The sequence below is a fragment of the Excalfactoria chinensis genome, chromosome 3 (assembly GCF_039878825.1).
Source record: "Excalfactoria chinensis isolate bCotChi1 chromosome 3, bCotChi1.hap2, whole genome shotgun sequence".
Lineage (NCBI taxonomy): Eukaryota > Metazoa > Chordata > Aves > Galliformes > Phasianidae > Excalfactoria > Excalfactoria chinensis.
In genome coordinates this window covers 47089959-47196968 of record NC_092827.1, presented here as the reverse complement: position 1 = coordinate 47196968, position 107010 = coordinate 47089959, and the positions used below count along the sequence as shown (strand labels likewise).

The window sequence follows — 107010 nt, the reverse complement described above, 5'->3', positions numbered from 1 at the left end:
AAATGATAAAGCCAAAACTGTAATAGCGCTGTGTACAGCAAAACTGTTATAAGTCCTCTCCTTTTTGTTTCATGGTACTGTTAGGCACAAGGCTTTGCTCTTCACAGTTGCAAGATGATGAAGAAAACAACTACTTCTACATGTCCTTTGTTGTTACAATTCTTATTAAGACTCTGCACTTCACACCTCAATCTGATTTTACTTTACGGCCAGTAGAGAAAGCCACATTCCAGACATGAGATCTCAAATCTTAACAATCTTCTTCGAGTGCTGAAGAAGTCAAAGAAAAAAAAAATAAAAAAATGAAGTACATTAAAAAAAAAAAAAAAAAAAAAAAAAAAAAAAAAAAAGAAAGTAGAAACTAAAATCTTCATGGGCCTCCATAGAAAAAATGAGGCATCTATCTATGCTCTGAATATGTGTTCGGTTGTTTTTGACAACACTGGGTTTTACTGCCAGGGGAATAAACATTTCCAGTTGCAGAGAATAATCTGCGCACTTCAGAAAGGCAGAAGGAAGAAGAGGCTTTTCATTCTGATGTGAGATGCTTGTTTTTGTACTTGTTTTGTATGTGGGACCCAAGCTTTCATGCTGATGTGGAAGTAAAATAGTTCTTTATGGAGTATTTTATAAAGGACTATCAATCATTTCAGTATGAGTCTGAATCAGAAGGAGAGCAAAGAAGGGGTCATGCACAAAAAGGTTGTGTTTCCAGCCTCACAAGGAATGGGGATTGAACTGTGGGAAAGCAGATTCACATTCATGCAGATCCTGAACTTGGCCTTACAGAGCAGATAAGTGCTGCTTGTGCTTGCAGCGTCTTCTCACTGAGGTCTACCACCTATAAAATAAATCCTGTAATGAAAGCAGATTACCTCATAATGCAGCCCTGGAAGGGGCCAATTCGTCTGATATCTCTTGCTTACAAATGTGCAGTGGGGTTACCATAGTTCAGGCAGCCTCATTAAAAGCAGTGCAAAACATGTAGAGCCTGAATGGAGATGAAATAAAAGCTCTATAGATGGCTCTTACACATAATCCATTTGTTACTATGCTTCTGGCAAACAAAGGACCACACTGTTTTTAGAACTGCTTTCCGCCAGGGGCAGGACAAATCCTTATACGATTCTAGTGAATATTTTACAATGCTCAACAAAATGAAGAGCGTGTCTTCTTCATAAGACTTCTGATTCATAACTGGGAGATTAATGGATGCAGAACAGAGAGAAGGAGTGTAAAAAAGTGAGACTGGATAACTGGTATCAGCTTTACAGGGAATCAGAAATGTTTACTCATTATGAATCCCCAAAGAGTTGCAATGGAAAAGAGGCAGTTTTCTCATGATTTGATATGCTGTCTATATAATATATATAAAGTTCAGTATATATTAAAGCACTAAATTCAAGTGGTTTTGCATATCAGTGAGTGACAAAGTCTTGATAAATTTGGACAGATACAAATAAGGATATTCTTGAAATAAAAATTGGCCAGATGATGAAAACCACCACAGCAGGCACAGAATTAAGGAATTCAACAAACTCAAATCCATCTAGTTATATAATGAATAAGTTTAAAACAAAATCACTGTTTCTAATACTTTTTTTTTTTTTTCCCATACATTTGGCATATGTATGAAGGCTTTTTTCACCCTGTACAATGAATGGGAAACACAGTTTGCAGTCCATGTGTTATTTGCCTTCTCATACGTAGGGACTGAATCTCATAGATGCAGGGCTCATCCTGAACTCACTGGAGTCATATCAATCCTATGCCTGCCAGCCCAGGTCTCAGCCCACACAACTCAACCCACTAGTGTTTGTTAATTCACATTTTTACCACACCTTGCTCACTTTCCAGAGTATCTGAGAGTACACTATTCTCCCTCAAGCATATGGGGGGAAAAAAAACAAACACTTTCTATAGTCTGATTTCTAAAAAGATGAGAAACACCCCTTGTGCTGTTGCAGACTGAGAGATGGCTTTTATACCTAAACAAAGGAAATGAGCAGAGAGAATACTTTAAGCTGAACACCCAACAAGCAATAAATCACATAGAGCTAAACTCTGCAGTTTAAAGACAGATGCTGTTCTGTCACCTCACCTATGCAATATACAAGGTGTATGAAAAAAAATATTACCCGAAAACAAACCTAAGAAGAGGGAATTCAGAGACACAGACAAATATATATATATATACCCTATTGATATATGTACCTATAATATTATAGGTGTATATATATATAAAATTATATATATATATATAAAATTATATATACCTATAATGAATTATATACCCTAATCTATCATGAGATTTCATTCAGCAGCAGCATAATAACACTCTTCAAAGTGTAGCTGAAGCAACAGATTGTCCCCTCCCAGGGTCGTGATGTGCCTTACCTCAGCTTAGGAGAGGAAAGGAAAGGTCTCTTTCTAAAAGCCTTAGAGTTGTTTCAGGAGGGAAAGCAAAGCTTAAGAGACCCAATGCAGTGGGGGGCCCACAAAGAGAGTCAATATATCTGCAAAGGAAATGGCATTCATCTGAGGTTCTGACTGTTATTTTTTTCTATGTAGTGGCTTCTTAGCATGGTCTGATGTAAAAACATGAGGACAGCACTAGGTCAAATATGCAAATTTCTGTGGGAAAACATCCCCTTCAAGGCATTGAGAAGCTCTGACATGTTTTCACATAAATCATTAGGTACGATGGGATCCTATTTTCCATCCCAATGGCACTCCAGAACATTGTGGGGGCTGAGGACCACCTGCCTTCCATGAACAAACAGTCACTTCTGCTTCCACCCGGCTGATCACACAGCAACTGCTGTTGTGTCTTATCATAGGAAAATAGCAACTATGATTAGAGTATAGAAATACTCTATGTCTTCAGGCTTTTCTTGCTTGTGTATCACAGCAAATATTGACTATTAAGACACAAGGAAATCCACATTAAAATTTGCTGATTATTCATTTTTCTGTACTCTGAATTCCAAGAACTATTTGAACTGGCTGTTAGTATCACAGGCAACTGGTATATTCAAAAATGCAAACTTCAGTGGGCTGGATTTCTGCTGCAACTGGGGCATCTTATGGAACACTAAGCAAGTAAATGCAGATTATTTTGATTGGTCAAAGCTTAGCTGTTGGCATATTCTTGAGTCCACTGAAAACACACATTGATTTGAACTGATTCTATGTAAAAAGCAACAAGTAATAGCACAAAATATGGCAAAAAAAAATAAAATAAAATAAAAAAAATAAAAACAAATTAAAAACAAAAAAAAACAAAAAACAACAACAACAACAAAAAAAAAACATAGCGCTTTGGAGGATGAGCTTATGACTTTAAGTAGAGAGTCTGAGCTGAGGAAACAAGTGATGGCTATTATTTCATCAGCTGCTGAGAGCAGGGAGCCTGTGCTGCTGGAATGAGAGGAGGCAGGTCCAAGCCACAAGTGGGTCTCTAATACCCACAGCCCAAAGGAAACCATCAGAAGTGCGCCCTAAGTAGCCCACCAACCTGTTCTGCTCTTTCCTCTGCCCTGACAGCTCTGCCTCCAACCTGCTCCCACTCCTCCAGCCTGGTGAGAGAACCCCAACATCCCTGAAGCCTCCCCCCACCACACATTGTGACTAACACGCTATGCTTTGCCCATTGGTTGCTATGATGGGAATACTCAACTTGCACAAATATTTAGCAAGTTTTTAGCAAAAAAGAAATGCCCAGAATCACACTGGATGGGATCATGGTCCGAGGGCAATGTAAGATTAATGGATCCTTTGAAGACCAGAACCTACTCAGATCTGTCACAAGATAGTTGCTATGGTTTTTTGACAAAGCTTAGCAGAAATTTGCTTTGGCTGCAGACTCAAGGAGGAGTCTGCACACACACACACAGAAATGCTATAGAAAAGTCCTCTATTGTACACCAGCAATTATTCTGAGCAAAATCCTGTGCCTGTCCAGAATTTCAAGCTCTGTATAAGTACTTTCAGTTAGATTTAAAAAAAAAATAAAGAAAAAAAAATAGAGGAGACTTAAGAACAGACGGCTTGAAGCAAGTCTTGTTAGCTATCAACAAAGTCTGTTAGAAATGTTGGAAGGTTTCAGCTAGGTTGATGTAAAAACAACATCAAATGTCCCCTCCTGTGAGGCTAAGTTAAATGTTCTTTGCAGTGACTCAATTAAGGCTAGGTAAAATACACGGTTCATTGCAATCAGATGCAACAACATCAGAATCTTTTAGTGGGATATTTTACCACAGTCTCCTGTTTCAACTGGTTTTAAAATGTTCTGTGTCAGACGGCAGTTTTCTTAGGTGTAAAATATTCCAATACGAGGGACAAGTTCTGCCTCAAATGTCCAACAAATTAAGAATGAGCAGTTGTCCAGGAAAGGCTTTTCAGAATGCCTAAAACCAGGTGCTTCCCACTTTATAAGGTGTAAGAAGCCACAGAGTGTGCAGGAGTTTTAAGATTCCATCCCCATCTGGAAGAAGAGCTTTTCTGTGTATATTTTGAATGACACCACTACAGGCTTTTCTCACCACACCCACAGGAAGGAAGATTCTGATAGACTGGAGAAGTTGCTAAGTTCATTGCTTATACAGTAACCTATTTGCCATCTACAGGAACCATTGCCATCTTTTAGCAGCCTTGGAAACATAAAAATCTGAAAGACCCAGATCACCTCCCCAGGAGCACTGTATAAGGGTTGTCCATCCATAGACAACAACCATCAAACCAGAATACCCAAACCCAGGAAGCACAACTTCCAACTCTTCTAATTTGGGTTTGTATGTTTAAGTCAGATGGTATTGTATTGACAGGACACAAATCAATGCAATGTAGGCAAACATTGGATTTAAGTTGCAAGAGAGTAGATTTAGGTTGGATGTCAGGGGGAAGTTCTTTACTAAGAGAGTGGTGAGGTCCTGGAACAGGCTGCCCAGGGAGGTTGTGGATGCCCCATCCTTGGAGGTGTTCAAGGCCAGGTTGGATGGGGCCCTGGGAAACCTGATTTGGTAAACATGGAAGTTTGGTGGCCCTGCCAGGCAGGGAGGTTGGAGCTTCATGATCCTTGAGGTCCCTTCCAACCCGGGTCATTCTGTGATTCTGTAAACATCCTGGGAAGCCTGGAAGATTTCACCTGCAGAGCACAGCAGGAGAGCTCTGTTATCTCAGAAATCCTGTCTACAAGAAGAATTATTCCAGAAAAAGCACTATGGCTGATAATTACTACTGTCACCCATACCTGCTTATTCAAATAGGACTGCATTATGTCCCGCAAATATTTTGATCATTTCTTGAAAACCTGTTCCCAAATCTCAATTAAGACTATTCAATATTTTATTAATTAATTCATAATCAATCTCAGTAGTTCAAAGTCAGTTTTTATCAGATGATCACCCAGCCCACAAGAACCATCAGAAATCACAAATTACATTGGATGAAAGAACTGCCTGAATGCAAACGTTGGCACGTATCGTGTTGGACAAGCAAGATATTAAACTGTTTATCAAGTGGAAGTTCTTGAGAATTGCTTCGCACTTCCCAGCGGTGTGTCACTATCAGATTTTTTCATATGAATGCAAATTTTAATTAAGAAAGATATGTTCCAGGGTAGGAGGAGAAAGCACACTCGGCACCATGACAGATGCAGAGAAAATGCTGAGGGGAAAGGTAGCAGGCTCAGGTACAAATCTCCACTTTGCATATCTCCTAAAACCTCAGCAAGGACTTGGTTTTATTCCAGCGCAACATATTGAAATCTCAGGATGATTTTCAGGACAGGAAAACAATCCAGCTCCATGGAAATTTTAATAGCTTAAATATTCCTGACATCCAAGCAGTCGCTTTAAAATCTAACTCAAGAGTTCTACAGGGTATGAGAACAGTACACTCATTTTCTTTTACCCAGTGAACATAAGAAGACATGATAAATATTTCATCAATTATCTGAAATGCATTTAACAGCTAGATTCAGATCACTAGATGAAAATGCAGATAATTGAAGAATTTTTTCAGGCAGTCATTAAATATAGGTCTACCATTTAACGCACATGTCTAACACCATCAGTGCTCCTCCCACTGCTTCACTGAGTGTTTTGGACTGTGACTTGCCCAGTTTCCACTGGTTTTACTTTCAATGTCTTTGCTTTTAAGCAGTTCCCTCATTGTGATTTCAGTCAGTCACCTTCTGCCCGTTCTGACCTGTTTGTGACTCCTCTCCTAACACCTGCAAGGGCAACTCTGAGAAACACAAACTGCTTGTTCACAGGATCTGATGTGATTTGTCCAGTAACACAGGAAACGTTCATTCAGTAAACTGCCTTTGCCATTCCCATAACTATCAAAAACTAATTAAATGGGTGACGGTTAACATTTTTTTGTTGATTTTCTGTCCATGTGTTTTCCTTGAATTTCTATAGCTATGATAGTTCCCATCAATATGAAAACATTCATGTTACCAGTGACTAACAAAACTGGGCAGAATTCCTAGGTAGGATTTTCCTCCACCAGAACAAGAAAGCTGGAGCTGACAGATGACAAGTGAAATTACAGCAATAGTTTTTTTTTCGTCTGTTTGTTTTCCCCCCTGAAAGCTGCAGCATTAAGCAGATGAAAAAAAGAAAAGTCTCCCTCCAGTTTTCAGAAAGTAAGGAAGGAAAGCAGCTAATCTTACCTAGACATTTACAGTCCCTTTCTTCATGGACATCGCTATAGTTCCTGTTCATTGTGCATCAGGGATTTCCCAGTGGTTTTATTCTGAGACAAATGTGACGACTCACCCTCTTGAAGAAATGTCTGCTTCCACAAAGAGAACTTACACGACTGCTAAACTAGACGCTCATTCTTAAAGATTCTGTGTGTTCATCAATTGCCCACACAGAAAAATGCATCACAGGGAACTACAAGTAACTCATTACCTATTTCTGTCCTCAGGCAGCTTAAGTTCAACACTGCTTTCACAAACAATATGTTCACATGCTGCCCGTCTCCCTCAGTCATCTCTTTAAGTTGACAAGTGAAAAACAACTGAAATGATGAGACAGCACTCCGTTCCCCAATCTAATTCAATTAACGGTGGCCTCAGGGCTCACTTTCATTTTAGTCTGAATTGGGAGCACACCTCTTATGCTCATTCCCACTTACTGTGCTTTCATTCAGGTTGTAGAGTGCTCTTGGAAAGCGGTCTTTCAGCCTCAGTGCAGACAGTGGGTGCACTTCATGAGTACACCTAGTGTCTGGCAGCTGCGAATGGGACATGCTGCAGTGGAATCAGCTCCTTAGAACCAACTTTCTTGTTAAAGGAAGCACTCCTATTAGGTGGCAGTACCTTTTAAGGTAGACATAAGCTCAGGCATTTAATTCCAGGAGAGAATTAAAGCAGAAAAACTAATTGGAAGGAAATGTTTTGTTTCCATCACTTGTTTTACTCCTGGCTAGCTGAGCTGGCCTCTGAGGATCCCTTCTCTAGGCTCCAGTTATTCTCAGGTTATGGGCTGAGACCCGCACCTATCTCAAGGTTCAGGCTCCCCTTAAGAGACATGGCCTCTAGGAGCCTGAAATCATTTAATACCCAGGAAGAAACATGTAACGTGGCAGTACTGCTGCAAAGGAAAAATTAGCAGGTAAGTCCTAGAATATTTGAGAAATAACCCTCCGTTTCAATACTTCTCAAACTCTATAGATATATGCAAAGCTGTCTACTCCACTAGGTGGTGTAATTCGTCTTTCTGTCACATGTGGCCTTAAAAATATTCCTCCAAATCTTTCATTGAAGATGGACCCACAAAATATCATTTGAAATGTGGAGTATCACGTGAAATGTTGTATGTGTGAATCAGAAGCTTTATCATGTCATTCCTTTTTGGTGTTTAATTGTTGGGATTCCATAAAAATCTGCTGTCGGGAAAGGATAACTTACTTCTAAAATATTTTTAGATTCATAGATGAATGAAGTATGAACCTGAAACAAAAAATACCACCTTCTATTTCGTCTTACATCCAGTTGACTTTTAAGTTTACGTGATCTATCTTAGGATTATGTCAGTGTAAAATTCTTAGCAGCTCTCTGTTCTTTTTATTTTATGCCCAGTTTACAAGCTGATGCAGTCAAACTACTCCTGGATCCTTCTTGGCCAGTTCAGTTTGCACTTTGCACAAGGAGTTATATGCAGGAGAAGCAGAGAATGCCAGCCTGCCTAACAGAGTGCATCTTGTTGGACATACCCTGGCTAATATATCCCTCTGGCTGAAACAAAAACAACTTCCTTGGCTGATGTCATCCAACTCCTGGCTCCAACTAAAGCTTCAGCTAAAGTTCAGATAAATTCAGATTGTATGCCTTTAGAAAAAAACTCAATCATACTTTGGTATTTAGACATTTGTAAACATTTATTTGTTCATGCTCACTAAATAGGAACACACACACAAAAAAAAAATCTAGGAAGCAAAAATCCAAACAGATCACTAACAGCATCCAGGCGCTTTGTAGCTACTAATCTGCTACATAGTTCTGTTTCTCCCTAAGATTCGGCAACAAAAGAAGGAAACAACTAGGTAATTTTTATTGCACGTTTCCAGGATGGATTGTAGTTTGTACAGTTTGTTTTTTGTTTTTTTTGTGTGTTTTTTTGTTTGTTTGTTTGTTTTTTTGGTAGTTTAAACAGAAGTCAGAAAAAATCAAAACAAAGCAAAAAACCCAGAACAGAGAAGGAGACAGTTGTCCAAAGCACTAAACTGAACTGAACAAAACCCATTTGACAAACCGGAGCAACCTCATCTGTCCTATTATTGCCTGCATGCTATCCACCCATAACTTTGCTTGCTCCTGGAGAAGAGACACTGGTAACAGAGGCATTTTTTAATGAACAAAACCATGAGAAACTCAACCAAGAAACATATTCAACACAAAAAGAATCACCACTTTTGACTAATGAAATTTTTCCATACTTCCATCCTTTACTTTGGACAGTTGGACTAGATGATCTTGTAGGACCTTTCCAACCTTGTGATTCTATGATTCCTAACACCGTAGTCTGCAGAAAATCCCTATTAACTCACAGTTCCTGGTTACATGCTATAGAAAAACTGTCTTTTTAATATTGTCATCTTGCACAATCACCATATTAATGGCCTATTCTATGATTCTATGTGATAAAGCTTTGCATTAAGAATGAGTGCTCTTTGAAAAAAGAAACCTGAGAAACCCCAAAAATATCATGATGAATATGTGTTTACATGTACTGCACATAACATGTACATGCTTTGTCTAATGATTCTTGCTGATCAATTTAAACCTAACCCACAGTGTGCTGCAAAATCTTATGCCAGTTGACTGCTTGCGAGCAGTACTAATACACACAGCCCTATTACAAGAAAGAGGCACTTGGTGCTGGACACTTATTCTGAAATTGCACTAAGCATTTTCAGTTTGGAGTTTTGTGATCCATTAAGTCACACTGCTGCTGTCATTAGAATATGCCTCTAAACAGAACTGGATTTAATAGCTTAAGAGAGAAAAGGAAACTTGGCACAGGGACAGGAAGATGCCTAATACTGGCATCATATCAACAAGGTAACTGCTCTCCAGCCTCAGCAAACACAGCTTTTGCAAATTTTGCTTAGAAAATACTTGCAGATGACTGAAATCTGCCCCTGTATAAATCCCATGCCGGAAATGCCATTGCTTACATGTATAACTAATAACAGGCTTAGATTTCCAAAGAACTGAGTAACTTGTATTCTGATGCCTCTTACTGGAGGCACAAAACACTTGAAGTAACAGCCAAATCTGCCCACTGTTACATAGCCAATAAACTTTCATTTAGACATGGAAGGAAAATGTGATTACAAGAAGAAAAATCTAGGGAGATTTATTACTCCCCTGAAACTCAGAGAAGTCCCACAGGTTCCCTGCCAGTGCATCACAGCTTGAGTGAGAGGATGAGCGGGTTCTTTAAATCAAAGGCTCTGGTTAACATTAGCATAAATTGCATTGGAGACTTCATCTCCATGCTTCCTCCCGATTGATACAATCCGTGTATGAGGAATAATCCAGATATTGGATTGCACATATTTGGCAGGTCTTGCACCCCTCTTCACAGACAATGGTTTTGTTATAACTCACAATGAAGTTATTGTAATACCGCTCAAACAATGTGCTATGTGGCACAGACAACTGCTTGGCCATTTCATATAAACTTTCTGGCTTCAAGTCTTCAATGCCGTAAGCTTTAGTCAAGATGTATTCTAATTTCCAGTCCGATTCATTCTTCTTGTTGGCATCTCTGAGGTCCAAGTAAAACTGCCAAAGATCCTACAGTTAAAAAAAGAAGAAAAAATAGGCACGGTTGTATTGCTTTCTTCCCTGCTTCATTAAGTCTCTAAAGTGATATATTGATTAGGAAGCTGTCACTCTTTATTATTCACAACTGAATAGAAGGTCATGTCCCACCCCAAGAGCTGGGCTCACACCCAAAGCTGGTACTTGCAGTGTGGTAATCGTGGGGGGATGGGGAGAAGAAAAAAGAAACACAAAAGGAAACTGTGGCACTGTTAGAAGTCTTTCCTGTCCAAACTGTAAACCAAACACCACTTTGCTTGTGTCTAGTTTGAGACTGGGACAACAAGGTGAAACTCAGAACTTCAAATCAAATAAGACTGTAGAATTATTCTAATTTGTCTCTCTCTAAATTTCTTTACAATTTCCTATTAAAAATATAAACATTATTTAGAAAGCCACGTCATTGCAAAAGGCATCACATGGCTATAAGTGTGATTTTCTTCATCTGCAGTTCTACAACCTCTAGAAGCATTTCACGGACCGCCTCCCAAAGCTCAGGCAGACTCCAGCAAAGATTGGTATGTAAACAAGCCTAGGATTCAGGTGAATGTTTTTCACTATTGCGAAGCTCCTGCTCTTTGCAAACAGTTTGAGGATTCTGCTCAGAAATTTGTTGATCATTTTTGCTTCCATATTGTAAGATATTCATAGAGAACAGGAAGCACTGGGTAGCCTTGCAGACAGAGACAGACTGATGAAATTGTCTTTCAGATTTCATTTTCTTTTCCCAGGAAGAAAACCATGTAAGCACCTAAGTTCTACCAATTACCATAATACTACAAAGGCTGACATCCTGCTGTAATTTTTAATGACAATGTACTTCAGTATTTCAGAAGTCTTAAGTATGTTTTACAACCCTCACTTACCAGCAAGCTATAATTAAGGAGATCATATTGATACAGTCTGACACCTGGGTTATTGGACTCCATTTGCCATACATTCTTCACTGGGGTTACAGCAGGAGCCACAAACAAGGAATTTACTGGCTTTTCTGCAGGAAAGGGAGAAATGAGGAAATAGTTACTCTTCAGACATTTATTTTTTAAATAACGTTTTTGGGGAAAACCAGTACAGTAAGAACTGTGACCGACTTAGGTACACCACAATTCCTATTTATGTATTTATTTTCACCCTGGATTAGCTGCATCACTGTGAACTCCTTCTGTACTTCCACTGTGTAGACCAAAATAAATAAATAAATGGGTAAATCACCACAGCCCACATCCCTCTGCACATCAGTTAAATTTATCTACGGTGGAGGCTTCCCACCAATTCAACTATGTAAGTGCTAAATGCTCTTGCCTACAATGAAGGTATCTTTATTTTACATATTTCTACTGAAGAAACGTTCTGAACTTTTGTGTCTTCATGTTGTACTTCACATGCCGCTTTTTGTACTTTTTCTTCATGTAGTTATAACGTTATTGGAAACATGAAGATATCATGAACTGATATCTTCACACATATAGACCAGCCCAGAACCTAAGAGTTGAACACTTAAGAACAACTGAAACATGAGGACATGCAAAGGTTTCAATACATTAGAATATGTGGCAAGGATATTTTGAGGTTCCGTGTGGAAGAAAATGCACAACCTTAACTATTCCTTTCTCTGACAATACAGCAGTGAAATCTCTAGGCCAGAAGCTTTGAAAGTTAGGAAATCAGCAGAAACTTCTAGAAGATATTGAACTGAACTCTGTATCTCAGCACACTGATGTTGGCTACATCAATCAGTATGATATGATATTCTCTAAAATTTTGTCTAGAAAAAAAATGACATGATAAAAACAGCCGGAAACAGTGCAAATAAACATGAGTTGCACTTAGCTACATTAAAGTTCACTGTTTGAATTCTGTCAAAAAAAGGCAAAGTAATTAAAATAATCTGGAAGCTGCTACTTGCATATGAAAATCTTTGTAAGTTCTGCATTGAAATTTGCAGTACAGGTGTTGATTTCATGCACAAATAGGACAAGGTCCAAAAATATGTGGGTGTATGTCTGTCTTGAAAACCACTTACACATATCAAAGGCTGTTTCTTTCACTTGGATTGGATTCCTTTTCACTTGGCATTAATTCCACGATAATTGCATGCAAAAAGGTAAACTCAAGTAAGACGTATCTTGGCAGCTGTCTAGATCTCTTTGAGCAAACCTATCACTGTATATGGACGGTTGGACTTAGGATCTTAAAGGTCTTTTCCAACCTTAATGATTCTATGATCCCACTCATTATTTTGGGCATTACTTTTAGGTGTTCATATAAAGCAAAAAGATAAAGAGCCACTTAATATTTGAGGATTTTACATTAACCAAAGCAGTGGACCACTCACTGTGGTATATACACAAATATTTAACCAGCTACTTGTTAGAGAGATTCAGTTAAAGATGTAAGAGTACACACATAGCCACAATTAAAATGAAGGGATTTCAAAGCAATAAACAAAATTTTCAAACTTGGGTGCTTTTCATGAAGGGAAATTAGCTGATCTAAGAGATGCAACAAGCAGAGACTTTCTTTTCCTTGGCTCCTGCTTACCCTTATCTTAATTAACTTCAAAGCAGCAGGGAACTCAGCAGAGAGGCACAGTAATGATGCAGGAAACACAAGAACACAGAGCATGTCTACTTGGCCTGAGAACATTCTCTTTGACACATTACACAATAGCAACTAGCTAGTACAATTTGCCCCTGTCACTGAGAAAGTAGAGAGCTAAGACTAGAAATTCTTGTCTAGGCACAAGCATTCATTAAAAAAAAAAAATAGGAAGCTTGCAGAGGCTCTCCTGATTTCAGAAAAAAAAAAAAAAAAAGACAATATGTCTTGTGAGGTTCCCTTCAAGTGTGTGACTTGAATTCTTGTAGAAAAATAGCAGAATTTCCCTATTTCCATTTGTAGCAGAGTCTGACTGATAACACTATGCGAGAAAATATTTATTTGCGTTTAATCAAAAAGAAAAAGATAAAGGATTCAACAAACATCACTACCTTCTTCATCCAGGAGGACCATGATACTATCTCTATGAGTGTGTCCAAAAAACTGCCCAGCAATAACACCACTGTATTTGCGAAAGATTTTTACCAGTCTCTCATTGTAGTATTCTCTGATAGCTGTGGTATTCCTTGCAAATGGCAAGTATCCTACTGGTACATGTCCTATTATATATACCTAAGGAATTAGACAGAGAAAGCACAATTAGCATCTTCCTTCAAAACTCACATTTTTAGCTGTAACTTTGCATTGTGATAAAACTGTGTTAATCACTGTTATCACCGACATGGTATTCTGAAAGCTGGAAATCACAACACACAGTTTTGTTGGACCAAATACAAACTGGAAGAAAGCTTAAATTTGTAATGAGACAAGTATTTTTTTTTCTTTGTGAATTCAGTGTATCCTTGGAAAAAAAAAAGAAAAAACAAAAAACAACTCTGTTAAGTCTATGCATGATTATAGTGCAAAGAAAAACATTAAACATTAATTATGTCAAATGAAAAGTAAGTTACTACAGCAAGAGTTATGACTTAACATTTCTGGAAGATAATAAGAAAATCTTATGTTAGAATATTATAGAGTCTGCATGGTTGGACATTCACCAGAATGTAAGAGCTAGTTAAAATCTCTTTATTGCACAAGGAAGGGGACTCTCTCTTTTGTATTATAATGTTTAAAAAATTACGATTCTCTTTGTTAGTAAAAAGGAGATAAGGTCTGTAAACATGGTTCAAATTAAACAACATTCTTGGTCAGCTGATGATCCAGTCCCCACATCAGTCAATTAAAATGAGCCAACGATTTATCACCTCACTTTATGAACTATTATAAGGCATGTAGTATCATAAGGCTCAAATTGTAGCAATTTCTACAGCTTGAATAAGTTCTGCGGTTGATAAAATGTTTCTTTAATACTCATAATTACATAAAAATGTGAAAGATATATGCTATATATATATATTTTTGTCTTAGACCAAGAGTGAATATACTAAAATTAAAGGCTATGAATAAAAAGACTCAGAAGCAAAAGCAAAAATATTTTCATTCTGGTTCCTACCGTATTGTACAGAGTAGGCAAGAAAAGCGATTTTACTGCATAACTGAAGAAAGGGTATTCAATTATTTTATTGATTACTGTAGTATGCACACAATATGAATTGTGTACATACAATGTACACAATATTCAAGGAAGAACTATTAATACCTTCTAATGAAACTTCAGGTTTTGCAATCTCTTTGGTAACATTCATATTCTTCTAGAAATATGTTTATATGTTCACTGTCTCTCTCTTTTTTTTACATGTCAAAGTTTAACCAAACCACGCCATTGGGTTCTGTTCATGGTGCCTACCTTTTCCTTCTGTTGTGAAGAGGCTTCTAGTATTCCCTCCAGCCAGGCCAGCTGGTTGGCTGGGTCTGTGATATTCACAGTCACATGGTTTGGGCTGTAATACAAATTTGTGTTCAAACTGATTATCCTGAGTGGTTCAGAGCTCACACTCGATTCAAACAGCTGTGTGTAGAAGCCACCTGTGAAAATAAGATCAACGTCATCTGAAAATAAAGGCCTCAAACCACTGAAAAAAAGAAATCTTCATTCTAATAACACTGAACACATCACATTTAGCCGAGCTGTGTACCACCTTATCACACCAGAACATCTTAAGAATCTGTTTCCACCAACATTTTAGTGGGAAAAGTTGACACTGAATATTTTATGATTTTTTTTTTTTCCTGGAACTGCTTTTTGTTTGAGCTTTTGTATGCATTTATCCAGTTCACAAGCAAAAATGTGCTGAAACATTTCTTTCATAGACAGAGATGCAGTAGTTGCTAAAAGTACACATTTCCTAGAATACTGCACGCAGGTAGGTTCCTCCTTCCTCTTGGAAGAACTGTTGGAATTTAGTAGCCTTGTACTTTGAAAGTCTATTAACTTTAGACTGGAACATAATTGAGAATAAACATCATATTTTTCTTTGAGTCCAAGCTCCTAAAATCCTCCATGGCATACAGAACATCGATGGGTGCAGTTTCATAGTTCACCAGACTACAGAGAATCTATGACAACACAGCTCTAACACTAACCTTAAGATCTGCCTTGTTGAGCTTTATTTACCTAATAGAATTCTTAACTCCATTCTTACCCAGAGGACACAAAACACAAATTAAAATTCCAAATCCATAATTTCTGGGTTGGATATTGACTTGAATTTTTCAGTCATTTGCTAAATGGAAATCACAATTAGGATATGAATCGTTTCCCAGTTTAGGAAGCTGAATACAAACACAATGTAATTAACAATGTAAGAAAGACTATGTGCTGTTCAAATTTAAGACATACACAGTTACAAACTTACTCTGAAATACACGTAGTATCAAAACAGAGGCAGCATTCCATCAATTTCTGTAAAACCAAATTTAACTCTTCTTGTGCATCTAAAAACCTATTTTTATTATGAAATCCTGAGGGTAGCTTCACAAGTATTGGTGCAAAGCCAATAAAACTGCACTTGTTACAAAAATCAGTAGTAATTATTGCATCAGAGGAGATTAAATGTACCCTGAAGATAAACAATGACTTACAAAAAGATAAGTAACTTCTTCTGGAAGAAGCATTATGCTATCAGCTAATTGAACTGATTCACCTTGTGCGACTTACCTGAGCAAAGGGGGCAGATCTATAGGATTATTAGTTGTCTTAGTCTTACAATATATTACTGATGTGCTTTACCTTTTCTGAAGGTACTGATGGCTTCATCAGTTAGCCAAGGCTTCCAGAAATCTGCTACAGCATCATAAACTTCACTGGTGGTTACAGGAAGCTGATCCTGTGAGACAGTAGAACCTGCCTAAGTGCTGTCGTTCAGCCACATGTATAAAACAAAAACCAACATACCACCTGCCTTTTCTCAAAACACGTAAGTATAATCAGTAATCACCCACCAGGAAAAACTTAAAAAACAAGTAAAAAAAAGAACTTCTCTCCATCCAGTAATGTGATCAAGAATATCTGAACTTAGTCAGAACTGACAGCATGGTCTACATTCCTTGAATGTTAATGCACTGATAATCTAATGCCAGAAATATTTCAAGCCTTAGGAACACACCTAAGTGGAAAACCTTACAAAGCCATAAACAGAAGATTCACAGTTCATTTACCTTTTGAAAATACAGACTCTTGGAGGAGAATCTTGAACTCAAGTTTATTATATAGAAGGTGAGTCTTTCATGCAACTTGGGGTTCATAGCAGCTCCCCAAAATTCCACTAAGGTTCTAAAATATTCTGATGAAATTTGCCAATATTTCTATGATATCATATAGTTCTGATGACAAAGCATTTAAAACATAAGGCTTTTTACTCTTTTCTCCCACCAGGACTGTAGCACTTTTCAATCTAAGCCAAGCAATGCCCAATTACTGCAGCTTACAGTACTGCCATGCTCACATCTGAGCCCAGCAGAATGATTCCAGCTTATCCCTGTCTTTCCTAAGATAGCTGCTTGGATTCTTAGTGCTGGAAGAAAAAAAATCAGGGGTAAAAAAATAGGAACACTCTTACAGTATGTTTTCCTAGGCTTAAAATTTGACCTAGGATCTTTGAAACTAAACATACTTTATTAGAGGCTTAGGCAATAAGTCTCAGTCTAGAAGCAGTGTAATCAGGAGTCCGTTCAGACATTTGTTGCTTGCAATGCGCAGATATTAGTTACTAAAACAGCTTTGCGCCATAGCAGTTCAATCAGAGTTAAGTCACTAACAGACATAGCAAAGTCTCATTTTAGATAACAGGCCACATTATGGACTGAAAGTGGTTTGGTCTCAGGCTCTAAAAGGCAAACCAGTGCTCTGTGAACCCTTGGATCAAGCAGCAGTTAGGGCACTTGTAAGCAAGGGCAAGAATGTGAAACAAAGTAAGGCTATGCAGAAAGATGAAGGTCACAAAACACAACTTGAAAGGTATCCCAGTGCTTGATTAACCTGACTAGTACTTTTAATAGGTTCTGCAAGAAAAATCATCCAAGATGATGAAATTGTTATGATGGATAGGTCAGAACATAGCAGGAAGCAATAAAGTTCTCTGAAGCACAATAAGCAAACAGTCTTCACAGATACCCTGGAACAGCCTGTGGTTTGCTCCACATCAATTCCAGTCTCTGGTACATCTTGCCAAGCAAGTCCACAAGAAAAGCAGAAACATCTTCAGCAGCAAAAATAAATAAATAAATAAATCCAACAACCTCATAGTGGGGAATTTCTAAACCCACAGTATTTCTCCAACAGTGACAGAACAGTATGTCAGTTCTGCACACTAGAAAAATGTGACATTTCAAACAAGGCAACGCAGAAATACTCATGTGTTTTAGCACAGAGAAAACTACAACAGTTTTCCCAATAAGCAGCCTGTTTCAAAATGTTATTTGTTGTCCGGTTGCCCCTGCTGACAACCTTTTTTCCACCTTCAAACTCAATTTCATAAACAAGTTCTCATCCATCAGAAAAGTCACTAGACTCAAAGTCTGCCATGTGGATTTACATCATTCTTTGTCTGAAAGGTTATTGTACACAGCTTTTCCTCTCTATACCAAAAGACAGTGCTGAAGGACAACTCCTCTCTGCTAACACATTAATAAATAGAGAAATAAGCAGACAAATAAATACAACCAATTTGATTAATTAAACTTCATTTAAGGTAGTAAAATGTTTTACTAATAGTCTCCGGTGAACCAACCTGATCTCCTGTGAGCACACATGGAAAGGTCAAGCTATACTAAAGCACTGGAAAACAAAAGACTGAAGTCATGTCTTCAACTGGGCACCTATAGCTCCAAGCTATGCTACATGATTAATTCTGATTTTCCTTGCTTATCAAATTATTTTACTTGACCTGCTCAACATCCCTTCCGATCCTCTCAGATCCAATGACTGAATTTGTTTCTCAGTCCTGAGCGCTGCCAGATCAACTTGCACTAGGACAGATGAAGCAACTGTTTATTTTTGAGCTGTGCCAAGAACAATATCCATACAACACTGAAAGCAAAGAAGCACTGTTCTCAGCTGCAGTGGCCCACATACCCAGTAAATTGTCAATGAGAGTATTTCTAACAGTTGAATAAGAAAAGAAAAAAAAAAAAAGAAAAAAAAAAAAGCTATTTTAATAATAGTGTTAAAACGATGGGCACATTGCAAAAATTCTTCCAACAGTCTCTATTTAGAAAAAAAATAAGCCAGTGACGTACATAGAGAGATTTCCAGTAGGCGTTTCAGTATGCCTTGAATCCTACCACATGCTGCAATATGCACTGAGGATGTACCTCTGTCAGCTTGTTATGGTACATGCTTGCCTGACATACACAGCAAGGATAAAATTGAGAGTATATTAATAACACACTGATAAGGCCTGGTTGTTCTAAGCCATGAAGAACGATTAGCACCAAATTTGCATCACCTCAGGCAACGTACAGATTTCACCTAACATCAACATTTGTTTGGGTAAATTAATACACAGACTTTGTATTCTTGATTGGAATTACTGATAATTTTAAATGCTAATTGGAGAACTGCAGGATACTATTTCCAGACTAACAGTTACACATGTTCCACTGCTGTTATGTTTTTTAAACTTGCCCTCTGAAGAACTATGAACAAATTCAGTATGACACATAAACAAGTTTCTCATTTGCTCTACCTGTGGCCAGTAATCATGATTTCCCAAGGCCGGAAAAACCTGAATATCTGGAAAGAAACTATGAATTGTAGAACTCATATTGCCAATGATATTAATGACCAACTTGGTGGAGAGTTCTTCCACTGGAACATGAGGAGGACTATCTCTGAAAAAAGAAAAAGAAGATTTTATGATGGATTCTGTGAGAGGCAACTAGAATCAAACAAAGGACATCTCCTAAGAAAAGAGCCCACTTCAAGTTTAATGCCCTTAAGAGTTAGAAAATCCAGTGCCTTCTATGATAATTCATTCCAGTCACTTATCCCTCTGATCTTTCTTTATAGTCCAGTTTTTGTCACTTCCCACCCTCCCTTCACCACTCCTATTAATTTGTGCTAATAGTCACGTTGTAAACGTCCCAACAAACAATATCTTCAGGTGTTTACGGAGGTCAAGATCTGTTCCTGAGGCCTTATAATACTCAACCATTCACTTACTAGCCACTCAGACAAGAAAACAGACATCAGAAAATAGCATTTTTCAGATATTAAAATGAGATGTGTCGGTGCAAACATAAATTTGTGAAGTACTGCTCTGTAGGGTGACTTGAACACTTACCCTGTCCAAATGATGAATGAAGCCTGCTGTTTTGAATCCTTCATGAACGTAAATGCTGACAAAATAAGCTCATAAGGAGAATCACATAAAAAGTCTCCAAAAGGGCCTGGGTTAGAGGCATTGGCTCCTTTGGAAGAAGAACAAACTTTGGTGTGATCAGAAGTGATGTGGTAAGTTGGATCTAAGTGCAGGTCAGATATATGCCAGAACTGCCCTGTTTTCAAAAAACAAAAATCAAAGAAAATGCATTATTTCCAACAGGCTTTCAAGAATACCATTCCTTATTTAGCCTGGGAGGGGTGAGCGGGGAAAAGTACTTATTAGCTGAATCTAAAGCTCACCAGGAACTGCTGACGTTGATTTCTGAAAAACACAAGTTGTTTTCTTTTGAAAATGTAGTAGTTTTGTGGCTTCATGATTACAACTTGCAGATGCGAACAGGATACACATGGGTAACTCAAAGTCTGCCCCAGTTTCTCTACTGCCTTTCCTCTTTGAACTTGTGGAGTATTAATCTAAACAAACTGCTAATTTTTCTGTCTGCTAAGTGTGTGTGAGAGGTGCATTCCTGGCACAAGTCCTTTGCATAATCTGCTTGTGGAAAAAAAATGGAAACAGAAGCAGAGGCATGGGTTTGAGCAATTCAGCAGGAAAATAAAAGGATAAAAAATAAAGAAAATGGAGGTTGGGTGGTATGGGCTGGTATACGAAGCTTTTCACTTATAGCAATATGGAAACCCGAGAGTTGGGGAAGCGACAGAGAGCAAAAGAGGTGATAGAGGGACTTCTGAATTCCACCAACTGAAAAGTGAGGGAGTTGCAGTCTTAGTTATTTTCTAGATCTTGCCTGGATTGAAGTTACTATAAAGGACAATGGTCTAGAAAATAAAATTAAATAAAATAAAAAAATAAAAAAATAATTTAAAAAAAAAAAAAAAGGCAGGAAATAGCACGTGCGCAAAGATTTCTAAGCACTTCTCCCCAGCAGCCAACAGACTGACTGGGCTCCTTATCAGAAAGCCTTTACCTACTCAGTATACCATCCAGGCTGACATGTTCTCAGCCACTGCTACTTAGCACCACACATAAAGGGAAATAAAAAAAAGAAGGAAAAAGCACTAAGATGTATGGAAATATGTTGAATGTGATGAACTATGCTTATGTGAAACTGCCAGCTTTTACATTCTGTTTCCAAGCATTTGGAAAAGGAACGTGTATCTGGGGTACTTGCTGTGAAAATGGGACAGCCACCAATTGATTTTCCCAGGGTCACATTCTCAGCCAGTGACAGAGCAGGCAGCACATGAGCTGAGCCCGTGGAGTTTTATTTCAGGAAGCAAAGCCCGGCAGCAACCTCTGAGATCTACGACACCGTGAGAGACACAGAAACATGTGAACATGGCTCCGCATTGGTTTGTGATGTCTGTGGGCCACGGGAACTGAAAGTCCCATGGAACCAGTTCCAAAGCACTCACCTGTGTCTGTCCCCGTGCTGGAGTCAAGCCGATCAGAGCGTGTTTGCCGGCTGACAGCACAGACACACAGCCAGTGTTTGCAGTGCACACACCACAGGCAGGGCAGGGCTCACCTCACCTGCCCGCCGCTGCCTGGAGTGCCAGGTACCCTGGTGACCACAAAAAGGCCCCCATTTAACCCTCCTGTAACCTGAACAGCACCGTAATCACGTATTTAAAACTGACTCGATATTGCAGCTAGTTGGATATAGAAGCGCAGCTGGCTATATTTGGGTAAAAGCACGAAGGGAGGCACAAAACGGCGTTCGGCCTCGGACGGGGGAGGAGGTGCGGGTGGGCCCGGCTCCCACAGGCAGCAGCCGGACTCCCCGCGCCGCGGTCGGGCTGGGCCCCCGTCAGCAGGGACAGGGGCACCCCTCACCCGCCGCCCTCCGCCGCCCTGTTCGACCGCTGCCCTCCAGGAGGACTCACCCACAGCGGAGCGGGGCCCCGGGCCGGCCGGCGCCGCCGCTACAGCTCGCAGCGCAGAGCAAAGCAGCGCCAGGCCGAGGGATAGCCGGGCGGCGCGTATCCCCGGCGGCTCCATGTCGGCGCTGCCGGGAGCGCCCTAGAAGAGGAAAGGGGTGAAGTCGGGTGGCTCGGGCAAGCCTTAACCTTTCGCAACTTCGCTTGGGCCGCCGGAAGCCGCCGCCGCGCTCCGCCCCGGTACGAGCAGCGCCCGAGCCCAGGCCGCGTGCTCGGTGCTGGGGAATCGCCGTGACGCCCAGGGCTGCCTTCTTTATTCCCAAATGCGGCGTCTGGCCTGGCCGTGTTGCCAGCAAGCGCTGCTCCTGGAGCACGGCCTGACCTCACCCCTGTGGCTCTGGTCAAGCAAAACACCTTGATGGCCGAGGTGCTGCGTACCCACAGTGCCGGCAACCCTAAGGGAAGGCCTCATCCTTCTGTGCAGGCAACGCTCGGGTGTCATACAGGACTTTAAAACATGTCTGCAGCATCTTTCTGGAAGGAAGCTGTCTTTTACTATACACGTTAAATTCTTCTGATTGCTTAACATGCTACTAAGATAAGGAGGAATACAGCTTCAGTATTAAAGGCGTGCTATTTTTATTAAGGAAAATGCTGAGGTATGCTGTAAGCTGTCCTTGTTGCTGCTCAGTCCCTGTTGCTTCATGGTTAAAGATCTGCTAAGGAACAGCCTCCTGTGAATGGCTCAGTGTCAGATTTGCTAGCAAATCAGAATGACTGTCAAGAATCGCCAGCTGCCCCTCAGCGTCCCCCCACTGTGAGTGCTTTCTGCTCAGCTCTGCTTTCCGGTGTTGGCAAAGGCAGGGCTGGCAGGGCTGCAGGCCCCTCGTTTGCGTTCCCGTGGTCTTTCCTCTCCTACAGTGCTGCAGGCACTTCCCAACCACCACTTCTCTTACCCGTATTGACTTTGGCATTAACACTGTTCCTCTTTAGAACAGCAAAAAACTTAGTAATGATGGTTTCATATATTGCATATGGAACAAAGGGAAAAGACTTTTAACAATCTTTCCCTGTGTTCCTTTTCTAAATGCGACAAAAACCCTGGGTTTTTACTTCATGGTCTCATCTCTCATCAGGAACAGTAATGCCACATGGGGACCCCAGCCTGTACTCCCTGTGACAAAGGCTGCTCCTGCCTTCCTTTAAGGGCTACAGGAATGCAGTCACACAGTGAAAGCATGTGGGTTGGGAGGAAACAGCACAGGCAGACTGATGGGAACAGCATGAGGCACAGAGATTGCGATGTAATGGGGCAAAAAACACCTAAGGGCAGAAGGTGCCACTCAAGCACACATACTATAGAACCTTAAGCAGCCCAAAACACAGAGAATGAAGCCCCCCCCATGTCAGTGAAGCAAGTTTTCATTTCTCTGATGAAAGAAGACATCTCCTAGATTTTAAAAGCTAGCAACCATTTAAAATGTATTGATGATGGTTTATAGTTGAGGACTCAGTCTTCTACATTTATACTGCTCTCCATAAGAGATAAACACCCTGATGCTCTTCCTTTTCTGAAAAAGCAGAGGTAACACACTGAACCTTGTATTCTCATTGGCTGGGTTCCACAGCCACATCCAAGCTGTTTTCAGGTGACTGAGGCACACTTTTGGGGTTACCATAGCCTTCAGGGAAAAAAAATGCTATACAGGGATGCAGGAGGCCACTTCTCATGACACTGAGTGGCAGACCAAAAGAATCATAGCTGTAGAATGAGGCCTGGGAAGCTGGGAACCCTCCTGAGCTTCCTTGTGCCTCCAAAGCCCTGAGTAGCTGAGCACTGTGCTCCCTCAGCCTGGCTGAGAGGGTATAGTACTAACATATCAAAATAGGTCATAGGTCAGCACACTAGAAAACATGGGATCTTCCAACTACGCTCCTCTGTAAGGCCAGCAACCCATTTCAATGTCCCAAATAACCATGCTAATCTGTTAGGGAATATTACACAGGATAAAGTTTTAATTGCTCTTTTTGTTTACAGTGCACATTATTATTGCACCCAGTACATATTAGCTGTAAAACTACAGCACAAGGAGAAAAGGTCCAAAAGGTTTGATACCATTTGCCCTGTTTCCTCCCAGCCCTGCAGAGGCTGATGAAAGGCAAGCTCTGTGCTTGGGGTTCTCCCAGTCCCACCCTCACCCTATGAAACACTTGACTCCGTGCACTCTGCTGTACTTCAGTCTTCTGTATATATGCTGTGTTCTGTTTTGGTAAAACAAAACAAACTTCTCTTAACTATTAAAAGCAAAACGGTATCAAAGGTTATCTATGTGCTGACCTCAGCCTGTCCCTGATCACAAGCTCCAAGAGACTAGCTGAAACTGGGTTGAGCCTCTCACCCACTTGCCTAAGTATGTAGAGACTAAGGCTTCAGATTTCTTCAGCAAAAAGCCACTCAAGTGGCATGAAGGAACTTTTCCTTTTCCACATACTCCATGCTGGCCCAGTGTCCTATACCATGTTTTTCTGCTGTTTAACTGGGGGAAAAAAAAGGAACTCTTACAACAGCTCCCTCTAGAAGACTGAACTATTGGCCCAAGAAATACAAAAAAGGAGCACAAGTTTAAAAAATTGTTTAATTTGTTGGATCTCCATTCCAAAGCAACTCAAATATCTCTCATTTACTGTAAAACAAAACAAAAAATCTCAGAGTTTTTATGCAAACTTTAACTTGTTGCAATATACAGCAAAAGCTCGCCAAAAAGTTCCTTTTAAAAAAGAAAACCTCCCTCCCAAAAAAAAGAAACAAGTCTTTATTAACCTTTCATGTCAGAAATGTACATTTAAGCTACTTTCAATTACGGACAGTACATTAATCCATCCATTAGACGTAACCATCTGGTAAGGTGAACTCTATGCTTTCTCATAGTGGCGAACAGCTACCACATCACCAAAGGTAAGAGTCTGCAAGGAAAAGAGAAGTATTAGATGCTCAACCATTTTGCGTAATGGCTAATGCATTAAGAAGGCTGTACAAGAACAAGACTTTTCTATAAGCTACACAACATAGCAAGCAAGTTGGTCAGGATTACTGATATTTTAATTAAGTAACAGGAGAAATCTCAAAGTTGTAGTTGCCACAATAAATCCAGCTTTCTCCTCGCTTTCAAACCTAAGAAGCTCAGAATGCACTTCTGCAATATAACCAAAGCAAGGACAGAAATGACTTTCCAATTTTGTGAATGCAATCTCCTCAAATACAACATTGGCTTAAAACAGAACATAGAAATTGAAAGCTAACTCCTCTATTTTCACATTCTATGCTATTCTACATAAGCACATGCTTAGGAAGAATCTCATACCCAAATAGATGCACCCTATGCACTTATGTGGCTAAAATATCAACTACCCTGGTTTCTGCAATTGTAAGTGGAATACTGCATCTAACTGCAGTGAAATTCGGAAGGAAATGCTTTCCTGCATACGTATGGGGATGTGTCCCTAAAAAACAAAGCACAATTTTCCCTGAATCACTGTCACATTGTGTTGCACTGACCGTAAGTGCTAAAGCTCCTGCTGTTTGGAACTCTCCATCCACAAGAGTGTTCTCTGAAGTATTCAGAAAACAAAGCAAACTGTTTTTGTCCATCAGCCAATTCACATACATTACTGTGGTTGAAGAAGTTCTTTTTTTTCCCCCCCTAAGATGCATCCTTACACCAAAACTAGCTATGAGAATCAGCCGGGACATTACAGTAACTTATACCACTTATTCATCCCATAGTCCTGCTCCTGAAAATTCAGCAAGAAAACAAATTTAAAACAAAAATTACTTTTTCTTTCCTTACAGGTGCTATTTTAATCATTTTTAACAGGAAAGGGAGATTAAGGCCTTTTGTATGAAATATAAAAAGCTATTACCACCTGCACTAATGAAGTTTCATTCTCCTAGAGAAATACTTGTTCTGTATAACTCTATTATTTACGTGTGTGTATGGAACAAGCTATTAAAGAAATCTAAACAGGCCATTGTCTATGTAATAAGAACTTAATATATTTCACAACTCACCAGAATTTATGTTAAGTATAAATATATGTATGAAAAATGTGATTTGCACTATATATTCATTTGGGTATTTCCATGAACTCTAGAAAGGAAGGATACACATGGAGAATCCACAGGCTGGCCTGTCTGGAGCCACAGAACCATCAGCAATTTTCCAGCAAGGTGCCAAACAAAAAGTAATAACCCGAGAAGCCCCCACTAGCTTTTCCCCCAGGTTTAGGTGCTGCTTAACAGATACCTTTGAAACTCACAAGCTTGGAGTTAATGTGAAGTAGGAGCATTAGTGGCATATGTGAATGCTCAGTGACTTTTGTACTCACCATTACCATTCTGCCATCCTTTATTTCTCTTACAAAGTTTGTCTCTTTGCCATCCCATTTCTGTACATGCACAAGCTTGTCTCCATCCAGGGTCACGACTGACTGCGAGATATCAAGGAATACAAACACTCATTCACCTGGGGTATTTGAGATTCTACTCACAGGTTCAGCATGCACTTCTCAATGGAGTTCTCTTCAACAGATACATGTGGACCTACAGCAATAAAGCGGCCCCCAGCAGGAAAAGCAAAGTATGTGAATCACCCTTATTTTAAGGATGGGCTCCATACAATTCATGTTCATGTCAAAAGAAAAAATGAGAACAAACTGCTGCTTTAGAGTTCCAGTCTCTCAGGAACCATCACTTCAGTTGTGCTTAGGGATAACATTTACGTTAAAGCCCCCAAAAGACAGAGGGAGAAGCGTTACTTCATTTCAATTGGGAAGGGCTACACCAGATGGTCTTTGTGTCAGAAGAAAAGAAAAATGGTGGAATAAAATAGAACTCCTTAGCACTGGACAGGAGAAATGGGGCTGAAGACACAATACACTGATTCAAAAAGAGACCCAGCACATGTCACCAAGTAGAGTGCAATCCTGTCTTTCTTCCCCCCATCCTTCGCAGTGCTACAGCCATAGCAACTGTTAGATATCACTGAGGAGAGGGGAAGGAGGAGAAAAGAAGGGATCTTCAGCCCGAGAGGTCACTTACTTTGCAGTTTCTGTCGTCGGGGGTAGCTTCATCGAATTCCTCGCCGAGTTTAAAGCTGATTTCTGTGTTTTTGAAAGTGCTCTGAGTCTTGATCACAACTTTGTCCCCCTCGCTGCTGATGATCACCGTGGGCTTAGTCACGTTCCCCACCTGCCGCATCGCAAACCCCACTCCTACACCGTTGGGGAAAAGCAAAAGTCACCAAACGCTTTTTTTCCCTTTTTCTTTACACCGTTTCGGCCTCACACATCGGCACAGACAATCCTAACCCCGCTCTAAAGCTTCGGGATGCCGCTGTGCGATGCTGCTTCCCGTTTCGCTTCCATCACCGCACACCCGTCCCGCCGCGTGGGTGCGGAGCTGGATCACCCCGCGTGGAGTCCGAGGAGCTCCGCGGGGCCGGTGCCGCCCGGGTGATGCCCCGGCACAACGCTTATCTTTGTTTGCGTGCCGCCTAAGTGCAGGCAGCGCTGCCCTCATCCCACGCTCTCCCGTGACCCGGGGCTGCTCGCAGCAGACTGGGGGCAGCCATCCCGACTCCGAGGTCCCCTCACAGCTACCCGGACACCCAGGGCACGGAGCAGGGTGCTCTCGTTCTCCCCAGTACCTCTTGCTACGGGACTCTGATTTAATTTTCTATTTCACTGTGGTGCATACTCCCGGCTCCGGATCTCCCGGTCGCACCTACCCAGCGCCTTCATGTATTCGTCAAAGTTGTGGCTGTCAGCCAGCTTCCACGTCGCGCAAAAAGCCTCAACCATGGCAGTAGGTGTCGGAGTACCGAGAAACACTACTACCGCCTCACCGTCCCGCATTTAAAGCCCGCGCCCGGCGGGGGGCCGGCGGGAGGGGAGAGGCGGGGAAGCCGCCCACGGGGCCGGGCGGGGCCGCGGCCGGAGTCTGCCCGCCCAGCCGGGTGGGCTCTCCCCGCCCCGCGGCCAACCGGGCTGCGCGGGGATTGGTGGGGCCGGCAGTGTTGGGGCGCCCGCGGGGCTGCATCGTTATCCCAGCGGCGGGAATTCTTTTCTTCTTTCGGTTGGATGGAGAGTTTTCTTTCTTCTACTTGTTCTTTCAAATTCACTGGAAGCACTGGGGACCGTCCCTTTCGCGTCTTGCAGGAAGTTGCCCAGCTCTGTAGGACGAGCTTTTTTGGGAGCTTTTCTCGACCGGTTTCCACAGCCTTGATTCTAGTGCTCCGTTCTCACAACAAAGTTCAGGGGCTAAGTGAAGGCAGTGTGCTGTGATACGGGAATAAAACCTCAATAACTGTCTACCTGGGCCAGCCATGATAATTATTAGTGTTTTCCTAATATTTTCAAAATCGGTTTTAGGCTGCCATTAGATTTTCTTTCAGGCTTTTGTGATGTGGCACTTTCCTTTGGTCTAGGGCATTGATGCTTGATGTATCACTTTTTGACTTGTCCTCCTCCACCTACTCTCTGAATCCCAGGGATACAATCCTAATTCTTCATATCACAAAACTCAACTCTTATTAGTCTTGATGTACTAACTAAGGGTAGGGACTATTTCTCTGTCTTCCATCTCCTTTATTTGAAGTACCTGTGGAGATGTAAGGTGGCGGTGGTTACGCATGCCCTCCTGCATTCATAGTTATAGAAAATCACTTTGTTTTTAAAGTTTCTGAATCTTTATTTCTGGTAGTTTTCAACTCTTCTGAGCTGTATTTCCAAGACTTTTCAACTTGTGATCAAAACCAGGGAGAGGAAGAGCATCATGGACACAGATGCTTGTGTATATAGTATTTGTAGAAGCCTTGGAGCCTCTGCTGATCCTTCTGGTGCTTTTGCTTCTGAGTGCAGAGAGCCCTGGGAGCCCTCCTTGCTCTTTCCACTCTATAAGTTTTGTTGTACAGGAACAGCCTCATGGATATTGCAGGATAGAAAACTCCTAAAAGTGAAGTAATGCCACTGCTGGTAGCCGGACTGTTCAAAGATTCTTCTGGCTCCTACTTTCTTTTTTGCAGCACTGCAGCCTGGCCCTTGGGGGGCAGCCACTTCAGGATCCTACCTAATTTAAGCAATCACACCTACACTGATGGCTCAGTTCTACCAGGAATTCTCAGCATACTTAGTTGAGACAAGTATTCAGTCTTAAGTAAAAATAACGCTTTCACACTTTGCATCATGATGTTAATCAGGGTCTGATAAAATGTCGACATTCCTTCTGCTTCTTAGTCAGGTTGCCAAAGTCATGACACTAGGTTTTATGATGGTAAGATGCCACCTCTCTATGGTGGTGATGTTCTGGGAGCAGGATAAGCCAGCAAGAGGAAGTTTTTCATTCCTGACATCTTCTGGGGTGACCACAGCCAAAAACATTTTCCACTGCCTTGCCTATATCTATAGGTTCTATTGTCAGAGTTGTGTTAATGTCAACAGCTAGTTCAAGCCTATAGCAATGTATTTTCATTCTCTGGAACCACACAGCAGTGTGAAATATACTGTCACTGTGTGATTTGCTGCACAAGAGATCAGCTTAGAGTTCCTGTTAAACTCTGAGGATACTGTGAAGGTTTCAACAGACTGCACATACCATAGCATGAAAAACTCCAGAGATTTCCCTTTGAACACCTGGGGTCAACTTTCCCATTTATACTGAACTCTTTACAGCACTTGAGCAGTGTTGAGTAGGCATATTTGAAATCTCTGTGAAAGGACAACTTGAAAGATGAAAATACTGTAGCAAGACAGCACTATGTAATGAGTAACCCTTGCTCCCAAAGGTCATTCAGGGTGAATGTGGGACTGGTCTAACCTTCAACCTTTGAATACAGGACACAAAACCTGCTTTTTGCTACTTTCCCCCTCCTGGCCAAGCCCTGCTTCACATGTCCTCAGGCATTCCAAAAATGAGCAGCCTCAGGTCAGCTCCACTCAGCCCTCAAAAAAATTCACTTGTTCAGGGGAAAAAAGAAAGAGAGCAGCACAAAACTGTCACCAGGCAACGGCGATGGCAAAGTTTGCCCAAGCAGTTGTCATACATGAATACCTCATACTCAGTGCTGGGAGCTGCTGAGAAACTAATCAGTGCAGCCAATCACAAAAGGCTTAGTATATTGTTTATGGAAAAGTAGAAAAATTGGTGCAGGTAGTGTTTGAAGAAAGATTTATCCAGTCTTCTGCCAAGTCTCTCTGTGGATCTAACACAGGAGGAGTTCTCTTCCAAAAGTAACTTAGTTAAGCCTATCATTTCATATCCCTGTAGTGCAATAGCCAGGAATAAGGCATTACTCTGTAGAGCTTGGTCAGTAGTTAAAGGGATATTTCATTATAAGAATTCCAGATAATTCAGTGTTGACTGCACTATTCAAACATTTTTGTGTTTGGATCAGCAAAGATTCTGCAGCTGGAGAACACTGTCATGTGCTCTCATGTATGTAAAGTGATATCAGATCCTAACTCCTCTGATGTGAAAGCAAATACTGAAACACAAAGGCTTTGTAAGTATTAAATCCCATTGAAAGTCAGCATGATTCGGGGTCCCAACTGACTCAGGCATTTGAGGAATCTCTTAGCATTCTGAAATACACAGGGGGCTACATATGAATTAGGTGAATTAAAAATAGCATGGATCTGAAAGTATAAGATAGTTCCTTCATTACAGAGAGCAGACTAGGGTATTCTCAGCACATTCTAACCTTGTTTGAAGCCCCGGTGTGGCTTCTGTGCAGCTCTGATCTCAGTGTAATACAGAAATAGCTAGAGTTTAGTAGCTATTATGTCAGATGGGATGATGTAGCTTCAGGGCTGAGTGTGATTTCATTTTTTGGTGCTGCATAAAAATCTAATGGCAAACAGGGCAGTAGAGTGTCCTTAACTAAAATTATCTCATGTGTCCTCTAGTTGTCTTAGAGATTTGCTGATCCAGCTAATAAAAATAAACAATGCAAGTACTTTTGGGGAGTTATAGAAAGTCACTAGGTTTACTTTGTTGATATGCAGCTCCTCATAAATTCCTGTTTAAACTCTGAGTGAAACTTTGAAGCCATAGAATAGGGTGGACACACTAAGTTTAAATAATGCTATTTGTATAAACATAAGAATAGTGCACGTGTTTAAGCAGATTAGATGACTTGCATTTGACTAGTTGGCACCGATTCTGGAAGACTTGTGTAGACTTGGTGTTCAGAGCAGACCAATAAGAATATTAGTGGAGTAGAATCTAAGGATTCTGTATTACTCTGTGGCCAGGAAGGCCAATGGTATCTTGGAGTGCATTTAAAAAAGCATGGCCAGCATGGCAAGAGAAATTATCTTCCCCCTCTGCTCTGTCCCAGTAAGGCCATATTTATAATACTGTGTCCAGGTCTGGGCTCCCCGGTTCAAAAAAAGACAGTGATCTCTTACAAGCAGTCCTGCAGATGGTTATGAAGATAATTAAGGTTCAGGAGCACCTCCTGTATCAGGAAAGGCTGAGTAGTCTGTTCAGCCTGAGGAAAAAAAGACTAAGGGGGTATCTGATTAATGTTTATCTAAAGGGAGGTAGGATGCAAATAGATAAGGCCAGGGTCTTCTCAGTGCTGTACAGCGATAGCACAAGGAATAATGGTCCAAAACTTGAACATAGGAATTTCTGTGCTAACATGCAGAAGAACTTCTTTATGGCAAAGGTGATGGAGAACTGGAACAGGTTGCACAGAGAGGTGGTGGAGTCTCCTTCTATGGAGATATTCAAGAATTGTCTGGATGCCTCCCTGTGCAACATGTTGTAGGGTACCTTCAGAGGGGTTGGACTTGATGTTCTCTTGAAGTGCCTTCCAACCCCTGCAATTCTGTTATTATAACAAAGATAGGGAATGCTTTTTAATGTCAGCAATTCAATTTTTACAGTATTAAAGATACAAGCAATCTCTAAGTATTATATTGTCTTTCTGCAGCCCTAGTATATGCCATGGAGGCTGCCCAATACTCACTGAGAATATCTGACATTCAGTATAAGCAGACTGGAGCATTTAGATATTACTTGGATGCCTCTCTGTTCTGTCCAGCTATGGACTGATAGGGGAGTCACAGCCTGCCAAAGCTACAAAGTCACCCATCAGATGAAGTTGGAGCCACACGCCTCTGGCACTGTCTTCTCTGATTCAAAATCTCTTATGGGGCACAAGCCATTTCCTCTGAAGTCTTAAACTGTTAACACAACCTTGAAAAAATGTTGAATTCCACAGTCTTGATAAATAATCAAATTAGATGATCAATATATGGACCTGTTGTTAGTGAAAAAATGCCTGTCACAGATCAGGCAGAAGTACTTCTGAAATGTTAGCTCATGGTAGGTGACCTAGATATAGTTACATACCTTCCTTATCAATTCATTTACATAGTGCAAACATATCCCTGCTTTATACATTGGTTTGTTGAATTATTTCTCGGTTTCAGTCTAAATACATAAGCTTCCTCAAACATAAAATTCAAGAGCACATTTAAGCATTGTGGCATTAAAATAGCCCATTATTAGCACTAAATAAGGACTAATAACAAGACAAACTTGGGTAAAACTTATTGTCCTTACTGTTAGGAGATAACTCTGGAGAAATGAAACAAGAGTGCTTCTTGAGTCTAGTGTACAAAGGTATGAAAGCTTCTAACTAGAAGTTAAGTCTAGATAAATTCATATTAAAAACAAAGTGTGTAATTGTTGTAAGATATCCTAGCCACCAGAATAACTTTAAAACCACCTTACCAAACATTTAATCCCTGTCAGTTGTAAACTAGACTAAAAGGCACAAATGTGGTTTTTTAAGACATGATACAGGAAGTAATTCAGAGAAGTTCCATATCCTGGATTATGCACGAAATCACATGAGACAGTCACAACAAGTCTAGACTAAGAGACTTAAAGACACATCCAGCTGGCTGTGTGTAGGATTATGCTTTGTCAAATCCAGACTCTGCTACAGGAGAAGATGCAGACAGGCAAAAGAATGAAACTAAGCATGTAGTCTCTGCCTGAATAATCATGGTACTCATTTTCTGGACTGTCCTGAAGCAATTGCCAAGTGGAGAAGTATAGATACACCTACTATTCCTTTAAATGCATGCATCTATGTTCATGTTTCAAAATATCTCCTCCACCATGGGGCTGTGGTAAACATAACCTATAGCCTCTGTGTATCACAAGCTCCTTAACTAATTTTGCAATAGTTAAACAAGGCTCCTAACAGCATCTTCCTCTAGACCTTTGTAACTTTACTGAGCAGGTGACGGGAGCTACAGCCGCTGCTATGGATATCCAGAGTCCAGAAGCAGCGAAGGGTGCAGGAGCAGGTCTAACTCACTCATGCCAAGATGGGCTTGGCTGCTTTGCTTAACATAGGGCTGCAGAGAGGGAATTGACACAGCTTCCTCTCCTTTAACCCTTCTCACTGTCCTTTGTCTCTCCAACTTCAATTATCTTCATTCTTACATATCAGCATTTCATTCTACCTTTTATAAACTTAGCTAGAAACTTCCACTTCTGAAAGCCCGTGTTTAAAACAAAAAAGAAAACAAAGCAAAACAACTGAAGACATGAAGACAAAAGTTCAAAGGCTGTCTAAAAGGACATGCCTGGGATAAACTTATTTCAGCATTTCCTTACATTGCAAAACCAGCTCTATTTGCATGGTCACATGCTATTTTTTCTCTAAAGCAATTTCAAGTGCCCAAGTCAGACTACTCAGGTTATGGCTCAAGGCTCTCAGGCGGTCTGTCTGACACATTATAACTCTGCCTGTTACTTGCTGGTAGAAATAGCAGTAGTTTTCCTGCCTCTCATTTTACTGTGTATGGAGGAAACTGAAGAGACTGCTTTCTTCATGGAATCATAGAGTGGCTCAGGTTGGAAGGGACCTTAAAGATCATTCAATTCCAGTCCTTTGCTGTGGATAGGGTTGGCACCCACTAGATAAAGCAATCCTCATCCAACCTGGCCTTGAACACCTCAAGAGATGGGGCCCAGCTTCTCTGGGCAGCCTGTGACAGTGCTTTACCACCCTCTGAATGAAGAGTTCTTTTTCTGAAAGTTAACATAGATTTCCCCTCTTTTAGTTTAAAGCCATTCTCCCTTGTTCTATCACTATTAGGCTATGTAAAAGGTCTGTCTCTCTCCTGCTTATAAGCTCCCTTAAAGAACTGGAAGGCTGCAATGAGGTCCCTCCAGAGCCTTTTCTTCTCCAAGCTGAACAAGCCCAGCTCTCTCAGTCTTTCTGAGCTCCAGCCCCTCTGATCATCTTCACGGCTCTTCTCTGGACCCACTCCAACATCTATCTCTGTATCCTTCCTATTGCTGGGGGCCCCAGGCCTGGACACAGTACTCCAGATGGGACTTCACAAGGGCAGAGCAGTGAGGAACAATCATATCCCTTGCTCTGCTGGCCATCCCTCTTTTGATGCAATCCAAGATAGCATCAGTCTCCTGGTCTGCAAGAGCACACAGCTGGGTTAGGGTCAGCTTTTCATCCACCAGAACCCCCAAGTTGATCTCTGCAGAGCTGCTCTCAATTAGTTCTTCCCCAGAGAATCTGGGATTACCTTGATCCAAGTGCAACACTTCGCACCTGCCCTTGTTAAACCTCATTAGGTTCATGTGGGCCACTTTTCCAGCCTGTCCAGTTCCCTCCGGATGGCATCCTTTCTTTTCTGTTGTCTCAACTGCACCACTCAGGTTGCTGTTTAGAGCACAACCTGTTGATGTTGGACATAAGGAAACATGAGGAGGTGTGTTGTGAGCCGCAGCTCTCCCCTTTGGTTCTTATAGGGAGCGAACCGAACCCTGCCTTTTCTGAGGCGGGCGCGGCAGTGAACGCTTCCATGGTCCGGCCGCTGTCCTGGCGCGGGCTCGGGCGCCATCTTGTGCCCGGCGTTGTGAGTGTGACCTGGTTCTCACCCAGCTGAGCAGGGAGATAAAGTGAAATAATAAAATAGCAAATCTCCACTTACTGCTAATCATAACCCAGTATAGAAAAGCTTCAAGTAGGGAAGGTGAAACAGTTCTCCTTGGAAAAAAAAAAACAAAACAAAACAAAACAAAAAAAAAAAAAAAAAAAAAAAACACCAAAAAACACAGTCACGTGGTGGTGTTGGAACCCTGACCCAAAGCACAGTACAGGGATGTAACACTGTGTGGGCTGCAAGACAGTTAGCCATGTTTTGCTGTGGAGTTTACAAGCTGAACGTGCTTTTGGCTGGCCCACTCACCTGGTGCCTGAGCTCCATATCCTGCCTTTGGACACGCAGTGTGAATTTCCACTGGGAATTTCAGAGTGGAGGTGGCAGAAGCTGTGCCACCAGGGAGTGAGCTGGAAGTGACACTAGGAAGGAGCAGTGACAGCACTGTGTGGCTGAGAGTGTTTAGCTAGGGCTATTTTTCCAGGCCTACTTAAGCCATTAGAACAATATTCTCAGGGATGCGAGACTGCTGTTTTTAGTTACCTAACTTTCTGCATGTTCAGGACCACTGAGGTACTGACTCTTACAAGATGCGTGGACCCCTAGTAAAAACCTTAGTGAGTGCCTCAGATAAACTGGACAGTCAGTCTCCAGCCAGGCCAGTTGCCTTGCACTTTGCTGATTTTGAGGTCTTTTGACCATCAGACTCAATTTATTCAAGCAAGCTACCTGGCAGCCTGAGGATCCCACTAGATGGCAGGACAGTTAAGCCCTTGCTGCTTTCAGCCAAACTGCATTGGATAGCTCAACCAGTGCATGCTAGTGGGCTCAGCCCTTAGGGTCTTTGCTGGGCGGACCTGGGGACCCATCAGGTTCCACAGCAGATCTACAGCTTGTATTCTCTCGGCACAGCAAATATAGCCTGTGCAAAACTGGTGGAGAAACTGACATAGAAACCTCTGACTCTTTAATTCTTCCTCATGTGTTTTACCACACACACAGCACCAGCAGGCAGAACAGAGGAATACAAAGCAACCCTAAGTAATCTGCTGCATCCTGAAATATGTAGAAGATATTTGGAATACATGATGGCAAAGTGTGGATTACATATCTTATAGCCACTGCTGTGTTGTAATTGTTAACTAATGCAAGCATAGTCAAGACTCCTTTGTATAATCACCACTGTATTTATCAACATGTAGTAACTGTGTATCCTCTCACTTTTTGGGAATGATGTAATTCCATATACCCTACTGTCAAACAGTAGGTCACTGTGGCATAACTATGAATACACTGATATGACAACCAAAAATCAACAATCAGCTAATATCTTGCTGTAACTCTTACATAGAAGTAGCTAAGGATTTTTTAAATAAATACATGGTATATATGCATATAGTAGCTGGCTTATCATTTATCATCATTTGTTTATTAATAGCATTCACAGACTAAGTTAACTGATTAAAATACACTTTGAAATGTACTGGCCTGTGCGTTAAACTTGAAGAAACATTTATATGTGTAACTCTTCATCTGCAAGGCCCAATTTGGAAACATACTATGCATGCAAAAGACATGTAAGTCATAACTGCTCTGGTATGAGCCACTGAAAGATGCACAACAGAGAGCTGGTCACCGTGAGTAGGATCATATGTCCATATAACCAAATATAATGTCTTGGACGGTGCAAAAGTATATGATGTTTCCCCTGAGTAGTTTCCTTGTTTCATGTATTTGTTCAGGGACTTTACAGAATGGGAGACATTTTCTATACACTTAGTAACTCATGAGTTAAAACTGCAGTTGATATAAAACCGTCTTTTTTTTCAGTGACAACTGGATCTGACCCATTCATTACTATCAATGATGTGGAAATTCCTTATAAAATATACCAGTGCTTTGACTGTCGTTTCATCCAGCATCTCTTTTTAAAGCTCAGCCAATGCAGAGTTACACCAGAATGATAGTATGTGGCGCAGGTGGAGGTAGCTATATGAAAAATCATAGCAAATAAACATAAATTTGATTGTTCTAATAATCATTAGTCCCCTACCTTAAAATCTACTTACTCCTTCATTGCTTTCCAGAAAACAAATGGAACTTTCCTAATTTATAATAACAGAAGATGGGCCTCAGCATGTTCACTTGTCTCTCACATGGAGCTCATGATGAACAGCTGACCCAAAGAAAATTACCTTCTTAATGACATCTGGAACAGAGTGAGGCCAATTTTCTATGTGTTCAAAGAATCTAAATTATTGAATTATCTAATGTATCCACAATTAAGTTACAGAGTTTTATTTTCCTTCCTTTAAGTATGCAGAGTGGCTGAGAATTAATAATTACCTGAGTTCTGAAATTTGGAGACAACAAAATTACCATTTTTGCTTGGTACTAAAATAAATGTCTTGGCTCTATAAAAGCCCAGGATGGTGCTTTTATGCTGATGAAAAAGATACCATTACCTGTGCTGCACTTGCTGCAAATGGAAATTGGGATTAATGCATTATAATACAAAATTAGCCTTAATAGAAGTTTGCTGCTGTAATTTATCAAGTTAATTAAATATGTACCTAATTTTAAGCACTGAGTATTTCTACTGACTTCAGTGAGACTAATCTACATTTAAAGCTAAGCATATTTTAAAATATTCTGCCGATTCATGGCCATAACTTTCTTACTATATGGATTAAGAGAAAACACTATCATTAATTATTCATTATCTGAGCTAATAGGAAGGTGGTGTGTCCTGGATATTGGTTAAAACTAGATAAACTGGCTTAGCAGGGAGTACTCAGAAGCACTTAGCTCTTTACAGCCAGAGCTAAAGTCCAACAGGAGTTACTGTCTATCTTCAAGATACCAGCAAGAAAAGGAACCAGAGCTTGCCCAATTCTAGCTGTACTTCAGACAGTAACCCTGCCTAAACCCCTGACTCCTGGGCACCATGGCCTTGAGGTTCTCAAAGAGCTCTAAAGGGGCTTGTCTAACTCCTGTCTGCCTGAGTCATGAGTAGTACAGAACCAACAAATTCTTCTGGACCAAAGTTTTCAGCACAACGTCTCTCATACCAAACACTGTAGTTCTGGGTATGTTGGCCAGAAATGCAGAGGTATAGTTAGGATATAGTCAGCCCTGGTTACCTGTTCATCTTCTGTATCTGAATTGATTACAATTGAGCTCTCTCATACAGCCTAGACTAATAATCTTCTAGATACAAACTGCACATGCATGTGGTAAAAAAAAAAAAGTATTCTGCATCTCTAAAGGACAGTTCACAGGCAAATAAATGCTAACTGTGGCAATCACTTGCAAACCCTACATATGATGCATGAAATATGTTTACCTCGCTTTTAATTGAGTTGCATTTTAAATCTTCCTGTTTGTCTATACATCTTATGCAGAGCTTCTTCTTAACCTTTTTTCTACACTCTCGATGACAGGTTCATACAGCTCAAGAGCAAAGTAAGCACCAATTCTCCTACGTGTTCTCCTACGTGTGGTTAATGTTCTAAGTTCAACATCTATGAGTAGTTGTATGAATGTATGTCTGTAGAGTGATTTTATACATGGTTTAATACATGAATGATTTGCTAAATTTAACTGGTTCATGTGGTTGGTATTTTAATAGGAAAACAAACAAACAAAAACAGAAACAAACAAACAAACAAAAACCAAAACACCTTCAAAGCTTTTCAGACTAGAAAAATACTTGTTTAAGTACCTGTTCCTTTAACCCAAATTTTAGTGTCTGTTTAATGTAAAAGAAAATTCTAAATATATCCAGTGCTGCAACTGTGAAGGAAGAATTCAATACAGGCTGTGACCCAGAAGAGCATTTTAACATATGCTCCACTTAAAGTGTATAAGGAATTCTGTTTCAGTAATACTCAACCACTTGAATCCCATAGGATCATTTTTACTTCTTAAAATTGAACACTTTCATGTGTCCTGATGCTATAAAGGAGGCTGGTGTATGAGAAAAGGACTGCAACACAGAACAGAAGTATGCACCACGAATACAGTTCATTTTATGTCCCTCTCCACTGTGGTTTTCAGCTCTTGTCCTCTGCTAGCTCAGGTTTTTAGACTCTGTTAAGCCACCTGTTTTGCTACAGTGGAGTACATTATTTACCTTTCCAAACTTGAAAGTAATTCTGGGATATTGCACTTGTTGAATGAATACAGATAGCTGGAGGAAACCCAGTGTTGCTTCAGCTGGATAAAACCCACCCTTTACTGAATGGTCCCCAAAAGACAGCCTATTAATGCAAATGCCTATTATGAATGCCAGCTGTGTGGAAAAGCCTCTTGCAAGATGTCCACCAGCTATAAAATTCACTAACATTTTGTAGGTGGAACACCGGTCAAATGTGTGATGTGCTTATGTGGAGATACTTCCTCCATCTTGCCACAGTCCAGCAGAGAGACTGTGTGTGTGAAAAAAAAGAATTTGATTGTCAGCATTGGTCAAGTCTCACAAAGCACATACAGCGGCAGCTGCTGCTCTAGACTGCAGCAAGGGCAGGTGTCTGTGCGCTAATCTCGGATTCCTACAGTGAAGGAATGCATGCTGGGTAGTTTCAGGAGAATGGCCTTCACCACACACACAAAAAATCCTTCCAATAGATAAAACTCTTTGTAAAAATCACACTGAAACACTTTCATCAGCAGCAAACAATAAAGGAAAAAACGAGATGCAATAATTATGTATTATGGGGTTTCGAGTCTTGTCATAAAAAAGAAACATCAAGGATTCAACAGAAGACAGAAAATACAATATCTTTTTAATTTCCATAGTGAGACAAACAGTTTTAATCACTTACAAACATGGCTATTTTATTTCAGATACACATGAACAGCTACAGTATCAAGCCTGAAAACAGAAATAACAGAAATAGCAAGACTGCTAGGAGTGGGATCGGTGAGATCATCTGCCATAATCAAACAGAGTGTAAAGAGTGTTCAAAAACAAACACTGGTAGTTTAAGTGCTAAACAAAATGCTTTGAAGTCAGGAGAAAGAGAGGAAAAAAAAAAGTTTTCTATTTGTCACATCCATCCACTTATCCCTAATGAGAACAAAAATCTCTGAAGATACTGCAGATTGGGTCTGTAATCTAATAAGTACTTATTATCTTAAGGTGGGGAGGCTGAATACACCTCTGTGTAAGAGAGAAAGAAGCTACTTTAGAAAATTAAGAAATAGGACTTTTAAAGCAATCATTACTGGTACATCTGCTATCTGTGTTCATTAAAACTGTCAAAGAAGATTAGTTTGGATGAATAAAGTAACCATTAAAAGAAGAACCAAAGCAACAGAACAGATGCATTCTTTAGTTCTCTTCCCATTTGGATGTGTAGAACATTGTTTCTGAGGGACGACAGCAGAAAAATCAGTAGTTCCATGTTAAAGCCATCTAGATATATGTGTGTCACAAAAGTCTTTCTTGTGCTGTTGCAGTTGCTACCACACTTCAAAATAGGTAACACAGGGAAACTCTGCAAAGTTTGTCGATAGGTTTCATCAATCGAACAGTCCTTAGGTATTAGGAATTGCTGCTCTTTCCCTCTGCTTCTTGACTTTCCAGCAAGGCTTTGGATGATGATACTTCTCCACCCTCTGCTCCTTCATCTAGAAAAACACAATCAAACATTTATACCACACACATTCTTACAGCTTTTTTAGTTACAGTGCAATATTTGGGTTTATCAGTCACTTCTATTTGGATTGGCTCTTTATTACCAAACTCCCGGAAAGAGTGATAAACTCAGAAGATAACCTGCACAGACATTGTCCAAAACCAATTTCCTGTTGGTGCTGATTTCCCTGCTCCTTGCACATTCTGTTCAATTTTAAGCATCAGATCAGGCATTACTTTTTTTCTGAGTTGTCTTCAAAGTCAGGCTAGAATAGAGTCAGGCTCTGAGCACTGCTTGGGTTCTGGTAGATAACATTACATTTTAGGAACATGTTCATTATTTGTCTGACCTTCTTTGCCAAGAAAAACCTAGCAGAATTCACCTTCTTTTCACAAGACAAGGGGATATATATATATGTATATATTTAATTCTGATTTTGAATATCACTCCTTCACAGATTAGAATGGAATGATTACATAACTAGTAGAACCAGCAGAACTGATTCATGGTCATAGTCATCATTAGATAACTGGAATTCTGCTCTGTCTCTTTTGAAGCCCATGTTCTCTCACTGAGAAATGAGAACTCCTCTTGCCTTGATTTCCTTGTAAAGCACAGTTATTTTCACACTATCTTCAAGTCTCACATGGTATTAACAATGGTAACAAAACAGTTTGTAGGTAGACCATAGCTTCTGCGAATCTGTTTGTATAATCTTCCAACTTCTATCTGATTTAACAATCATAATCTAAGAGGTGATGTTTCAGGAATTTCCCTGGAGATTCTATGATTTTATAACTATATGATTGTTTAATATGGTTCCACTATGGCTTCCCATCAGACTACCTTTGGGAAGTATCGGCTCTCCAAAACCAACACATCAGCAGAGGTAGGTAGGGTACAGATAGCCTTCCAGTCAGAGTTGGGCTCTGTGAAAAATAGCTGATGCCAAATCCTCTCCCATTCATTTCAAGATGAATATTAATTTAGTGCAATGTCCAGAGTGCACAGGAATTTGTATCACACAGCAAGGGTCCTTGTATTTCCATAAAGAATATATGCAAAGTCTCTTTTATCTTTGAAACCAGACAGACGGTATTAGCACATCCCATTTCTGACCTTTCATTCTGACAGCAAGTGACAGCTTTTTAGAAGGAAAGGAAATGTATGATCCAATGAGCATTAGCTAAATGTGAAGCAAGATGGAGAGCCCTCCTCACCATTCCCCACAGTCTTCACTGAATCTTTCAGATTGCCAGAAAAAAATAGGGCATGCTTTATATAGCCACATGTTCTATCTTCTCTGCTTTTCTCATTTATCCAGCCTCTTTGTTCTGAGCTGGCACTGACTTTCATTTTAACAGCTGATTGCTAAAGCCAGAGACAAGCAAGCTTTGTTCATTAAAGCCCCAAATGTAACACAAACAGTGATTTCCCCAGTCACAGCATTTGAACTTGTAAACTTCCTTTTCATTTTGATGACTTTCCCTCAGTTTCGCTTGCTGCCTGATTTGAAGCTTAACTGACAAGAAAATGAGGCTGCAATTCCCATTCTGATACTTGTGGAATTCCCAGTTCACAAAAGCACCCAAGCAGTGCCCACTGGTCACAGCGTGTCTAGCTGTATCCTGCGTTCACTTATTATCATTGCTGCAAACCACTGATAAAAGCAATTACTCCTTCTGGGCATGCTCTGGTGCAGGTATGTGCCAATGAAAAAAGCAAAGGATAATTCCATGCTCTGAATTGTTCTTCAAATCTCCTTTTGTTTGTAAGAAAGCACTGGTACATTCTGCTCAAACTAATGTAGCTGTGTTTCATTTCTTCTTAATGCACTTGGATGGGCACCAGAAGAGGATTACTCTGTCTGGAGTACTTCTATTATCTTGTGCTGTAACATTTCTTTTAATACAACACTCACTCTTTCATGTTTACTTTTATACAGTAAAAAAACAAACAAACATATATCAGAGAGAAATTTTCCATGCTTTTAAAAGTATATTATTTTCAACTACTACATTTTCCAGAGTCCAAAATGAAACAAACATGAGGAACTTATCTATAGCTGTTGTATTTTTTGAGCTTTTTATAACACGGTTTTATGCATGCCCTTCAAGACTCAATGCTCTAAGCAATACAAAGGTTAGTTATTCATAGTGCAGCAATGAATATCCCAATGGGTTGGACTTCTCAGTCCAAGAGCTTAACTTCCACAGTGTCAAATTCCCCCCTGCCCCCTCTTTGACAAGGGAAACAGTTCCCTCCTGCAAGAATGTGGCTTCTGTTCACTGTGTGCAGTGGTGCCAAGGGAAGAGCTTTTGGGGATAAAAAAGAACATATTTGAAAATGAAAGCATTAAATGTTAATTGCCTGTCTATACTTTGGAATGGATTTTCTGTGCTGCAGTCACATACACCAGAAAGAGGACATCTGCAAGGACATCTCAAATTCAAGGAGTATGAACTGCATCTCATCTGCTGTTACTATGCTGCATAACCTTGTATGCGCTCTTAACACAGTGCCCTTCCATCTGCTTTTCCAGATTCCCCCAGTTCTCCTCAGTACTACCCGTCAGCCTAAGCATATATAACTGTCTTTGCTGGCTTTCATTTTTTTGCCTGTCCTCTTCATGAATCCTTGGCCTTTCCTTTTGTAAAAGTAATGTGTCCTTCCAGCATATCATTTTTTTTTTTCCCTCCCCTTCCTAGTTTCAAGTGAGGTGGCTGTGATCCAGTCTCTCTTCTCATTCTGCCTGGAAATGATGTCTCTACCCACCCTCTTCTTCACCACCAGAAGTCCTTCAACAGGTCCCAGATGGGCTTGGATTACAAAAGCCCAAATGCATGAATATAAATGAAATGATCAATGCAAGGACAATCTGTAATCAAAGAATTTCCCACAATTTTATGGTGCTTTAAGAGGATGCAAATTCAACATTGCTTCAAGTAATACAGAAGCAGATTAAACACATTTCAAGCTTGAGAATCTTTCTTGTAACCTATTTCAGATGGAATTCATGAGGCCTCCACCCTTCATCATAGGCTTGCCTCCTACTCTGCTGCCTGCACACCACTACTGCTGATGGAAGTGTGACCAGCATGGCAGTGGCAGGCATGAGAAGAAAAACATTCTTCCTAATCAAGATTTTAAACTAGGAGCAACCCATGCTCAGAGGCAACCTATAATTCTCACTTAGTCGGCATCAGAAATGCAACACTGATCTCAGACAGCAAAGTCTGAAGCTTAGCAGGAGGACTTAGCACTCCTAATTTTTATCTCCAAGTTAGAATGATAGCTGTAATTGGATCAACAGCACAGCTTACTGACTAGTGCTAAGCTACCCTTGGGCAGGAGGAGACTCTAATTAATAGCTGGCATGGTGGTTTGCCAAGCTGTCCAGCAATGTAACTGTGTTCCTCTTCTTTATGTGAACCAGCATTCAGTTCCCAGCACCCTTCCCCAGACTGCTGCAGTGAGTCTGTGGGTGGATATGTGAGACTCAGTCTGGGTTAAAATTAACTTGTCTTGTTAGGAGTATAAAACTGCTTTGGAAGGCTGAACTTAAACCTGAATGAAGAAAGAACTATTCATATTGACATCGAAATTACACGATGCCAGAAGCTTTAAGGAAAAAGCAAAGCATGGCTACGTGCAAATGCCTGCTTCTGGAACACACAGGTGTTACCTTCTGAAACGGACATCTCGGCCAGTTTGTGTGGCAAGTCTGAGGTCCCGGCACCAGCAGGAGAGCCCAGGATGTCAGGTAAGGCATTCCGGCGGCCTGCCCGGCCCGATGCTGCGAAGTCTGTCACCAGGGGCTCCACATCAGTCATTGCTGACTCTTTTCCTCATAGCAACATCTGCAGGTAGAACAAATAGAAGAAAACAGCTGTAGCCTGGAATCAGAACAGGAAACAGGTCTGCTTCTTCAGCCTGGACGCTAATCACCAGAACAACACAACAGCCACAGGCTTTGTTTACCCCAGTGGGTCTTTTTGTAGTAAAGCCACATACTTCAATGTTGGGTGCTAAAGCCTTAGAGAACAACCTCTGTGTATTTCCTTATGTTGCCATTCACACACCTGAGGAGCATATTGAGCAGTTGTGTACCTACAGGAAACCTGTAGATAAGGTCGGCAACAGACTGTTCTGCCAGCCGCTTGTGTGGCTTCTTAGGACCCGAGAACTGCTTTTAAGTGGTTTTTGCCACACTGCCATGGGGAAGGGAACTGAAACTCTGTTGAGTCATACCGTCTCCATGAACCATCAGGTTTTCTTTATTAGGAATCTTGTTTGGATTCTTATTTAGGATGTTGTTACAACAAATTCCTTTCACAGGGAGTAAACTGTATAAAAAGACCTCTCAACAAACTAAAAATAAAAATCTGCAAAACAATTTCTTTAGCTTGCAAATACCAAACAACTTGCTTTCCTCCAACTCGCTTTCCTCTGCTCCTACAGAAATAACTAGTTTGGTTTAACTTCAGCTCATGCACATGCCTTTACTGAATAAATAACTGAATCCTGTGCTTAACAGAACCAGTGGTGCTCAGTTTCCTCAGAGCTCATGGAACTGAATGTGAAAATTCCTGTCGATGAAAATGGGCTTTGGTTCAGGCATAGACATATGTGAAGGATCACACCTCAGGGCAGCAGCTTAAGTGAGAGCACTTAGAGCAGAAGGCAGATACTTCATTGCATGCAGTATGCAAGGACAGTTTGTGAAAACTTCCATTACCTACTGTTTTATTAAGTATCACAAAAGGCTGCCATACCAGAATTGTACATGGTAATTTCCATTAATTAACAGAGTAATTCCTAATAATTTGCCATCAATTGTTCAATCAAAAACAATACTTGCTCAAATAAGTGCAGTTCTGTGTAGAGTGCAAAAGGAATGTTGTCTCTTAGTGTAGCTACAGTCAGCACATTATGTAGGAAAGTATACAGATGGGGTTGGAGACCCATTTGATAGAAGACTACCAGCTTGACTGATGACTACCTGTATTTAGAATAAAAATTAGATAAGCTAAGTCCCATTTTTACTGTTCTTCACGTAAGAATCAGAGCATCATAATCACCATTCTCAGTTTCTGCTAGGGTTGGGAATTATTGGTACTCTCCTTTCATGGACAGAAAAACTGAGACAGACCTCTACATCAAACACAACCTGTTCTGATGCGCAAGAAGGGAGCAGCAGCGCTTTGATTACTGACGCTGCCCTTGTGTATCAACAACAAAGAGTGTTTCCCTTTTCTCCCTCAAACTTCATGTGTTTCACTCCCACTACAAGAACAAATATTCCTAACTGTCTCTATATCTTTGAACACTCTGTAATAAAATTAATGAATCCTTCTTGGCAGGAAATGATAACGTGAGTAAAATCTGCAGACCTGAAAGATGACTTGAACTAGCAAATAAATCATTAAAGGTTCTGACCTTGAGCTTTTGAAGTTCCCATCTTATGTGAAAACAGGCAAATCAAGTCCAAATGAATCCTTTCCATAAGTAGCAAAAATACAGAAGCAATACAAAACTTTGAGCATTCATTCATTTAGATCAAAACATAACTCCAAACATTCAACAGAGCATAGTCAGAATAGCTTTCTACTGTACTATAGCCAAATGCCATTTCTTTCTTCAGTGTTCTAAGAAATTTGTTCCATTTCATTCTGCTGCTGTAGTTTAGTTTAGTAGGTAGTTTAGTTTCTCTGCTCTTCATCTGCTTCTAGCTTTAATTTTTTTAATATTTCCCCCAGTAACTACCTTTTTGAGGCAGGCATCTTCTTACATGTGTTATGTGTAGCATTTCTCTTGCTTCCTCACAAGGTAAATAATAATCACAGTGTGCAAAGCTGCAATTTTCCCAGTGCCATTCCTCCTCCTGCTGGCAACATCTCCTGCAGCTTCATTGCACTCATTTTTCTGTACTCTTACCCACGATAAATATACACATATCTTGCCAATGCCAGCATGCAGTTGCTTCTCTCAGCTTCTACGTTATTGTCATGTTCCTCCCATGTCACCACTCATTACACTATTGGCACACAGCTGTAAAAGAAGAGTGACAGACTGCTGGAGCAAAAGATTGCCTGCTTCCCTGCCTCTCTCATTTAACCAGAGCAAGACCCATGTGGTCCAGACACAGAAAGGCACTGAGTGGGATGTGAGTCACACAGGGATTGTGGCTGTTTGCAAAGGGTCAACAGGAGGAAGGCAGCTGGATTCCCAAAAAAGCTCTCCTACTTAAACTAGAGACCAAGGGTTTAGACTGTCATGATAAATTACAAAAAGTATTCTGATAAGTATTCCAACAGTACTCCATGGCACCTGATTAACTTTGCTTATTGTTACTGGGCCGTGACACCATGCTAAGGGTTTTTCAGGAGTGAGGAGTTAACCTTCTCCAACAGCCCTTCAAAGTGCCTGCAGGACCACACAGATGCACAGCTGACAACTCCGGTGTACAAGGGGGTAGGAAGCAGTCTGCCTGTGCAAACTGGTGACCAACAGAAGAAAAAACTGATAAGCAAATCTATCAGATATTCAAGTGTCCTCAAAGAAAACTACCAGCATGTTTTTGTCTACGTGAGACAGTTTGTTCATCTTTGAGTCTGCCTTTGTCAGCAGCGTTGTTGGCCTCCTGAGGGACAAGTCACAGAAACTGTTGAGAATTTGTTTAAATAAATGACAAAGGAAAAGAAAAAATACTTCTCCTGAAACAACTCATGTTGAGGATCAAGGGAAAAATGCTTTACAGTGCTCAACTGTAACAGGTGCTACAATCGATGGTCAATGTCAGTGCTCTCTCTTCCTCATCCTCTCTGCTAGGATATAGATAAATCACCACCATACATGTTTGTGAAGGATCTTTTTCTCTCTGATCTTTTCACTGTCGTACACAGATTGAAAGTACTGGTTTCATTCTCTCTCGAAGGACAAACTATTCCTCAGGAAATGTCAAAATGTTCCTGACACTGGTGCTGTTGGAGCCCTGTGCAGGAGGCTGAACAACCGAACACATCACTCTTTGCCACTCAGACGCACTTTTCTCCTCTTGGAAACTTCTCTCTTAGATCTCTGTCTTTGTTTGCAGTATCGAACAGAGTGGTGCACTTCCCATTTGAATGACCATTGCTGAGAACAGACTGGAAAAAATGAAAACCTCTCAGAAGCACCTGCGAAACACAGTAGTCTTGTAATACTGCTAGAGCTGGATTGATCAATTTTGTGTCTTGGTAGACTCATGTTCTAAGATGCATTTCATCATCCTGTGTTTGTTTTTTTGCTTTAAGTAGTAAGAGTGTTCTTCACCCTTTCCCTCGAGGTCTGCAGTTTCAGAAGTGTTTCAGTAAGGAGAACAGAAAACTGAATAGAATAAAGTACTACTCACTGTACAACTCAAATAAAAACCACTTGCTATGCAACTGCCATGCTTTCACATTCTCCTCTGGTGCTGCTGCATCCTGGTGGCTTTGTTGCTCTCCTCAAAGACGTCAGAATCAGAATGTTCTCATGCGAGCTAATGTAATCCTCATGCTTAATGCTGAGGTAGTACTGGGCCAAAGAAAGGGAGAAAATTAGGAACAGTCATGATTTTAATGAAAACAGCCCAGAGATTATTACAATGACTAATAGTAGCCTGCGCTGCTACATAACATTTTTGTTTTGTGAGAAGATCTCCATTTCATGTTTTTCCCCACCAATTAGCTTTATAACATATATGTATGCCTAGAGCTAGGAGACCACATGCGTAGCATCTTGCTATCAAAACCAGAAATCTTTACTGTTTTGGGCTTACAGATTTCTTAAATGGCAAGGTGAAAAAATATATAGATAAGTATACAAAAGTTAAAAACAAAGTGCTTAGAAGTAAATCTTTAGCTTTTGTTTTTTTTTTAATATATCACTGAAGTTGAAACAAGTTCCTTTTATTTTCCATGACAGAAATACGATTTGGCCTTCTAGTACCTTTCAGGTATTTCAGGGCATCTCCAGCTCAAATTCTCTTAAAAAATTTGTAAGCTGTTTTCCCATTCAGGGAAAATAAATTATTTCCTGTCTCAATGAATCTACAGTGCAGAAACATTCCTGGGTCCTTCTGCATCTTACATCTCAGCTGGGGGCCCATAAATCATATGACATTCCCAGGATTACCATATGAAGGCTTGGTATTTTGAATAACAGGTTTTCATTCAGGGCTCTTGGCAACGTACACAGCTGGACACACAGCTGTGGTTTTCTGCTCTGGGTATGTGACCTACCCTTCCTCCTTGTGCCAGGGCAATGTCATAGTATCATAGTATCATAGTATCATGCGAGTTGGAAGGGACCTTAGAGATCATCGAGTCCAACTCCCGGGTTTCGAGCCCCCTGTGTAGCGAAGCGGCACTTCTACCCCCTGCGCCACAGGGGGGATTCGAACCCGGGCCCTCCGGTGCTGCAAGCAGCAGCTTATACCACTGCACCACCGGGGTCCTCCCATAATGCGCAAAAGTGCATCTCAGATGAGATTTTCAGAAATGTTCATCACTTAGTCCCAAACCAGGCAGCCCAAAATACCAAAATTACGCCATTCCTTCATTTCCTTCCCTGGTGCTTTTTATACAAATTAAATGAGATGGAACAGTGACACATCATTGAAAGCTTTCTTATTCTTCATATTGGTACTTTTGACTGGATTTTCTGATCATTTCCACATTGCCGATACTACAGAAAAGAAAGAGAGAAAGGCTACACAACTTTTCAGTCACATTGCTTTTGTACTTCTGTGCTACGGTAAGGTTCACCTTCCACAAAGCCATACAGAGTAGAACAGGGTTACTGTGAGCTGTGTTATATGCTGGGTACGCATGGCGCTCTGATACGCAGAAAAACAACTTACAAGACTAATAACAGCACTAAGTAACAGTACAAATATCCTGTTTGAAAGAAAATAAGGAATAAAGAGGAATGGGTCATGATACTGACAACCTAATCAGAAGTTCTCGACAGCGAGCAATAAATGAAGTGACATTAGCTGAAGGCAGTCAATACCAGGCAAGAGAGCCTGGTAGCCTAGTTTTGTTGCTATCATCATGCGTGCATCATACTTTTTCTCCACATTCCCCCATCATTTTTTTCAGCCTTTGAACTATGAATTCTTGGGGAGAGAATCCAATAAACTTTTCCCTCTGCTTTGATAGCTGTGGCCCCAGAGTCCCAGGGACACTTCCTGAAGCACATACAAATGCATAGCTATATAAGCCAGCACACACGTGTATGTCAGTACTGTATTCTTTATGAGAGCCAGCGAGTGATTTGGTTCTCAGCTTGCTCTGCCTGTGGAAGGAAACTGCTTCTTCAAAGCCACTCAGAGTAGCTGAAGCAGCACAGAAAGCAAAAGACAGGAGCACAGGAACGACAGAGAAATAGGAGACTATAGCTGTGTTTGTACATTGGGAGAGGCAAACTGAAGAGACAAGAATGGATATCTCTGAAAAGAGAGGGATGGAACAATGTAATTAGAAGCTCATCTGGATGGCAAGTTGGATACTGGCAGGAGCAGTAACATCTGGAGAGCTTTTCAGAAGATCTGCTCCATTGGAGGATGTACACAGACAGCAGAGCCTACAGATTTGCAGCAAATTAGGTAGGTAGCGGTAAAGCAGGCATGTATTTGCTTAGAAGATTATATGGGCAATTTTCCCAATATGCCCACATACAGAAAACCTGAAGAGTCCATGCAAGAAAGAAGTGTTTACTTAACTACAGGTTTCTAAACTTGATTTTGAGGAGCATAAATAACTTTGTTAACACGACACATGATAGAACATTTTGTTAACCCATGATGTAGTGTCAGTGATGGCCTCCACCAACTGACACTGTGTGAACTCCTCAAAAGAGCAAGTAGCTGCAACATGAGCTTCTGCAGCAGTTCCCTACTAGGGAGGAAGGTCCCAGTCTATTCTATGTTCAGACTTTTAGAGGAACTCTGGGGAGCAGAAGCAGGTCTGGAGAAAAGCCTGTCTTACCTTTGTGAAACTCAGCGCTTCTCTCCCGTTAGTCATTAGGTAGTGAGAAAGGTATAATGTGCAAATAGCAGCAGGTACCTGGCTAAAGTCCCTAGGCTTTTGAACACATAACAATTTCAATCAAAAAGCAAACTCAAGCTCTCAGAAGCATTTATAACTTTATTTATGCAAATGAAAGCTGACATTTGGTTTTATTATTTTTGTCATGGTTAGGTAACATTTCATAATGATATTTAAAAACATAATAATCATTATCTATGTGTATGATTCTTCCTCCTTTGAACCTACTAGCTGTACCTTTTAGCTTTTTGAATAACAACAAATATTTGAAGTACTGACTTTATTGGTTTATGAGCACTTTATAAAACTACGCAAGGCTATGTTTTGTCCTTTGTTACTGCAGTGAAACTCAGGGAAATTCCAATAAATAGACCTATACTGGCTTAGAAGACAAGCTATGTACATTATTAAAGCACTTTCCCATATAAGCAGTGCTAGACCCATCCTCAGATTGAACTGGATTGTACCTGTAAAACAATGTATCCTATGTACGTCTGGATTACTTCCCTTTTCAGGGTCAATTGCACCTCACTGATGTGGAAACACTTGTGTTTAGCCAGTTTTGCAATTGCATCCCATTATGCTTCTTTGCCTAAAGATAGGAGAGGATACACTTTCTTGGGATGCTGTGTATAATTGATGCCTGCTGGATGTTTTGGAAGAGCTGAAGTGTAGTGAAATCTAAGCACCAACTCATCTCCTTAAGCTGGAGAAAAACCCCCATTTTAGGTTTATTCTGCATTCTAACTTCATAGTGCCAAACACACAAGAAGCCACTGTTTCCAGACCAACAATGTCACTATTTCCAGACCAATAATTACAGCAGTTTTTTGTTTTTTGTTTCATTTTGTTTTGTTTTCTAAAGGAAAAAAAAAATAAAAATGAAAAACCTGAATGGATATTTAGCATTTCATCGCTAATTGCTCATACAGGGCTGAATACAGCATTTAAAGCCAAACCAGCTTAACCTTCAACTCCTTATCAGGTAATCAAAGTACTAATGTAATACCAAAGTACCAAAAGCTAATTTTGTTTTCTTTAACAGCAAACTGCAATAAAACCTGCTTGTTACTTTCATGAAGAAGTTTCTAAATCTAACATTGGTCAAGTACTTCTTATTTGACTAGCTTCTTTAAAAAACAGATTGCAAGGCAAAGCTGATGACAACTTCAGATAATTTGCTAGTGCTTACTGTTGATGCTAGAACCTACTCCACTCCCACAAAAAGCAAATATCAGTTCAGTAGCTGTTTGGATGTTTGAGTGAAATGCTGGGGTGATGGCTGCAAGACATGGCTCTCAGGGTTTCCATCAGTTCAAGTTCTTTGGTTTCACCATGAATCTCCTAATAACTATTTTCCCTATAGTTTATTCTGTCTCTCAGTTGCTTCTTCTACCCACAAATGACCCGGTTTTCCTGAAATAGTCTTCTAGCTCACCCACAAATGCTTCTGGAAATCCAAACGAGAACACTGCATTTGACATTCGTCAGTGGATAGGATGTTGGAAAGCAAAATGTGTTTGCTCAACTCAGTGTTTAGTTAGGTAATAAAATATTATTTTATTAGCTCCATGCTAGTAAAAGGTCTTTGACTTTATAAATATAAGCAAGCTATTTTAGGATTCTATAACACCATCTCATTTTGAAGGAGAACTAGTATACCCAAAAGTTTTTCCAAAGACATTTACCTAACTAATAAAATATACTTTCTCTCCCCAAAAAACTTAGTCTCAACCACATCCTTAGGCCATCACAGATGCTGGGAAGAAAATCATTTTTGTTCAGTCTGCCCTCAGAAAAAGATGAGGCAATGGAGGCTGCTGTTTTTCACAGTAATATGAGGGCTTCCAAGTGAGCCCTGGAAGAAAACAACCACTTGATATGTGAAATCTAACGTAAACAGAACAGAGATAACTCTGACCTGCAAGTCATCCTGATGCACTGAAGCCTCCTACTACTCAGCAACCCAATGGGTTTAATGTTCACAGAGATGAAAAGTCAAAAGAACATAAGGCTACATTTTGAGAATGTGTGTTATATTGCATTTCTGCATTTTACTCTGAAACTGAATTTTAAATCTAGATCCTCATTTCCACCTTTTTCCATTACTCTGCATGTTGCATTTCTATTTTCTTTATGCTTTAGCACATATTTTACTTCATATACAATATTTCTTCAGTATCAAATGAATATTTATTCATTTCAATTTCACTTTACAGCATACCTCATGTTTACTCTAATACAATTCGACTCAGGTCATATCCTCTACAGCATACCAATTCAGTCTTGGTAGTAGCCCTGTTTACTGATTTCAATGAAATTACAGATTGAAAGCATCTGTTTCATCCTATGGTGACTCACCAAGAAAATAAACTGAATTCTGAGAAATATGTCTGCCTTTAGTTTTATCACTTAAGTTAAACAATGGGCTTGATTCATAAGACTTCCCAATTATGTTCACAGAATACTTTAGCTTGCAGATTGAAATAAAAATAAAAATCAATTACAACTCACTGAAACATATTCTGATAGTGTACATTTTAAACAGTTTAATCCTGCAGTTAGTTATGCATATGCTTAGTTTTATCTAATTGGAAGGCTATTGCTCTTTCCATTTAAATCTGATAATATAGAAAGGAGACAGCAAGTTGAACATGAGCCAGGAATGTGCCCTGGCAGCCCAAAGGGACAGTTGTACCCCGGGGTGCCAATGGGCAAAGGGAGGGGTTGTCCCCTCTGGCCTGCAGTGTGCAGCCTCACCTCCAGCACTGGGTGCAGGTTTAGGTGCCACAACAGAAAAACATAAAACTATCAGAGAGCATCCAAAGGAAAGCCATGAAGATGGAGAAGGGTCTAGAGAAGACATATGGGGAACAGCTGAGATGCCTTGGTTTGCTCAGCCCAGAGCAGAGGAGGCTAAGGGGAAACCTCATGGTGGCTGCAGCTCCTCAGAGGGAGTGGAGAGGTGGTGCTGAGCTCTGCTCTCTGGTGATATTGTCAAGAACCAAGGGAAAAGCATGGAGCTGTGTCAGGGAGCTTCAGGTTGACAGAAAAAGGTTCTACACCAGATGGTGGTCAGGCACTAGAACAGGCTCTGCAGGGCAGTGGGCACAGCCCCAGGTGCCAGGGCTCAAGGAGGGTTCAGACATAGGGTTCAGGTAGTAGACATAGGTTTCAGGTAGTCCTGTATGGAGCCTGTGCTGGACTCAGTGACTCCTGTGGTCCATTCCAACTTGGTATGTTCTACTGTAAGACTGATGTAGGAATATGCTTTCTCACACTCAACAACACATCACCAGGTGGGATTTGTCCAGTTCTGGTTTGTGGAGACAACACTCATCTCCATAGGATCAGACACCTGCCTGTACAGCCCTTTGGTGCTTTGTCTACACCAAGATGTCTGTGGCTGAGGTAATGGTCAGAGACTTTGGAGAGCTGTGTGTGCATACAGGCACAGAAGCTCAAAATGGGGCAAGTCTCAGATTTACTCACCTGTGAGAAAAATCTGAGACTGGAGTAAAAGCTTGCCTAAGTCTTCCACAGGATGGTGACACAAATACTTGAGAGCATCTTGTCCCTAAATTTCCTGCGAATAAACCAGCTACAGCCTGCTGCACTGAGTACCACTGCTGAAATGGAATTTCAAATTCTTGGAAAAAAACAAAACAAAACAAAACAAAACAAAACAAAACAAAACCCTGAAACCACCGTTTCTTGAGGACTAGTGATGAAAACAAGTAGGCTGTATGATTAGACACAGTAATCACTTTTTCTTGCAACCTGATGTGGATAAATATTATGCTCAGGTGAAGGGTTTACTGTAGCACTCTACTTGCTCTTGCCTTCCTATTTTTAGATGGCTCCATTTCTTTTTCCTTTCCACAGCTCTCCTGAAAGCAATCACAGCAATTTATGAACTCCCTGACTTTTATGCTATTTCAGAGTATCTCCTTTCCCCAAGAGAATTGGCCTAATAGGTGAAATTCATACTAGTTATAAGGCTAAACAAGTCAGTGGAATTACACCTGGGATTCATTTGGTTTAATACTTCAGCCTTTCAATATACTTCCATTTTATGAAAGTATGAATCATCTCTATTACCCTCCAGTGCCCTCAAACTAGGACATTAAACAGCCTTACTGTCTCAGACCTTCACAGTTACAGAGTAGCTCAGTGAAACAGACATATTTTGATCAAAATCTCAGTAAAATATACTAAGGAAATGGTTTTATGGTCTCGCTGAGATTATTCAGCAATTGAAGAGAATTACCGTCTCTTTAAAAAAAGAGCTCTAAAACCAAATCTTTACCACCAAATACTATGCCTGACTGTTCAAGAATAAGCACCAAACTGCCATTTCCAAAGCATGTACTGTGCTGACAGTCAGAAAAATTTCCACACGATCGATTTAATGTATTGTAAATTCATTCAATTAAAAATACCTCTAATCAAGACAGATCACTCTCAAACAGCCTTTTCCATTTTAGTAAATTATCCTTTAGTAAACATGCCTAGCTATAGAAACGTCTTTGTAAAGAGCTTTAAATTCAAGCACCAAGCAAAAACACTTCTTAAGTCCCAAATCATAATGAGGCTGTGACAACAGCCAGTACAAACAGGACACTTTAAAGTCTGCAGTGAGAAAGTTAAAAAAAAAAGAGTGTGCTTTTATAAAGGAATTGAATCAAGCATGGCTATACCCTTCAGCTATTTCTAGCCAAAATGCAACCAAGCACGAAACTTTTATTTAATTTTCTTAATCTGCATGGGCTACAGATGCCTAAGGAAAGGTGGAGGGATGGAAACTAAAACATAAAAAAGACAAGTCTTCTTCCTGTCTGTCATACAAATAACTTTAGTTTGCAGGCCTGCATTTTAGTTTACCTAAACAATTTAGTTTTAAAAGTTCAACCATCATCTTTCTTCTTTGCTTTGTCCTCATTCTTTTTTAATGTAACATTTTTGTCTGCTGTATTCTGAGTGAGAAGCGGGTTTAATTTTGACATACCAGACTGGAGATCTTCCCCACAAACAACTGTGGAAGGAACAAACAAGACCAGTCTGAGAATGATTTTGTCACTCAGTTTTGCTTCAGAGCAGAATTAGGTAGGATTTCCTACCAAGCAAGAGGGAGTTAAACAGCAAGCACGGTCGGTGTCTGTGATCAACTCAGAAGCTGAACAATGAGTGCCTGAGAGAAACAGTTTCCAGTTGGCTGCAGATTACTCTTCAGCACTGACATTTTGTAGCCCTAAGGCTTTACGTTAAGATGGAAGATGGCCCTCACGAGCTACTGGGAAGATTTTGCAGTGTCCGCAGCAATTGGCGTGTGGGCATATGTACATAACATGTTGTGTGGGATTGAGAATACTCATAAACAAAAATCCCCCATCCACTAAGCCAACGACCTTTTCCAAAATTTCTATATGCTCTGAACATTTCCTTTTTTTATCTTTGTCAGCCTAATCACGTTACAGTGTGACACCTGGCAGTGCAAGTTAATCTTTTGGGTTTTTTTTTTCCAAGCAAATCCCTCAGAACTGGATTTTCCCCAATTTTGTCTTATTAAGCAGGCAGGGAGAGAAGTAGGAAAACAGACAGGCAATAGGACTGAGCAACATTTATTTTTCCCAGACAGATTTAAACCAACACAAACACAGTCTTGGAGGATGCACTCTAAATAGATGCATTTTTTTCCCAGAAACACGGAGATTAATTGCATTGCTTGATGGAAGATCCAAGGGAGTTCTGTTTGCAGAAATACAGAGTTATGATTTTCAAAACAAACCCCTAGATATTATAATAACTGTGTTAGCATAACTGGGTCTCTGTTTAATGTTTCTCTAGCACACCAAACATTTACTTCTTGTTTTGCCCACCGGCATTTACTTCTCCATTAAGTCTTCACTTTTTGAAAAGACAAAAATAAGAAAGATGCTTGCTATGCTTTCCTGTTCAATGTATATCCATGAGACAGTGGATTCTGTTTTTCTAAACTCCAGAACACATTGGAGATGAGAGCTATAAACTTTAAAGTGAATCAGAGTGGGGAACTGCAGATTATGTGATTTCAGTCCACTTTTTTTTTCTCAGATGACCAACTGTTCTGAAAGAGATACCGAAGGCCACAGGACCACGAGACACATTTTGATTTTCTTTGCCATGTTTGTATGGGTCACTTTAAAGAAAGCAGTTGCAAGGTTTATTTTATTTTATTCATGAGTATTTCTTTAAAAAGAAGAAGAAATAATTCAGATTTTTCTTACTTGTAGATTTTCACTGAACAGCCCTGTATGCTGCACTCACTTTGAAATCACGGGTAATATTCTCTTCCTTGTCATATCAATAATCAAAACACTATGGATTTGTTCTGCAAAACAGGTTTAGGAGATAGCTGCTAAAAAAGAAATCTCTGCAGATATCCTTCCACAGAAGGATAGGCTCATCCATTCTGAGGGATAAAAAAATAAAAAAATAAATAAATAAAATAAAAATAAAAATAAAAATAATAAAATAAAATAATAAAAATAAAAATAAAAGAGGGATGAATTGTTCCTACCTTGGAAGCTGCAATAGTCACCCCAAACTGGAACCTGTCTCTGGAATTTACAAGGACTGCGTGGAGATCCAATAGTGTGGGCCTAAGCCAAGCAGCATTCTTTCTTCAGCTCAGAGTTACTTATGGTCAGTGCCCCATCTCCGGCTCCTCCTGGCTACGGGCCACTCCAAAAAGCTGTCAGTGATACAGGTCTCTCAAGAGGACAGCCCTGGCATGTGAAGGGCCACATAAACAGAGGCTCTCCCCAGCTCTGCCTGATTAATCACTCTTCTTCTCTGAAGCAGGAAGAAATGCACCCACAATAAAATTGAACCCACTTCTTCACTTCTCAGGAGAGAACTCTGTAAAGCACTGACACTCACAGGCAAAGAACAAAATGTGGGTGTAAATCTAGAGGCTTTTTTTTTTTTTTTTTTTAATCTAACCACATTCATTATTCCAAAGAAGGTACTCACTCTAATGTTTAAATGGAAGGCCTACAAAGACAAAGAAATCTTTGTTGCATGCATGTAAAAGCCAAGCAAGAGGGAAAACATCAGCAAGGCTAAGAACTCTTACATTTAAGAGTTCTTTTTCTGTTTGCCTAACTTGTTAACAGCAACACGGAGACATGCATAGCTCTTTAACTAAAGCTCCTTAGACACAGTGGACACTCATGAAGCCTCATAAAATAAGTGTTGCTGAAGTTTTTACACTAGTTTGCTTGTTTTGTTTGCTTTGATTTTGTTTTTATTAAATCCCTGCCTACAAGAGGCAGAGAATTTAAGTGGCAGAATATAGCAGATGAGAGCATATGGACAGCGAAATGGGAGCTCACAGGATAGCAAAAAGGGGTTACTGAGTACCACAGGAGCAACTAGAACATGATCTCAGTGACTGAGACTGACTACAGTATTCCAAGGGAAAGCCAAATTATTGCCAAGGGGGAAAGAAAACGTGAACACCTTTCAAGTAAGTAAAGAATACATCCACATACAGGAGGAGCTTATGCCTTGCAGGTAGGCTTTATATCTTCAGCATTTTTATTTAGGGCATTTATGGTAGAAAAAAACAACTTTCTACACTCAGTCCTTAACAACAGTGTCTTAGAATGAGTTTTCCATCCTCTGGTAAAAGAGTGAAATTGTCTGCACAAGCTGCGCTGCCGCATTCACTCCAAAGGTAGTAATTACTGCCTAGATGCTAAATAAGAAAGCAAGCTGTGTCTATTCAATGGCATCCCACTATCAGAAGAGATAATTCAGAAGCTGTCAATAGCCAGTCAAGATGACACGGTAGTATAAAAATTGCTTTCACACTTATGAGATAAACAATACTTTCCCACCCAATTTGCGGCAAATGACTACTACAACAGATATTTCAGCACCTACACACTGTTTCACATCAGTCAAAAAAGCTACCTGGAAATAACCATGTTGCTTAATTGTGTATTAGCTGTCAGCAGATTTGTGTGGAGAATCAACTGGCCTACAGGGAAGATAATCAGTTGGCCGGTCTTGTCCCCTAAAATGCCAAGTACATTAACGTTTGTGGTTTAAGCGTGCCTTCAGCCCCAAACATGATTGTTGTGGAAGACTGGCTGAGCATGAGCTAGCAAGAGGAGAAAGACATTGGTGGATCTGTGAGTGATCACAACAGGGAACATCCAGACAGGCAAGGGCAGTTTGGCTTCCAGCATCTCCTCAAAAACAACCTGTTAGCACACATCTACCAGAGAATCAGACTGACACTGGAAAAGCCTTCCTACATGTAGAAATCTGAACGGCTGAAACAACTTGAAGCTATACAAATAATAATAAAAGAGCTCTTGTATGCAGAGTGTGTCAGCAAGGAAAAACGAGAAAAGGAACACAGGAAAAATGAACTTCTCAATCAAGGAAATGACTCAACCACTTACACAAAGACATTTTTCAAGGGACAGATACCTACAGATGGGAAACCAAAGGGAAGATGGAGTTTTATTGACTGCTGTGTAGGCTTCTTCTGACAATGGACCCCAGTTGAATTGAACTACTGCTGTAAATCCGGAGCAATGCCACTGGAGTTACGTTCCTCTGGATGTATGTAGATCACTCTAAAAGTAAAACCTCCTATTTATTTTTATGGAAGCTACAACAGATACAAAGAGCACAATAACACTATTTGATAGAGCAAATTGTCACCTACAGAACACTGTTTTTCAACACAGTCACCACCTTTAGCTATGCATTTTCACCAGTGATGAAGCAGAGCTTGCCTGTTGTGCTCATAAATATCTGCACAAGAGGAGGTGACTCACTGCCACTTTCACCACTGCTGAAAAGTACCACTCACTGCCTCACTGTGCTCAAATCCACACTTTAGTCTCCAATACTCAGCAAGTGTCCATGAATGTCAACAGGTGCCATTTTTTTCCACACAGAGGAATTCAATGGTACACCTTTGCTTTAAACATGCTTCCATGTCAGATACCATTTTGTCAGACTGCCTCTCTGCTGCCATCTGTCACATGGCAACAAGATGTAACGGAGTACTGATGGGAAGATTTGACTTCCACTGCCATACCACCAGCATCTGCCTCTGATGTTGTGGGCCAACAAAACAAAATAGAAAGCATTACTTTTGGAGCAACCCTCATACATCAGGGCAACTGAGATCAGGGTCATCCCACAAAATGTTCACATCAGCCAATTATTTAGTTACTAAAGGAAAAAGGGCTTATATAAAATTGGGTGTTTAAGTAGATGTCAGTGGAATTATAAAGTAAGCTAGCAGAAATAGAAATCAATTTGAATAGATTTATATTCCTTTTTTGCACTTTATCACCTTAGTCGGTATTACTGCCTGAAGCTCTGTACAAACACAGTACAAACCCCTGACCTTCCAAGGGTACTAGTTATAAAAAACAACTGTCCAGAAAGTTACTAGAATAGTAGTATGAAGATCAGCACTTTGACGTAGATATGAGTTTCTTATAGAGATTACTGTATTTCAAAATGACGCGGAATCACTTCTTGATCTCCATCTCAATATTTTTATAACAGTAATTGCTACCATAAGAAAGCAAACATTTACATGAAAAAATTGCAGCCTTCCCTGAAGCCTTTAGCACATTTTAAATTAGTTTTCTTCTTGTGTTTGTCAATTATGCCTATCTTATTGGTTTTGCTCAATTAAAATAATTCAGAAAGCTTCAGTAATGTAACCATCCTTGGCCACATACAAGATATATTTTGTTGACTTTACAAATATAGCTTTGAGTCAAAGCAAGAATCGAGTTCTACTTAAGAAACAGGATCTGAATGTAAAACATTCTTTCATTCCAAAATCTCTTCCTTTCCTGAATACTGAAAATCGTGTTTTTACCTCAGTTGCTGCTTTACTGGACAGACAGTGGGTACAGTCAGTGCTCTGAGCCACACCCTCAGCCTGAAATGCTTTCTTTGCACGCATGCCCTTTCCAATTTGACATTTTGTTTTTTGAGTTTAGCTGTTTCATAGTTACCTAAGTTCTGAGCAGAGGAAGAAAACAACATACATACATAAAAAGTCTGTCGATGGGTTCTCTCTTTTCTGTTCCAAAGTTCAGAAGCATATATATCCTACACTTTCAAAGCTCTCCAGGGTTTTCACAAGCTGAAGGGCAGATTCTTCTGAGCTTTAGCTGTAGCTTCTGAAACTGTGAGTCAGCAGCAACACTTTTGGCATGTGATTTGGTGCAAGATAAGCTATTCTTCATCAAACAGCTTTCTTACAAGTAGCAGGATGTTCTAATTAAAGTTCACTCATTACATATGTAAGGACAGATTATTTGCTGTAAACTTGGATAAACTTCATGGGTCTTCCAGTGCTCAGAGTAATTCAAATCATCATATCATAGTATCATAGTATTGTGCGAGTTGGAAGGGACCTTAGAGATCATCGAGTCCAACTCCCGGGATTCAAGCCCTCTGTGTAGCAGAGCGGCACTTCTACCCCCTGCTCCACAGGGGGGATTCGAACCCGGGCCCCCTGGTGTTGCAAACGGGAATTCTACCGCTGCACCACCGGGGCACACAATTCAAATCTCCCACTCAACATGATGTTTGGGCTGTGGAGAGTCTATTCTGGCATATCTTCATTCAATGAGAAAGAATTTTGCATTTCCATTTCAAGAAATTTATTTTCCAAATTACACTGCTCAGACTTTTCCTTGCTGACTTTTTCTACAGTAAGAAATTTGCTTGCTATTTTGTAAACAGATGAAGAAAGGTTAGAAAGTTTTCTCAACTTATGCTCAGTACGCTTGAGCTCAGTTAAGTCTGAACTACTGACCATACATCAACCAAGCTATTCTTTACAAAATCTTTAAATAAATCCAAATTAGAGCATAAGATGTCTTACTTATGTTCAGAATGCTCGTAGTTTTATAGATCAAATGCTCACCTGTGCATACAAAGGCCACTACAGGTTATTTAGCATTTATTTTGTATTATGTGGACATACAGCTTCTATGCTGATGTCTGAGGACATATGTCATCTAAATTATTTTTCCACCTAAAGCTATTGCAGTGGCCATTAAAGGAAGGTGACTATAGATGAAAAGAAATGTCTCTAAATTGACTGGATATGGAACTGTTCAGGCTCATACTACAGCTGATGAGGAGAAAAAAAAAATCTAACGTGAATGAAGAATTAATTGAATAATTTACATGTTAGCCATATACAAAATTAAGCTTTCTGTGGATTGTCATTATGAAGGCCAGTACTGTCCCTGGACCTCATCATGCCTCATTTCTTGTTCTACAAACTAGTGTTATTCACAACATCTGGGATATGATTCTTGTTCCTTTTTCAGTGTGTGCACTTAAGATGGATGCTACTATATTTTCACTTGAGGTATCAGCCCTGCAAGGTAGAAAGAATCCAAACCATGCAAGTAGATGCCAAAACACCAATGAGATTAGTGCTTCAGAAAACTGCATCAATCTACAGATCTCACATATGAAAAGAGAGTCACCTGGAACTAGTCAATAGATAATACCTGGGAGAAAGGCATACCTAGGGATCTTACCCATTGCAGACTTGGCTTTGCTCTGAGCTTCCCAGAAGTACCTTCATCTACTCACTAGCAAGCTAATCAGATGAAGAAATAATCACCTCTGCATTGACTCATCTCCCTGTTAAGAACAGGTTGAGAGGCTCTTCTCAGTCTGGAGAAGAGAAGCTGCTGGGGAGATCCGAATAGCAGCCTTTCAGTATCTAAAGAGGGGTTATAAGAAGGAAGGAGGCAGATTCCTTAGTGGAGTCTGTGGTGATAGGATGATGGGAAAATATTTCAAACTAAAAGAGGGGAGATTTAGATTGGATATAGAAAAATTTTTTTTTACAGTAAGGGTGGTGAAGCACTGGAACAGGTTGCCCAGAGATGCAGTGGGTGCCCCATCCCTAGAGATGTTCAAGGTCAGGCTGGGTGGGGCTCTGAGCAACCTGATATAGTTGTCAGTGTCCCTGTTCATTGCAGGAGAGTTGGACTGCATGAACCTTAAGGGTCCCTTCTAACTCAAACAACTCTAGGACCCCTTTAAATCACCATGCAGGCCTCAATCCTCTCTTAGAAAATGTGCCCAGAAGAGCATACTTAGAGTTTTTAAGGAAAACTGCCTTGAGCTTCTGTGTCCTAGGTGAATGTTTTGAATGCTAGGGAAAAGATTAAGCTGATCAACAGCACTTTCCAATGTGCACAAGACAATGGAAGCATTCTAAGTGAAATTCAGTCCTTTCCATGTCAATTAACTTTTGCTACTATCTATCTTCACACGTTAATGACTAATAGTATAATATTTTATTTACTTAACTATAAATAACAATGCCTTCTTTTAAAGGAAAAAAAAAAAAAAAAGAGATATGCCTCAGAAGCTGAGGTCAGAATTGGCATAAATCAGGCCACCACTTGAAACAGAGAGGGAAAATATTATGCTTGTAATCTATACTTCTGTGATTTGTGCAGTGACTACTTCTTACAGCAGAAGAAAGAGCCCTTGGTGTCAGTACAAGGCTCAAAACTCCCACATTTTCCACTGAGGCTGTTAATGACTGTACTCATTTTGCCCCCATAAATCGTGAATTCTTGCCTGTCATCTTCTCTAATTAGCTTCCAAAGAGACAAATAAAAAATGTTCACAGCAATGAGCTGTTAGGAGGAGGTTAAAGCAAACACGAGTAAAATGAAAACAAAATTAAATTTAAAACACTGTCTGTTTATTTAAGTAAGACTTGACACTAAAAAGATTGATCGTGTTCCAAGGGACTGCTAGTGATTTCTCTGAAACAATATTTTCTTTGCATTGTCAGTATTACATTGGCAAAATACTGATAAAGAAAGCATCCCAACAAGATGTTGCGTTAGAAGCAACAGCTGCAAAAGATCTACCATTTTTTTTTATTTTTTTTTTTTTTGTAACTGAAAGTAAATGAGATGAATCACAAAACAGACCTGCTAATCTGATTACTGGGCAGTTACAATTATCTCTGTTGATTCATGCTCTCTTGGCTCACCGCAACTAATAGTTTGTCTTATCTCATTCTCCTCTCCCTATTTGTTAGAATTTGTCCATAGTAGTAAGGACTTATTACACTGACAAAGAAAAGCACAGGATTAAGAGAAAACCAAAGCGCTGTCTTTCAATTACATGTATTAATTGCAATTAAAATACTCAGTGATTATTTGCTCTGGAAGAACTTCTAGACATCTTTAGGGCAACAAAACCCACAAAACATTTTCATCTTGCTAGCCTTAGTGAAGTTTAAATACTTTGTGTGCATGAATTTGTCCAGAATGTTGGAGTTAGATTCCCAAAAAAAAAACAGTAAAGGAGGTCAACACAAGCTGTCGAATGCACTGTGCTTGAGAAAAACTGGTCTCTAACACACATAAAATAAATCAAAGACAATTAAGTATTTGGTTTGGAATTTCTGAGCATCACCTCTACATCAGCTGTGTTTCTCCTACTATGAGTTCACTCTCCAGACATTGAAGTTGCATTTGCCTTTCTAGAGAGATACTCTCAGTTGCATCTCAAGTTTAATGACTGTATTTTAAGTCAGCGAACTCTTAGCAACTGCTAAGAGAGCACTCACTGTCAGCTACTAGCAAATTTCAGACCCCCGGAAGATGTATTATTAAAGATTCAGGAGTGACCCAAAGAAAAAGTGCTACATTTCATCACAATTTTAGAAGCACTATATATCATTAGTCAACGTTAGAAATAGGATCTGAGTGTCCTCTAATTTTAGGAAAGAAAATAAATTCTGCAATTTTCCTAACTTTATTTCTGACTTTGTTCCTGAAGAAAAGCATGAGCTTTCTGAGACTTTCTAATCATCTGCTGAAGGGAAGAAAGGAAGAGTTAGCATTAGGAAAAATACAAATAGTCCAACTTCATCCTTTTCAATCTCCTAAAAGAGTTCTGCACACGAAAATGTATTAGGGTCACCACTTCTGGGACAACCTGAAAGATAATTAAATCAAAAAGAGATATTCTACTTGACTTTGCTGAAGACTTTACAAATAGATGAAGTGAAGGACACATAAAGAAATATCTCAGGGGAAGCAAACTCTGGTGGTTTTTCAGAGGCTGCTTGTATTTGCTTCTGAATACTAAACACAAATAAATATATGAATATCCTAAAATGTCAGTCTCCTGTGAAGGGGTGGGGGAAATGAAGAGCAATCATTTATTTCACATTGAGAACAGGCTAGCAGAACAAGTTTTTCTATTCAGATGAGAGTAAATTGATATGGCAAACAGGTGGAAATTAATAATTTACTCTTCTGGTCAAAGCCATCTTCTTACTAAGCAGAGTTAAAAGGCAGCTAGGATAGAGTGTCATACATTTGAACTCTGGTACAGAGCCAGTTGAACACATTCTGCACTTCACTAATGCAGAAAGTCACTCATTCCCCTCAAAACCAACATACGTTCTATCATATCAAAGGCTCACTTGACAATGAACAGCAGTGATATCTTGAATTACTTGTAGGTCTCAGAATGGGACAGGACATGCAGCCAGGAGATGTATGGGACAGAGCCAGAAGCATAGGATAAAATAAGGCTGAAAACTTGGTGATACGTATTAAAAGAAAAATTCAAGTTGGCAGGGGCCACGTCTGTTCCAAGCTCCTGATCAAAGCAGACTCTACTATACAAACTGGATTGCTCAGGGATTTGTCCAGATGGGTTTTATATGCCTCCGAGGACAGAAACTCCATAACCTTCCTGAGCAATCTATGCCATGGCTTAAATGTTCTCATGGCAAAAAAGCTTTTCCTTGCCTCAAGTCAGAATCTGCCATGTTCTAGGTTAAAACCACAGTCTTTTGTCCTCCTGTGTGCAACTCTATAAAGACCCTAATTCCATCTTCTCAGTAATCCTTTGTAGGTAAGGGAAGGCCACTCTCAGATTCCAACAGAGTCTTTTCCAGGCAGTAAAAACGCCAACCTTCAGCTTCTATTCACAGTGCAAATGCTTTTTCCCTGATCAACCTCATGGTCTCCTGCTCCAGTTTATCAACATCCTTTATATAAGGCAGGGCAAAGCAGGACACATTCCTCCAGACACCATCTAACAAATGCAACTCAGTATCTCATACACCTTTCTTGTTGCCAGCACACTCTCCCAAGTATCGTTTAATTCACTGAAGGCAATGCACAAAGCACGATTAAGAAAACCATCACAGCTACTGAGAGGTTTCAGATTGAGTTGCTCTCCCAGACAGGTGCCCAAAAGATGGAGAGCTTTCAAGTGAATCCACACTAATTTACATTCTAAAAGCCTCCATCTTTGTGAAACTGGCATAGCACCAGATTTCCTGTCAGGCAGAGCATGTGATATCCAAATCAGGCATCAAAAAATCAGTTCACTTATTCTGAATGGGGCTGGCACTGACACTGGTTTCCAGATGGTTTTCAGTTGTGTGTTTCTATTGCACGGGGGAATACAGCAAAATCAGAATTGAAAGCCTTTCCCAGAGAGAGGCAAGAAATCAGGGAAACTGAAGCAAAAATGAAAAGACTAAGGCAATAATCAGTAAATTAAGTAACTTCCTGTGTCACTGTTTTCTCAAGTAAGAAAAAAGCTGTGAAAGCTCTCGCTTTTATGCCAAACAATTCAGCATTTGACTGTGTGGTCCCTAGTAGCCTTGGCTGGCATTTTCCAGTCTCATTTATACAGCTAGATGCAAAGCAGCCAATTACCATGCTTATTTATAACTTTATTAACAAACATGGTCTTTGAAAGGACAGATGTTGTTGTTTATCATCCCTTTGGATTTCAACCATCTCCATATTGGTGTCTGTACTCTGTGCTCTACCAAGTCTGACTTCTTTTGCTCTCTATCTGTTTTTGATATTTCATTTTTCTAACTGCTTGGTGCTTGTATTAAGGACTGTTTCAATCAAAATCATTGATAAATGTCATTAAAAGTCAATGGGAAAATTAAATCAAAGAATTAAACCCCTGTAGTAATTCCAGCTTCTGAAAGAATGGCTGATGGGCACATTCTTAAACTAGTAGGGAAACAGGAGTGCTGAATTCACCCACCTTTAGCTATTTTACTAAGTTCTGTTTACTTACTGCATTAGAGAGCTCACTTATTATATAGCAAAAGAAAACTCAAACACAATAGAGGATAATGTCAAATCAATGAACTGAACTACAGAGCAGTATTAAATGTCACTTTTACTCTAAAGTTGTAGCTCTGTACATCATTGTACTGCACAGCTCCAGCAGATTACAGCATTCAGTCATGTGTTTAATTTTTGTAATTGCATGCTTAAAAGCACATAGATAAGCACTCCGTACAGCTGGGGCCATAATTGCTCATTTGTCCACATTTTCAAGTTTGGTCTTTCAAAATAGCAGTCACGAGCTTAAGACCACCAAGAGACAACAGGTCCAAATATGTGACTTTATATTCTTAATTCTGAGAAGTCCTGAGTATTTTTGGGTTCTACAGGTACTGGGGAGAGATGAAGTTATTTAATGACTTAAAGGATCAATTCCTAGTAAAAGCATAGCAATTTGCAAGATTTCATCAGAAGTTTCTGTCATTAATAAACTCTGAGGAAACATTATTTACTAACAGTAATCCATTCCCTGTGTTTGAAAGCCTGTAGCATTCTGGTATGCTGACATATGCAGCTGTGGCCCAGAGTTCAATTACTGAGAAGACCAAAAGGGCAACTGAAGGCCAAGGCACAAAAAACAGGATTCACCTTGTTACTCATACCATCCTGCTAATGGACATTCAGAGGAGGAGAGCCTGAAGCTCCTTGATGCTGCTGACAATATTGTTGCTCCAGCAACAATAGCTGGAGGAGCTGGGACAGAACAGCACAGAAAACCCTGACCCCACTGCTTCTTCAGCCCATACTCCTTGGCCTTGAAGCCACGTCAACATTTCCTCACTCTTTATCAACCTGCCTTTTTTCCTTCCATCTTAAATAACACAGAATTCAAGCCAATAAGTTTTATGAGCTTATTACTCTGCAGGTGAACTATATATTATTTGGCTTGAGGCAGAAATCCAGGATCTACAGGCTACAGAAACTGAAAGGCATAGGCACTCTACAGACAGAGACAGTTGCAGGGCTAGGAGCACAAGTTAGAAGTTTGTGAACAAGTGCATCACTACGGCTGGCTGCACTGTGAAAAAAGCAAATGTATGGCTGCAGTGCTAGGACCTAAGACACACCAGGGATGCGCAAGGAGCATTTTGAAGAATAAGTTCAGCTATGGGAAATTTAATTTTAATCACCAGTCAGAGATTTGTTGAAGGCTGAGGAGGAGGTCCAGGCTTGACACCATCCACTGTGCAACCAGGGAGATACTGCTGTGGAAGTAAGAAAAAAAACCTTTATTCTTAAGTCTTAACTGAAAGACCATGGACGTCACCAGAGCACCAGAGCAGACTGGATCTGCTAGGCTGAGACACAGAGAAAGCCACAGACTCAGAAGTGGATGGGGAGGAATTCTGCTTAGAATGATCTCATCTTTTCAGCTGGTAGAGCTGATCCTGCCTGTTTGTCACACAGAAAGTGAGAGGGAGAGCAATCTCCCCCAAAAAAACCAGTCTGTAATCTTTGGTGGCTTGCAGTTGTGACTCAGTCACATAGATAGACCTAAGACTGAGAGAGGCTACAGCTTATTTCCGTGCAGGTTATCATACTGCGCACAGGATTTTTTAAGTGCAATTATGGTCTCTGACATCCTATCTAAAAAGAGTTATCACCATAGTAACGCCTAAATCACACAGCACTGCACACCTGATACCAATCAATCTTGAAAACATCTTTTTAAAGAAACAGACTCCTGGAAAACTGCAGGTGGAGGTTTCTTTATGGCTACCACGAAAACATAACAAAAATGGAAATAGTACATTATAATCTTCTAATTCCTCCATTCAACCCTAATCTTTAGATGTCAATTTTAAAAAGTGGTAGGAAATAAAAAAGGTCAGTGGTAAAAGAGCAGTGGTTCAGTGCCAAACAGAGTGGCAAGCAACAAAGTGCAGCTAGCATGTAAATGATACCATGTATTTTTTTCCCTTGAGCATTAATAGTGACTTCTGAGAATACAGCCATACTCCGGTTGCTATAACAAAGCATAAATATTCCCACCATAATGCCTCTTCACCTTCCCAAGATATCAGATTTCCCAAGTGTTAATTAAACAGAAATTTCATCAGCTTCTTTTCCAGTTCTTTCTTTCCCAGCTTGTGACTTACTTTTATTTTTTATTAGAGATGTGTTCCTCTCTCTGGGTAAAAATTCCTGAGGAAAACAACCTTTAAGACAACGATTTCTGCATTCAGCTTGCAGGGCAAATTTCTGCTACATGAACCCCAGAAATATCCAGCAGCCAAAGCATCAGCAAAGTTACTGACACCATCACATTGTTTTTTGTTTGTCTGTTTTCCCTTTTTTCTTTTCTTTCACCCCCCCCCCCCCCCCCCCAGCAGTTTCCAGCTCTAGCTGTTTCAACAGCCTGCTGCCTGTCATTATTCTAGCAGGGACATTACTAAAGGTGGATTAAAATAACTCTAACACAAAGACCTATGCACAAACTTCAGCCAGCCTCAGTAAGACAGTCTTGATATTGTCTGCTTGATTCTATCCCTAATTATCACTGCTTTCTGAAAGCCTACAACTTTATAATTTTCCTTTAAAAAAGGTTGTTTCTGTTCAGATGGCTTCCATCTTTGTCATCTTTCATTCATCTATGTTTTATTTTTCATGTAAGTCTCAGCTTTAATCATTTATTGTATGACAGTGCCCCTCTTTCATTAGGCACGATTTCAGAATGGGGCAGCCACTGAATCTGTCAGTGCCACAGACTGACCGTAGCTGGATGTCTAGCTGCCATAATGCTAGTAACAAATTTGCTTGAAATTCTTTCACCATCCTGGAGATGAGTGTAAAAATACCATGAGTAGACACTGTGTCAGTCAACATGGGTAACGAGACATCCTTCACTAAGCCTGCTGAAGCCTGTCCCCCATTTGACCCACCAGAGCAAGTTGCATGCTTGTAAGTTTTTGAGCTTGCCTGGGGTGATACACAAAAATAGCTTTAGAAAATGCTCCCACAACTCATTCCCAGAGAGCTGGTCAGCTCCAGGAAAAACTTCTTGAATCAGTAGAAAATCACTTAGAAAAAAAAGCTGTAACTTCTTCCATTCTATTTCCTTCATTTTCATGATGGCTGTCCTAATCTTTGTGACAAATAAAGTGGGCACTTACAACATATATATGTGGCAGCTGATAAGATAGATAAGCGCTTGTATCACTTTGCATATAATACAGCTGATATGTCAAATCATAAAAAGACACAGATCTTTGTTTTGCTTAGATAGGAAAAAAATCTAGCTGCCCATAACTTTAGTGTGCTGTTTGGCCTCTTTCTTACAGGTGTGTCCCATAATCAAAATGAGGAGAAGAGGCAGAACCAATCTGCATGCTGTTTTGAAGCTGGAAAAATAAAGGGGATTGATGATACATGTCTTTGCAGCAGAGTGTTCATACACTTCACTGAAGTGCCAATTTGGTGAAAAGCAATCATCTTTGTAGTTTTCTCCTACAAATGAACTTGGGCGGTATTTCACTAACAAGTTGTCATGAAATACAGATACCTCCTGAAAGCTGTTCAAGATACTTATGTTCTCTGTAACACTTCAGAAGTAAGCATAAGCAGTCACAAAGTTCCATTATGCACAAGGACGCTGTGCTTTACATCTGTTTTCATAGTGTGGAATTAAATCTATTCAGCTGCACTTTGGACTTGTCTCACAGCAGGTGGCATTATTGTCCAATGGGGCATCAGACTCCAATAGATAAAATGTTGGTTCTGAAACCAAAATTTAGAAGCCACTGATGATTTTAATTTTAAACTATGACAGGGCCGAATCATGGTTTCCAAACTGCATAGGAATCAACTGAAGAACAGATCCACTGATGCTGGATGATCTTTATGATCAAAGACCGTACTCTGATTATACCAGTTATATTTTGCAAAAGGAAATGGCAAGGGAAGATCAGAAACATGTAAGCAAGTTGTTAGAGCAAGTGAGAAAGCTGAACATAGCCTCCCATGCTCTAACAGCCAATAAGAAAAAACTAAAAAAACACACTTCCAAAATCCTTAAAGACTATGCAGTGGAATGAATAGAAACAGTCTATCTTTGACCTGACAGAGTTTTGTCATAAATAACTCATTTACCATGCAGGTCAGCGTGGAAGTTATTCCTATGTAGGCACTACAAAAACACAAACAGTAAAGAACAGAATATTGAATTGTATTTACCACACCCACAAATGATGATTCATTTGTCCTCCACATTCATTTATAAAATGAAGGTCATCATTAAGGAAAACAAAAAAAAAACAACCCACAATAAAATGGTAAGGGTCACAAATCTCATGAATATTTTCATTACCTTCTCTCCATATGCTTTTGCTGACTTCAAGATCACAAACCTTGCCCTCTTATGCAGCTGACTCAGCACCACTGTAGAAGGCATTAGCACTGCAAGTTTAGAAATGCTAAACCAGTGCTTTCTGCTCCAGCTGCTTTTCTTTACTACTATCTTTACACACCTGAGCATCAAAGACAACACGTGCCTTTTACGCTGTTTCCTTTTTACTTCCAGCATTCTCTTGGAAATACAATCTTTCTATAACTACGTCTCCTCTCTGGCTCTTTTGTTTCCTCTGGTGTTGTAAAGTATAAAAAACAATAGTAAGTAGCTTGCTGAATATTTATTTATATGAGTACAAACAGCAAACTACTATGTTTGATAATATACTTTCCTTCTGTACTAGTGTAAGATTGTAGTGAAATGACATTGGCCTGATAAAAATCTGGCGCATAAAAAGCAAACACAAGCAGAATGTCAGAACAAACAAGCAAAACAAGTCTAAATATTCTACCTTCCATATTCCTCTTTCAAATTCAGAATTGCTTCCCTGTTACCTGCATGGAAGGCTGCATTCCCCTAGCCCAGTTCTAACTTCTAAGCCTCAATACCACCACCTGGAAGTATTTGCTAGCTTTTTTCCTCTTCTCTTTGTTTCAGAGAAGAACAAAAAGCAAAGACAGAGCTTGGCTTGCATGACAGGCTTTGCCATCACACAGTGATAGATGATGCTGACACTGATTTTGTTGAATTTTTTTTATTATTTTTTAAACTTGAGAAACATTAAAACCTACAATGTTCCTCTAGAGCAGTGAGGAATAAGGGCACCAACAGCCTATGCTGCAGCACTGTCCAAAGCTTCTTGAACAGCCTGGAAACCATTTGAAGAGGATTTAAGGTTTTCATTTACCTGAGATTTAGATGGAGCAAGCACCAGCAATTAGCTGTGAAACCACTGCAGCACACCTCACCTCTCTGCCAGCCACAGCAGTGAGCCCTGGGGCCAGCCTGTAGGTTAACCCTCCCCGCAGGATGGGGGCATCCATTTTTGGGGTCTTTATTTGAACTTTAGAATTAGTGGGTGGTGACCCTGCCCACAGCAGTGTGTTGGAACTAGATGATCTCTAAGGTCCCTCCCAACCCAACCCATTCTATAAGTCTATGACTCTCTGATCTTTAGTGAACCCCATCACATTCACCTCTGTCTTTTCACAATTAATTTCACCTATTCAGATAAAATGGAACTCCAGGGGATGTGAACAGACTAAATGAAAAATACCTTTGAGCACAGCTTTAAGGACCCAGATGTCTGATTTATGTGCCATGGAACACAACAAACATCAGCACACTTTCCAGATGCTCACTTGCCACTGTTTCCCGAGGTAGCCTTGCCTTTCCCCATCATTCTCAAGATAAATTATAAAAACTTCAACAACAACAACAACAAAAAAAAAAACAAACAAACATAAAAATGACATATTAATGCTGTTTCTTTGAGTTTAGTGTATGTTCTGTTTTCAGAACAAACCAGAAGCTAAACTAGGCCAGTGAGAGTATCTCCACTCCTAACTCCTGCTTATATCAGCATGAGGAGTGAAGGCTTCCCCAAACACTTATATCATATGTACATCTGTTCCTTGTCTACCATGGACTGGAGAAGAGTAACACAGAGGAGACAGTGCTGTCCCATGACCCACAAAGACACAGCCTATAGACCATACTGATGAAGTGCTTCACTGTCACAGGATCCTGACATACTTAGTATTTGGATCACTCTATTTTCAGGTCACTTTTCATCTTTGTTAGGAGTCAGCCTCCAAAGTGCCGATCTCTCCTGAAAGGCATTTAATGACAGCTGTGGAGATCCAGAGGCTTGCTGGCTGGGGAAAACCCTGCAGCAGATGAAGGACCAAAAGTTCAGCCTAGGGCTAAGGAGCCGTCTCCTTCTTAGGTTTCCTACTTGATTCCATGACAGTAATTACAGCATGTCTTTGGCTGCATAAGGACAACATGCTCTATCTTTGGAAATACATAAACATGGTAGAATTAGTTCATGTAGTGCTTTAATAAGACACCTTAATATGCACACAGAATAGCTTTACAGATTCCATCTTTTTTTTTTTTTAATTATTATTTTTCTTTTTTTGTAAATAGCTTTACAAATGGTCTCTCCAATGCAAAAGCTCTTTATCATAATTTCCACCTTGTATAACGTAATTATACTGACCTGGGTGTCAGTGTTGTCCACTTCAGTGTTGGGCCTACACAGTACAGAGATGCTCTGAATTAAAGAAAAGGGGGGCAAGTAGTATCTACATTAAAAAAACAAACGTGAAGTTAACACGGGTTGAGCACCTGACCCAAGTCACACTGAAATCAGGGGAGCCTTCCTAGGACTTCAGATTCAGGATAGGGGGATTTTGTCAAGGCTTGGACTAGCAATGCAGAATTGTGCCTTTGGTCAGACAACTCTGAATCTCAGGAAGGTGCATGACCACTTAATCCTCCTCATGCAGTCTGCACTAGGTATGAAGGAATATTTGCAGGCCTGATTTCCACACTGTAAACCCACGTTTGAGAAATTTATCTTAAAAAAAAAATAAATGGATGCAGCTTATCAATTTCCACATTTTCATCATTCCCAGACAGAGATATGTGAGTTCTACTTCAGAACAGATATGAGAGGTTAATTTAATTTCTGATCTCATGTTGTAAACTATTAAGCTACATAACTTGTGTCATAGGTGTTATCTACAGTGAAATAAGGAGGAAAAAAAAAAAACATATTTCAGAAATTCTGCTTTTATTAAGTTAAAAAGAAAAATGTCAACAGAACATCAGGAGATTAATCGTGCTTAAGCCACATCTATTCCCAGTTGTAGCTTCCTCCTCTACCAATCACTTGCCTAAGCAAGAGCATTCTACTGCATTCACAAGAAATTTCACAGCTGCAGATGGAAAAAAACTCTTTTCCATATCCTGTGTTACTTTAACTTACATTCATAAGTATTTCAAACACTTGAGATATTTAAAGTCTGTTCTCAACATTCAGGAAAGAATACCCCAAAAAAAACTTGTTTCCAGCAACAGAAAATCTTCAAGCCCAAGTAATTCTACATGAAGGAGGCCTAATAACCATCCTTCTTTCAGAACTTCTGGCTGCACATACTTACTGAATATCTGATTTGAGCTCCTGCTGAATATCTGCATTTTTCATATGGAAGCTCTACGAACATGGGCAAACAACACAGTACAGAAATCATCTACTGTAATTAGGCTTTAGTTTTAATGGCACTAGTTTAGAAGCTACTGTTGATGTAGATTTTCTTCTGTTCGACAAACAGAACATCAAGTAGCTCTCTACACCTGGACAGCATGTTAGAAATCACCAGGATTATTTTGTTTTCTTCCAGAGCAGTGACAAGTTCCTATTTCATTATTTTCCTCTGAGGCATCTGAATGTATACCTTCTGAAATCAAAAGAGCAGCAGCTAAATGATCTGAAGGGTGACCAGTGCACCTAGCAGCTCATCTTACCTTAGTACATCTTTGTGTGATGGGAGACAATGCTCCTGCCCCCACAGCTATTTACTCTGTAAGGTACCAGCAACTTCTCTACATACCTGAACAAAAATATTGGACATATCTGAGGTGGGAACAAGGAGACAGTTACACAGCTGGCAGAAGGCAATGAGGAAGTAACAGTGACATGAAAAGAAAAAAGGATAATGCAGTAGTAAGGCTCAGCTTTGAAAAGACCAGGGCTTTCGTTCTGTATGTCCTGTCACTTGGCCAGGATCTGTGCCGAAAACCAGCACTGCAAATTCCCACACTTCCACAGGTGGGTGTATGGCTTGGTTTCCTTTGGACACGTCTTAGCATTTCAGATGTCCACAGAATTAATAAGTTACAAATCTCAATCATTTTCCTGAACGGAACTCAGTTGGTGTCATGCAGGAGCGATGCCTGGATGTCTGTAGCAAATCCGTCCTGGACTTGAAAACTGAGCTAATTCTGAAGAAGTAAGTGCAGCAGGTTATTAATAATGTATTAATAACAGCCATTCAATCTGATCGTACAACTCTTGTAATTTGTAGGAAAATATGAAAATAGAATAATAAACTAAAAAGACACAAATGAAATCTCCATTATGTCAGTTCAAAACAAATGGAAGAATTCCCTCCTCTTCCATCCTGAAGTGCAGCCCAAATCACAAAATCACAGTCACAGATTCGTAGGGGTTGGAAAGGACCTCAAGAGATCGAGTCCAACCCCCCCTGCTAAAGCAGGTACCCTACAATAGGTCACATAGCTAGATGTCCAGGCAAGTCTTTAATATTTCTATAGAAGACTCCACCACCTCCCTGGGCAACCTGTTCCAGTGCTCCATCACCCTTGCTATAAAGAAGTTCTTCTGTATGTTTGTATGGAACTTCATACATTTGAGCTTTAGGCTATTACTCTTCATCCTACTGCTACACACCACTGAGAAGAGCCTGGCCTCATCCATTTGCCTCACACCTGCTTTTAAGTATATATAAAAATTAATCAGATCCCCTTTCAGTCTTCTTCTCCCCAGGCTGAACATATCCAGGTTACTCAGTCTTTCCTCATACGGGAGATGCTCCGGGCCCTTAATCATCTTCGAGGACCTTTTGCTGGACTCCTAGGAGACCCCTGTCCTTTTTGAACTGGGTAGCCTAGAACTGGACACAGTATTCTGGCCTCACTAGGGCCTCACAGGTTTCCAGTGAAAAGAAGAGCATGAAAAACATTTTCAGTTTTGATTTCCAATTCCAGTTGCTCATGCATGAGATGTCCTCCAACTAGCCTTACAGTAGCCCTCCAGATGGGAAGAACCAGTTCCTTCTGTGGCAAGGAGAATTCAGATGGTCTGCTGATTTTTGAGAGGCAAAAAGCAGGATGTGAAAGTGGAAAATTACAAGGGTATTTTGGGCTAATAGGACATTACAGCTTTCAAGAGAAAATAGGAAAAGACTCTATTAACTGCTCACTTGGTTTGGTTTTTGATTTCAAAAAAGAATAAGGGAACGAAAAAGCACTCTAGAGATTGAAAAAGCTCAATCAAGAAAGAGCATAAAGATTATCAGTTTTGTCCTCCTACTGAAGTTGTGTGACCCCTTCACTTGCACTGAACTCTGCTCAAATGGCAAAATGTAAGTTTTGCAGAGTACAGACAGCTGAGCACACAGGTTTTTCTGTATCGATCATCCCCAAAGCCCTGCCACTCACTGGTGGCTGCAAAGACAGCCTTGCAGGGCTGCAGGTCGCCCTTCCAAAAGGGCAGCAATCAATTCCACAGGCGGTGCTCTTTGAAGCAAGATGACACTGTGGAAATTTGAAAGGCAAATGCCCCAAAGATACAACACCTGCTCTCCTGCCTACAGAGACATCCCTGACATCGGACAGTCAGGACATGACAGTTTATATGCTGCATCTGCTGTAAATAAAGCAGCATGGATGAGAAAGCTGAAGTCAGCAGTTCTAAAACTAAAGCCCTCTTTCAAACAAATATGTTTAGAAGGAAAAGGACGCCAAAAGCCCACAGCCATCACAGCCACAGCTTGTAGTGGCTTGCTAGTGTTCAGCTGGAGAAATCTGCTGCCCCATCAGGGCTTGCCTATGGCTGAATGACACTGGGAGGTGAGGGACAGTGGGCCCCAGGGAAAGACCGTAAATTGTCTCTGATCCCTTTGGAGGTGGAGAGAGACAGCAGCAGGTTTTCTTGGATTTCGTTCTGGTAATATGCAGATCAGGCACAGCTGCAGCCCAAGGATATCCCTGAGGACTAGAACTGCACCTCTTAGCCCTCCCCTGAGCAATGACATTTCTGCAAAAAGCAGGAGAAGGAGAGCAGGAATCACTATGCCCCAACCCTACCAACTGCATACTGCATTATACTTCATCCACAGAACAGGTTTTTCACAAGCATTTTGCAATTCCCCTTGCAATACCTCTTGGCACTATCAGTAGTAGAACACAATTTTACACATCAGAAAAACACACTATTTATATTTTCACATAGCAATGACAAAAACAATAAACATAACTGATGCTAAAGCAGGAAGACGATAAGCCTGAAAAGAAGTGTGATTGAAAACTACCATCTTATGTCCAGATTGACCGCAGCATCCACCACACTATTACACTTCAGAGATTTTCCCTCCTCACTTTCATGCCACTTTATCAGAGCACTTTCTCCCCCCATCTCCTGCACAAATCCCTGTGCTTGTTAGCACCTGGGTCTCTGTCATGCAGGATCTGCAATGACATCTGCTACAGTTGCTTTTAACCTAGCAGACTGATTGGCAGCTCATTGTTCCGCATCAGGTATCGCTGAGATCAAGTCCCAGATAGGCCCTGGGTAGGAAGGAAGCCTTGGCGCCCAGTATCTCCAAGGATATCACATTGATGATAACTAAAGGTCACCTCCGGATTCAGTGTGCTATGAAACCAAACCTCAGGCATTCTAATGGCATCCTTGCCTTTCTGTCTGCTATGTAAATGGTTTATATATGACAGGAGACTACTTATGTGGCTTTTAGCAGCCTGTAAGTGAACATAATTCTGATTTTAATTCACCAACTATTATTTCTGCTCCATCCCTCAAGTATGCACAGCAACAGAAAGAATATGTTTACGTACAATCCACTTGGCTCTCAATAGAACATTTATAGCTTACACAAACTAAAAAGACATCCTGTAATTCATTCCCACTGTTCAGCACTGGCAAGGCCAAGCCATGACTGCTGTGTCCAATGGCAACCCAGCACCAGAGCTCTGCATAAGAGTGTGGCCTGCTGGGGGACATAGCACGATTTAGGAGGCTGAAGCACATGACACATGAGGTGAGGCTGGGCAAATGGCACCATTCAATCCAAGAGACACCATTCACAACAAGAGAAATTCAATTTGGGCAAAGATTTATAGTGAAAGTGGTCAAGCTCTGGAAACGGGGCCCAGAGAGTCTGTGAAGCTTTTTCCTCAAACAGAAAGCCCTGAGGAACCTGCTCTCACTTTGAGATAACCTGTGAGGTGCGGGATAGATCTCACAGAACCAAATGAGCATGTGGCAAAACCCTCACGATTCAGCCAAGTTTCCTTTGGGGTTGTATTCAGCCTAAGATACCCAATGAAGCATGTAGAAGCTCCACAGCCAGCTTCTCCTATATGGTACTGGGTTTTCTCTCACTGCACTTACTACTTTTGTGATATTCCAGAGAAGAATCAGGGCAGCATGAAGGAGAGAAGACAGCAAATAATTAGCAGCAGTATCACATATATTATCTAACATGGAAGCTACCCTGCCTCAAATATCACCGGTCAGTTCTGTGCCTGTTGCTCACTTTTCTTCCTAACATGGATTTTTCTATAGATGCATCAGTCAGCTGGTCATACAATATCCTCTCAATTTTTATGCTCACTAAATATCATTATTTATTTCTAGAGACAAGTTCATTTTGAAAACATCTGTCGCTGTCAAATTACTGAAGGTATATGCAAAATTTACATCTCTAAGAAGAAAAAAAAGAAGCAACATCCACAAATAAACCACCCTCCTGTTAAGTACGGTTCTTCAGCTACAGAATCGGAGGTTGAAAAGTCGTTTCCAGATAGATACCACAAACTGACATGGACAAAATAAATTAGTAGAGGGATGGTGAACCTGAAGCTCATTTTAAGTCCAGTGCAAGTGGAAATTTTACTTGAAACTGTAAACAACTATAACAAACAAACAAACAAATAAATAAATAAAAGGCAGGATAGAACAACAGCCTTTCTGATATTTCAACCAGCAAGAGAATATGCTGAAGCTACATATCCAGAAAAGCTGTATATAATAGATGTGGTTTCGCATAGCAGTGTCATTTCAGACTGTTTATTAAGTACCTCAGAATAGTTCACTGAAGATGGCTGTAGGAAAATATAATTCAAGTGAAATAATGGACCACCGTCAGCGTGATGTCAGATCACTTGGATTGTGCAGAATGTTTTATTTATGTGTCAAGAAACAAACCTGGAATTTTAATCTTTTTCACAAATAATGATTTTCCTTTCTCATCTGTTCAGCACAACTGAATCCTGAGGATGTCACCCATTTGCCTCATTAAAGAAAAGAAACTATTCAGTCTTTCAATAAAGTTTCCCTGTAACATTGTCTGTTCTGCATTCTGAAGGCTTCATCTTACAACTCAGAAGGTAAAGTTTATTCTCAAGACTATTACAGATTGCAGGACAACATGAAATTACTTCATGAGAACACACATTTTTTCCTGTAGTTTGCTTTACAGGATCTCAGGCCTGTAAAGCATTCTCAATGCCCTTTCTTCAGACTGAAAACATACTGCAGGCCTATGCTTTTTCTCTCTAGAATTACAAACAATAAACAAATAAATATTTAAAAATTTTAAAAAAAGAAAAAAAAAGAAAATCAGTCAAAGAAATGTGAACGATCTGGCTAACACTGTCCACTAGTTGTTGTGGAGCCAGTGAGGAGAAGCTGGAGGTCTTTGATATTCCCTCCTTTGCAGCTTCTCCAGCTGAATGACCACCTCCAGCTGGGGTGGGATTGCTCCCTGCATACAGTATCCCATAACCATGAGGAGCCTCTGACAAACCACAACCAGAGCATCTGTGCGATACTGCAGCCTAAACTGCTAAAAGTCAGTTTTCCTAAAGGTGTTCACACTTGATTATAGATTTATTTCCTGGTTATGCAGATTCACCCTGTATGTATAATATTTCATTACATTTCCTGTCCAAAATATGGTACTCTGTAATGTGAGAGTTTTCCTGAGCAGTGAAAGAGAACAAGACAGTGTTTGCAACCAGAACAGGAGAAGCCTAATACAGTACAGGAGTGGCAAAGGCTGTTTACAAGGTTGGATAGTGAGAGGATAAGGGGGAATGGTTTTACACTGAGACAGGGGAGGTTTAGATTAGATATTAGGAGGAAGTTTTTACACAGAGGGTGGTGACACACTGGAACAGGTTGCCCAAGAAGGTTATGGATGCTCCATCCCTGGAGGCATTCAAGACCAGGCTGGATGTGGCTCTGGGCAGCCTGGTGTGGTGGTTGGTACCCTGCCCATGGTAGGGGGGTTGAAACTAGATGACCATTATGGTCCTTTTCAACCCAGGCCATTCTATCATTCTATGATTCTATGATACAGCTCATTACTACGTTTACATTTACAGTACGAGAAAGTCAGTACAGTTTCATTCAGCCTTCTTCTAAAGTGAAGTTACTTTAATAAAACATATGAAACCCAAGCTTCAGCACCAGACTCAGCATTACATTGTTAAAGATGGAGCAATCTTTCTGTGGGAAATTTATGAGCAGGGAAAATGTCCTTGCCTTGGTATTTTTACAGTATCCATACATTTTTTAATGGAGAATGAGGAGATCCAAGATGTTAATCACTATTCAAAGTGTCTTCCACCTTGATGGAGGAAAATAACCTGCCACAGCTCCTGAGCCATGTGTTTGCAGCCAGGTACAATTGCATCCTACAAACTCAGTCTCCGAATGAGAAGCACAGGAACTCTGTGAGCTATTTTCCTTCTATTTGTGACCAAATGCAGCACAATCTGAGGGAAACAACAACAAATAAACAAAACCTGCTGCTTAGTTTTGTTCCTTTAGTTTACAAAATGAGGAAGCAATTTCCTTCAGAAAGTAGATGCCGCAGAATTAGGGGTATTTTTTTTTTCCCTAATATTATGTTCACAGTTTAAACATTGAAATTGGAGTATCAGTAAGTTCTTGTTGACTGTTTAGCACAGTTAGGTTCTATTTTTATTTACAGCAGTATCATTTCACATGTCACAGTTCACCAAAAAACACAAAGCTCCAGATTCAGAGCTGTTACTGAAAATGCCTTTTTCTCCTGAGCAGCAACTTTTACACTGAAACATAATTAACAATATAACGCATCACTGCGCTCTTCTGCAGCTTCAATTTGCAAACAAACTGGTGCTAATCTCCATCAAATCCCAGCATTGCTGTCTCCTCAGCTTCCCTTTCTCCCCAGCCTCCCGCTCTAAATTCAGAGTCATAAATATACAAGAAAATGTGTGAAGACACTTTCTGAAGAGACATAAAATGGAGAAGAGTGTCTGTTATGTTCTTGCTCAAAAAAGCTCATGTGCCTTTTAGGCACTGCAGCCCATATGCTTATTTGCTTAACGAGTTTTGAAACCCATACTGACACTAGCCAAAGCCATGCTGTAATATTCTTTACTCAGCTTAGGGGTTTTTCCCTCTCCCAAGATGCACACCTTTGAACAACCCCAGAACAACTCAAACTGCTCACATTAAGTGCTCATGGTACCACCTGACACAAACCTGCTGGAAGTGTGGCAAGTGCAGATCCCAAAACACCAAGCTGATTTTAGCTCCCACACCACCACCTCAGACTTAGTGTCTTCCTCTTCATCACATCCCATTTAGTGATAAGACATCTATTCACACGCTTCTGAGCCCCTACACTCTCTCTTGTGAGATCGAGTCTTAAAAAGAACTCAATTGAGAAAGCACGTGTCTCCACCAGCTCCTTGCAAGGCCTCTGCCCATAAATATAGGACAGGTCAACATGAATACCAGAAAAATCAGAACTAGGTCTGCACATATTTTGTTCAGCTGTCTAGATTGCCTCATTTTCTAATGAAGCAGCTCAGAATGCCATGGGATGGACTGGAGCCAGAACCGCCTGCCAGCTCAGCTCAGCTCAGCTCAGCTCAACTCAGTTCAGCTCATGTGTGGTTTGTTGTTGTCACCTTGGAATTTGAAAATGTTGTCCAATGTTGTCACAGCCTTATCAACTTGCTTACAAGCTTCTGAAAAAGAGACTGGTAGTCTTGCATCTCAGCAACACAATTCTTCTCACAAGGTCAGTGGGTGTAAGCATGTTTCCTTCATGCTCATCACGCTTTTAAAAACACATGCTCCCATTCATTGTCACACCTACTACTCCTTCACTCAATGCACCCATGAGCTTTCAACAAGCATTGGAAAGCACTGATTTTATTTGCATTTATTTGCAGGACACAAAATCAGAGGGGAGGAGTGTTTGACTCCATAGTCCAAAATCCGAATTTACACCACCAACAAAACACATTTGAATTCACTGTAATCTTAAACACCTTTTCCTAAGCTACAGGCAGTAAAATTATATTTTAAAAAAGCACAGAAATGAGACAAAATAACGACCATTTAATAATATATGCTTAGAAAACATTCATAGTCAAATACAGCAAAAGCTGGTCAAGCAATCAAATATACCTTAAAAGTTCCCTGTATCTCATCTTTCACTTCTTCCAGAGTACAAATTTGTGTTCAGTTTTAAGCAATAGCTTTTTATAGAAATTTAAAGAAAAACCATAGAAATTTAAGGAATAAACAATTTTGAAGATCTTTACAGTACAAAGCTTTAATTGATATTGCTTGGATGTCAAAAGAGGCAAATATCACTCTGTGTGAACTTGCAAAATAGGTCAGCTGGGTAAATGAGTTCAGTTTTCTTCTGTTCTCTTTAAATGCTTCAACAATTACTACTTCTTTCTGAAGGAGGGTCCAGATTTGTTTGTTCTCTTTACATGACATAATTAAACTCTCTACAAAGGTTGAGTTATTAACTAGTCAGTTAATTAACACAGAGACTATACAGTTAAATCTTTTATTAATTCCATTCAAAATAAATGAGTTCCTGTAACAGTATTCAATTTCCATGGAGAAGCATGATTTGTTATAGCTCACTCAAAACAAGTAACTGTCTCTACTTAAATGGGATTACAGCAACTAGATTTCCATTCAGAGTTATTTTAATAATCAGTAAAGTTTAATGAATTTGTATTATGAATGTATACTTATTTTAGTTTCAAAACTTGGTAGAAAAAAAAAATAAGCTGGCTCTATTAAATCTGTTTGAGAATTTGTTCCCATTTTTTTCTAAGTGCTACTTCCAGCTACATGTAAGTAATGAGAATCTGGAAGGAGCAAAAGTAAACAGAAATGAGTGAATCTATTTATAAAAGGAACTGCACTCTGTTTAAACTATCAGTAACAAAGCTACCAAATTCAGAACAGCAAAAGCTACTGTTGTCCTCTCAGTGTCCTTTTTGTAAGGACATCGTGCCCTGGCTCTGTGATATGTGACTTCCACATTGGAGTGAAGAGCTTATAACCACATCAATAAAGGGATGCTTCCATTAGTAACTGGGAGAGGTTTTTTTATTCAGTTTAATTCCTTTCACAATTCTAGATTTTCCAGCAAACAAATGAAAGTTTAAGGGGAGAGAAAAAAATATTCCCCAAACACACACACGCTCAACTTCTTAAGCTTTTGTTTAAGCTCTCTGATGTAAACAGCAAGCACTGCTAGTGACAATTTCCGAGTAATGAGGGGGAAGAGTAAGGAGGTGGCTGAAAGCACCTCTGGCTTGTTAATTCAAACTCCTTTATACTACTCAAGAACATATGTTCAATTACTGCTTATGGAGTAACTGACAACACTGACAGGAGCTTTTTGCTTGATGTTTGTTTAAGTGAGACTATATCTGCTGTAGAAGCAATTGCTTTTATTTTGCCTTTCTCTCCCTCTCTCTTTTTTAAGTAGAAACAACCTACAGTCATAATAACAGAGTAGTGAGTGACTGTCTCCTCTAGAGACTTCATCATTGCAAGGTTTCACTGCATTCCAGCTCCTCTGAGAAGACACTTAAAGAAAACACAAGAACAGTGGTGTAGAATTTTTAATGCTTGAGTGTCCCAAGAAGAAAAACAAAAGATGTTAATATGTTAAGGGGCCTGTCCCCACCAAGAGACCTTTTTCTTCAAAGCCCCAGAATCACATTCTTACAAGTGATGACTACTTCCAAGAAAGCAAGAGGATTAATAGAACATAAGCATCACATGCAAACACTTAAGCAAAACATGTTTACAAAAGTCCCTGCTATTCATAATACTCCACTGAGCTCTGAAGAAAGCTTTTCTTAGGTTAACAAAAGTAGCTGCTCACTGAGTTAGACTTGAAGCCTGAAACGGAGCACATGAAGTACACTTACAAATGATTTCACATAATTGAATGTAATCATATTAAATGTATTGCTAGTGCAATGTAATCTCTTTTAAAGACAAGGATTGCAAACCTACATGCTGTTGTAATTACCTCTTTGTTATTTCTTAATAACTTGTCACTGACCTTCTAGACTGGGAAATAAAGGTCCCTCTTCGTTATGTTTCTCATGTGTGGATGGCAATGAGATCTTGACAAGAACTTTTCAGAGACTCAGCTTTGCGCTTGGGATGGTGGGATCTCAGAACAGCCGATCCTGGCAGGGGTGTTCAGGATGCCAATGGCCCAACCCTGGAAGTAGGCTCAGAGCTGAGGGCAGGCCAGGTGCTCAAGGCTGAGTGTGACTGGGTCTGGAAGCCCTGAAGATGGAGCCAGCATGGCCTTCCCTTGCAGCTTGCCCCACAGGGAGTAAATTTTTCCCTTGGTTCAGATAAGAACTCTTATATTTCCATCTCCCTTTCTCCACCACCTCTATAAGGCTGGGCCAGCCCTGGTCCCCTAGCCTTCCCTGAGGGAAGAAGCATTCTATGATGAGAGGGAAATGGATCATGCTGACAGCCGAGGTGAACCTGAGCTGCAGTACCATCCAAGCATGCCCAAGCAAGGCACTGCTCCAGGCAGGTCTGCAGGCAAACCACCATGCCTGGCATCTACCTCATCTTCCAGCTACAGGTTTTCTCTGTAAGAACATCCCATCCACCCTGGAACAACGGCAACAGAAACACAGAACTCTGTTCTGCTCCTTGGTTCCAGAGCAGTTCCCTTTTTCCACGGACAGTATATAAAGCCAGTCCTCCAGCTTTTTATTCATACAGCAGGAGAAAAGCTCCAACATTCCCACTGTACCTTGGGCTGAAATTAAAATAAGGTGTCACATGATTGCTTAACATCTTGTCACACCAGCTGCCAAATCTAACAGTGCCATTCAAAACTGCCTGGGTCCTGAGATATGTCAATATACTTCAGGTAGTGAGCAAACCACATCCTTCTGTGTGGGACCATGAGAAAAACTCGAGTTACATTGCAAATGCTATTTTCAGGGCTGATTGTCCACTCAAGAGATTGAACTTCCAGAAATACTCCTTCTGTCTCCTGCTCCTTTTATCCCTTATTGCTAACCAAACAATGTCCACAACAGACAGGAGAGACCAAGTTCTTCATATAAATACTTCCATGGCAAATCTTACCGACACTGTTCAACAAATACTCTCTTTGTTAAGGACTCCAGCAGTAACTTTGTAGTTACTGATTACTTACGAACAAAGCATACTACATATTGACCATCAATTACAGTTATTTTTGACAAGACAGTGGAAGGGCATATATTCAACCTAGTAATAATCTTTCTGGCATCACATGGTGATGTGTGACAGAACACTTTCATTAGCTTGTGTGAAATATGCATCAGCTGCCAAGGCTTCTGGTTCTGTCTAAGCAGACACCTTGTAATGAAGACATCGTAAATACCAATGGGTGAGGATCTCACCTAGAGAATACAAATAAAGCAGGTCTCGAAGATAGGCAAAATAAAATTTAAAGAATGTGTCAAATCCGAACCAAAAGGAATTCATTATCCAGGCAGAATACACAGTTACATAAATTTTATTAATGCCTGTCTAGTATCTCAGTTGCTTAACAACAGTACAGAGATCATGAAATACCACACTTTCAAGTGTTTTCTGTAGTGCATATGAATGTACTCAAACCCACAGAACCTCTAAGTAATCTCAGAGAAGCTCCCCATTTGGAACATGTTATATCACGGCAGAGATTTACAAGCTCTAATCTGCGAAGTATAACGAAGTAGTGCTAGTAGTGCTCAGGGCACACAGACTGAAACTTCCTCCCTGGTTATCATCATTTGAATTTTTGGTCATTCTTTTCCTATTAGGACCTACCACAAGAGCACTGCTAGCCATTATGAATTTACGACTGACTCAAAATGCTTTGGAGGATATCTACAAGTCAGATTACTACATTCGGAATAACAATCATAAAGAGATCTGAAGGCATGCGGATCTGATTTATAAAAACGTTTTGTGCACTACAGCACTATTCACTTGAATACTTGTTTCTTGACTTATTAGCCCTTTCTTACACAAAGAAAAGTGCGTAAGTTCAGTCCTTCCCGAGGCTGCCTCCAAATCAGGGATTTTGATTTGAGAGGAAGAAGCTGCCCCTATGCAAGAGCAGCACCTCTTGCAAGGATGCTCCAGCAACTCAGCAGCTGCATGACTGAACACAGCTTCAGGTTGTTCAGGAGTCTATTGACAAATCAGTGGTTTCTCCATGGAATGCTGTGATCAAGTTTCTAAAGTAACAAAAAAAAAAAAAAAAAAAAAAAAAAAAAAAAAAAAAAAAAAAAAAAGGCTAATAAACGGTGTCCTGTTTGTCCAAGAAGGCTGGAAGGCGGAAGAAATGACTCCCCAGTCCTACACCAATGTGTGCTTAGGTCTGCAGACATAAACGTTGTTGTGGGCTGCAAACCCACTTCACCTTCCTCATTCAGATGGAATGCACAGACAGGAAGTGAAAAGCCAACAGAGAGGAAGACAAGGCGTTGCTAACATTACATATGTAGCAAAATACTGCCTAATGCGGATTACAGAAGAAAAAAAGAAGGAAGCGGTTTCTGATCAGCAATTGTTTCCCTGGGATCCTCTGACAACACAGTGAAATTGCAGTTTTAATTAAAATCTGTGTCCTTGCAGCATAGCCTTAGCACAGAATTGCCATTATCTCTCAGGTTAGATCTCAGGAAAGATCTGTACTATGTATCCAGGAAAACAATAGAGAAGATCTTCCGCTGCAAACATTCAGTACTTACCATGTAGCAGCAAATGAGCTGCAAGACCTTCCATACAAATGCCTCAGCCTGGGTACCCATGTACAGCTCTACATTCAGAGACTGCTCAAAGTACACATCTTCCCACAGGCAGCAGAAATCTGACAGTTTGATGGAACCTTTGCCTCTCTTTGCTGACACTGTTTTTCAGGCTGAAGCCAGCCATGCTGCTTTGGCTATAGCTAAGTCAAGCCAGAAGGCTGCTCAGAGCCCAGCTGCTGGCTGTCACATCCCAGCCCACCCCTCTGGCCTCAAACCCAGCCACTGCCCTCGGGCTGTTTCCCTTTCTCTGCAGGATGTCACTGCCCTTCCTTCCCAGACCTGCCAACATAACCCCAGGTGTTTCCACACCCCACCAGATGTGCCAAAGAGATTCACATTAAACACTCTCACTGGCAAGGTTTCCAAGACCCTCCGGATCCAGTTTCACTGAAGCAGACTAGGCAGCACCTACACACGGTACTACACCCCACACTCCTAGAAGAGAGGCAGTATACTCATGGCGCTGGGTGGGGTCGAGAGGCAGCAGAGGGAAAAGCCTCTCCAACCAGCTGGGTGGTGACCAAAGGAGCAGGCCTGGCTCCACTGTATGCAGCAGTAGGCAGCACCGTGCTGCTCAGCCTTGCAAGTGACAGAAGGCCCTGACCCTTGCAGTGGGGAAGGTGGTTGCTTGTCCCTGTCACAGTATAAGATGAGGAGGCAGGGCAAGGTGTCACACCTACATACGTTCTTGCTTCTGCAGAAAAAAAACAACATTTTTATGTGCTTCATTCCTCCTCCCTCTGACTAATATAAACCGGTGGAATGGAGTCAAATGTAATTGCTATACAAGCTCAACATTCTGAGAGTGGAATGCTGATTTTAATAATATTTAAATTATTTCTACAATATGTAAAAGACACGATCTGAAAGCAGACGAATACATAACAAGAAATTAGCATTAGGCACTAAGCACTTTTCTCAGTTGATTTAATTTGTACACATTCATGCACAGACAGCAAGTCCAGTCAACAGCACTTGCACAGTAGGATTAAACTAGCAAAACCACGAGCATCAAAGCTTTCTAAACAACTAAAGTTATTTTCAAGAGAGGTAATGAAAGAGAGACCGGCAAATACTGTAACAGCATTAATATTGAAAAAGCGAGAAAGGAGAAAATTGGCAATTTTCCATCAGTATCCCATAAACACAGCTCTTAACTTCAGTTATGTAACAGAAAAAATAATTAGAACGATTGCCACTTAGGAGACAATAAGAGCAGTAGTTATTTTAAAAGGTCCTGCTAGATAAGCCGACAGTACATTTTCATATTTATCCTGATTATCTTTCTCCTGTCATAATGTAGACATTGTTTTGACGCTATTCTATGAAAAGAAAGCAGAAGTGGAAGTTCGGACGCAGCCATAACCAGAAGAAACAGTAGTGACAATAGGAAACAAATAACATCCTGATCAAAACCTTGTAAGGAACTCAGAGAAGCTGACTGTGGAAGAGTACATTTTATTGTGCCCACAGAAATCAAGTATTTTTTCACTGAGGCAGGATAACAAAGAAAATTACTGCTACTCTGTAGGTTATTGACCTGTATCAAAAAGTATTAAATTAGGGGTTAGGAAAGCAACAGATCAGTTTATAAAGTTGAGGAACAACAGCAGCACTGCCATCTATCTCATTACTGGAAACATCTCTGAACAAGAGTTCATTTGAACTGACGACAGAGGAGAAAATGCATCATCAAAACATCTCAGAGACTCTGTACTCCCAAGGACCAGAGAAATTGAAAGCTGTAATCACCAACCTTGTGAGCAGCAGAAGCTATGACGTTCAGCATGCGGAGTACCCACATGATTTTTCTGGTGCCTAATGACCTTAATGCTTGCTACTGCCCTCCCCTCAGTGGGGAAGTCAACATCACCTCTCTTATCTCCCTGGTCACCAGCAGTGTTGAGGTGTGTCAGAATTTCATCACTTTGAAATCTCTGCTCTTCTATTTATACTGAATGAAACTGATAACCAGGGGTAAAAAAAAATAAATAAATAAAATAAAAATACATTACTGCAGGGCTATGAGTGGAGCTATCAGTTGGGCATCATTATTATTTCAACTTCATCTCTGTAGGAAAACAGGTGAAAAAATAAAGTCAGGACAAAAGGGAGGAAATAATATACAGAAATCTCAAGCTGGGAAACCTCCTACAATTATAATGATTATGTCTGGTATAGAAGGCATTATTTTATGTGTGGAAAGATAGATTTTGGAGCTTTTCACAGACTGATCACCATTCCTGACTTCCTACAATTTCTGCTAAGCCACACTCACAGGTTGCAATGAAAATCTGGATGATCTCCATGTCCTTGCAAAAATTTAAACGCCAGAATCTCAATCCACTCTAACACAGAATATTTGACTACCCAAATTCTAAAACGTAAGTACCTGACTATTCAAATACGCCTACCAGAAAAGATCTATTGGATGTAGTTTTATTATTATCGCCTTTTGGTGCAGGTAGTCAAAACAATACCATGGGTGTGGCCAGCCTGGGTGCCAAACAGAGGAATAAATCAGCAGCAGCCTTTGAGAAACAGACACTTTAAAGGACAAAGACAGCCTTGGGATAAGGCTATGTTGTCTTTCTGGCATGTCTGGTATTTAAGTGTGCTTCCTTATTCTCCAGAAAGCCACAACTTTGTTACGTGTCTTCTGAAGATAAGTCACTGCTTGAGATTACTCATAGACAAATTGAGTCAATATGATACAATAGCAAGTGTTGGCATTTGCCAAGCCTAACATAATAGGTTGATAATTCATTTCAGTGTGAGCTATCGCTCAATTCTTAATCCTCATAGAATCATAGAATCACCAAGGTTGGAAAGGACCTAAAAGATCATCCAGTCCAACCGTTCACCTATTACCAATATCTCCCACTAAACCATGTCCCTCAATACAACATCCAGTCTTTCCTTGAACAAGCAGTTGTTTCACTGCTCACAAAACTGTTTGGGAGAACAAGGAACATGCTAAGATGTGCAGTGAATGAAAGTTCTCCAGCACTCAAGACTTGGAGAGAGAACACAAATTTCCCTTGCTGTTCCCCCACAGCCTCCTTTTTTTCTCCAAAACAGAGGTAAGTAAGTACACTCAGCAGAAGGATAAATCAATAAATTGCAGGAAGAAGCCCGATACAGACAGGCTACAGCCTCATGAGAATCATCTTTAGCTGATGGAGAAAAGTACACATGATTCTCCCAGGTTTTGAAAGCCAAGGAAAGCAGGTACATTCTGAATGATACATTAAAAATGTCCATCATTATACTGGCAGAAAATATTACTTGAACAGGGTCAACCTACAAATGGATGTAAGGGAACAATTTCGCTCTTCCAGGCACATTAACAATATGCAATGAGTTGTTTTTTTATCACTGTATTTTATGACTTTTAAAATTTGTCTTGATTTTGAAGCCCATTAATATTTTCATAGTGTTCTGATGCATGTTGTGCTGCTTTGCTTAAGTTTGTAACTGTCTTGACATATCTAAGACAAAATAGATAGGTCTATCACAACAGGGTTTATTTCAAAATGTCTATAGAACATCTATAGACATGCCTATGAAACATGCTAAAGTGATCATTTTCAGAAGTTAATTGGATATTTCTAGTGAAGTTCCAATTTATTTTCACTTCCACACAAATGCTTTTTTAATCAGTCACAATGTAATATTTCACAAATAATATAAGAGACATTTATCATTTCAAAGGGAATAATAACAATAGAAGCTCAAAAAAATACCCAACCAACCAACCAACCAACTAGAAAACATCCAGACCATCATCATCCCTACAGCTTTTCCAGTGAGTAAAGGGAAACAAAGAGTTATGGCTTTTACTTCACACATTTTCAGGCTCCAATCTGGTTTTGCTGTGTACAAAAGGGGATGAAAATATACTGGGTGAGCCAGCACACCCTATCTGTTTTCGCATTCTTCATTTCTAACTGTGCTGTTCCCAAAGGCAGCTAAGATTTTCCTGAAATTAACAAAATCTCACTACATTCCAAAACTGAAACAGTCAAGAATTGGGTATATTTGTACCAACCAAACAGCATGATGGAGACTTTATGTATTGTTGCAGGAATATTTAGAATACTTTCACTTTGTCCTTCTCTGAAAGCCACTGCCTGGCTTTCTGAGTCCACAGAGAACTTTTAACAAATGTAGAGGCTCATCTATCCTAACTGAATTCAGAAAAACCATCTTACTGACAGAATTCTGTTGCAACCAGGAAAATTCCTTCTTGTCAGTGGTAAAAATACTCTTTTGTAAGGACTCTCCTCACAATCACAGAAAGATGAAAGTCAGTGATGTATTTTAACTGATTTCCCAGGGCCATCTTCTACATTGACAAACTAAGGGTTACTTCATCCCCTTGTCATTCAACTTCAGTTACAGACATCATGCACAAAACTTATTTCTCAGAAATTTATTTTAATCTTACTTAGCAGTACCACCACGTGAACAGAGCAGATTATTTTTACTCCCTACTTTTCTATGTTCTTACTACTAATTAATTTGACTGTAGAAATAGAATCTGAGAGAGAGAAACCGCAACGAGAGCACTTCTGAGTGCTTTTCTGCTTGAGGAAAACGTCACTTTAGTTGTCTCCCCGATGAGATGCAATCTCCCGATGACATCTACTCGCAGTTTATCCCGGCAAATCCTAAGCGTTAGAACACAACCCTAACAACATCACACCCGGTGCCGAGCTGCAGGTGTCAGACTCTCCCGGTGACACGATGGGACGCCCAGCAGCAGCCCCCCTACCCGCCAGCTGCCCAAATTGCTCCGGAGCACCCGGGCTCCCCTCCCCTGCTCTCACTTCTCCACGTCCTCCTCCCCAGCCGCGTACTAGGGCAGACCGAGGGGATGCCCGCGGGGCCGGCCGTCCCAGCACGGACACGCATTACCTGCACGCCTGTAGGTCCCCGCTCGGCGGGGCTCAGCCGGTCGTAGGAGCCCGGCTCCGGGCGCAGCTGCCCCGTCGCTCCGCCGTCGCCCGCCCGAGCACCGCCCCCGCGGGGAGCCCGGCCCCGCCGGCGGCCGCCCCCTCGCCGTCCCGGGGCCGCGCTGCGGCTGCAGCCTGACGGAGCGCTCCTGGCCGCCGGGACGCGCCTCGAGCGGCAGCTGGGGAGCAAAAGCTGTGCGTGTTCACCCCGAAGTGCTGCCGTGAGGACAGCGTAGCAAGTTCTGTGTGTGAATGGTTGCGTTTCAGTGAAAACACGAAAGTTAAGATGTGGCTTGTTACGTGTATGGAGGAACCATCCCGCTCTGAACAACTGCTTGTGTGAAATTGTATTACAGTACGCAGCCATTGAAAGCTTCTTGAATGATCTCGAAATTTTAGACGTTGATTTTGACATAGTTCTTATGTTGTTCCAAACGACTCCAGACTATTCACCCTGAAATCCTTTTTCAGAAGTCTCATTGCAACTGGCGCAAATCTACCTGAGCCCTTATCCTTCCATTTACCTCCAGCCAAGGGATGAGCGACCCTCACAGAGGTTTTCTATGTATACCTGATACTCAGGACTGGACAGGTTCAGCTAAAGATGAGTACTGCATCTGGGTTTTCCAGTGCTTACACTACAAAGTACATCAAGGTTTTTATCATCACTATATATAATAATAATTAAAAGCAGTGGAAAAGTTAGACTTTCATTCTATTTTTAAATTGGGGTTCTGAACCTTAAATTCCCCTTTTTTTACTATCTTCATTTTTCTAGTGTGAACAAGAATGCCTGGAATTCAGTGTCAAGATTTTTTATCCTTATTATTACAGTAACTCAGTTTACAATGGGAGCTTTAAACACCCAATAACTCAGTAGATGGTTTAAAATTAGTTGATTATCTTGCATTTTCATTAGGCCTTTCCAAATATACCCTCAAAATATAAGAGCTCCGGTTTGGAATCGTGCCATTACACTCTCTAAAATGTTTTTTCCTAGAATATAATTCACTACATCTCCTTTAATGATTAGTCACTTTGTCGTTTATTTTATTATTGGGTCATAAGGTTTGATATCTCAAAGAAAAAGAACAAAAAAACCCAACAAAATAAACAACAACAAAAACCCCAATGACTACTATTTTTAGCTTAATTATGGAAATAAATGGCAGATGTCTTTCATTTTCTGAATTAGAAAAGATTTACTGAGACACTGCAATTATTTGACCACGAAGGCAATATTTATGCTGCTGATTTGCATTCAGCAGCCCATTCTCGCTGCAGGAATAGGAAGTCTGTGCTTCTCACCTCCAGTGTCACCTCCATTTGTACGAGGATGCATGAGGAAAGATAAGGCTAGGCCCAACTGTGCATTTCTCCACTACAGGTATTTGTGCCAAAACACAGGACTTATGGATTTAACTTGCCAACATAATCTGAAGGCCTTGACATCTTTGTAGAGCATCTGGATGTTTTCAGGGAGAAAACCCAACTTAACTATTGCTTCAGACTGACATGGGAGTGCTTCTCAAGGTGATGCTCACCTCTCCTCATGCAGCCCAGGTCTACTGCATCCAGGCCGACTGGACATGTATTGTTTGGTATGGAGTCCTTCAGACACCCAACCTGAATCAAACTCATGATGGGTGTCAATAAATGAGATGGTTCCTACGAGGCAAAAGATTCTTAAGGGAACTGCAAGCTCCCAGTGTAGCACTAAGAGAAAACTCATTTCTGCAAAGGGGCAAATCAGTGACCTCAGTGATATTCAGCAGTGAAGAGCAGGAAGGCCAATATCTGGGAGGGCTGGGATTTACTTATCAAAGGGGTGGCCCTCTGTACGGACAGTGAAAATCTAGTAAAAGAATGACAGTACTTCCAACTGATACTGACCCATTAGTCCAGGAGCTGGACTAAGTGATTCTTATGGGTATATTCTGACTCAGGTTATTCTGTGATTCTTTGACTGTGATTTTCTGCTGTTGGCATTCCTTGACATAGAACAGTGCACTTAGAGTCTTTCTCCACTGTAAATGGGTATTCCTTTGATATAGTTTCATTTTTTTCCCTTCTTACAGCAAAATTGGTGTCACTTGAAAAACAGATTTTATACCTGAAAGCCTTGCTAAGAAAGTTTTGATGCAGCTCTGTGCAATTTCTGTATACTTAGACATATGGAGGATTAGGAAAAATCCTAATGTATTTTAATAATATTCATGCCAAGCCTTTCTTTACATTGTTGGATATTTCTGGTAGGATACAATAGAAGATTAAATCCCAGATAGCCTTCTAATGAAAAGGATTGTTATCATAAAAAAAAATCCAGTGAAGAAAATAGTGTAGGCTAATATTTTTTAATTCCAGTTGAGAAATCGGTGAAGAAGATTATGTTGTTTGGTGATGCCTAGAAGCAGGAGATTGAATTCAGTGACCGAGATTCTTAGTAGTCCTTTGACCGTAACATGACATTTACAATTGCTGAGATGAACAGTGTATCTATACAGTCAAAATGAGACAAAAGCAAAATGCAAGATTGTTTGAGCCTCAGGGCTGCATACTAATACTGATTGCTTTTGTGAATTACCAAGAGTGAGTCTATCTGAAGAAGAAAGTGTGAATATGGTTTTACCACATGGCTAGGTTTAAGGACTGCCAAAAAGGGCTCATCTCCCTTCACCCATGCCCAATTCTGGCTGCTTGTGCCTGACCCAGCAAGCTCAAGAGGCTGATCCAGTGGGTGAACACGCACATGGTCTCCTGGCAGACCTGGATTATTTTGCTCCTGGTGTGATGTCTGCATTGTGGTGGGCACTGGAAGAAGAGGATAGGTCCAAAATCCTGCCACTACACTGGATTAGCTATGAAAAAACCACCTGCATCGGGCCCTTCTTCTGAGCCATGGGTAGAGCTGTCCTCAGCAGGGTTTTCATAGGATCTGAACAGCCAAGAGACTGCCTGCAGCAATGCATAAGAGCTTTAGGTAGCATTTTAAGCTGGAGGCAGAGCCTTGCCTCAATAAAGGCTTCTGAACTCCACTTCTATTCTGGAGATTTGGCTTTAGGAAGCTGACATTTTGCCCTCATTGAAAGCATCATCTTTAGAGATTCAGAATAAATGAATATTTGTTGTTAAAAAAAAACAAAAAAGAAAGAAAAAAAAAAGTGAAGGATTTAGAGGACTATAAATAAACTGGCAGAGCTGAAAAGAATAAGAGGCATTATCTGAAGCTAAAATAGCATTTTTCAGAAGTGGAAGTTGTGTGCAGACAAGGGAGTCTGCATAGGACATAAACCCACACAAAGTAGGGTATTAGGTTTAAAACTATAAATGAAGAGTTCAAAGTATATTTTACTAAAGACAGGTATCCTGATTACTAATAAAACCCCTTCTTAAACCACGAGGAGCAGGAAGCTTTGTAAAGCTGGTAGATGAACAAGGAGTAGGATCTCGAAGGAGGTCATGGAAGAGAGAATAACTGAAGTCTTTGTTCGCTACTAAAGAACTCAGAGAATATTGCATTCATACTTTCTACACAGAAATAAGGCTTGGAAAGTTATAGTGTCTTGAGCAGTTGGAAGGAAAAAATAGCTCACATAAATTAATAATAAAATCAACTGGCCAAAGTTATTCACCCAGAAGTTCCTATGGATGTCAGATATCAATCAGCTGTTCAACTAACTGAAGGATAAACTTACCACATAAACAGATCTTGAAGTCAGACAAATAGAAGATACCAGATCTTCAATAAGGCTCCAGAAGGTATTTGCATTTGTGACAATCCATTAAAGAAATGTCCAAAACAACTCTATCAGTTGATGTGCAAGTAAATCTGAACTAATGGAGAATATCAACCTGACATTCGTGGAAGAAAGCCACGCCCCACTACCTGCTATAAGCATCATCATATGTAGATGATCCAGTCAGCTTGGTGTCTTTTTAATATCATTAATACTTTTGTCGAGGTCTTTCAGGTAAGACCGATGAAGACTTTTATAAAGAAACCAAACTATCTTGAGATTAATAAGATTAATAATCACTTATAGACCCACCAAAGGATATTAGAGAAAATGGTCCAGGTGCAATGGAAGTCATACTAATGAGGTAAAACTAAACACAGAAATTCACATTTCCCATTCTTTATTAGTGTGAAGCCTCTAATAAAACACCAGAAGTGACAATAGGCTTTGGAAACAGAAAAGGAAGTTCAGGTGTATCATCGGTGTTACAGCTCCCTGAGTCCCTGACACCTGAAATTTGCCAGCTTGCTTGGGCAAAGAGTGGACTCTGAATACATTCCAAAATATTCTTGGTGAGAGTGATATTTGGAAAAGACGTTTCAGTATGAATACTAGAATTTTTATTTCTAATGTACCAGTATACTCATTACAATGCTGACAGCATGAGCAATGCATGAAGCCCCTTCTAGCTTGGACAGCACCATTATTCAAACTGGTAGCATTTTCTTCTTGCTACCATTATGTCCCCACGTTGAAGAAAAATGGGAAACTGCTTCCAAAATATCTGCCTCCAGCAACTTGCTTCCCGTCAGTACAAATCAAGAGTTAACTGCACAGAAGTTTAAAGGAGGTAAAGCAAAAATCTAGCTGCTGATTTGTGAGATTACATATATGCATCCAAATGTATGCCAGCTTCCAAATGCAGGCAATGTAAAGCATCAGGCTTTACATCTTGTACTTATCCAAAGTGGAACTGATAACTATATACACATTTTGAATTAAAGCATTCTGAGGGCAAGGGAGGAGATTATTTTGCCTACATTCAGAAATGTCTGCTCCAAGAATCTGAAGCTGAGATGTGTGTATCAGAATGACAAAGCAAGGGTTTGATCAGAGATTCTGCTTTTTCAGCCTGGAGTTGGCCCTGGCAGGTTGTATGTCAGATGTGCCCTGCAGATATCCAGCCCTTGCCCACCCTTCCTCATCTCCAGACTTCCACACACAGTCATAACAGGATTAAAGCATTTAAATAGCCTGGTTACAAAATTGTATTGAAATATAGATACTGATGCAAATTGCACAGCCTTTTGGCACTGTATGAATCATGCCAGGCTTAGAATGATTCTACATTAATTCCAAGTGTGCTGCATTTCCATTTCCAAACTAGTTCTCTTTTGATATTCATACTGTGAGTTGACTTCATTTAGATTATTTTCTTTCTTCTTGCAATTTTCCTTTGCATCTATTAATGCTCTTGCCAAGACTCTGTATACATAACTGATTTCCAAAGCTTCCCTCACCCTGTTCTGTGTTTGATGGTCAGTTCTTCCAAGGCACATAAACAATAGCAATCAAAAACTGAGATAAAGAAAGAAAAATTCATGAGCTGATCATCACAACTAAATCCTTATTAGAATCAAAGCAAAAAATAATTGGGACAGGGTCTCTTCATATTCTAAGGTTGTTTTTCTGAGTTCCAAATATGCATGCTGTTGACCTGAGTCCTACCATTTTGATCACCCTCATTCTTTAGTGTGAAAAGCATGCACAATCCTTTCAAGCCTGTTCCCATTTTCTAAGGCAGTGTTAGTACTCCCTTGTGCCACCTTGTGCCATGGAGAACACACCAACAGTCTCACCAACAGCACACGTACCAGGCAGCCATCTTCTATGAGAGAAACTGAGATGAAGGAAGGTAAGTCACACCGGTGATACTGCCACTGAGGAACACACCTCAGTGAGGGCTGGTATGATGAGTAGCCATAATCAGATGGTCCATTTTCAGATGATATATAAACCACTTTTACCAAGTCACACATAACTCTGGTGATTTTGGTCCCCATGGAGATTAACTGGCAATGCATGTACAACTCTGCAAGCTGCAGCAGCTGTCACAAAGGCATTACATTTGAGTCTGACTCTTACTACCAAAAATTACAAAAACACTCGTGAAAAATACAGTGGTTCATAAATCCCAGTATTGCCTGCTGGGTGAAAAGTTCATTAAAAGTCACATTCAATTAAGCAATGACTGTCACCACCAGATGTGTATATCCTGAGGTAAAGTTAATATAAGTCAGCAGCAGTCAAAACGACAAGATAAGTGGTGATTAGTGCTTAGCTAATTGTTCTACAAAGCATCACTCTAAATAAAGGACTATCTCTGAAATACACAGCTTAACCCCAAGAACTTAAACTAACTGGGTTGAAAATATTAATCAAAGGGGGAAAAAAAAAGAGATAAAAAGACATTGCAAACTGGAATGTGTTTTTGGTCATTCTCCAGGATATGTTTCCATGCTTCATCTAGCTGGGGAGGAAATATCTTCTTTTCAGATCAATAAACAGACAAACTTTTTGTTCAGATAAACCACAGCAACAGATCTGCAAGTTCTCAAAAGACAATGAAGGCAATCTGGAGTCTCAAAGGCCCAGAAAAACCTAAGTGCTGATGTTTACAAGCATGTCTACAGTTTTTTGTCTTTCAAGCTTAATATAGTACTACTACTGTGATGCTATCACTGAAATATGCATAGTTAAGACTCTTTTTCATTGTAGGCATGCTGGCAGCAGCATCAATTTATGGAGTCCTTCTATCCCTGTACCTACACTTTACAGAGAGAAGAGAAGAGAAGAGAAGAGAAGAGAAGAGAAGAGAAGAGAAGAGAAGAGAAGAGAAGAGAAGAGAAGAGAAGAGAAGAGAAGAGAAGAGAAGAGAAGAGAAGAGAAGAGAAGAGAAGAGAAGAGAAGAGAAGAGAAGAGAAGAGAAGAGAAGAGAAGAGAAGAGAAGAGAAGAGAAGAGAAGAGAAGAGAAGAGAAGAGAAGAGAAGAGAAGAGAAGAGAAGAGAAGAGAAGAGAAGGAGGACCCGAAATAGTTGAAATACAAAGGACAGTCTCCAGTTTTCTCACTTCAAAAGGGACAGGTTTTTATGACATTTCCCTAGTCCCCCTTCCATGTTTGCCTCTTCCAAGGATGTTTAAACCATCTCTCAAATCAGGCCACGTAACATGACTGTCACAAGCATGGGTTACTCAGCTTGCAGAACTGCAAGTAACAGGGGGACATCCCTTCTGCCTACACAAACATGAACACAAGGCGCAACATATGCAGCCTGATAGTAAGCACAGTCAGACAGTGCTCCTGACATCAGGGTAACTTCAGCAGTAAGGACTACTTGCATAACATTTTAGGTCAGTCAGTTGCAACAAATAAGACCATAATTGCTGCATGCCTGATTCTCTCCTGTAATCCTGAGATAACACATTCATTCATTCACTGATCAAATGATGCAATAGGCTACAGTGATGTTTCTGTCAGGTCTTGTTTCTCATTTGATTTATAACGTATTCGATATCTCTATAGCCATTTCACAAAATTGTTCTCTACTCTTTTTCTGGTGTATTTTGAAACAAAGCAAGTAATACAACCTCTTTCAACTATAATTGTCGAGAGCTTTGGAACATGGCTCTTATCAGTCCAGTCAGTGCCAGTCCCATCAAAATAACCAGCCATGTTCAGGTGTCCAGCTTAACTTTTCTAGGCTCATCCTCTGATTTTTTTTAACTACAGAGTACTCTTCAGCAGGTGTTGCATAAAGGAGCTGGAGACAGAGAAACTTATAAAGCAGCTTCTCAGCAGTTCCAACAGCTATAGGAGCAAAAAAGCCCTGGGATGCATTAATGACACACAAATCAGCAGAGAGAAAAAAGATGGAAGAAACAATCTGCATGTCATCACAAGGTGAATTCAGGATCAGAGTAAAAAGTTTCAAACAAAGATGACATTTACTTAACACGACTCATTTGGATTCAAAATTTCAGAGAATAGAACAGACTTGAATTAAAGTTCACATTTCAGATGCAGAGATCATTAAGTCAGAGGTGATGTAAAAAGGCATTGTGCCTTCTTGGGGGTTACGTATTTTGTGACTGCCTCCCTCTCCAGGGAAAGGGAATATGGATGCTGAAAAGCAGCACGAGCAAGTCCAGAGAGGGGTGAAAGTACATTTTGTCTTAAAAGAAGGCAGAGATGTTTTATGAAAGAATGAATCAGCTGTTTGGAGTGCACCAAGTTAGCTTTACAAAACAGACTGTTTCTATGCGTTCACTATTCAGAAACCTGCAGTGAATCAGTGAATTAATTTCTTTTGGAAAACTTCTCAGTAATGCCTTGCCAACATTACTGGAATATTAATCTTCATAATTCAGCTGTCGAGCAATGTGACTGATCACCTCTCATCTTATTCTTGCTCCTATATTAAATGATCTTAGCATTAACAAGACTTTTCCTCCTGAAAAAAAAAAATAAATAAAAAATAAAAAATAAATGTCATAAAATTAATCTCAAATTTAAGCATCCTTGAAGATCAAAGTTCTTAATTTTATCAGTCCCAGCCACAATCATAATTACCTGAAAATGGCAGGCAAGCAAATATTTGGTTCTTTAGAAAACTTTTGCAGGGGAACATAATTAGGGTATAGGAGATGGATTAGAAGATACAGGCTGACCCTCTTACATAACCTTGTGCAAGGTTCCCTGCGCTTCTGTAGAATGGAAATATTAATAATTGAGAAAATCATTACGAGATTGATCACCATGGATTTGGATGTCCAAAACATTACACCAGGTAATGATGCCATAGCGGAAGAGATTAAGAATGAATATAACTGAGATTTGTTCACTTCTGAGACAAGTAGTTTGAGCAAGACTCTCGCTGACAGAGAGATTGTCAGAGAAGGACTGGGAAGAGATGAGCTTTCAAGAAGCAGAACTGCAATATTTTTACCCTGCTGGTAATTAAAACATGGAAAGTCAAACCAAAACTACCAAAACAATTCCAAAAAAACCCATTCAAATAAAAGTTGAATTAAGTCAGATGGCACTGATTAGGAATGATGTCTTCATACAGAACCAATGGATGGGAATATCTCCAACTTAATCATACATCATTGGAATGCCACAGCAGCGTCTTTTTTTTCGCAGTCTTTCCATTATTGTAAGAACAGATTTAACAATTCACACAAAAGTTTGATGACTCCAGAAATGATACATGTGGTCTCTCCGTAATTCAAACCTAGCACAAAGTTCCTGCCATGACAGCAGCAGAACAGAGCTTGCATAAACTTAAAACCATCACCATGTAAAAAATACACAGACTGAGAGGTTTTTTTCCATACTCATAATCCCTGAAGTATGTTTCCTCTGAACTTCCATTAGAAAAAAAGATTGGTTTGCAATATGCAGATGGCTAGCCTTACAAATCAATAAAAATCTGAGGGAGTCATTGGTAAATGCATTTCACAGTATCACAGTATCACAGTATCATGCGAGTTGGAAGGGACCCTAGAGATCATCGAGTCCAACTCCCGGGATTCGAGCCTTTCTGTGCAGCAGAGCAGCATTTCTGCCACTTGCGCCACAGGGGGGATTCGAACCCCGGGCCTCTGGTGTTGCAAGCAGTACCTTATACCACTGCTGTTATTTAGAAGTTTATGCAATATTTACTCATTTGAATGTGCTTCTAAATGTAATAGGACTCATATAATAGCTCATATAAATAGGTTTTCACCTATATGAGATGAAAAAAAAACTTTGAATTGGAACAGAGGGAAAAGTATTTTCCAAACCTATTAGTACTCACTAGAGTGTAGCCTCATATCTGGAGAAAACTATGAAAATAACTTATTCAGAAATAAAAAATGATTGTGGCAAGAGTGTGCATAAAATTTCTAATTATTTTGCTTTTACGCGTTTACTAGATAGTAAGGAAATGCTACAAGTATCAGAAGCTGGAAATAACATATACAGTACCAACAAAGTACAAAAATACAGTACAAAAATAAACGAAGCTATATTAGGCAGGGTTGTTCAGATGCATATTCTTATTGCAGGTGGTTCAACCTCTGTATTAATTACAAATTCATATTTCATCTAGGTTTCCTTTGATGTCTTTCATCAAGAATCAGCATTTGTATTGCTTATGCTTGTTACTAAATTGAATGGTAGGAAAGTTACTCAGGCTATACCGTAGTATCTGTCACTAGCTAAGCACTTCATGTTAAGAATCTATCAATTCAATTGACAAAAATGGTATTTAAAACAAACAAACAAACAAACTAAAAACTCACCATGGATTTAATGTATTTCTTTTGAGCCAATGTCTATATTTTACATACAAACATAGGCTGTACTGTCTGTAAATGAAACACCAGTGTCTGCTTGAATGAACAGGTCTCGGTTCATTCTACCTGATCCAACTCTTCTGGCTGCTCTCCACTTTCATTCATTATCTATTTTATGAAATACACAGAAGAAAGAGCTCATCACCTCCTGAAACACATCCCACTTCTACCCTGAAGCTCCGAGTCCTGTCAGGGTTTATCAGAGTTTAAAGCCCTCCCTCCTCCAACTCCTCTTTAAGCCAATGAGAATAACAGCTATGGATTAACTATCATCCTCTCAGTGACTTCTTAGGGAAGCTTAAGGAACTAGATGTTAATCTGAAGCATGTAATTTAAGAAAGCATTAAGAAAGCTTTTGAGTGGCCTTCCCTTTGCATGAGATAAATGAGAGCTTTTCTTGGCCTCTGATTTGGCCAGGTTAATGAGCATTGGATAGCGACCTTCACAACACTTCCAGAACCATTCAGTCCAGCACTATGTAGACCTCTCTCACTCAGTTAACACTCAGCTGACACCCACATCACCCTGAAACCACCCTGACATCTTTCACACCTGGTCTCTCAACTTCCAGCCAAAAAAAAAACCAAAAATAAAAGAACAACTTACATTTTATTCTTTGTTATGGAGCACCAGAGCTGAAATCTGCTTCTGTTTTTAAGTAGACTGGATCTGACTTTTCTAGATACCAGGTGGGAAGGCATGTATGGCATCTTTGTCACCAAGCTGTGATTCACTGCTAACTGTTGGCAGGAAATCTCTTTGTCTTTTATTAGACCTCTCACCTAAAACATGTTCACTTCACCAGCACGAGCAAATGCTATTTGCAGCTTGGTCACCTTTTGCCAAATTACTCAAAATAAGGAGCCAGGAGGCATTCTTGAAATTGTATGAGGCTGTTGAAAAGCATAGTGCCAGTTCTCACCAGCAGACAAAAGTCTTAAGTCAAAAAAGGGTTTTAAAAAAGTGAAAGAGAAGTGTGGCACCCTTGTTGTTAAAATAATAACCTGTACCACTGAAGCCATATAAATTGGTTAAAAAATAAGAATGAACAATTATGGCTTGCCAAGAGATCATCCTGACAGCTTAACAGACTGAGAGGTCAGATCTTCTGTTTAGAATGCAGACATACATTTTTCCTCCTAAAAGTACTGCTTATGGGAGAAGGCTTTTGTATACATTAGAGCTCATCACTGTAAGTAGTCCCACTGGGAAATAATAGAGGGGTAGAATGCTCGTTTTTACAGAAGTTGACTTGAACAATTTTACTGCCTCTTTAACTCTTACACTCTCCCAAGTTGTTACCAATGCAGAGCTCATGTTGCTGTCCACCTCCTCCTTGTGTTCACTACTTTGGTGCTTTTAGCTGTGAGAGTTCCCCAAGGCCAGTCACATCAAGGACACAAATCATTCTGGCCATCTCCTGTTCCTGCCAGCCTCCCAGAGCTCTGCAGAGGAGGCACACTCAACTCATTAGACTGCAAAAGCAATGTTCTTTTCCCCAAAATGTTCTAAAACTGACATGAATGATGTATTTCTGCACTGCCCCCAACACTGTACTGCAATAATTAAAATAAAGGACAATAAGGGCTCAAACGTTGTGAGTTTGATACCCCTTCATAAAACAGGTTACTGATGTGAAAATCGTTGATCTATTTCTAAATAAAATTATTATATTACATAAAGAAGAGACCTTTTTATCATCAGAAAGAGCAAAATACAGATACTTTTTATTCCTCAGAGTAAATTTCTATACTTAGCTAAGAATATCAGAAAGGCTGCTCAAGGTCAGAGCAAAATTTTCTTTGCCTGGTATTACCTTCTTGATAGAGGCCAGTCGCAAATGCTTCAGGGAAGAGCATAAGTGAAGGATGAGCAGGTGATGATAGCTTTGCCAGCCCTGTTCCAGCAATTACCATTGTAAGGATTTCCTGAATAGAGGTTGCGACTGGACAATTATATTTAATAGCCCTTGATAGATCTCGCTAGTAGCTATTAATCAAAAAAAAGGAGCCTCTTTTGTCATTTCATAACTGATTAGTTTCTTTGAACACTTTTCCTGAGGACCTTGAGTAAGGCATTTTAAAAATCCAGGTACGCTGTGTAAGCCAAATCATCCTTATTCACGTGCTCACTAAGTTTTCAAAAGAAAGCTATTAGATTTGTGAAGCATGTGTTCCCCATAGGCTGAGCTGTACAGGTGCTCCTGGAGACTTTGGAAAAAATTTGTATCAGATCTGTTGTCCTCTGTCTTCTGGGAGAGCCACCAGAACCACTTAAATAACAGTCAGTGGTTCATCAGATCCGTAGTTTAATTTGTTTAAAATAACCAGTGAGCAACATCTCATCCCACCAATGTTATTAATTTCTCCAGTATTAGCCATAGTGCCTGAAATATCAGTCTGCAGAAGGGTCCTCAGCTGTTGTTTTTTGTTACTGCAACAGGTAAGAGTTTTTATGGAGTAAATACTAAAATCTTACAGTTCTACTTCCTCCTATTTTAAGAGTAGAGTATTACTGTTCCTCTCTGGCAAAAAATTGTGCTTAACAGGAGTACATAAGTGAGGGTAATATGTTTTCATTGAGAACAATAGGAAGATTATTAATAACAGATTACTAACTGCTGGTGTATATTAGAATAGCTCCAGTAACATCCCCTAAGTGCAAAATAATCATTAAGATTTAAAAAGAAATTATTTTATCTGAAATAAATAAATAAATAAATAAATAAATCAGTCTTCTGTAACAATTTGGGTTTACATTTATATGTATTTTAAAGATTACTGAAATAAAGCTTGCTCCAGTTATCAACTGGTCCCAGATACTGCTATCTAGAAAACAGATTAGGAAGATGCTGGCTAGACCACTATCTTCCTCTAATATAGATCTTAAGGAGGATGTACAAAATTCTGAGGTCATTTAGAATTAAATTGTCTCATTTAAAACCTGCCAATTAACCCTCAGCTAAAAATAACTACTTCTCTAGACCTACTTTTAGATGTGATGGTAGTTACATGTATTAGTCAAAACAGAAGCAATTCACAAAAATGTTACAGATTGCATAATTATACATGTTGCCCACTGTATAGAGGAAAATCACCATATTTTTAATTAATAGTAGTACACATATCTCCATCAAATTCAGCAAAGACAGGTGACCCTGTGCCAGGTAAGGTTTTTAGCCCAGAGGTAGATTTCACTCACAGTTTAAGAGGGATTTATAAAAAAAATCAGGAAAATAATTTGCCTCCAAATTAGCCACGATTAATAGAAATAAGTAAAAAATAATAATAGCTGTGTATCTACTGTGTTGAAATGAAAAGGGAGGTGCCAACAAACTCACATGAAGTGCAGCTATCACATAAAGATCCAATGCAGTTCAAGTAACATATTAATAGAAATACATACATGCATTTATTTGCCCATGTGTTTGCATATATGTATATACATCATATACTTGTGTGCAACATGCAAATGTGTAAATGCACATGTACATATTTATATATACACACATCTAGGTAGAAAATGACAAACAACGAGAACTGTATTTACGCACAGAACCATGGGTGTCACAGTGCTGAACTAGTTCTTACTAAATCCTCTCAGAATAAAAGATGAGGAAACCTGAAAAAGGGAAAAAAAAAAAAATCCAATGAAGAGAAGCATGTTGCCACCCACCTCCTCCGCTGTTCTCCAGCCAGCTGGAAGGTGTAGGAGAACTGACAGTTCAGAGGCTTTGCACATGCCTGTACATGATAAGATGTACCAGCTCCTTAGTGTTGTCAACACAGCTGGTGGTTGCTCGCCTTCACCCAAACCCATAGACTCTCAGTGTTACATGCAGAATCAAAGAAATATTTCAATCTGAATTGTCATACTCACATTGCAAAGCCTGGGGGCAGAAGCAGGACTGGAGCTGGGTCCCCTTTCTCCCCACAGGAACATGGGAACATGGACAAGGTTGGTGTCGCAGAAGAGTTCACAGCCTTGTGCCAGAACAGCCTGATGCTCCATCAAAGGAGAAGCAGTTCATGTTGCTAAACTGTGAGATAACGATTCAAATAAAGCTTCCGGCTGACTGACTCTATATGCCAAAAACATAATATCTTGTGATGCGCGAAAGATGCACAGCTTTCAAAGCATTTGAGCTCTCTTTTCTTATTAGGATGTTGATTAGTGGTTGTGCGTAGACAGGGCACCAGAGAAACTGCAGCATGACAGTATATACGCAGGCAAGCCTAGATCCCTCCAACTTGTGGTGAAAGCTGTCTACAGTGAACCCAGTAAGACCACATCTCCAATCACGGAGATTTGCTAACAGAGCCAATCCAATGTCCTGCCAGATCCATGTCCTTAGATTGTCTCAGACACCCACTGGAGTTCTCCAGTACACGAGATAGGATGATTTTGGAGAACATAAATGGATCCAGGTATTCTAAAAGTTAATTGACTAACAAAAAATAATAGGAAAAATTAAATCCTTGATGAATTCCATAGAACTCTTTAGATTTATCCTCAGTTTGAATAATATGAATACAAAGATTCCCATCGTTGGATTACTGGGAAAGATGGGAACAGACAGAAAATTGTCAATATTGGGCTGCAAGTGCATCTGTCACACAATGGTAAAAGGCACAGTGCTAGCAGCAGTGTACAAGCAGTGCTCATTATTTTAAAACACTGAATCTTACTATGCTGCTCAAATTGAAGGTGTTCTGTTACAAATGTTCTTGTATTTTCCTGTTAAGAAGATAAAGCACTATGTTGTGTTGTGCAGCTGTCTTGTTAATTTACACTTGGAGAGTGTTTTTTTTGGGTGTGGGAGGGGATATATATATATATATTCCCAAGCAGAAAATAACAGAGGTAGAAATTAGTTCTCCTTCCCTACTTGTAATGTCTTCACCCTGCTGTCATTTTACCTACTGTTGTCATGAGCGTAGCAACAGCAATCTGTAGTCTGATGTGTTTTGTTCTTTGCTTTGTGACAGCAGCTGTACAGAACCACCCTATGTTATTCAGTCTTTCCTGAACAAGGATTAAATCCTTATTTAAACAACAACAACAATGACAAAACAAAAACCTCTGTTGTTTATCAGTTTCTACTCAGTAATATCTTTTGAAGATGACTAATTTTATAGAAGCATATAATAATGCCTCCCCATTTA

The 107010-nt window shown here is 40.1% G+C and overlaps 3 protein-coding genes across 5 annotated transcripts; all 3 read right to left on the bottom strand.

The window, feature by feature from the left end:
• Window positions 1-8381: 8381 nt before the first annotated feature.
• On the bottom strand, window positions 8382-21835 carry SMPDL3A (sphingomyelin phosphodiesterase acid like 3A). Its single transcript, XM_072333035.1, has 8 exons — window positions 21579-21835; window positions 19633-19846; window positions 19036-19180; window positions 16080-16176; window positions 14697-14875; window positions 13339-13519; window positions 11215-11339; window positions 8382-10321 (listed from the first exon to the last, which is right to left on the bottom strand). The coding sequence occupies exons 1-8, from the start codon at window positions 21691-21693 to the stop codon at window positions 10010-10012; spliced, it is 1368 nt and encodes a 455-aa protein (XP_072189136.1). The 5' UTR covers window positions 21694-21835; the 3' UTR covers window positions 8382-10009.
• Window positions 21836-24190: 2355 nt separating this feature from the next.
• FABP7 (fatty acid binding protein 7) lies at window positions 24191-27509 on the bottom strand. Its single transcript, XM_072333034.1, has 4 exons — window positions 27359-27509; window positions 26671-26843; window positions 25959-26060; window positions 24191-24536 (listed from the first exon to the last, which is right to left on the bottom strand). The coding sequence occupies exons 1-4, from the start codon at window positions 27483-27485 to the stop codon at window positions 24486-24488; spliced, it is 453 nt and encodes a 150-aa protein (XP_072189135.1). The 5' UTR covers window positions 27486-27509; the 3' UTR covers window positions 24191-24485.
• Window positions 27510-39254: 11745 nt separating this feature from the next.
• PKIB (cAMP-dependent protein kinase inhibitor beta) lies at window positions 39255-91823 on the bottom strand. 3 transcript variants are annotated; one of them, XM_072332384.1, is made up of 4 exons: window positions 91669-91779; window positions 47595-47758; window positions 43887-44061; window positions 39255-40193 (listed from the first exon to the last, which is right to left on the bottom strand). In XM_072332384.1, exons 3-4 carry the CDS (start codon window positions 44032-44034, stop codon window positions 40108-40110), a joined length of 234 nt encoding a protein of 77 aa, XP_072188485.1. In that variant the 5' UTR covers window positions 44035-44061; window positions 47595-47758; window positions 91669-91779; the 3' UTR covers window positions 39255-40107. The 3 variants fall into 3 exon arrangements, with proteins under 3 accessions (XP_072188485.1, XP_072188483.1, XP_072188484.1); XM_072332382.1 differs by lacking the exon at window positions 47595-47758 and having other exon boundaries at window positions 91669-91823; XM_072332383.1 differs by lacking the exons at window positions 47595-47758; window positions 91669-91779 and adding an exon at window positions 56834-57165.
• Window positions 91824-107010: the final 15187 nt, after the last annotated feature.

Coding starts and splice junctions, on each gene's coding strand:
- SMPDL3A (XM_072333035.1), bottom strand. CDS start 21,693: ATGGAGCCGCCGGGGATACGCGCCGCCCGGCTATCCCTCGGCCTGGCG. Junction 19,847..21,578: donor GGGGCCCCGCTCCGCTGTGG/GTGAGTCCTCCT, acceptor TTTTGAAAACAG/GGCAGTTCTGGCATATATCT. Junction 19,181..19,632: donor TCATTCATCATTTGGACAGG/GTAAGTGTTCAA, acceptor TTCTTTTTTCAG/AGATAGTCCTCCTCATGTTC.
- FABP7 (XM_072333034.1), bottom strand. CDS start 27,485: ATGCGGGACGGTGAGGCGGTAGTAGTGTTTCTCGGTACTCCGACACCT. Junction 26,844..27,358: donor CGAATACATGAAGGCGCTGG/GTAGGTGCGACC, acceptor CCAACGGTGTAG/GAGTGGGGTTTGCGATGCGG. Junction 24,537..25,958: donor AGGATGGCAGAATGGTAATG/GTGAGTACAAAA, acceptor TTTTCCTTGCAG/ACTCTTACCTTTGGTGATGT.
- PKIB (XM_072332382.1), bottom strand. CDS start 44,034: ATGACTGATGTGGAGCCCCTGGTGACAGACTTCGCAGCATCGGGCCGG. Junction 40,194..43,886: donor CGAGATGTCCGTTTCAGAAG/GTAACACCTGTG, acceptor GTGTTTTTCTAG/ATGAAGGAGCAGAGGGTGGA.